The 121,130-nt window shown below is 39.8% G+C and overlaps 6 protein-coding genes across 9 annotated transcripts; 5 read left to right on the top strand and 1 right to left on the bottom strand.

Annotated features, from left to right (window-relative positions):
* The first annotated feature begins 3,866 nt into the window (after positions 1-3,866).
* On the top strand, positions 3,867-12,135 carry trim105 (tripartite motif containing 105). The gene is made up of 7 exons (XM_063875824.1): positions 3,867-3,973; positions 5,411-5,746; positions 8,567-8,662; positions 9,909-10,142; positions 10,287-10,300; positions 10,395-10,510; positions 10,718-12,135. Exons 2-7 carry the CDS (start codon positions 5,468-5,470, stop codon positions 11,275-11,277), a joined length of 1,299 nt encoding a protein of 432 aa, XP_063731894.1. The 5' UTR covers positions 3,867-3,973; positions 5,411-5,467; the 3' UTR covers positions 11,278-12,135.
* Positions 12,136-12,281: 146 nt separating this feature from the next.
* Positions 12,282-51,867, top strand: flt4 (fms related receptor tyrosine kinase 4). Of its 3 annotated transcripts, none has more exons than XM_063875823.1 (30): positions 12,282-12,493; positions 30,240-30,336; positions 31,154-31,428; positions 33,278-33,417; positions 33,508-33,673; positions 34,675-34,814; positions 34,890-35,061; positions 35,964-36,081; positions 36,229-36,413; positions 36,952-37,117; positions 39,248-39,383; positions 39,902-40,010; positions 40,643-41,002; positions 41,496-41,642; positions 42,327-42,458; positions 42,955-43,061; positions 44,751-44,886; positions 45,375-45,476; positions 45,683-45,796; positions 46,591-46,679; positions 46,844-47,003; positions 47,118-47,212; positions 48,442-48,564; positions 48,745-48,856; positions 49,098-49,197; positions 49,392-49,497; positions 49,589-49,713; positions 50,369-50,492; positions 50,656-50,741; positions 51,280-51,867. In XM_063875823.1, the coding sequence occupies exons 2-30, from the start codon at positions 30,260-30,262 to the stop codon at positions 51,497-51,499; spliced, it is 4,122 nt and encodes a 1,373-aa protein (XP_063731893.1). In that variant the 5' UTR covers positions 12,282-12,493; positions 30,240-30,259; the 3' UTR covers positions 51,500-51,867. The 3 variants fall into 3 exon arrangements, with proteins under 3 accessions (XP_063731893.1, XP_063731892.1, XP_063731891.1); XM_063875822.1 differs by lacking the exon at positions 12,282-12,493 and adding an exon at positions 16,762-17,040 and having other exon boundaries at positions 50,372-50,492; XM_063875821.1 differs by lacking the exon at positions 12,282-12,493 and adding an exon at positions 16,762-17,040.
* Positions 51,868-52,881: 1,014 nt separating this feature from the next.
* ergic1 (endoplasmic reticulum-golgi intermediate compartment 1) lies at positions 52,882-69,811 on the bottom strand. Its single transcript, XM_063875825.1, has 10 exons — positions 69,657-69,811; positions 63,515-63,576; positions 60,383-60,455; positions 59,822-59,916; positions 57,202-57,326; positions 56,530-56,634; positions 56,369-56,429; positions 56,050-56,150; positions 54,964-55,086; positions 52,882-54,167 (listed from the first exon to the last, which is right to left on the bottom strand). The coding sequence occupies exons 1-10, from the start codon at positions 69,674-69,676 to the stop codon at positions 54,060-54,062; spliced, it is 873 nt and encodes a 290-aa protein (XP_063731895.1). The 5' UTR covers positions 69,677-69,811; the 3' UTR covers positions 52,882-54,059.
* A 3,961-nt stretch (positions 69,812-73,772) lies between these two features.
* dusp1 (dual specificity phosphatase 1) lies at positions 73,773-77,057 on the top strand. Its single transcript, XM_063876239.1, has 4 exons — positions 73,773-74,423; positions 74,658-74,803; positions 74,921-75,140; positions 75,841-77,057. Exons 1-4 carry the CDS (start codon positions 74,015-74,017, stop codon positions 76,194-76,196), a joined length of 1,131 nt encoding a protein of 376 aa, XP_063732309.1. The 5' UTR covers positions 73,773-74,014; the 3' UTR covers positions 76,197-77,057.
* Positions 77,058-86,072: 9,015 nt separating this feature from the next.
* neurl1b (neuralized E3 ubiquitin protein ligase 1B) lies at positions 86,073-109,287 on the top strand. Of its 2 annotated transcripts, none has more exons than XM_063876988.1 (6): positions 86,073-86,258; positions 103,684-103,928; positions 104,011-104,344; positions 106,055-106,795; positions 107,610-107,735; positions 108,353-109,287. In XM_063876988.1, exons 1-6 carry the CDS (start codon positions 86,150-86,152, stop codon positions 108,598-108,600), a joined length of 1,803 nt encoding a protein of 600 aa, XP_063733058.1. In that variant the 5' UTR covers positions 86,073-86,149; the 3' UTR covers positions 108,601-109,287. The 2 variants fall into 2 exon arrangements, with proteins under 2 accessions (XP_063733058.1, XP_063733059.1); XM_063876989.1 differs by lacking the exon at positions 86,073-86,258 and adding an exon at positions 99,060-99,389.
* A 2,710-nt stretch (positions 109,288-111,997) lies between these two features.
* mtnr1c (melatonin receptor 1C) lies at positions 111,998-120,583 on the top strand. Its single transcript, XM_063876990.1, has 2 exons — positions 111,998-112,527; positions 119,115-120,583. The coding sequence occupies exons 1-2, from the start codon at positions 112,332-112,334 to the stop codon at positions 119,978-119,980; spliced, it is 1,062 nt and encodes a 353-aa protein (XP_063733060.1). The 5' UTR covers positions 111,998-112,331; the 3' UTR covers positions 119,981-120,583.
* Positions 120,584-121,130: the final 547 nt, after the last annotated feature.

Below are 121,130 nucleotides of genomic sequence, written 5' to 3'. Positions count from 1 at the left end.
TTTGGAACAATTCACGATTGTAAAGCAAATCCTCATATATTGTTTTATTTGGCATCATGGTCACAACTGATGTCATTTCAGCAATAACATGAGCAGATAACTGAGGTGTTGTGTTGTTGTGCAACAAGCCCTACTTGCATGATTGAGTTGATTCCCTGGAAAAAGCACATATCTCAAAAGCTCATTTCTGTGTGCTCCCTTTATGTTGAGGGATTATTAAATTGAAGTACATTTGAATAGGGTTTGGTTGGGAATTGTATTCAATATTTAGTATTCTGGGTGTCATTCACCTGAATTATCTCATTTCCTCTGGGGTTTGAATGGATCAGGTTACATTGTGTGTCTGGAGCCATTTCCCCTCATATAATATAACAAATATTGGCGAGGATTGTGTAAAGTCAGGACATGTCTCAAGGCTGATTGATATTGTGCACAGTGCAGGACATTTCCAAGGAAGTCATACAATTCTGTACTAAGCAGTTACCTTGAAACATAATTCAGAGTCTTGAAAAAATAACTTACAAAACATTTACATGTGATTTCAGCTCCCATCAATCTGTTTGAAATGAATTCACCTCATCAGACCTGTAGACTGCTAGCAGATAGATGTAACAGGAACGTTGCCTGATAATAAAGGACTTGAAACATGCAGTCACTTTAAATTAGACATTAACATAGGAGCTTTAGCCATGTAGAAAACCTATTGTTGGCCACTTAAAAAACGTTTTGATTTTAAGTTGTCCCCCTCGAGCCTTGTCTCTGAAATATCCTCGAGCTTTAGAGTCATCATTCACCATAACAGCTGAGAACTATAGTAAATGGAGCAACATGATATGGGATCCTTGGATTGTTGTGGTGGGATTGTATTAAATGGTGCAATAATTGCCTCACTCATTTACCTCAGAGATTTTCCTTATTGATTGTGGCGGGCGGCCCCTCCACCTCAATTTATCCTTTCAATAATAAGAGTCGTCCCCAAGCCTGCATGTGCACTGGGTCACTCGCAGTGAAGCCTGACAGCTCCTTCAGCCTGACTTGTATTCGTTACGGATAAAGGATTTCTGTCCTTGCCTCAAAACTTACTTATCTCTAAGGGCTTCTGAAAAGTGGTGAGGAGGTTTTACAGTGGTAGAAACATTATTGCGTCAGTATAACTCAACCCATACTTTAGGTCTTTACAGCTTTCTTTGTGTGCTCATATACATCTACATGTACCCAATTAATGTGCAGGACTTCTTTTCATATGGCCGGGCCAGGATTCTGTATTAATGTGCCACTGCTCTTCATCTGATCGCTGAGTCTGTTCAGCTCCTCTAAGAACACTGGTGCCACTGATCTGGTGACATGATCACAGACTGCGGCGTCTTCACGTCGCAAAGCAACAACAATCACAGCGCACTAGGGATGTTCTTACTGTCACTCTCTGTCTGTCTGCTATTCTATGTGTAGGCTTTGTGAATTATAAATTGAGTAGAGGATGACAGACAAACTGAGAAATCCAATCTGAGCCTCCTCCTTTTTTGGTTTTTCTGTCTCCAATATAGGTTAAACTTGACAGGTGGACAATGTAACCTAATGCAGATAACAGCCTTAAGTGTTCAGTGATTCAAAATATTGATTTTAAAGGGCGGACTTACAGTGTCAGTCAAATTGGATTCCTTGGGTAAAAATTGTGTGGGATGCTGTAGTCATATCTTTTATTCTAAGGCATGGCCAATGTTTCTAGGAAAGCAAAAATCATATGGATATCTATCTCCATGCCCATATTGTCTAAAGCATGACTCTGATGACAATTAAATTAGGAGTCTATTTAAACCTACCATTAGGCCATATCCCCGGAAATGTTTCCGGCAGTATGGAGGCTTTAACAATGGGAGAGGGAGTTTTGCATTTCACATTTAGTTTTTACACTAATTATAGAGGATGGACAGCAGTCAAAAGTTATTTAATTCTGGTTGTATCTAACTGATTTTATTCCTGGTGTGTTATTTAGCATTCTGTTCTTGTATATATATCCTATTCTATTCCTATCCTATTTCCTACATGTATATAGATTCCTGCATTTGCTTGCTCACTTAACAAAATTTTCAGAATTATTTAGCTTATTATATTTATCTATTTACCTGACATGTAGTTTACTTCATCTGCATTACTTGCACATTGGTCTTGCAACAGAATATTTCCTATTGTATTCTAATCTCTTCTACTCTGTTTGTTATTTGTATTTATTTTTTAAATTTGTTTTATTGTTTTATGTCTTTTAACTATGTTGCAATGTTGGAGGAGCTCGGGACTCAAGATTGCCATTTCTACACTGTAGCTGCTGCGCATATGAAAATAAAGCCTTTGAATCTTGAATCTTAGCCTGTGAAATAGAACAGTTGGAAAATGTCTTCCTCTGCCCTGGGGGGACATTTCTAAAGTCTGAAAAACGTACCCTATTGATGTCAGATGATCCAGTTCTTGAAACTTAAAAGTCCACATATCTCAGTGTCTCCTGCTTGGATACTGTCCCCTCTTTTAAAAAACGGTCTCTTGTTACTGTGCCAACTTTATGGAAGTGCAAATCTAAAACCCTTGTTAAGCACTACAGGCACCACAAGCTGAGTGCAATCAAGTTCCGTTATTTTAAGGGGTCAAATCAAATCAAATAAAAGTGTATTTATATAGCCCAATTTCACAAAAGAACGTTTGCATCAGTGGACTTTACAGAATAATAAACACATTTGATAGTATAAAATAAAGTTCAAATTACAACAACATTATAAAAAAACATGATAGAATGTGAAATACAAATAAAATAGATAAAATACAACAAAAAGACATTAAAAACAACTAAATAAAATACCATAAAATGTTGGACTCAGGAGGACAAATCTAATAACATCACAAAGGAAAGTCTTCGACAAACCCTTGAAATGTTGGACACTGTCTGCCTCCCTAACAAAATGGTGTAATGTAACAAAGTATACATTTATTCCAGTACTGTACTTAAGTATGATTTTTTGGGGTATTTGTACTTTACTTAAGTATTTCTTTTGTATGCTACTCCACTCCCTGAAATGGGATACTACCCAGAAAGTGAACTTTTACATTTGGTACTTAAAGTATGATTTGATGCCAATACTTGTGTTCTCCTTCTTAATATTTTGTATGCAGGAATTTTACTTGTAGCAACACATTTTTACACTGGACTGGTAGCTGGAGAGGTGCCAGTTCACCTCCCGGGCCCTTCTGAGGTGCCCTTGAGCAAGGCACTGAACCCCTAACTGCTCCCTGGCACCGGCGAGACTGGCAGCCTCTTAGATCTGGCCCTCTCCAGATGCATGTCCATGTGTATTCTACCTATATTCTGTATAGTGTGTATACGTTTATGTGTATTACAATGCATGTGGATATTATGTGCACCTTCCTGTATATAGTGTGTGTAATTGTGTGTGTGTGTATTAAAAAATATATGTAGATAAGCCAGAGTGAAAACTGAATTCTTCTTCTTCTTCTTCTTCTTCTTCTTCTTCTTCTTCTTCTTCTTCTTCTTCTTCTTCTTCTTCTTCTTCTTCTTCTTCTTCTTCTTCTTCTTCTTCTTATTATTATTATTATTATTATTATTATTATTATTATTATTATTATTATTATTATTATTATGTTTTTCCTTCTACTTTTGCTTCAGTAAAACATCTGAGAACTTCTTCCAGCTCGGATTATTTGTGTACAGTTATGAAAAGTGCCATAGAAACGTAAGGAGTGGAGGAGGGGACATTAATAACTGACTGACTACATTCCATTGACTGTATTCTGTCCTGCTGTTTGCTGTGACACCAGAGCACCAATCAAAGGTGGGCGTGTATCTCGCACATGCGCAGTCGGCTTGTACGTCTTGTTCCGAAACAGCAGCCAAACCGTGGGATCTGAGCAGATTGAGTGGGGCTTTGAGCTATACCTGGCTACAACAAATCTCCAAACAACAGACAACGTAAGTTCACGAGAGTGTTAACTAAAGTTTAGAAAGTCACCATTTCAAAGCATTACATTTGTATTCCTTTAGTGTAGCTTAAAAAGTACTTTTGCTTTCTGCTATACGTAGCTAAACACTAGCAGGCTTCAAACCGTGTAAAACGAAACAATACAAATCACAAGCTAGCTTTAAGAGACCCGTGATATATCACACCATTTCTACTCCTGATCACCCTGAATTGAACGGCCTGTCGTTTAAACTTGAAGTAGGTACATAGCTTAATCTGAGGAACAAGTGGAGAGTTATTTGCATCGATGTGTTATCAGTGACGGACTTTAGAGGGAAGGTGCACACCCAACACAGTTTGATCCAAGTTTAGAGAATGATCCTAATAAACACCATGTTATGCTGCTTTCCATCCACACAGCAATCCATGTTCATCTTTTTATTGTATTTCTTAACATTGACATTATTTTATGTTATTTGTCTCATGCAGTGGTGAAAAGTAACCAGAGGTCGGAAGTAACTAAGTAGATTTACTCAAGTACTTTACTTAATACCATTTTGAAGTACTTGTACTTTAATTGAGTATTCCCATGTTGTGCTACTTTGTAATTCTACTCCATGTGAATCATAATCAACACTTAAATCAGACTTTAGTCCTGGAGTAAATTCACAAGCTACCCTGCAGTATACAACTAGCTGCACCTTTACCAGCTTTGATAACATTTTAATGCATCAATATTTATAATCACAACATATATATATATATTATTCTGAAATGGACCAATCTGCATAATGAGTACTTTTACTTTTGGTACTCTAGGTATATTTTCATGTTTATACTTTTGTACTTTTACTTGAGTAACATTTTGAATGCAGGACTTTGACTTGTAACTGAGTATTCCTACACTGTGGTACTTTACTTTTACTCAAGTACAAGATCTGAGTACTTCTCCCACCTCTGAATGTAACATTTACTCAAGTAATATACTTAAATACACTTGAGTATTTCCATTTTCTGCTAATGCACTGCGTTTATCTGATACTTGTAGAAACTTTTACTTACTACTTATTTACTCAGTGCTTACCAAAATGTGCGTTACAACTGCAACGTTAAAACACTTTTATATGGATTTTCTAGTGATGAATACAGAATAGTATAATATTCTGTAATAATACAACACATTTATAAGTGGCATTCTGCACAATAAGTACTTTTAATTTTGATAAATGAGTACATTTAGCTGATAATACTTCTGTACTTTATTTCAGTAACATTTTCAACTCGGGACTTTTACTTGTAATGGAGTATATTTAGACTGTGGTATTAGTACTTTTACTTTTTGTACACTTTATACCTTTTCTTTTTTAGGTTACTCTTGGAAGAGTGTTCTTTTTAGGGAACAAACTAATGTGTCACCCTGTTATCTGTACTTTTATCTCTTCCTCTAGATTTTTGCTTTCTCTTTCCATCTGTGAACTGACACACAAAACAGAGCACCCTATGCCATGGCTGCTGCGGCCCCGTCCACTAAAGGCAGCCTGAGAGAGGACCTGACATGTGCCATATGCTGCGACCTGTTCCGGGATCCTGTCATGTTGACCTGTATGCACCACTTCTGCAAACCCTGCATCTCCAGGTACTGGAGAGGAACTCAGGGGCCTGTAACCTGCCCACAGTGCCGCAAGGAGTTCAGCTCCAAGCAATTTCAAACTAACTACCTTGTGGCGGCTATGGTAGAGAAGGTCCGGGTCACCACCTCGGACACTTACATCAAAAACCTAGAGGTGAGTTCAGACCTCTGCGGCCCGTATCTCTGTTGTCCTGCGGGTTGCCTTCCATGCCTCTGCTTCTATTCGTCTTTGTTACTAAGTATTTGGCTATCTTATACAAATTACCTTATGCTCTATAGTAAACCAGTTGATAAAAAAAGGAGTTTTTCTCTAACCTTTGAATACAAATGTTTCCTCTCTCAGTCTACATCCGTGTTTATTTCCGTGTAGTTCCACCCTGAAAACATCTCGCATGAGTAGCTCAGGGCAAACTTTACTCCACTCCCTTTTATATTAGGTTGTGTATTACAGGATATACGACTTGACCACAGCAGGGGAAACAACATTCTCTGCCAGAATAATAAAAAACACCTGTAAAAAATTGCTATAATAAATCATACCTTTGTCACTCCTTTTTTTAAATGTAATTGTTTTTCATATTGTGCCGGAATGTTCAACTTTATGGTTGTTTCAAAATAAATACTTCAAGGTTTTGAAAGAAAAGAAGACCAATATAACTTAAGTTTATAGAAATCCAGCTGCTTGTTAGCCTAACGTAGCATTACGATTGAAAACATTGTCAAACAGCTAGCCGGGCTCTGTGTAACACCTAACAACACTTTAATAAAGCTCACTAAGTAACACGTTATATCTTGTTTGTTAAATCCATACCAAAACAACACATGGCAAGTTTGAAAGCCCTTTGTGTCAGACTATTTCTTGGCTGTCTAGAGTCTTTACTGTCATCTCTGCAGGATGTCTGTCGAAATGTTTTCTTATCAAGGCTTTAGTCTGGGCTGTGGTTCCAGTAGACCGCATTAAATTAAAATGTTTTTTTTGCTCATCCATATACAGCTGCGGAACGTTTTTCTTAAAAAATCTTTATCTCTACATGTATGGCAGCCATCCCAGTGTCTATTGAATTCTAACACAGATAAAAATTGTCAGTAATTTATAGAATACAATACAAAAAAATAATAATAATTTAACTCAAAGACATACCTATAAATAATAAAACAAGAGAAGAGGATAATGCTGAAGTGGTCTCTTATTTTTTTCCACGGCCTTATGTAAATGAGTTGGGAAAAATACTAGTCCTACATCTTTAAAAAAGTGCAACAACAACCCAAAGTACATTCTGTGTTGTACAGTGGGGCAAAAAAGTATTTAGTCAGCCACCAATTGTGCAAGTTCTCCCATTTAAAAAGATGAGAGAGGCCTGTAATTTTTATCATAGGTATACCTCAACTATGAGAGACAAAATGAGAAAAAGAAATCCAGGAAATCACATTGTCTGATTTTTAATGAATGAATTGGTAAATTCCTCGGTAAAATAAGTATTTGGTCACTAACAAACAAGCAAGATTTCTGGCTCTCACAGACCTGTAACTTCTTCTTTAAGAGGCTCCCCTGTCCTCCACTCGTTACCTGTATTAATGGCACCTTTTTGAACTCGTTATCAGTATAAAAGACACCTGTCCACAACCTCAAACAGTCATACTCCAAACTCCACTATGGCCAAGACCAAAGAGCTGTCAAAGGAGACCAGAGACAAAATTGTAGACCTGCACCAGGCTGGGAAAACTGAATCTGCAATAGGTAAGCAGCTTGGTGTGAATAAATCAACTGTGGGAGCAATTATTAGAAAATGGAAGACATACAAGACCACTGCTAATCTCCCTCCATCTGGGGCTCCACGCAAGATCTCACCCCGTGGGGTCAAAATGATCACAAGAACGGTGAAAATCCCAGAACCACACGGGGGGACCTAGTGAATGACCTGCAGAGAGCTGGGACCAAAGTAACAGAGGCTACCATCAGTAACACACTACGCCGCCAGGGACTTAAATCCTGCAGTTCCAGACGTGTCCCCCTGCTTAAGCCAGTACATGTCCATGCCCGTCTGAAGTTTGCTAGAGGGCATTTGGATGATCCAGAAGAGGATTGGGAGAATGTCATATGGTCAGATGAAACCAAAATAGAACTTTTTGGTAAAAACTCAACTCGTCGTGTTTGGAGGAGAAAGAATGCAGAGTTGCATCCAAAGAACACCATACCTACTGTGAAGCATGGGGGTGGAAACATCATGCTTTGAGGCTGTTTTTCTGCAAAGGGACCAGGACGACTGATCCGTGTAAAGGAAAGAATGAATGGGGCCATGTATCGTGAGGTTTTGAGTGAAAACCTCCTTCCATCAGCAAGGGCACTGAAGATGAAGCGTGGCTGGGTCTTTCAGCATGACAATGATCCCAAACACACCGCCAGGGCAACAAAGGAGTGGCTCCGTAAGAAGCATTTCAAGGTCCTGGAGTGGCCTAGCTAGTCTCCAGATCTCAACCCCATAGAAAATCTTTGGAGGGAGTTGAAAGTCCGTGTTGCCCAGCGACAGCCCCAAAACATCACTGCTTTAGAGGAGATCTGCATGGAGGAATGAGCCAAAATACCAGCAACAATGTGTGAAAACCTTGTGAAGACTTACAGAAAACGTTTGACCTCTGTCATTGCCAACAAAGGGTATATAACAAAGTATTGAGATGAACTTTTGTTATTGACCAAATACTTATTTTCCACAATAATTTGAAATAAATTCATTAAAAATCCTACAATGTGATTTCCTGGATTGTTTCCCCCATTCTGTCTCTCATAGTTGAGGTATACCTATGATGAAAATTACAGGCCTCTCTCATCTTTTTAAATGGGAGAACTTGCACAATTGGTGGCTGACTAAATACTTTTTTGCCCCACTGTATATGAGTTCCTTAATGCTTTGTTCAGTCTCTTTATGTGCTTTTGTCTCTGTCTCCATACTGACTTCATTTGCATATTGCTGTACAGAAACAAGTGAAAGAGATGTTGGAGAGCCAGCGCCTGAGGATGGAAGACTGCATCAACAGTATTCGCAGAAACAAAGACAAAATGGACACCATAAAGGTACACTCCTCTGCTCAACTCGAGTGGTGGCAGCACTTAGCAGATAAGAATGCACATGAAACTCTCTAATGGCTGTTTGCAATGTGCCGCTGTGCATATTTAGTGGTGTTTGCAGATGGTGGTAAGTGACAACTTGTGCTTTGATTTGTAAAAAACATAATGGGGCTTGCGCTTGGGTGGATAAATGTCTCTCTAACCTCTGACTTCATTGTGTGTGGACTTTGTTAAAGAAATATTTGCTGTGCAGTTTTAATCTCACATGGTAATTATTTGCTTCAGCAGAGAGACCCAGTGCATCATAACAAGACCTTCTTATTTAGCTTTAAGATGATTAAACCTCAGAAAAGACTGAGGATGTCACGGCCAATGAATTTAAGTTGACAGTTAATGTCATACAAATGAATCCGATTAACGATTTAATTGTGTTTTTCTGTTGCTGTGGTCATTGACTTTTTGCGACTACACCTGAATCCATGTTGTGATTCCCAATTACTGCTCTTTAAAATGGTGCGATCACTGGAAAAAGCGCCAATTAATATTAAAATAGCTTATTAAATTAATGTTTAATTTGTCACTTTGCTACACATATTTAAATAGTTGTTGTTAAACAGTTTTATAGGCTGACATTTTGGATAAAAATACATGGTTTAAGACATTCATTTAATATGGCTGCAGCATTAATTGGAGACCTCAGCTACACTGTATATTTACTGTCAACTTTACTGCTTATTTCTCTGTCGACCTCCTCCTTCTCTCCTCTGTATTCACTCTTCTTAAATCCATACATGAATTATCAATACATCTTAGTTATCATCTTGTTATGTAAGAACACATATGGTCTCAATGAGCCGTAACGGATGAACAGCTCTTTGTTTCCATGTTTTTTTAAGACCTAGACAAATCTTCATTACACCATGTGACAAACGGTGCACAGGCAACAGAAACTTAAACACATCTAATGTGTGTGAGACGGATAGAAAATAAGAGCTTGCATTTAGACGGCCTGCTGTGGTGAGATGATGAACAGGAAATCCTTCCATGCAGTCTTCATTTGTTTGACACATAGCTTTTTGATGCAAGTGTTGCTTCATTACCCCTTGTTTGTCTCTCTCTAGAGATGTGTACTTTTGCGGAAGCAATTTAGAGGTTTAATGGAACAAACCACTCGGCAACAAAATAGCTGTGGTAGTGCAAAGAAAGATGTGACATTATGTCCTCTTCCTCACTAATTTTGTCCCTGTTGTAGAGGGTGGGAGCAGATATGCAGGCTCGTGTCAAAGGGGAGTTCACAGCTTTCCATCAGATCCTTCACGATGAGGAGATCTGCATGCTGGAGCAGCTAAGGAGAGAGCAGGAGGAGGAGGTGGAGAAAGTCCACCGCCACAGTGAGGCCATGGAGCTGGCAGTAAGAGAGCTGGAGGAGAATATGAGATTGCTGCAGCAGGCGAGCGCTGACACTGAGAACATCGTCCTGACTCAGGTAAGCTCTCGACTAGGACAAAGAGTGAAAAGAGAATCCAAGTTTGAAGTACATTTATTGATGCCTCTTAATAGCCTTTAAACTGTGTATTTGTCACATCTGCACTTTTAATAATATTAATTATAATATTTTCCTTTTTTCTAGCTGCCACAGATAAAGTAAGTGTCCATTTCAGTTTGTGTTATTTTTGCACTTGTCATATGTTTCTATTTGTGCTCAGAATAAATTACCCTTATTTGCTTTTTCCTACAGGCCATGTGTGCAGGTAAATATTGCCCCAGAGTTTGACATAAACGCTTTCAGCAACAAATACATGGCCCCATTACAGTACATCACATGGAGGAAGATGTTCAAGTCTTTGAAGCCAGGTAATTTCCTCTCTGATGTGCTTCATTAGACACAAAAACTTGGTTCTGCCTCAACAGTGGGAGTTATTACGGAACGATTACTGAAATTATATAGAGTCACAGACACAGTAATAACACCATTGTTCCACTAATGATAGTTGATAAAAATAAATAAATGTGAAGAACGCACTGATAAAGCTACGGTTTATTCATTGTTTCACCCCACAGGTCCATCCCCATTAACGTTTGATGTCGACACAGCGCACCCGAGCATTCAGGTCTCAAGGGACAAAACGGCGGCTGTTGAATGTGACGTCATGATCCCGCACAATGACCACAACAAACGTTTCCTGCAGTGCGTCAACATCCTGGCTGCACAGGGCTTCCAGTCAGGCCGACACTACTGGGAGGTAGAAGTGGGCTCCAAGCCCAAGTGGGACCTGGGCGTGGCCTCAGAGGCTGTTGACAGGCACACTCGCATCAAGCTGAGCCCCGAAAGCGGCTACTGGACGCTACGACTGCGTAACGGGAGCGAGTACTCGGCTGGCACTCAGCCCTGGACGAGGCTGCAGCTCGTCACAGCCCCTCAGAGGCTCGGGGTTTACTTAGACTGCGAGGAAAGGAGGGTGTCCTTCTACAACGCTGATGATATGAGTCTGCTGTACTCGTTCACCAACGGGCCGAGGGGCAAGGCGTTCCCCTTCTTCAGCCCATGCATCAGTGACGGTCGACAGAAACCTCCGCCTATCAAACTCCTCCACTACCCTCCTCTTGCTCTGTCTGGCTAGCGTGGGTGGAATCGATAAAAAGCTTTTCAGTATGTAAAGCTTTCTAATCATCTCTTGACCAATAACTGTTAGCACTCGGCTTATAAAAGACAGAAGTGCCTTTTTAGCATTATGGGTCTCTATCAGCGATTTTAGATTGCTCTCCATGCTGCTGATCAGATATAGCCAGATGAATCTACTTTCTACCTGCAATAAGCCTTAAACGCCTTGATTGAAAGCCTTGTAATTGTTATGAAGAGGCTATTTCTATTTGCTGTAGCAATCAACAGAAACATTTAACAGTTTAGGGTTGAATATAGTGAAGCTTAGATGCATGCGGACATACTGGTTCTTCACTGCTCAACCAAATCAAAATCAAAAGATGAAGACAGTTGACCTTTGAATGATACTCTTAATATTTATTTTTCATCAAGTCAGGGTGTCCTCAGTCGCTTGTAAAAGGTTATTGTTTTAATCACCATTTTAGATTTGTGCACTTCATTGTGAGATTTTACATCTGATTAAACGGTTCATGTTTCGACTTTAGTCTGAAATGAGAAACAGATGTTCTTTCTGATGAAGTTTAACATCCAAATGTTATTTCACAGGGCTTATGGGTTCTTAATATGACTTCTAGCAGCTGTTGATTTGTCATTATCTATACAACCATTTATATACATTACACGTGCCTAAATTTAAGTATGGTATAATATACTATTCATTTTTTTATAGCAAGAGGAGATGACTCAAATGTAGTTCTTTTCAGGATTCAGTGTATGCAGTATTTTTACATTGTTGCCATTGCATGACAGTTGCATAAGACCCAAACGATCACTGTAAAACCTGCCGATTCAAACAATAAATCACTTTTTACTTTGATTCTCTTCTGCAGCTGTGAACCTGCACTCTTACACGACCTCACTTGAAATAATCAAGGATGTTATTAAGCATCATCAAAGAAGAAAGCTTGATACACAAGTCATCCCTGACACTTATGGAGCAAAAAAGGGCGGGCTCTTGGTTATCTTCACAAACACACAAAAGCACCGATGTCCTGTTTCCTCCCGCCAGGTGAAAGGTCACAAAAACAGAGTGACAGTGGGGATGCCTCTGGGCTGCTCAACGGGCCTCAGGGGACCCGCTGAAGCAGGATGCTGCTGCCTCCTCTGCAAATTGGAAATGAACTGCACCTGAGGGGAACCATGCTCTTCCTGCACAGCACCGCTCCGTGGAGTGGGTGCATATACAACACACTTACAATGCACCGGTCAGCCACTCTGTAACATATAACTGCAGAGAGTTTACTCATTTCCTTAATAATAAAGAGCAATTACTTTATTATTAAATCTGAAGCGAGTATGAGTGGTTCTGTGGCTCTTTTTGGACCACATGTCCTCTCTGGAAAGCTAATGGTTCCTCTCATAAACAAGTTTTAAAAAGTGACTGCATTAAATGTATCATAATGTGTTTTGAATTATGTAGCTTCATTAGAGGCATAAACATATAAAACTGTAATCTCCATTAGTTTCCTATAAACAGTGGGAAAACGGCAAATTTGAAAGTGGTCACAAAGATTAGCATCGCCCAACTTGTTAGCTCCCCTTAAGCCTTTAGCTTGTTGTTTTGCCTTTCTGTTCAGAAACTTTAATGCATTGTTTCTTATTTCAAAAAATTTTTTCATCACAGCGAGCAGTTGCTTTTAGTCTGAAAAATAATCAAACCCACTGTCCACCTTATTCATCCAGCCCGAATCAACAAAGTCAGCATCTTAACTGTTGATTATCGTGTAGCATTTAGCAACTAAATGGCTAGATCATGTTGGGTTATTTTGCTGCCCTCAAGCTGCAAGAAAACTACCACAGTTTTTCAAAAATAAATGTAGGGTTGTGACAATTTCCCGTTAAACGAAACAAGCAACCATCCTGCTATGGGATGACAGAACACTATTTGCGACATCAGACCATCAAATGGCCTTTTCCTCTTTTCCTAGCGCCCTACATCTTGCCCCTTTGCTCGGACCACACCCATCTGCGGACTTGGCCGTCACTTTGATCTCAAGTTAAAAACAAATTGTTACTGCACCTTGCATGGTTGTTACAAAATCTGTGCCAAGAGACATTGATACATGGCAAAATACTCAAAACTGCTTCTGTGGTAGTTCTTGCTAATATACAGCTCCGGAAAAAATTAAGAGACCACTGCAGCGTTATCAGTTTCTCTGGTTTGACTATTTAATGGTGTGTATTTTGAGTTAAATTATTGTTATTTTTTATTGTATCCTATAAACTACTGACAAATTTTCTCGGTGTTGGAAGTCAACAGACACTGGAATGGCTGCCATACATGTATGAGAAAAGATATAAGAAAAATTTGGAGTGGTCTCTTAATTTTTTCCCAGAGCGGTAGTTGTACCGTTGGCCAAATTGGGCCATGAAGCCACAAAAACAAACCAGATGAAAACATCAACAACGCCAGCGGCCCAGTCAAGGTGGGTAATTGTAATCAGGCACACATCAGGTACTATTTGCTTGGACCTCCAGGAGTTCAGCATCATAGAAGAATTTATGTCAACAGGCTGCTTTTTCCTCATTGCTTAACTTAATGGATAAATAGTTTACATGCAAGCACTGCTACTTCTTTAAGTCAGACACCCTTAACCACTGTTCTGATCTCTCAATCGTAACAAAAAGAAAACAAAAACCCTCTCTATCAGTGACAGCCAATTCAAAACAGCTTGGCAGGGTGCAGTGCCATGCACCAGCCCATGGGCATGGACTTCAGTGAGAGAGCGAGCGGTTGAATGCGCACTCCACTTCCTTCCTATAATAGTAACTTGTGGATCTGTAATGTGTTTCCTGACCTGAGGATGGGCCGGATGGAGTGCTGGCACATCAAGGACAGGTCCTTGGGTCCAAGTTGTCTCTCAGGAGCCAGCAGCATTATAAATTTAAACTTTTTTTGCACACAGCAGGGGCAATCATGCAAAACTGGCCTTTTGTTTGTTATTACTTGTCTGAATGGTTTGCCTGAATGCTTATGTGTGCAGTTTATTGTTACATTGGCCACTCAAGTGTTTTCATGGGTTTCTGACATTATCTGTTTTATATTCATAGTGAGATTTGGTAACTCCCTGGACATAGCTTTGTTAGGCTATCAACACGATTTAGCGTGTTTATGTTCTTCTGAAACCGAGGGCGCTGCGGGGCTGAAACCAGGAGAACATTTTAATTACAACCATTCAATCACAACATTGTGTTTTAAGGTCAGAGAGGTGGATGGCCGTAAGGGATCTGGGGGGAAACTGATGCCCACAATAACACCCAATGATTCCTTGACTCCCTGTTATTCCACACAATCCTGATCTCCGGGTCTCTGTGGCTTGGAAATTATTAAGAATAACAACATAATCATATTGAGAAAGAAATGTTTATTCTTATCGACAGCTGCTGTTTGACTGATGGACTGGTGTTTAACAGTTCTTAAGATACAGTTAGGAATAGGTCTCGAGTCAGCTAGCGTTATTATCGTTGTAATGGATTTCCAAGAGGAGATAACAGCATACTATTGATTTTACAGCACATGTTGTTGGAAAGCAGGGCTGATTAATTACATTGGCTTGAATGTGCATGCTGGTTCTTCTGTGGGTCCACAAGAGGTTTGATTTGACCTTGAAACCGATGCTGCTTCTGACAAGTTATGAATTAATCACACAGCTTCAAGTTCACTCCTCTTGTATCGCCTTGATTTTTTATTTCCAAGTGTATTTGGTACATGAGTTTCCAATTTTCAAATACCCTCTTTGTAAAGTAAAACAGGGCTAAAAGCAGCTCAATTTGGCCATGCTTTGCTCATCATGCTCTTCATTTATGCTCCAAGGACTGCTCGGGAGAATTGATGAGTGGGTGTGTGGGTTAACAGGACTAGGACATGGCCTGAAGAACTCTGCGCAGTTTAGTTTCATTGGAGTCATCATTAAATCCGACCCTTTAGAAGAATAATTACATACTCTTGGTAGTGCGGTGCTCCAAAGGCACCTCTGCTCAGCTGTGGTTCACTAAGGTCTGAAAGAAAACTTTTTCTATATCAAATTAACGACAGACATTTGACCCCAACAAATACAATTGCATTGACATTATGGGGTCAGAAGCATTAAGAGACTAGACGTATTATCTTGTGGATTAAAGACCGGCAACCAAAGGAGAAAAAATCCTGACAGAGTCTTTAATATTCCTGCAGAGGCTGGTGTTTTGTTAACTTCCTCGGTGACACGGCTGTACTCCTGTGGTGGTTTTATAGGAATTTCTGATGGTATTAGGATTATCTGCTGAGCTTTTGAATGACTGTCAGGAGGTATTAAAGTGGTTTGAAAGGTCCATGAAATGAAAATGAATGTTTTGCACATAAGCAATACATTACAGCTCCTGTACAGCATCGTGCATTCTGTCATATTGGAAGTTAGTGATTATATGCATCCTGTAATGACCTATACACTGTTAAGTATTCAGATACGTCACTTGAGTGAATACTAGACATTACAAGTAAAAGCCCTGCATCTTAAACCTTCTCTAGGTAAAGGTTTTATCTGCCTGTATCAAAAGTAAAATATGTAATATGCAGAAAATTCTCCCTTTCAGTTATGTCATAATGATGTCTTGAATGATGAATTGATATTACTGCTGAATTGATGTTTTACACTGTAGTTGTTTAGGTTGTGCTTATCTAAACTCTTTTACATAATGTTGGGAAGTTTAATACACAGCAACGCATCATATTCTATCTTATCATATGTTTGCAGTGCCACCATCCTGTTAAAACCAAGCATCTCAGAAAAGTAAACTTTTCTTATGCTCAGGAAAAAAAGAACAGCCATGTTTACAGCTTTCTGACGATGCATTTTCAAGCTAATCCAAGGGGGCTTGAAAATGTTTGGGTTTTTTTTACTTAAGGAGATTTATCTCAAAAAGCAACACTTCATCCTTCCTGTCAAGAAAGCTTCGAAAATGTGAAGATCTCTGGTTGTAACTGGACCGGGAGGGGACGCAAACATTTAATCTATGTCATGTAATGGATTGAAAAGTACATATTTAAATTTTTGGTGTAGTTCAGTACAATGTTGCCCATAAAGTTGGAATAATTTGCTTTTCAGACACATTCCTATTTAATTGTCCCTGTGATGTGTGATGAGAATATATACACTTTATTTATCAAGAATAAATCACAGTCACAATAAATTATTTGATCCCAACTTTTTGGGCAACAGTGTATAAAGTTGCATTAAATGGAAGTTCCACATTCCACCACTGCCCAAAGGTCTTTAACAGTGGATGAAATGAATGGGATCTTGCTGGAAGGGAAATTTGTCATGGATGTAAGGGACCCCCCCGCCCAAGTCACCAACCCCCCCCCCCCCCCCTCCCCCCGCCCCCCGACACACACTCCAGTCACGAGCAAGGGAAAGGGAAATTGTTGTAAATCCCATTCAGTGCCTTGTGCATCCTTCTGACAAAACGGAGTGAGAATAGTTTGTTCCTTTTCCTCAGCATTTGGGCTTTACTCTCTGTGTGCACAGTACAGGCAGGCATCGATTGGCCGAGGTTCACCTGAGTTTTCCCTCCATCCACGGACATTCATTCAAACCCTCTCCACTGTGTCCACCAGCAGTCAAACTAACGACTTTTTAAGAAACACCGCGCAAGCTTCTGCGCTCCTGGACCGGAGATCTGGAGATGAAGACAGATTTTACACTTTTCTGTCGGACTTTGATTGGAATAGCATATGCTTCAGGTGAGGAAACTTTTACCTTATAAGTTTTGAACGCATAACTTTTATGAGCGAGGTGACTGTTGACACTGACTTTCGATCAATCTTTTTTTTGTAAAGCTTGATTTCAGTTTTATTTCTAGCCGAAGCGTTTCATTCAAGTTAAGCTGCGGTGTCAGTCTGAGGCAGGTAGATCCTGAACTTACGCGTTTCTGTTTACCTTCTCTTTTAGACATTTAAAACGAGGTGGGACATTTCAACATGTTATATTCAATCAGAAACATGGAATGCTTTCGCGTTTTTCATCTCCCAGTGCACACATATTGCGTTCATAATCAATTATCACTCCTACGTGATTGAAAGTTTTCCTCTTAATATGGGACTGAATTAATAAGGAACCCAGCGGCAGTCTCAAAGTCTACATTCAGATAGGCACTAGAGGGAGGCATGCTGTTGTTGTGTTGGATAAAGATGCAGCTGTTAATTGTTGATGCTAAATTCACAATGAGAAACAAATATTAGATAATATCTGTTATGATGACTTTGAATGACTTTACTTATGATGATGGGCTTATTTGTACAGTAAGTAAGAGGCAGAGTGGGAGGAGAGCTGACATGTGGAGGAAGGGCAGGTCCCTTAAAATCTCCGAGAGTGGTGTCTTTATGTAGTCTTATTTTTGTTAAGCCAGTAGGCCTATTATGTGAGAGAAAGTCACTTGTGTCCAGTACAAACCAACTTGTTTTAAAAAATCTGGAGTTATTCTCAAAGTGATCTGCCTCCACGTGTGCTTTATAGTCACAACTGAGACTTAAGCACATCATTTTTATTGTAATATTTCATAGTTAAAATAGGGCCCTCTGATAAACTGTGATATCTGGTAGTATGGTTGGAACCCAGTTTTGTGTTTTTTTGCTCAGTGACTGAATGTGTATGTTTGAGTTGTTCATCACTGATTGCTGGAGAACAGCTGTTCATAAAGATCAGGGAATATTTTCATGAGCTGCAGTCGCCATATGGTCAATTTTGACTCCGGGGTGGAGGGATGTTCTCTTTCTCCTTCATAAAATTCATGAGTTAGGTGGATCACGTATATTTGAAGGAACGGATAAACAGTCACTCTATGAATGAGAAATAATCACTGCCCTCTGTCAAAAGTGATGTTATATTTTATAATGAGCACCAAATATATTCCGAAGTTTCTCATCTTTTAGCCGTATCTAAACTTTTGCATTATTCAACAGCAAGTCAAAACTCATTAAACATTCACATAATCATTTCTAATTAATCCACAATGTGTATCTTGGAATAGTAACACTGTCTGAAATGTCTGTTGTCATACAAACCTGATGCGCCTATTAGCGATTGTGCAGTGTTATCTGTTGAAAGACTTATTGGCAGCTCTGGTAACTCAACCATGAAGGGCCCCAATCGTTCTCAGTCAATGGTGAACACACTTAGGAGAAGCACAATATCCCAGAAGTATCCTGGAGACAGAAACAACCTCCAGCTTCATAACAGAGAGGCACATAATTTAATTACAATCTTGCAGTATGTACCTGTGAGATTGCGTTCCCAATTAAGACGGAGATATGAGAGAAGAGACCATTACTGGTGCAAGATTGCAGCATTTTGCCCACCACCACTTTAGAGCACAGCCTTGTTTGAGGGTTGAATGTCGTTTGAAGTAATGGCTCTGTATAATTAATTTAAAATGTTTCAGTCATTTTTACTCTAGTTATTGCAGAGAATGACCTAACTACCAGATACACAAGATGGACCTTGAATGCAGCAATTGACCATGTGTCTCTTCTACCTTTTAGAATCTCTCTCTCCTTACAATCTCTTGAAATCTTGTTTCAAAAGGATTGATTATCCTCATAAAAAAAGATCTCCTATGGAATTCAAATTACATGTGTCTTTAGTCTGAAACATTTTCTTAACCCTCTTATCCCCCAAATATCGTTCTACAAAATACAAAATTGTGACATTAAAATGAGGATCTGAAGCAAGCATCATTATGATGATTCTGATGAGTGGGAGATTGAGGGAGAGTGGATTGCAAACCTGAACTCAGAAGTTATTGTCATTTTAGGTGTGTGTGTGTGTGTGTGTGTGTGTGTGTGTGTGTGTGTGTGTGTGTGTGTGTGTGTGTGTGTGTGTGTGTGTGTGTGTGTGTGTGTGTGTGTGTGTGTGTGTGTGTGTGTGTGTGTGTCTGTGTGTCTGTGTGTGTCTGTGTGTCTGTGTGTCTGTGGGGTTTGGGAGGTATAATTTACGCAGCAGCTGCATTTATGAAGCTTGAAGATTTCACCCGGAGCAATTTGCTACCATCTTCCTGTCACGCTGTCTCTGGTTTGAATTACGGTGGTTCCAAAACATTTATTACACAGCCACAGAAATTCTGTCTCATATAAGAAAGACATCCTGGTGCAGCTCAGCTAGTACAGGATACTTTTGAAATGAATTGTTAATCGCTGATTGATTCATCTCCTCTTTAATTTCCTTGTTTTTGTTGCAGTATAATTGGCTATTGAAAATCTTCCCAGTCACATATGAAAGCAGTGAATCATATCATTTTTTCTAAAGCTGAGCTCTAGAGCTTGATGATCTTTGGCTTTGTCTGTGTCTTGGGTGCATAGTGCTGATATTGCTTTTAGCACAGTGTTTTCTGTACGCATACCTCTTCTTGATCAGATCATCCCCGAAATCTGAGTCTCAACTATGGGTATTATTCTAGTCGTCCACTTATAGAGGTTGAGTTATTATAGCCAACAATATCCCCCTATCCTCAGTGCTGATCTCAGGATTCAACCTCAGGACTCCGAGGAGCAGAACACCAGTTCGTGTTCCTGCATATCTGGTTCTATCAGCAAGATATCAGCTCGGATGAGAGGAATGCTGCTGCTGCTCCGTGTGGGAAGCTCTCTGCAGTAAAATCCAAATAAATAAGGAGTCCGGTGCCTCACTCATCACTGCCATGAAGTAGTGAGGCCCCTTGGGCATTTGGATGCCTAGTCACTCACTTTCTCCTCATGCAAAGAACCCAAACCCTAAACTTAACTAGAGCTGAGAGATAAGCTCTTTCAACACCAGGAATCTGCAGTAACAGCCAAATATGTGTCAGTTGGTGTTAGATAATTGATTCAAACCATCTGTGGTATTTTTGTTTTCATATTTTTGTCCCCTGCATGTTTTCTGTGCCCAGTTTTTAGCCATGCTACGATAGCTGCCTGCTAGCTGCATGGCTCTATAGGTGTGGCAAAGTGTGTCTTTTTGTCGCTTCTCTTTGGTCTACTATTGTGTGGATTGCTGTGAAATGTTTTACGTACCAGCATGTTTTTACAGGGGTTGAGTCTACTACTTTTGTTGATCCCTTTCTCTTGTGCCTCTCCATCGTGCCCAGAGGATGTATCGCATGGACCTTGATGATTCCCTAACTTTTCATCTAGAGCCACCCATGAGATTGACATTTGTTTAAATGACATACCAATTATTGGATAGCTGCTATAGAATTTGCACAGACATTCCTGTTCCTCTTGGGATGAATTATGAATTGATTCCCTAACGGGTAATATATCAGGTCAAAATGTGTCCTTTTGGTTTGTGAATGAAAATGGTTAATGACATTCCTAACAGCCTCTAGCTGTATGTTATGTTTACTGGCAACAAGCAAATGAAACCATGCTTAAACACAAAATGTAAGTTATTGTTCACATCATCCCTGCAAAACACCAGCATGGTAGCATTGGCATTGTGAGCATCCTAGCATGCTAATGTAGCTTTAACTACTGCTGTGCCAAAGTACAGTTTGCAAAGTTTAGGGCTGAGTTATGCTAGGGAAAGAAATGATGTGTTTGGCATAGCTGGCCACACTCAAAGGCGAGCTGGAAAGTTGGCCATCATTGAGAGGGGGAGACATGATATAATTTAAATATGAGATAAAGTCGTACTTTATCGGACACCAGCTGCCGCTCTGCTCCAACAAAGTACTAGTTTATTAGCATTCTTACAACACTCTCCCACACTTGGAATAATTACCATGCAGAGGAGGTGTAACCTATTGATTTTCTGTCTCTCTGTCAGTTCTATCATTTTCACACAGGCCTGAGTTTCATACTGCAGCTTGTAGAGCACAAAGACATTCAGAAATCAATTCAGAAATCAAGGTATAACTGAGCAATTCAGCTATACCTTAGTGAGTGAATGATCACATCCGTGTTTTGGTGAGAGTGTGCACAAAGATGAAATCATTTATATGTCAGTGCTGCTGTTAGTTACACAAAATGATCACAAGGACTGCTGCACATTTACCTATTCCTTTTAAATTAAGTACTAGTTGGATTTCATTAGAAAGTGAGGTGTGTTAATCTACAAATTAGGCTGTCCAAAATAACTAGGAGTAGCTTCACATTCTTTGGTGTTTTAAAAAGTTTTCTTGACATGCTATTGAAAGGCCAGTTATGTGGAAATCAGAACCTGTAGTGAAAACATATTTATTGAAAGTAGCTTTGAGAGACTCTAGAGATAATTTGTGTTGTGGAATCTCTTGAATGATCACTCTAAACACTCTGAAGGTAGGAACTAGATCTTGTTACACTGATATTACAACACTCTAAAGTGCTTGCGTTGCTTAGAAACAAGCATCATTTAGAGCTCTTATTAGTTTAACGAGAGCCACAGCAATTACGTTCAAATTGCCACCCGGCCTCAGGCAGATGTGCGTCTATAGGGTTGTGACATAGAAGTCTCTGTAGCATTTCAGTGGTCACTTATGCCTCTTAGCTTGTTATTTAAGGTCGGTTGAGGTTCATGGGAAAGAGTCCTTTGGCAAAGCCTGAGGAAATTGCCAGCTTCCCTCCCTTTAGGCATTCAGCACCATGAGTGTTGACCCGGCACTCCTTACTTTGCCCTTGTTTTCTGCAACTTAAGAGGCCGCTGTGATTTAGCTCACTGGGACATCTGACGCGGCAGCGGAGACTTGTTTATGGCCTGAATCTCCAGGAATTAGGTAACAAGCACAGTTATGGGGCTCCTCAAAGTTTGACCTCTGGCAGCAGGAATTTTAGGAGCGTGCAAACCATCACAGCAGGCGTGCACTGTGCTAATCTTTGGCATTTGCTTGTAAAAAAAGAGACGTAATAGATGTGTCACAACAAACTTTTCATTGTTAAAAGCCAAGGCAAACCATTTACCACATTGCTAAAGTTTGCTTGGTTCATGTTACAGCAGGGGAAACAATTTCTCAAAGATAAAAATGATGACATGCAAAAAATTGGGTTGCCACAGAGGAAGAATTTTATTTGTCCGGTGTGCCTGTGAGGCAGGTACAGGAAGATTTTGTCAGGGACAGAGGTTTCAAACATAGGAAACTGGACCAGATGGCTTGTCGCCGCATCCTTAATTTGGCAACCCCCCTCTTGCAGGATGTTGGAAAGGCTTAACTCCCCTTATAGTGTAGAGGACAGGGACGTAGTGGATGTCACCCTACTCCGAAGTAACAATGAAATCAAAGCCGTGCTGCCAGTCAGTCTGTCGCCTGGCTATGGCCTGGCCTTGTGTCCAGATGACAGAGGAAGTGGACTTTATTTCTTTCGGGGAGCAAGAAAGAGGGAGTGTGTTGTAGCCTGAGGCCGGCTGACTCCACATCCAGAGTGCAGGTCTGCTCCATGGCCTGCATGGCCTCTCGTCCTTCACCGGACATACAGGGCTATTTCAGAATTCCCCAGCCTTGGCCCCTTGCCAGATACTGTGTCACAGAAATGACTAGAGCTAACAGTCCCCTACATATTTATCTTCAAATAAAAGTGCAATTCAGTTCTACTTTATATGTTTGCTGCATATTGAAGTTGGGCTAACCCTGAGGGAAGGGAAGTCAAAGCTGTATACATGGAAACATTTCAACATCTATACACAGCAAAAGTACCTTAGAATTCCTACTTCTGTGAAAGCCTAGATTTGTATTTTTTTAAAACCTACCGGGTCGCATGCTTTCCGCCAAAATGAGACTGAGAGAAACGTTATTTGTTTATGCAAGGTTCCTCTTTCCTGTTCCTGTCACGTGACTGATCAGAGACAAAACTACAGTGGAGGAAACACTAACGGCAACATCTCGTCCACCGTCCATGAAAATAGGAAGTGGGAGCAGCGTGAACATGATAAAGAAAACAGGAAATTTGATCCCAATGAAAAACGTTGCGCTGCTTTTTCACACAGAGCTTTAATGTGTCTTGTGTGCCGTACCCGCGGAGAAAAGAAGCATTCGTCTTCATTTGTACCTTTCGTGCTCTCGACTCCTGCCTGCGTCGTATCTGTTTGCTTTCAGAGGTGCTGTACATTTTAAATGGCTTAAAGTGCCTGGTGACAGCTTGGTCTCTTCATTGGTGTGTTTGTTGTGTGTGTGTGTGTGTGTGTGTGTGTGTGTGTGTGTGTGTGTGTGTGTGTGTGTGTGTGTGTGTGTGTTGTGAGATTTATCTTTAGTCAGCAGGTGGCCTCCATAGGCAGATTCACCACTTCCCAACAGTATGAGCCATGAACAGAGGTCAGCAAAGGATAAGATGAGTGCACATACATAGATAAAACCGTACTTCCCTTTACTCTTTGGAATAAGAAAGTTAATTGTACCCCAACTTCTTACAAAACAACCATATAGTACATTCATGAAAACTATATTATTGCTTCTGTAAATGCAGAGGATTTGATGTGTTAACTAATACTAATAATAAACTAATACACTGTCTGACACTCGTCTAGACATCACGAAGCAATGGCAACATTGCTAGATTTTTTGTGATTATACTGCATTTTAGAGGCATAGGCTGCCGTAGTTTACGGTTGTTGACACGGTGACCAATCTCATGTCTGTAGAGTAAACATGGACCTAGAACCAGTAGGACATTAGCTTAGCTTAGCATAAAGACAAGAATCAAGGAGAAATGGCTAGCCGGGTTCAGTCCGATTGCAACATCTGCCTGATGGCTCTGGTTGCATATTATTTTTAAAGCTGCAGATTTTAATACATCAACTCTAAAATAATTACAATCTATTTTGATGTATGAGTCATCGTGAAAAAATGAATCGTTAACTAAAATAATTATTAGTTTCAGCTCTGCTATTCAGACATTAGAGTTGTATACATATTCATATATTGTATAACTTCCAGTAACAAGTAAGTACATTTTTTAAATCACAAGATGTCATATTAAAGTTTAATTTAGGGGCTGAGTCATTTCGCAGTTTAAATGCTAAATGTAAGCATGAAAATGTCAGGTTTGTTGTGCATCGCTACATATTTTGCAGGAGGTTACAATTATCCGAGAAATTATTTGGGTTAACCTTTTTTCTTTTTGGCCTTTCTCTTAAACCTTTGCCATGTTTTACAGCAATGAATTGTTGTAGTAGTTGTCTGTACTTCTCTGTATTCTGAACTTTCAAACCAATAAATATATAAAGAGCTACTTCTGATGTTGCTCTGGCATGCTGTTTGAACACTTCAATTGACAAGTAGCCAGTTACCCCTCCTTTCTGCCTGTCAACCAGGCGTGTGAAGCAGACACATCAAAGTGCAGTGTGATGCACATGCAGAGTGGACTGACACAAGGAACAAAACTTCTGGCACTTATGTCACGTATACATCTGGTACTTCCATCATGGCAAAGGCATGCAACAGCGAACATGTCTTAAAGACATCTGTGTGAACCCATGTGTCCAATGTAGCCATCTCTTTATCATCGCTGTCACATGGTTTACATGGTTGAACTCTCTTGACTCCTTCATCCTTATATGAACTAGATTTTACCTACCAAAGCAAACAACCACATGTATTTATTGCTTTAATGAACAAAGATCAGTGTGAAAAAAAATGTATGCCCCTCAAACCTTCATCTTTGCCTGGCTGGAGCCAGTGCAGGGTACACACACATTACTCCCTTTTCACATCGACGAAAGAAGTTGCTATTAGCAATGTCAAGTTTTTACAAGGACAGGATGATTTTGGGGGGAAATAACCTTGTCAAACGAATGCCAATGAAAACATTCATTTAAAATATAAATATCTTTATAGTTATTGAATTATCTTTTACAATCAGTGGCCTTGTGAGCCATTGCGATTACAACAAAATCTTAAGGTTTATAGGGATTGCATAATAGTCATTTCGAGATCTTTAAACACACTTCGCTACAAGAGAGCCATTAATGCAGAGTGTATTAGTGTGAAGGATTTTAAACATCTGTAAGTGCTTGTTTATGCCCAGAGTGAGAGAGTTAACTTTGGAAATATTGAGTTTTATCTTAGTAGGTTCAAATGTGATGTTGCTTTTTGTTGGATGGAGCTAATCACCCAAAGCTGCCGCTTATCTCTGCACCACCAGCTGGAATGCATGGGAAAAGAGGGGAACCAAGCTCAAATATTTTTTTGGCTCTCTGCCCCCTGTTCACATTAGTGAGGGTGTTGCCAACAAGCCAATTGTCCAGTTTTTCAAGCCAAGCAATCATTTCAAATAGATGAATGTTGATCCGTCAGATGTTGTTTGCTTCAGAAAAAGAATTTGAATGCTTGTCATTTTGCATGTTTTATTTAACTTTCAACAAATACACAAAATACCAATTTGCATAACATGCATCTGTTGTTCTGACCATTTATCCATTGCAGTCTGTTATTTAAACAACAACCATCAGAGTTTTTAAACCTGCCTGTAATACGTAATATGTTATACTAAAATAAACCCTGACTCTACATTTATTTTAGTCAAAGCTACACATTCATTATGAGATATTGCAGTGCACACGTTTCCCATCAATCTTAATTTTGCAGGGATAACAAAACACTGACAAAAATAATGCAGGCAATATTTTCACTGTTATGTATTACATAACTCAAGCAGGACTCAAGATTCAGAAGGTTTTCGTTATTCTGCTGACAGACAAAAATGATCATGATATAAGCTGAAAACATAACCCATACCTAAGCGAAAGAAAATCAGTTCAGTTTAAACACAACAATGAACCGTAACATTTTGTCTGCCGTGTACTGACTTTATTTTTAACGCTGCAGGTTTGTGTTGCTGCTTACTCACTCTCCACCTCCACATTTGGTTTGTGCTCAAAGTCCTCCAGCTAAAAAAGCTTGCACCATTCATGGAGCCATTTTTTCAGAGTGATAACAGTCTTAACCATCTCTCAAGAAACGCATCATGAAAGGTCATAGCAGGAAAATGTGTTTATTATCATGACAAGATATGCTATCAGCCATGAACTTGCAAGAATTGATTTGTTTGGTTTTCCTTGGCATTCTCTCTCATAGCTGTACATCGGTGCAACGTGTGCTTTTAATTATATTTGACAGAGTGCAAACGATTGCTAATGGGATTATATATTTTCTTAAACCCTAAATTCAGCTGACAGGGCGACATGCCTTCATATCTGGTGTCTCACAGTTTGAAAACTTGGTGTAAACATTATACAGCATATGGAAGATTCGGACATCTGGTATGAAAGCTTTTCATCATTGTGAAACATGCAGGATGGAGCTAGCAGCTCCTGGAGCATCATTGGTGAGAGTCACCTACATTAGGGTTCAGAAAAGCCCCCGCCTTATACCTCTCATCAATCTGAAGTGTCCAAACAGCAGAGAGGTTTTGGCCAGCAGCCAAATGCAACCCAGCGCGCATATTAACTTATGACTTTGCGGCAACTCCTTCGGCAGTTCTGAGAGTCACTCAGAATCACAAGCGATATATATACATAGGAGCTCTAAAGTCCTGATAAGTAATGTGGCCCACATTACCCTCAAACCCAGAGGACATTTGTCATGCATTGCATCAGTTTGAATGATCTGTGACTACAAAGACGTTTTAGCTAGACTCCATGTGTGTGTAATGTCCTTCTTCTGCCGTTTGTGTGAGACACTTTTCCTGTGCTGTGATAGATCAATCTTGCTAAGCATTTAAAATAACAGAAGCTCAAATCTTCCCGTTATAAAAATGACATCTTTTTCAGTTTCCCCCCCCAACACACACCTCCAGCATCGTGATGTGTTGTCACCCAGGGTATGCCAGTCAGTCATGGCATTTAAAAATCATTTACAATTTGCATCCTGTCTGTCAGTGTGCGATCTCTGCACTGATTGTGAGGGCAGCATCCATCATTGAGACTGTAGATTTTATGTAAATGTGTAGTGCCTTGCCTGGGACATTTGTCCTTAGATTATACCAAATCACAATTTTATCTTTCAAAATGTTCTGATGGCATTCCGTCTTTTCATGTAGAAATAAGTAGAAGGTTAACTGGGATGGTGGCAGCGTGTATAGTCTGATTCAATGTTTTTTAGTAATAATCACCGGGGGAGTCATGGTTGGACTGTCTCAATTCTACACAGAATGGCCTAGCAATATTTCTTTTTGCCAACCTCCGTCATATGATGATTTTCGACACAGACTTTAAAAAAATGGCAGCATGCAAAAAAAACTGCATCATACAAAGCATTTTGTAAATTGTACGAACAAGCGTAGTGTACGCCGTAGTTCAAGGCATCGCTATGGCTGTCATTTGAATGCTTTACAGATATAAAAAAGCTCCCAGGCTTTGGCATAATACTATCACTCTTTACCCTGAGGGAAACATAAGGGTCTTCAGTCAATAGAGGACACAGCAGGAGAACTGTATAGAAGTTGTGGGGTTCCAGTGCTTGTCTGTATGCTCCCTCTCGTTCTCCTCCTTAAGTGTGTGAAGCAAATTTGCTGTTCCTATAATAGTGAAGATGTAAGCTATTCTGAGAGGAATTTCCTTTTACACTTTCACCTTGTCCGTAGCTCTTGGAAGCCTCTGTGTTGACCTCTGTGTGTGTTTCTGTAACACAGCATAGTGCAGCTTCACTGTGTTTCAGGTGTGAGGAAGAGAGGACAAGCTGTGTTGTGGGGATGGGACTGAAGTTGCTGGCGGGTTCACATCTGAGTTGAGACAATATGTTGGGAAGACTTCGCTTCTCCTCTCAGGCAGAGTTAAAGATCTCTGTGAGGGCAAGGAAGGAATACCCTGCTGGGAGCCAAGCTAGGAATGATTCATGGACTGACCAAAGCTTCACACTTTGCGTTGTTTTCTGTCAGCATGACGATACCAGCTGTCCTGGTTCACATTCATTCACGTGGTATTTGGTGGTTTTACATTAGCATGAGCACTTTTACTATCCAAGTGCAGACAGAAACACATGATGCTACCTGGTTTCCCCAGCTGAGATCAAAAAATATATTTGCAATGTGAATGCAAGAAAGGCGTTCAAAACGTGTGACAATAAAGCCCTATGGTTCAATAACAGACACAGATGAGATGATAAAAGCCAATAATAATTATAAGAAATTCCCAAGGTTGATGCAGCATAGCATTTTGTATGACTTATGTGACAAACATGTCTCCTGTATTTCCCACAAAAAAAGATAAACAACTTAAAATCATTACAACATCACCAGGCAAATGTGGCTGACATGAGCACTGAACCTCATTAATGCATAAGGAACAAAAAGGGTCTAAAATTGGGAACTAATTCATTGCACGGATCATATCTGTGGACATTTGCAATCTTTAACTTAATTGGCAAACCAAATCTAATAAATTATCCAAATCTATCCAAACATTCTTGCTAATGAGAGGAACAAAATTACGCCTGAAGCAAAGATGAGAGTGTTTAATTATTTTTATCAGACTCTGCGCAGCAACCACTAGAGACTCAAAAGGATTTATAAAACTTTTTTCACATCTGAAGTAGTTCTCCCTAACAACTAGAAACAGACTTTGATGTGTAAAATCTGTGGATTTAACTAACAGCACCCCTAAAGCTCACTAATTAACACGTTGTTTATCTCGTTTGTCTAATCCCAACAAAAAAAAACTGAATCCCTAGTTTTTCAACACGGTGATGTTGCCAGGCAATCGGACAGCACATGACATGTACATTCGTCTGCATTAAACAGATTAAACGTTTACATATATAGCTACTGTACATATTGTATACATATAAATCAAATAGGAGTACAAGCATTCAAAAGAGGGGTATTGATCTTCTCATAGCAACAGGAAATCTATATTTCCATGAATAAAATTATACAATATTGATATAAACTTTATCAACAAAAGTCACCAACGTCTACAATTTTGCTCATTATATTGCATTTTTAAAAATATATTTGAATACAGTTTCTTCATTTAATTTCCTGGTTCAGGGAAGAAAATCCTTTCAGCAGAATGCAGTGTAGCAGAAATGTGGCCTTGGTTATTGTCATGCAACTAATTTTCAATAAAAGCATTGTCTTCAAGTCATTCTAGGGAACATACACAAAATGGGTCATAGGAAGGTGGAATCAAATATTTGTTTCCGTTGTTTAAAAGTTTCTTATTATTGTCAATACTTTATTTTTACCGTATTCAAGACAGACCGCTATCTTGGAGTTTCTGTGTGTGCATATAGGAAGGTAGCCGAGGCTGATGAGACTCCTTCCATTGGGATCAGCCTTTTAATGTAAACAGGATTAACAAAATATTTACATGAGAACAACCTTGCTCTATTGTGCTCCCAGGGCAGCCGGATATGTTGGAGGAATGAGGCTTGTTTACAACAATCGCAGCTGTCCGGTGCTCCAGGTTTTGATTGGCAGCCGGTCACGACTGACTGTGAAGTAATTCTCGCTGCTCCTCGGTTGCCAGTTTTAAAGTTTGTCATTTAGCCTGTTGTCTGTATTCAATATTCTTAAATAAAGATAACACAAGATTACGTTGTATTTATTTGGACTTGAATTATTTGCATTGCTTTGTTTCCTCTGGTAGCTGTAGAATATGCCCATAAATGTCTCCTCCTTCACACACCCTCTCAGATATTGCACTGTGTGCCTTTTCACCTCTAATGAGATCCAAGTGGGACATAAGTCATATTGACACTTTTTATATGATAAACTGTAGGTTTGGAGTCTGACTTAGCCCTTAGCACCCTGAGGGAAATCTGGGACAGTAATGACATTCTGAGCCGGTCATATTAACCAAGCTTGAGTAGGTGAGGTGAATGGCAATGAATGAAGCCTGTATTTGCCTTACAGCTTGTAAATGCTGCTGTCATGTCATATTTCAGGTTACTGATGAGTTTGGGAGATGTGACAGCCTACCGGCAGCTCTGACATGGCCCATAGGTAAAGGTCCTAGCGGTAATCTGCGTAACATGACTCTAATGCTTTGTTTGCTCCCTCAGGTCTGGTGATTGGCTTTTCTATGACTCCACCCATCCTTGACAGCTCCAAAGAAGACCTAGTGATTCCTGTCAACAATACACTCACCATTACATGCAGGTATGTGTGTGTCCATGCTGCTCTAATTTGTGGTTTGTATGAGAAATCCATTGGATGTTTAATGTTTGAATATAAAAGAACAAAACTCAGAACAAAATGTGATACCTCGAATATATTTAGCTAGAAAACTGTTTACTTTAAAAAACTCTTTCAGTGCAGGGCTTTTACTTGATTATATTACAGTGCGCTGTTGCTAAACACTAAATAGTTCCTCCAACACTGATAAATGTTTATCACAACATGTCCATATATAAAAAGGATGTGTCCTATTGGAAACAGTCGTTTTTGAGAGCATAGCTATCAGTTTTCAGATAGCCATTATGAGTCTTCTCAATCTCACTCATAAAGCCTCTGGGTTAACACATCCAACCATAACTGAATTAATGTGACAAAGCACAAAGCAAACAGGGAGTTCACACCCACACAATCACACATTCACACGTTTTCTGGTCACATACACACACACACACACACACAAACACTTTTACAGTGTTGAAAATGTTACTTTAACTTTTTTTGTTTATGTACATATTTTTATAAATTACCTTTTTATTTTTCAATTCTAATATTGAGCGACTGTTACATAACCCAATGATCCTGATGCCATATGTGTTAGAATGTGATTAATACAGATACCAATATACTTGGAATATACTCATAACTTTTCAAGTCTGCTTTAAACAGATATCAGGCACCTATAATAATGCGGTATTTCAGTGTTTTTTTACCCTATCCTTTTATTTGAAATTGGATGATTGGATTGTGATTTATCAGCCTGAACCTAATTTAACATCAAATCTGTCCCATGGGCTGTCAGGGGGCAGCACACTCTGGCCTGGGCCTGGCCTGATCAGACTCTGGTGGACCAGGTACTAACAGACCGTCAGGCACAGCTACCGACCACCAGGGCCCCCGGGCCGAGGGTGGTCCTGGTCAGCGAGTGCCTGGGGCAGCCTGGCAGGCCGTACTGCAAGAGACTGATCCTGAACGGGGCGCAGGCCAAAGACACGGGCTACTATCGCTGCTATTACAAGGATGTCAAGGCCATTATTGTCGGCACCACTGCCGTCAGCGTTTATGTGTTCGTCAGGGGTGAGTCACACTGCCAAAAACGCACACATACTGTATGCTGAAGCAAGAAAAACAAAATGGAAAATCCTTGTCAGTCAACTTGGTATTCTCTGACCATACGTTTTCTTTTCTTTTTAGAAATCGATTTTAGATAGAAGTGAGTATGCAGTGTGGATATTTTACTGCCTGAACTTTTTCTGTGGTTAAAGAGAAACCATTTCATCTCTTGCCTCTGCAGCTCTTTGTCTACAGTTTCAACCCCAGAGATCCATAGGTGTTCTACTGAAACAGATCTCTTGTGGTTTTATTGCAGAAGCATTCCCTGCGTTATGAGAGCTGGAAATGGTTGACTTTGCCTCAGCAACAACCTGGAAGCTGGCAGGATTAGTCTATCGGAAATTAGAGACGCAAAATGTTTGATAGCGGTAAAAATTAGCAGTTAAATTCTTTTTCTAATTAGAGAAAAGATAAGCTGGCCATTAATTAATATTGAAATATAGCAGCAGTTTATTGTGGATTTATCTTTGCATGAGACTTTTCATGTGTCAAGTCTGATAAGACCTGCACAATAAAACTGACTGCTGGTGTTTTCTCTCCTGGTTTCACAGTGTCTCATATGTTATTATCATTCAAAGCATCACTCCTACCTTCGTTCTTTTAGACCAATTTAAGGTCTCTTCCCTTTTCTTACCCTCGCTCCATGTGCTGTGGGAGAAACGCAGATAGAGGAGGGGATAGGGAGATTTGCAGAGAGACAGATGATTGTCATGTAAGGGAATCCTGCTGACCAGTCCACTCAAGTGAAACGCCTGTTTATCTCTTCTGACAAGGTGCCAAAACCGTTTCTACAGATCTAACCAGGGGGCTGATCAGAAGCAGATGAAATCACAGCCATAAATTAGACCCAGCGTGTGGCAGGAGGAGAAGAGACGCATGTGGATTGAGTTAGACAGGCAGACGTCGCCCCTTCACCCGTTCTCTGCTGCACACTATCGTATAAACACACATGACCATACAGTATGACCCGAATGCATGAATGCACTGTATCTGTTTCACACATGCTCATTTAAAACCAACAAACACTTCGTCTGACACACAGTTTTTCTACAATCATACCCCAAGCTCATATCCCTCTTCTTGCCCCGGGTGCGACATCTCCTCTTACAAAACCGATTGCACTCTAATACCTGCAGTGATTTATTGTGAGGAACTTAAACTGCAAGGAATTGTGTATTGTTTCTGTTACCTGTGTGTATTCAGGACGCTGCAGGGCAGTAATATAAGCTTTTCGATCGGACCCATTGTTTGGCCTTGCAACTGATTGAAGTTATAGCTTTGAGTGCTGCAGAAAAAAATGAATATAATAAGAAGGCTTTTCGTGAGAAGAAAATAAATAAGAGAAGAACCGAGCAGGTAGTCCCACAACATATTTGGCTCCCGTACAAAAGTATTGACATGAAAGTCTAAGAGATAAGCATTTTCCACTCCTGCTGTGGGACTAAGGTTTTGTAGTGATAATAACCATAATGAAAATTGGTATCACACTGTCTTTTATGTCTCCCACAGCACTCTTGCAACTGCAGCTTTGATTCACAGACAAATAGAGACATCGAGGTGTTAAGGAAGAAAAACAAGAGAGATATTTCTCCACTAAGACACAGCTTAAGGGATATAGAAGCACTGTTTAGGGGAGGAAAAAACCTCTCGGCTGCCTCTCACATATGGCGCATTTTCTATATGGGGTTCATTATCACGCTGTGAGATATATTGCTGTCTGCTCATGAAGTCATCTCAGTAATAGCTGCCATTATCCCGGCTGGCATCAGAGTTACCCTTAAACAGCTCCCTCCCTGTTTCTATCTGCACCCAGACCCCGAGCAGCCCTTCCTCCGTAGAGGCATCCAAAGAGAGGAAAATGACCTGGAGACCATTTTAATCAACGACTTCTCCAGCCACGTCATAGTGCCATGCCTGGTCACGGTGCCCGATCTGAACGTCACTCTCTATGCGGTTTGTACTCACCACAGATTTCTTACATTCTGTTCCTCTAATTGAAGCTGTCAAAGATTTAATTATGAACTTTAATGTTTGTCATATCAGTTTCTCACGCCTCTGGAGACAAGCGAGTTGACATGGGACAACAAGCGAGGTTGGTCCATTCCCAGACACATTATGGAGAGATTTCAAACGATCATCGCAGTTCAGTGTGTGGCCACACTGGGAGGCAAAGTCTATCAATCTCCTAACTACATTTTCCACGCAGCAGGTAAAAAAAAACATGTCTCCAAAGTTTTAAAATGTTCCATCTCCTCTTGTGTTGCAGCAAAAACATTAACACCCACAAAAACCTTAACTTAGGCTGCTACAAAAGCAAAACTGATCCAGTACAAATATTTAAATGAGATTTGAAGCTGTATTTTTGTTGAAAGAGAAATTAGAAAGGAAATCAAAGAAGGTGCCAGGCTGACTGCACTGTCACCATTTTCTACATGGCAGCCAATGATGCCATAATGCTGACAATTCGATCGATTTAATCACATTATATAATTTCCTTAAATAATAATACAAATCCCTTTTAAAACAAGGACGTGTGCCATTATGTCAGCAGAATTAAAAGAAATGAAGAGGAAGAGAATGGGAGGCATAATTAAATTACATGGAACTAAGATGAAGAGATTTCATGACGAGGATCCCTCTCATTGCGAGTGAACTCTGATGGACCCAGAGGCTCTTTTTTATGTTGTGTGAGATCATTCACCTCTCGCTACAGAGGGCGAAAGGAAACTCATACCCACTGCTGCTGGGCCAAAAGTAACATCAGCATCAGTCAGAGGAGAAACTGAGAACGAGCCTTCGCTTCGAACGCTAATGGAGCGTTTAAACAATCAGGCAATCACAGTCTGCTGCAGAAACATCACCAGCATACTTGTTTTTTTACACCCCATGTGATTTCCAGAGACTGCAGAGAGAGGTGGCTTGAATATCAGAGACACTGGCCAGTGTCCAAAGCTTTTTTGCTTTTTCTGTATTATCTTGAATTAAAGCTTCTCTGTATTAATTTTCTTCACCGATAAATAGCTTGTAAGATGAGTGGAAATAATGTGAACTTGTGAGACCCATATTCTTTGTAGTGTGATGGCCTCGCCATTTCCTCTGGACCTGTGAGGAAGGAAAAACTGCTGACGATGTCACCGTGACCTCTATCACTGTCTCCCCTCCCTCTGTCCCTCTGTTTCTACCTCCCCCCTTTTTCTCTTTCCCGAACAGGAAGTGAGGTTTACGATGTCAAGCTGTTTCCTGAGGACCCAGTGGAGCTGATAGTCGGGGAGTCCCTGGCCCTCAACTGCACAGCGTTGGTGGAGTTCAATACTGGAGTGGACATTAAGTGGTCTTACCCTCGCAAACAGGTATGAGGCAGCAAAAGTTGATCATGATGAACGGCATCAGTAAATAAAAACCTAAATTGAATTTCCTCTCACCAGCCGAACAGTAGGGAAGACACTAAGCCCCATCGTGAAGCTCTGTCTCACGTCACAGAGGCTGTTAGCTTCCTGACCATCCACAGCGTCAACGTTAGAGACACTGGCCCATACATCTGCAATGTCACCAGCGTGAAAACAACAATAACCAGGCGAACTCAGGTCATAGTTTATGGTAAGCACCTGCTCAGAAAGTTGAAGTTCACTATTTAGCCTTTTTCTTGTTTGTAAAATCAGTTTTTTACCCTAAATATCACATTTATGGTAAGTATCTGTACATTAAGACAAGACCTATTCTGTGGAATAGAGATGCAGCTCATGTCAGGGGGAAAATTCATTCGCTAAGGACCTTTAATGTCTGTAATAAATTCTTGGCAGTCTATCCAATAGTTAATGAGATATTTAAGGCTATACCAGAGTGAAGGGCCGACCAACGGACCAGGCAGAGAGAGTCGTGCTTCTGGCATGGAAAAAAACACAACATGTCTATGTAACTTGAAATGATTGTGATATTGGTAAATGATCAAATGCAGTGTAACAATACTACAGTGTTACAGTAAGCAGGAGACAGTAATGTCCACTACAGAGCAATGTTAAAGTATATTCTCACTTTGCTAGCTTACCTTGAACATCATACTGGCCATATCATTCCAAGAAAGTCTCTAATGAAAAAAGCAAACCCTGAGGGTGTTAAACCGAGCAGGGGTGTTTTATTGCTTATAAATCTAATTTCAGAAGAACAAATCAAATCCATCCTGAAAAATGATATAGTCTTGCTTTCAGGAATCCTGCACCATATACAAATATTTAGAAATGTAGGCATGAAGGGTGGCTCTAATATAAATGAGGTCACATAAACAAAACACATTTTGTCAAAATTCTCAAACCTTTACTTCTGTTTTTAACAATGAATTGGTAGAGCAATAAAGGGAAAATGATGAATGTTTAAACAGCAGTGGAGCGATTTGAAATATTTTCTATGGACATTTCTAAACTAAAGCTTGAGAAATATCATTGGTTTGGAACTCTTTGTGCTTTAGACACAGATGGTAAATGAGTGAATGTCTCATCTTTCAGAAAAGCCATTCATCAGCGTCAATTACAGAAATGGACCAGTGGTGGAGGTTACAGCTCTCCAGAAGTTGTTTAAACTACAAGTAAATGTGTCTGCCTTCCCCACACCTGAAACGCAATGGTATGACGACACTGGTGTATTCATTGAATGTAATAGGCTTTTTACAAAATGAGGCTTCATGCTGCTTAGGTTTACAGCTGTATTTAAAGGCAGAGCACCTCTGCTCTGAGTTTATCCGGCAGTGTAGCAGCTGTGCCTTGTGTCCAGGTATAAAGATGGAAAGCCGATAAACCAACGCTCAGAGTTCAAAATGAAAAGGATGAGAATACACCCTAACCATGCTCTGGAGATTAAGGATGTCTGTCAGGACGATTCTGGGCTCTTCACGGTGGTGCTGAGAAACAGTGCTGCTGCGCTGGAGAGGAGGCTCAACATCACGCTTGTCGTCAACGGTAACTATTCGGTTGGAGATCACTCCAGATGCTTCGTACAAAACAGTGGATGTGCAACAGTTAACATTTATGCTACAAAACTCAAGAGGTTTACAAGTTTACCAAGCATGGATCATGGTATTTATAAACAATCGCAATAGGAATCAAGGCCTCATCCAGCATCACTCTTATTCTCTTAAATGTATTTTATTTTTCTGTTAAGAGAAATTTGTTAGTATATTTGTATTAATATAGCTCCATTCATGAGGCCTAATGTGTGGTTTGGTTTTTGGGGAATAAAGGACAACACTTTTCAAAATAAACGCTAAGATGCAGCATTTATAAAAAACAGATGCACATAGAAAGAAAACAGATTGTATAGCTTTAAGCTGGTTACTTTAAGTACACTTTAAGCTGGTTACTTCAGGACAAGTTCAGGACATGGGTTCAACAGTCCAGTCTTAAATAAATGGAGCGCTGCTGTCTCTCATCCAGGTCTGTCACACTAAATATTATGTGTTGCTGGATGGATGGTTTGATTTGCTCTCCTCTTCCCCAGTTCCCCCACAAATCCATGAGAAGGAAGTAGCAGATCCATCCAGTCCTTACCCCAGTGGTAGCAGCCAGACTCTAACGTGCACCGCCTACGGTCTCCCTGCTCCCACCTTCAGCTGGCAGTGGAGAGCCTGGGGCCCGTGTGTCCTCAACAGCAACCAGAGCAGAGTGTAAGTCAAACAACACACAGGACTGACATTTTTGCAACGTGTGTAACCAGTGTGGGAGCAGATAAGGTTCAACAAAGAAAGAAAGAGAAGAGAGGAACAGTATTGCAGTGCATGAAGCGTTATGTGAAGACCAAATAAGAGGAAGAGGTCAGTGTGAAATTGTCCACTGGCTCCAAGTAAAGAAGAGAGGGAGGAAATGATAAAGGAAAGGTTGTGAAGAAAGAATTGTGGAGGTGGATGAAAAGAGCAGAGATGAATAGGAAGGCAGTGGAGAAGTGAAAAGGCGATAGAGAGGACGAAAGGCAAGTGTGTCTGTTCAATGTCCAACCTGTTTCATCCTCTTCGCAGTCATGATGTGCAAGTTACTCTGCGGATCATCCTCCATGCTCCTGCTCTCACACAGCAGTGACTACATATATAGGCACACACACACACACACACACACACACACACACACACACACACACACACACACACACACACACACACACACACACACACACACACACACAGATTTTAAGGCTCAGCTTTTTCTTCCCTTCTCTATACGTGCTCAGTCCCCCAATGCGATGTAATGGATTCTCTGGGCAGCCCTATACAGTATATTTCAGTTATTTCCAACCCGGAGAGGCGACCGCTTCTGCTTAATATCCCTCTAATGTTCTCCTGCCTCCATCTTCCCCCAAGCCTTAACTTATGAAGTTATTACTGTTCTCTTGACCTTTCGATTATGGTATTTAACCTGAGTGCAGAAATGAGGAGCTCGGATTGTACATTCAGGATAACACAAAAGTGGCAGCTTAGGCTTAACGTAAGCTCAAAAAGACCAGTTTATGTTATGTCTCCTGTACACTTTATGTGACATTTCATGGGCGCCGACCCTTTCTGGAGTGTACAGTAGGAATGAATTTCCTTTATTTATTTATTTTTTAACGTTAAACATTTTGAGCGCAACACTGAATTTACTTTAGTTGTTTCGAGCAACATTCAAAGCCTAAGAGGGGATAGTCTCTACATGATCAAATGAAATACAATATTTTTATACAGATTTTTATGCTGACTTGTCCCAAGTGGCAAATCATGTTTCTGCTAAAAATAATACTCTCACATTTCGTTAAATACTCTTATGCACTTTCTTGAGGAAGGATGAGTAGATCATTATCACTTCCATATCTTTACACTTAATATAAGGATACTGCCGAGCAAGGTTAACTAAGATGACCATGAAGACTGGAACTATCGGAAACCTGTAGCCTCGCCTTGCAGCACCTCTAAAGATCACTAATGAGCTCATCATTCCTTGATAGTTTAATCAATCTAAAAATCCATGTATGAATAACACACTGTTCTGTGCTGGACTATTTCTTTGCCGAGGGGGTCTGTATCTTCTGACCATCATTGACATTCCTTTAGCAACGCCGAAGTCAGTGAAAAAAAAACAATGTCTGCATTTAACAAACCTACATGTGTAATTTGGCTTCAATGGAAGATTTGTTTTCCTAAAACCACCAGAATTCCGCAATTGTATTTTAGGTTAGGAAAAGTCTCAGGAAATGAGTGATAGTCAATGTGATTTTCTACCTAGTGACAAAAACAAACATGGTGTATGTTTTTGCATATTCCAATATTGGCAATAACATCATTTACTGATTGTAATGACCAGCTATTTGTTGATCATCAGTTTATTTCACAAATAATTGGCTTGTGATCATTCAAAAAAATATACATAATTTATTAATGAAATTTATATACTGCTTTTGCGATATGAAGAGTGTAATAAGAAACTATTCCTGATTGTCTTTTGCTTATAGTTGACTGATGTCTTTTGGACAATATGCAAAACAAAAGTCCATTTCATGTTTCATTAGTTTTGCTATGATGTTCACTGTCACACCATAGTTCTTCATAATGGAAACAGATACCATACTTTTACCATTAGTTGCCAGGACACTTATAATGGCCTTGAGCTTATGTTCGGATCTGCAATGCAACCCAGTACATAAAAAAAACCTCCAAAAAAACCATAGGATGTCTGGTTTGATTTGCTTCTGAATTCTTCCCCACTGCCAACTCTGTGCTGTGCATCTAAATAAAGCGAGGTGTCATGAATGTGTGTGTGTTTCTCTCCAGGGTCCGGCGAGACAGGAAAGGCCGGAGTGACAGGATCGCAGACTGTCAGAATTGGCAGGACATTAACTGGGAGAACGGCATGAATGAAATCGAGGCGATTGAAACTGCAATTGAGGTGGTGGACGGCCGACAAAAGGTGCATCACAGCTGTTTGATTGTGTTTGCCGTTTTATGTAAAAGCCAACCTTTTTAGGAATTCTCCGTAAAAGAATGACATTATCATCAGGTCATAGCAGAGTAAACACCACATTAATATAGAGTGGCTTTATCTGTGCACTGTGATGCTTTTATGTAAATGTCCCAAATTCTAAAATCCATAACAACATTTGGCAATCATGGACCATTTCCACGTTAAACATATTTAGAACAGTCTTCCTCTGCTGACTTCTTGTAAGGACTGCTTACAGGGGCCGTGTGTGCACATCCACAATGATAAGAGGGAAGTTTCTTTATGAGCACACAAACACACAGGCAACTATTGTAGAATTCTGATATCTTTCAGGCACACCTAATTAAGGAGGCTTCATGCTGGCCTTTCCAGCTCAAATTCAGATTTATGTCAGCGAAAAACATGATGGCAGACTGCACTTCCTTCTACAACATGTGTGTTTCCTCTGATAAATTCAAGTCTCATCACCTTTTCTCGCCTCACAGACAGTGAGCAGGCTTCAGATTGGCAATGCCAGTGTTTCCGTCATGTACAAGTGCTCTGCTGAAAACAAAGTTGGCAAAGATGAACGGCTGATCTACTTCTATGTGACCAGTAAGTATGTTGGGTTGGATTTTACCCTAAATTTGACAAATAAGAGCACAAAATATTGATATACCGTTTGACTCACTGTTACCTTGAATTCTTGAAGAAAACTTCAAATAATAATCATGAAAGAAATTGGAAAGTCAACATGTAAATAGTTGTTTGTTACACAAAGGCAAAACTATATCAAAATATGAGTTTTAAACCCATGTGAAGTATAATGCACATTTATTTGTCCATTTGTATGCTCACTAGTTCCCAAACACATGCATTTTGCCTGAAAACTCATTTTTGTTTAATTTGGACTAACATAGACTAGCAGCCTGCCTGCACAAGCTTGAGACCATTTTTCTGGGAGTGTGTTAAATTGCTAAGTTTTTAATGAATATATGTGTCTGGAAAGTAGGAATCATACGAAATATAAATGAGAAGTTGGACAGTAAATACAGATTTTCTTTTTGTATTTCTTTTGGTAAACTTGGCCACAACTTACTTCAATGCATCAAGATTTTCTAAATGTGTCTATTGTTCTTTCACCGTGGAGCCATGTCAAAACAACATTTTGTCCAAGGCTTCAGTTTTCGGCTTTGTGTTGTAAGGGTCTTTAACAGCCCCACCTGCCCTTCCCTGTTTCTTCAAAGCCATCCCTGAGGGGTTCAGTGTGGACGTTCACCCTTCAGAGAATCTCCTGGAGCAGGAGAGAGTGTCCCTGTGCTGCAGCGCTGACAACTACACCTACGAGCAGCTGCAGTGGTACCGCCTCGACCCCCAGGCCCTGCAGGACGAGCAGGGCAAGCCCCGGGAGCTGGACTGCAGAAGCGTCCACCTTTACGCGTACACCCTTGATGGCCATCTCTCTTTCCAGGAGCCCTCCAACAGCTGGGTCCTGGACTTCACTATCCCCTCCATACAGATGCAGGATGAGGGTCATTATGTGTGTGAAGCTCAGAGCAGGCGCAGCGGGGAGAAACAATGCCTGTTCAGATACATTTCCGTAAAAGGTGAGAGATGAATGAGAAGAAAGCTCCATACACAGATGCACACACATTGCCCGGCGCACAGAGTAGTCACTCTCAACACAGAGAAAAAATTCAGCCCTTGGCAGGCGAAACACACACAGGTCGCAGTGGAGCTGATGCTGAGATGCTGGAGGCTTAAAAATACACACACTCCCTCTAAGCCCACGCAGCCCAATACCCTCATCCACACGTAGTGGAAAGATTACCTGGTGTTTGCACAATTCACACATAGCGGCAGAGAACAAAGCTGAGGGGCTGTAATGCACAAACAAATGCCTGCTTCACTCATTTTGTGTGCTGCAACCTTTCATTACACCCTGTGGGGTAGATGTACATTTTAATGGGGTTTGTTGACTTTTGACCTTAGTTCAAAACCATGAAACATGTTCATTTCAGACAGATCATAGTGTTGATTTCCCCTCTCTCTCTCTGCTCCTGCTATCTTCTGTCTTTTGGCCTCTCTTTGTCCCCGTAGCCCCGGAGGCGCCACGATACAAGCTCAGCCTCACCAACCAGACAGTGAACGTGACGGAGTCTCTGCGGATGGAGTGCGACGTGGAGGGCAGACCTCTGCCCCTGCTCTCCTGGTTTAAAGACAACCAGCCTCTCCACCAAATGTCAGGTGTGTGAATCCACCCACACAGGTGATACACACATTTACACAACAGTGCTGCCGCCCACCCTCCAACCCACACGTACTGTACAGACACACAGTCTAACACACCAAATTGGATCTTGATTTAGAAGGATTCGTAGCTCAAGAGATAATATCTGCTTTTCTGACTTTAGATAAAAGATCAAAAATAACATGCTTTGTTAATATTTATTCACACACTGTTTTTTGTTGTTGTTTGACTTCCTGTCGTTATAAATCCTGATCCTGATTAAAAGTCAACACAGAGATGCACAACCACCCACCAACCCACCCACACACTCATACTGTTTAGTAAATGTATGAAAAAGAACCAGCGACAAAAAGTTGAGTTTGCTGCACATATGCACACCCACGCATAAAACCCTGCAGGCAGATATACATGGCTCATTAGCTTTCCCAGCATGCAACTCCTCCTTACATCTGAAGGATAATAGGAGGTAGTATGGAGGGTCAACACGAGTGAAAGCTGATGCTCTGGGTTCTCTTAGAGAGGCTGCTGGGGCATGTGTCTCGCCTCACAGGGCCGAGAATTATAAATGAACTTTACAGATTGAAGTCCAGAGGTAAGTATTCAGGGAATGTTGTTGAAAAAACTTGCTGGATTTATGATGTGGAGTATTGAGTTGCTGCGCTGTGTGTATCTCTCTTCAGGGATCCAGCTGCAGGACTCAAACCGCACACTGAGTATCCAGCGGGTTACAGAGGAGGACGCAGGCCTTTACACCTGCACCGCCTGCAACCAGCGGGGCTGCGTCCACTCCTCAGCTGACGTCCAGGTCATCGGTGAGACAGCCACACACACTCACTCACACAGTTGCGCAACACACCTGAATCCACTCACAAACGCTCGCCGCTGACATGCTTGTTTGAGTGCACTCAGGCCTGAAATCACCAATGGCCTCGAGCTCACCTTTTCACACACAAAATGTACCCGACAGGATTTTAGGTCTTTCACCTCTCACACTTTTCACTGCAGCTGTGGTTTTTGTGCTTTTAGTTGTGTGTACAGCTCTCCGCAATGCAAGTCATTGACTGCTGGGACATTTCGTGCTCAGAATGAATAATTTAAAATGTTTGCTGGAAGTGGTCTCATGATGAATGGCTGAATTGATTAAAAGACTGTTTAGCACCACCTGAAGAGTTCAATGCAGCTTTCAATGAGGATCAATTGTTTGTAATATAGCACCCCCTACAGCGGGGAGAGAGAAATGTCCGATAAAGTTGTTCCAGATATAACCTTTGCATCCAAAAGTGACTATATGTCTTTCTTTCTATCAAGGGTCAAACGACAAGGCCAATGTGGAGATTGTAATCCTCATCGGGACCGGAGTCATCGCCATCTTCTTCTGGACTCTGCTCATCCTTATCTTCTGCAATGTGAAGCGGGTCAGAGAGGGTGCCAATTTCCCCCGCATGTCTGTTTGTGTCCGTGGGTTTGTGAGAGAAACTGACAAGCTGTGACGGAGACTCTTTAACCTTTGACTCACGCCATGTCCGTCGGCGTTAGAGCACAATCTGTTTGATCTTTGAGACAGTCCTTGGTCTGGAGAGTTACAGATAGCTGCTAGGAATGAGCTAAATACTGTAAGTCCTTTCTCCTCGTTGTCTATAATGAGGCCAAATTGCTTTTTATTTTTCCTCTCTTGGTCACTTATAAGACCGTCGCGCACTGCTTCTCTGCAGCAGATTCACAGTGTGGTGCTGTCATTAACAAATTAATCAGGAGATGGATTGTTATGCACAGATGGCTTTTTTCTCTCCTCTCTCTTACATTAACTCTATCTGTTCGTCTCTTGACCCCTTGTTCACTTGTGCTTTGGGGAAGTCTTAAAATGTAAGTAATAGAATTTAAAACCGCATCATTAATTTAAGAATGATAAGAAAATGGAGACGTGGGGAGACTTTCAATATTAGTCTACTGGCCAATCACAGCAGCTCCTGTCATCAGCAGACAGTTTAATTGCCTGATGAATATTAGCAGTATGTCACAGCATCCCGAGTATGCTTTTAAATGCACATGGTGTCGAATTTACATTGTAGGAGAGACTGAAGCTGAATTCAAAACGGTAAATAAGACATATTCGACTACTGTGAATAATATAAGAAAAGCACCACTTGACAAATATCAAACCCTTCTGGTAATCCTCCTGAAATGAAAGATTTTGATTAATCAAATATGGCAAGGCATATTTATTGATATGGCCAATTTCAGCAACAAGGCGAATTAAAGGACTTTACACAAAACATTAAAAGCTTTGAGACAAAGTGCAAAGGAAACGCACACAAAAAAAGAGACTCTAGTCATTAAAGAGAATAGAAAACAACATGCTAAATTAGGATAAGGCAGATATAAAGACAAGGAATAAAAGTTACAGAACGGTGAACAAAAACTATAACTATTGTTTTTGTTAAAAAGACAGGCAAACACAAAAGGTCTTGATTTACAATAATTAATACTTATAAATAGATGTAGTCGCTAGAGAAGAGGGACAAAGAGTCAGTTACCATGAGATCCAGTTGAAATTGGACATTGAAACTGTAGACAGCAGATGTAATGCCCACATTCCTGCTGCTGATGGCCACAGGTGTTCAAGCACTCTGTTATCAGTCTTTCAGCAGCTGGCAAAATAGGTACTGTTGCTGTAATATGCTTTGAAATTGTCACTGGAAGTCTACTAGTCAGGATGTTTAGCTCATCTAATGTGTAATGTGTCTAATCTGTTTTTTTTATCCTCATAAACATGACCTTACATCCCTGAAGTTTATAGATAGAAAGATAGATAGAAAGATAGATAGATAGATAGATAGATAGATAGATAGATAGATAGATAGATAGATAGATAGATAGATAGATAGATAGATAGATAGATAGATAGATAGATAGATAGATAGATAGATAGATAGATAGATAGCTGATAGTACTTTATTGATCCCAAGTTGGGAAATTTTTGCGTTGCAGCAAACAAGGCGTCTCTTTAACCGGAGAGATAACATCCCAGCTGGCAGAAAGTCAATACATGTTGAAAAATATATATTGTGGTTGACATTAGCTCTCTCTTTCTCTCTGAATTTCAGGTTAATCCGGCAGACATAAAAATGGGCTATCTGTCAATCATCATGGACCCGGGGGAGGTGCCTCTGGATGAGCAGTGTGAATACCTGCCCTACGACTCCTCACAGTGGGAGATCTCCAGAGACAGACTGCAACTTGGTGAGGAGTCGGGAAAGGCTGGGAGAGAAGGACGAATGGATGCTGGGATTCATAAGCGAAAATGGGAGCAATGGAGTTTGTGGGGAAATATGCAGGGGAGGATGAGAGCGGATAGATGGATGAAACTGAATTAGTTCTCCATTTCCAGAACCTTAATGGCATGAGTTGGAATGCAGCCAGCAGGGCAAAGTGCTGCCAAGTAAAGTGCTAATGTTAAATATGTGCTCATTCCATGTACGGCTTTTTAAAAAACGCTCTGAGAAAAAGCATCTGTTCCACAACAGTTTTCTTCTCATGGGAACATGTTGTTTTCAAATGCTGCAATCGAGATTGTAATTCCTTCCCCCTTGTCTATATGGAAGACAGATGCATTTACATCATGCAACCCCTCCCGAGTCTAAGACTGTTTGTGTATTACTATAAACAGACCTACATTGATCAATGAACATGAATATTCTGTGGTTGTTCTGTTCTTTCTCCTGACACAGGCAAAGTTTTAGGCCACGGCGCCTTTGGAAAAGTAATTGAGGCATCAATCGGCGTCAGCAAGAGCAAAAGTTTGGACACGGTGGCTGTCAAGATGCTAAAGGGTGAGATTTGTTTTTGTGTATGCGACAGGAGGTTTTTCTGGGAACCCACTGATGCACAAACATTACACCCTGTCAGATAAACAATACAGATATAAACAATAAGATTTATTTCCTACCTAATATTCCTGTGTGTGTGTGTGTGTGTGTGTGTGTGTGTGCACGGGCGTGTGCGTGTGTGTGTGTGCGCGCGTGTGTGTGTGTTTTAGATGGAGCCACAGCCAGCGAGCACAAGGCCTTGATGTCAGAGTTAAAGATACTGATTCACATTGGAAACCATCTGAATGTTGTGAACCTGTTGGGAGCCTGCACCAAACCAAATGGTGAGATTTACATGTATTACATTTTCTCTGTGTGTTTAAGAACGCTATATGGTCATATCATGATTATTGTTGGTATAGGTTGAATGCACAAAGAGCACGATTTCCTTATAAAGCAGAACAACATGATTTTTATGAGAATTAAATTAAATTGAAATAGAATATTACTGTTTTTTTCACATAAACATGCAGTTTGGATACATATAAACAACAATAATACTAATTGTAATAATATTCATAAATAATAAACTGAAAACATATTGAGAAATATATGCCAATATAAAAGTATTTTACCCCCCAGTGTAGTAATAATTATCCGTCCCAAAAATCCAATATAGTTCAAGGCCTAGATATAGTTTATCTGTTTTCAGCTTTGTTGAAATCCCTTCTCTATTATTTTGTCCACCCCCTGCAGCTTCCGCACAACATTTTCATGGGAGAAAAACAAAGTGAGAAAGTCAAACATCTGCCTCTCTTTTCTTTCGACACCCTACTTTTCTGTCCATACATCAATTTGATATTTAGAGCACATTTTTGAGGATTCACATCTGGCAATGTTTAACCCTGTTTACCCTAAAACAAAAGCAGTAAGTTAGCCTTGCAGCTTATCCCCAGCAGGAAGTGCTTACAGAAGGCCAAGCGTCACTATTTTAAATATGGTGTGACAAAAATAGCTTTTTAACGAGAAACAGATATTATTTTGCAAGCAGGAAAACAATGTGTGTTGAAATAATCACGGAATTTTCATAAAGCACTGGCATGATAAAAGCTTACAATTAAAGTGTGTGTATCCCCAGGTCCTCTGATGGTGATAGTGGAATACTGCAAGTATGGAAATCTGTCCAACTTCCTACGAGCCAAGAGAGAGTTCTTCCTCCCATACCGGGTATATAACACAACAGTGATTTTTATATTTGTTTGTTCTGCTTCGATAATGTAACTGCAGCGAGAATTACGTTACTATAGTAGAGCTGTCATTTCTATAGTTTTTTCCTTTATTGAACAGCATTTTCTAAAAACTAAACACATTAAATGGTTTTCCGCACTCAGGATCGCTCTCCTAAAACTCAGAGTCAGGTGAGACGGATGATTGAGGCGGGTCAAATAGACCAGAGAGCTTGCCACCCACCTTCTCCACGCTCCTCACCACTCAACAGTCCTCAGACTCCATTAACCATCCTGCCCAATGAGGGTCCTGCTGTGGAGAAAAGTAAGTCTGCTCAATTCCCAAGATTCAACAATTTAACTCATTGTCTTGTTACCATTGTCGTTCAATTGTACCTTGTCTGCTTTCTTTAACCTTTCCCTCCTGCTCTCTCTCTAGTGGACGACTTGTGGAAAACCCCTCTGACGATAGAGGATCTAATTTGCTACAGTTTCCAGGTGGCTCGTGGGATGGAGTTCCTGGCCTCCAGAAAGGTTAGTTGTCAGCATTACAGAGACATTTAGTCAAAAAGCTGTGGTGAAATGTCACCAGAGGGGTGTCACAGAGGCAGTAAGTTTTTGCTTGGATCATTCAGCTTCTCAGTCCTTGGTACTTGTTCAAAGTCACCATAAACTACAGCTGTATTGTTGTCCCACAGGATAGTCAAATAATACCAATATAATGAAATATATTCCATACTAAATCCAGTTGAAAAATGTTCGATGTCATTTTATGGATGTTTGGATTTGTTGATGGCTGACAGTATTGTCTCGAGGACATTGAGAAGCTACTCACAGCTGCTAAGCATTAAAAAATAAATGTGGCATTTAATTAAATGATAAATTGAAGTTTGTTTAATTAATTCAGACTAAATAATAATAAATGTGTTTAAAATCTTAATGTATTTAAAAGAAAAGTAAAATTGCAAAAAATCCAATTAAAAATAGGATAACTTAAAGTAACAATAATTAAAAAGTAAACCTTTTTTTATTATTTGATTACATTGAACACATTCGCATATACTCTATGAGTATCCTGTTAATGGCAATGCAATCTGTGTTACTTATCAGTAATCACCAAATGTTATTTAATTTAATTTAATGAACTGTATAACAAATGTGGATCTCATGAGCGTCTCTTGGTTTGATTCAGCCGGGAGTTCATTAGGCCAATCTGTTGTTGTTGTATTGTGGGTAAACACATTTGATTCTTATTAACAGCCACAGCCTTACATGTGAATCCAAGTGTAATCAGGTGAATAATGGAAATAAAATGGTGTCTACCAAAGCGGCTTTTGTTTGTAATAAATATCAACAATCTGAGCGGACTCTAAGCAGACTGTCTGTGTTTGAATGACTCACAGTGGAGATCCTCTCCTGCAGCAATGACACAGCGCTCCAGACATAGTCCAGTCCTAGTTACCCACCCACACACACACACACACACACACACACACACACACACACACACACACACACACACACACACACACACACACACACACACACACACACACACACACACACACACACACACACACACACACACACACACACACACAGATTTTAAGGCAGCGGATAAGTAAAAAAAGACCAACTGCTATTTACTTCCTCCACATCATACGGAAAAACATGGTGGAATCAGAAGCATGCAAGCATACACGGACACACACATGTAGATACACACCTATTGGCAGGGTTTTGATGTATGCTTTTATCCACAGTGTATCCACAGAGACCTGGCAGCCCGGAACATTCTCCTGTCTGAGAACAACATTGTGAAGATCTGTGACTTCGGCCTGGCTAGAGACATATACAAAGACCCTGACTACGTCAGGAAGGGCAATGTAAGGAATCTCCCTCTCACTACGCTAATTATCCATCTCCATTTACTGTCTGGAAACATTAAACACTAACTTCTAGTTAGTTTTTTAACCACTCACACAGTGGTTACATTTAAGGTGATTTCTAATTGTGTAAACGTGTCTGTCTTATAATATTTCTCCGGTGTTTTAATGATACCTCAGGCTCGTCTACCTTTAAAGTGGATGGCTCCCGAGAGCATCTTTGACAAATTGTACACCAGCCAGAGTGACGTGTGGTCTTTTGGAGTTCTCCTCTGGGAAATCTTCTCCCTGGGTAAAGAAATACGTTTCATTATTTGTATAAAAATCAATGGGATGCAATAAAATCTTCTCTAGAAGTTTTATACTTTCTAAAAGTGCCAATCGATCTCAGTTCCTTCCAAAAATAATGAGGAAATGATTGTTGGTTAACTTTTAGATAAATCTTTATCACTGTAATCCAATCACAAAATCCCTTGTTTTTCATATCTCTGACATGTTTATTGGTGTTTCATCCTCCTGTTGTCTGCTTTCAGGTGCATCTCCGTACCCAGGAGTACAGATTGATGAAGACTTTTGCAGAAGATTGAAAGACGGTGTGAGGATGAGGTCACCTGAGACTGCCTCCCCCGAAATGTAAGCGTAGACTTTGATTTAATCTCGCCTCTTTTGCAGTCAATCCCGTAGGCAAACCAGGACATTTGGAAGAGGATAACAGATCAAATGTGCAGTTGTTCAATTAAGTCAGGGGAGACCTCAGTGTTGTGTTGTTGTGTTATTGTGTTGTTGGGTTGTTGGGTTGTTGTGACGGTGCTGCTCTCTGCTGGTAGATATGGCATCATGTTGGCCTGCTGGCAGGGTGAACCCAAAGAAAGACCCCCCTTCCCCGCCCTGGTACAGATCCTGGGAGACCTGCTGCAGGACAACAGCCTACCTGTAAGTTTGCTGCTGGAGAATCCTTAATTATAAGTGTTGGTGAGTTTTTTTGAAAAGCTTTTCAAATACATTTTCTCTGTTTACCCTTCAGGATGGGAAGGACTACATCCCTCTGAACCACTCACAGAGCTCAGAGGATGATGGTTTCTCGCAGGCCTCGTCACGCCCTCCATCCGAGGAGGAACTGAGAATGCCCTGCAACACTCTGCCCACCAGGTATATCTACATCCTTTATTCCCTGAAAATCTATTTAGGTATAAGTAAAGATTCTTTCTACGCATGCTCGAATGTGCTTCTGCCTCATCAAACTAATTCATGTTATAGATTTTGGGTTTTGTCTGAGCTCATCTGGTTGGGTAATGATGATGATGTCATGCACCAATCAGGGTTTGCAACTTTGAACCAATGTAAATGTGTTAAGAGCTGTGTGGTTGTTTGCTACTGTTGCCAAGGCTACTGTCAATCAAATCAGATCAAACGCAACCCATCATTGAAATACCTTCGAGACAGCCGACAGAAATGAGACAGGAATTGAAACTGAAATCAAGCGACTGTTCCGATTAAAGCAGTTGTCAAAAAGAGAACTTACAGTTTTTTATGGGATGAGAAAAACGTTTTTTATTACCCATGTGTAATGTCATATTACCGGTTTAGTTAGTATTTACTTTAGTATTGAATTTTTTTGTCATATGGACACTCACTGATATTTAATCAGATCAGACCTCTGATGGAGAAAATCAAAGAGCTGACAACCTATTCATAACAAAATAATATATCGCTCTCTTTTACCATTTCTTATCTGTCTCGTGGCATTTGTCTGTCAGCAGGAGGCTCCATCATGTATTGATCTGATAATTCTTTCCTTTTTCAGCAGATATTATAACTGTGTGCCCTTTGCCGGCTGTGTGTTTGTTGGACCCTCTAAAGCATGCCAGCCCAGAGTCAGGACATTTGAAGAGTTGCCCCTGGAGATGCATCGACAGAAAGCTCCTCAAGTAAGCCCTTGATCTTTTATCAGCTGTTAGGGAAATGTGACATTTGGTCAATGGCATTTGGGAATGGTCTCCTTGGGTAATTACCAAAAATAGTTGCAGAGATACCAGCTGGGTCAACGAAAGGCATTTAATTCACATGATGTCAAACTGTGTCTTTTCCCAGGATAACCAGACGGACAGCGGAATGGTTCTGGCCTCGGAAGAATTTGAGAGAATTGAACACAAGCACAGGGGCGCCATGTCTAAAAGGTTAATCAAACAAGAGCTTTGATTCATATTTTTGTCTGAAGCCAAAAGTGACGCAAAAGAGACACGCAGCAAAGGATTTAGTTACAGTGCAGATAAAATATGAGAAAACAGTAATTCTCTCTAGGTTAGAAACATGACGTAAGTAGCCCCTAATAGCTTTATAAGTGGTGAGATATGCAAAGGATGGGAGCATAAGCAGGGGGGAATCATGGAGTGAGTAGCAGTCTGAGTCATTTGAACCCAGGCCGCATATTCATCAAAAGTTTTGAAATCTTGGCTCAACAATGCTTGAAAGAGCAGTAAAAGAAAGAAAAAATATATTTAACAGGATTTAGTAGTGTACTTATTTGGGAATACTTTTAGTGTAAGGGTCTATCACTTTCACACGAGAGCATGTGAGTTATTAAAACAAAATGTTGGTTTGTTCATTATAACAAGCTCTTTTGGTTATTGAGTATAAAAGTTGGATTTGTGATTATTTTGCATATGTTTTGCTAAACCTTTGCACAGTAGATAATGTATTTTATTCTATCACCAGCCGTATGGACAGCAGCAGCAGCACAGAGCCTCTCACAGGCTCCCATGGTTCCCTGGGGCGCAGCAGTGATGCTGGCTGCTCCAGACACCGTCCCACCTTCTTCAGCCAGCTCTCAGGACAGACCTTCTACAACAACGAGTACGGTCACCTGTCTGAGGAGGGCTTCTGTGACTTCTTCTCTACACCGGACACCCACTGCCTGGCCTCCTCTAATGTGTAACTTTACCAAAGAGGCAGCCCAAGAGAATGGAGTTAAAAAAAAAAAAGTAGGGAAGCTCAGGGTAAGGGAGGCTTTAGTAAAATACCAGTTATGACATGTAATAAATCATTTATTAATGATAGATATGTGTGACTAGAGCTAACCTCTGATCATCCCTTCCTCTCGGGCTGCTGCCTCAACCACAGACTGAGCTCTATGTGCCTGAAGTTCTTCCAACCAGCCACTGGGTGGCAGCATTATGACAAAAACAAACCCTAAGTATTTTTCTATTTACACATTTATATTTGTACCTTTTTATATACAGAATTGTCTTCCTTCATTTGTACAAACTATGAATCATATGGGAAGAAATAAAGGAAATTATCGTCTTCTCACTCTCTTCTCTTGATTGTTAGGTTGTCATTACTCCAGTGAAATACATATTTTAAGTGCTAATTTAAAATCGTCACGCTGTGATGAATTACAGGTCAACAAATGATGACCCACATGGTGGAAAATCAAAGAAAATAGCAAGATATTTAAGGATCTGTGTCATTCTCTGTAGGTGGAGACACATGGTTATGTGACACTGTACAAGGGATAAGTGACGGAGGTAAACAAGAGAGATGTAGGGTGAATAAAAAGGAGTGAGTCACACTAAGCACCTATTATCAGAGCTAGACGTAAGCATGATGACAGCGGTGACAGCCTCACACTCTCTTACAGGCCCACATCACAAACGACAACCTGCAGCGTTTTGACATTGGAGGGAAATGAGCTGCAGCATTTGGGTGCAAAGTCCACTTCAGACACAAGTACAGCCACTAGACTAGCATCCAGTTAAAAAATGCGGTGCAAAGGCTCCATTTTCAGATTTTATAAATAATATTGTTGTTAAGGGTACCTGGGTAGATTCAGCTAAACTGTGACAGGTTTAAATAGATCTAGCAGACACCTTTGAAGTGAAACTTGTATTTTAAAGCCTGCAGCTCGCTTTTTAAATGGTCCTACATTATATATCCTGGACACCACGGCTTGACTACTTTAGTTTTATTATAAAATAGTCTTGTACTTTTTCAGAACAGAAAAAAAAAAACTCTTCCTGGTTGACAAAAATGTAAAAGGTGAACATTTCCTTTTGAGTTTTACAATCCAAACCCAAAAACAGATTGGAACAATGTATCAAAAATTAGGAAAAAGTTGTTTGTGGCTCTTTGAGCCTTTTTGTCATTGTTTGTATGACACACCACCACAAAGTAACTTTTCATATTAAACTTTTAAGCAGCTTGAATGACCTTGATTTTGTGATATGATTTGGATAACGTAAATGTTACACTGAAAATGAACATGTTCAGTGAATGTCAAAAGCTTATAGAAAGATGAACAAATAATGCTTACACCAGTGGTTTCTGTGGTACCTTTACTTGAGGTACACATAGCATTACAGAGTAATTTGAGAGGGAACAGGAAGTGGATGACCTCAACAGCAGAAAGACCAGTTTCTGAGGGAGTGTGATTATCACCACCGTTGATCAGAGGTCTTTATACAACCAAATAAAGGGAAAAAAACCCATTCTTCTTTACAACCTCATCAATATGTAAACAAATTCCTGTACCATGTCAAAATAGACCAATTCATCTCTTTAAAAAAACAGACATTCTCTAGATTTTCTGAGATAATTGATAAGGAATGAAAAAAGTAAAAGCAAGGACGGTTAACAGCATTGATGAATTATTTGGTATGAATTGACTGAAAGGTAAACAATGATCATTGGTTTGAAAATAAACTCTAGAAAGTGAATCTACATAGAAAGTTGTAACATGCAATATACTGGTTTAAGTGGCAGCCACTGCAAACAGACAGACTAACACATGAGAGCTGATGGTAATCATGTGAGAGGTAACCTAAAGGCACATGGTTTGAAACTGGCCATAAAAGTGAGATCAGCTGGAAAAAGACATCAGATGATGCAAAATGTTGTTATGGAAAGTGTGAATTATGGAAACACTTTAAAGTTTAGCCTATTCACATACCGGCTTAATGTACCCAAACACTTCCCTAAAAGTATTGTTCCCTTTTAGCGTGATTGGGAAAACTAGACTGACATGTTGAAATGATCCTCTAATAAAACATTTAGGTGTGTTTTGTTTGTACATTCTACAGCCATAACCTGAAAACTTCCTTACGATTGAATATATTTAGAGATTTGTGTCACACACACACGTAAAAAAAGAAGATTGAATATCAGTACAAATATCAGCCTTTTTGTTTTGTTTGACTTCATTTTAAGTGCAGCATTCAAATGCCCAGAATGGTTGAACTTTGACACACAGTATTTCATATTAGTAGTTACAAAAGAGCTTCCCTCTCCTCTCTTTACAGTAAAGATGGAGAAAGCAGTCATGTGATAGTCAGCATCCTCACCAGATGGAGTCTGAGATAATCTTCAGTAAGGAGACAGAGTCATTGGTTGTGATGATACAATCTTCAAAAGGAAGTGGGGGTTCGAGCAGCTTGGATTTAGCTAACAGGCTAACTTTGCACTTTATTTATGTTGAAGGGAGGAGTGGGGAGCGGTCCTCATGACATTTTCCCAATCTGGATCTTCTTCCAGGCCTCTGAAGCGGTGAATATACAGGAGTCGATGATTCCTGCCACTGTGAACGTCCCGCCGACAATGGCACAGATCTACAGAAAACAAGTCTGTCAGTCAAGCTGTTTAAAATCTTTGAGGTTTTCTTTCTTTTTATAAATATGTCATCCACATCTGTTTCTCATTTAATTTTAATTATATGACACTGTCATTTCAATATTTGCTGGAATCCAGCAAAGAGTCCTGCCGCAGCTTGACTCACAATCCTTAACCATGACTCATAATCACACTATGAGCACCGTCATGTCCTAACTCATGCCTTAAGTCATGATAAACCTAAAAAACTGAAAAGACAAATAACGGTTTAGCTCATCAGCCAGGCAGCCAATTTAATCCTGACTCAGTATCAGTGAGCAGGAAACCTTCCCGATGAGGTGGTTGGTTACAGGCTCAGCCAAAATTCCTCAACTGACGAGGTCAGGTATGGAGGGGGGGGCAGAGAAAGGAATTTAGGACGTAATAGAAAAGAGTTTTTGACAAAACATAATCACTGAAATGGTTTTCCAGTTTTTTATCTTTTGTAAAGATGTTGAAAAATCCAAGGTTGGAGTTTTCCCTGTTTCCAGTCTCTGTGCTAAGCTAAGATGGGATAGCTGTAGCTTGATAAATACATATATAAATCATTCATTTGAAATGTGAGAAACTAGTAGTCCAAACATAGTTGTGTGAGGCAGATGAAAAAAAACCTAATAGCAGCTTTAAAAATATGTTTCAAGCCTAAAATCACAGTTTCACTCTGTTTAAGAGCTTTCAAAGACCTTGGATTAAACTATATTGAGTTTATTTTAACTCTTTTTATTCTGGAAAAAGCTCTGAGAAGACTTCACTGACTGTTGTGACGAAACGGTAGAAGGGCTGTCTCCTCTCTGTGTACTTCACTGTGATCGGACTGAGGTCGTATCGGAACCAGATGGCCGGGATGATCCTGCCCGTGTGGCTGTACGCAACGTATTCCTGGACGGGATGAGAAAAAGAAAAGTGTTACAAAATATTTAATGAGTCTTTAAAATCGATTTATATAAAACTGAGACAGTTAAATCCCATTATATTTAGAAATCCATTTAGAGCAATCTTTTATTTAATTCTTATCTCCAGTGGTGGCGGGTTTATGAGTCGTTACAGAATTGGTTTCAGATAAAGTCATAAACGACTCCTTGTAGATTAGTATTGGATGAATTAAAGTAATGAAGTAAGCAAGAGGGGGAGATACAGTCAATTGATGTTGAACACATTGCGGAAAAAACACATCCAAATTCAGCAGAAAAAATAAAATGTGTTGAATTGTCCTTCAGCTGAACCTGATTCAGGAATATTCTGCTCACACCCTCATCTTCATCAATTCACTGCTGACGTGCACTGTTATTACTCCAAACCAAGCTGTCCATCAACACAGTTCTAGGAATTGTGTTTATGGTTTGTTGACATCTGGGGAGCGTTTCCAGTCACTAGGGGCGCGCTTTCACTTTGGGGTGAGTGCACAAGTTAACACAACGATATATGCTATATCCAGCAGTGGCTCAGTCAGTAGGGGCTTGGACTGGGAATCGTAGGGTCGCCGGTTCAAGTCCCCGAACAGACTTGGAAAGTGGACTGCTACTTGGAGAGGTCCCAGTTCACCTCCTAGGCCCTGCTGTGGTGCCCTTGAGCAAGGCACCGGACACCTCCAATCCCCCCTCCCCATTGCTCCCCGGGCGCTGCACAATAGCTGCCCACTGCTCCTAGTACTAGGATGGGTTAAATGCAGAGGACTAATTTCACTGTGTGTGCTCTGCTGTGTGCATGTATGTGACTAATAAAGAGGGTTTCATCCTCCGATTCTATAGGCCATATGCTGGGATGGTCAAGCTGCTGCCTCAAATCGAGGAACTCACAGGTGACAGGGAAAGGAAAAGATGGATAATAGGAGGGAGACGGCACCTTGTTGGCTACTGTGTACTGGTAGGAGAACCTCTGTTTGCCTGATAGGTCTTCATACACTGTTGGAACGATCTTCAGTATGTAGTCGTGTGACGCCAGAGCTGCAGGAGAGAAAAAAAGTCATTTCAGCAAAAAGTTTCCAAAAATAGATGTAATGTTGATCCTGACGCAACCAGCTGGAGCTTTTTTTATATGAGATGGAGTGTCAGCTGTGGTTCCACTTTTAGGATTTGATACACGTCCAGTAGGTGTCTCATTTCATTGCATCACACTTGCATAAAAGTCAAACTGGATAAGATGACTACATGCGGATACGTACGATTAGATGACAGCCTGTTCGCCCCTCCCAATGCATTAAAGGCTCCTTGGACGTTTTGTACCTGTGTGACAAAAGAAACCTGTGTTTAGCCTTGGTACAGTAGATTTGTATTTGTTTCTGTTTTCTTTTTCCTGGGGTGTGTTTTTGGTGCGTGTCCTGACCTGAAGCTTTTCTCCAAAGGCCAGCTTGTGGATGTTGTGGGTCATGTCTGGGCTCTGGGGCTGGGCTGTAGCGCTGTGCGTCGACACATGGAAGTTCCCTGGTACCTGCAGACACACATGTACACACAGAGGCAGCTTGGTTTAGCTTAATGTGAGCACCTGCAACACATTTGGTTAACTAATGACCAAGTCTGAACACACACTGTTGGTTGGAAATTAAATGGCTCTTACCTAGAGGAAGGAAAAGGCCACTTTAACACGTATTTCCATATGTTTCAAGAGCAGGAGTGTTCAATGTACAACTGCAGGGTTAATCATCTTAAATGGCCTGGAAAGAGTGACGCACAAAGATGGCGGTGGGGCAAACAGGGCTTCACAGGGCCCAGACTGCAGACGTAACTGAGGCTGATCTTAGGGCTGTTCCATTTAACATAATTCAATTTAGACAGGAGAAGGAAGATGTAATGCTCTCAGACGGGGTACTCTATGTTTAACTCAAGTACAACACAAATAAACAACCAGATACTTCAAGAGCCACCAAAATACTAGGGCTTTTATCCAATCCCTCAAAATGTAATAACTAGGCGCAGAAAAAGTTGAGTCTTGATTTTCTGTTATATCTGAGTGTGTAATTCTTCCTTTTCACTTCACTATGTGATTAGGAGGTCTTACTTTGTTGATGGTGAACTCTCCTTCAAAGCGACAACCGTCCCCCTGGTTGAGAGGAATCTTCATGGAGTTGTCTATGTGACCGACCTCATGGCGGCCCATCTCATCCTGGATGTCCAAACCCACCACTGAAGGAGTGCAAACACATGGGAGATAATTAAAATAAATAACTGAAAATTAAATAGAAAATAATATACTATGGTTTCCTCTGCTCATTGAAAAAACAAGTCCAAAATTAGTAGAATAATTATTCATTACATAAAATGACTTAGTTTTACTCATTGTACATTTAATATGTCATTAGTGCTTACTAAATGTAAATGATATCCCACTTTTATATCGTGTTAGCTGTAATTTAGCGCTTCAAAAGTGTTGAATTTGTAGGATAGTTTACTTTTTTTTTTCTTCATGGTCAACTTGTAGTTCTGTTATATCTGACATTTTGAGACGTTTGTATTGTAGGATTATTTATAATCGACTGTTTTTTATTTCTTATTATGTGCAATACTTGTTTTACATGCTCCTGCAATGAAAAATGTCTCAATTTGAGATTAATAAAGTGTATCTTATCTTATTATCTTATTCATTAAGCATAAACCAGGGTTAAAACTTACACTTATTCAGCACCTATACATTTTTTTATTTAACTTTGACTCGACAACCTTTTACTTGTATACCAAACATTTGCAGCTTTTTTTCTGTGTTATATGTTAACCCTGATCTTTATATTTTTCTTATAAACTGAAATCATGAGCTTACACCAAGTCTTACACACACAGAATCAAATATAAGAAATGTGCTTTTCTAGAAGTTAATGAGATCAAAGAAGTAACTACACTGAAAAAACTGAAACGTTGACTTTAATTTAATGTAATATGTCCACAGAAGTGACATAACTGTATTAGGTTAGTTGAAAGCACTGATGTTAAGCTTAAATAAAAAAACATTTGGTTTAACTTATTATTATTGCTTTTAACTAACCTAATACAGCTATGGAACATTTGTTGGCATAGTAAATTTAAGTCAACGTTTCAGTTTTGTACAGCTTCACAGGTATAAAATGGACTAAATGATGAATAGGTAAATCTAAATAATTATTGACAATGAGAATTATCAGTAGTGTTTTTTTATACAGCATCACAGCCAAACTAACACTGTTTTTATTTGCCAGAGGAAGAGCGGAATAATGAGAGAAATTCTGCAGAGGGTGACCCACAGAGTAAACACACCACCTCCAAATAGACCACCTATCCTGCTTGTCTGTGTTTTTCCATCCAGGCCCCCCCCACTCCCCTCCATGCAGGCGGCTGTGTGTTGGCACACTGGCAGTGGCCTATTTTCAGATCCGGCCTGCGCTGTGCGTTGGCAAGCAGTGCAGAGCGCGACGTGTGCTGGACCTGTGCTAAAAGCTCCACATGCCGCCTGTCTGACCTTTGACATTCAAGACAAGTTCGCCCCCCCCACTCCCTCTATCTCAAAATACAACGCCTGCTACTGCCCCTGTGAGTGCAGCTGAGCTAGTTATTTCTCCTTTTTAAGACATTTAGAACTGGAAGTGTGTTCATGTAAAGTGGATCGGGGGTGGTGGGGGGAATTATTATAAGGTTATTACACCTTGTTTTGCTTTTCCATGAGGTCACAAATCTAGACCTGGCAACCCGTAAAGGTCAGTGGAGGGAGGTTTTTAAATGTTAAAACCAGGAAAAGCAGAGTTGATCAATAGCAAAAAGAGATGGGAATGCCAGCTTTTCCATGATGAAAAGATTTCTCACGCCAGGGAAATTTGTAATGGATGACGACCTGATGTACAATATTAACCCACAGGCTGAGTAACATTTCTACTCATAACATGCAGCTGCAGTGTGGTTAGACCAACATGTTAAAGCTGTGATTTAAGAGGGCCCCACATTTCTGCAACAACAAAAAAAAGTTTAAATTGTGCAAATAAACAAAACCACCATACATACATGCACAGGGAGTTTCAATTGGACACGGCATGAGACAGCCTTTGTTTAGGCATGCCATGAGTGAGACTGTCTAAACACATGGCCAACAGCTGTGTGTCAGCATGCCAAAACCTCTATCACAGAAATCTGGACTTCATTTTTTACACAAGCATTTATTAGCTTTGCCATTTTTGGATATCACTTGAATCGAACAAATGTGTGGTCTCTGTGTGTCATTGAGCATAGTTTCTGACGGGAGTCATGAGTAGCAAATAACCAGTGACTGCTCTCCATCCTGCCCACTTCTCAGACATCCAATGCAGCAGAGAAGCCAATAGAGGCAACTCAGATTACGACTGAGTGGCAAAACCAGATCAAACAGAGGGGCGACGCCGGCCGGAGGCAGGCCTTAAATCTGCTGTTATCTAACACACACAGCCGGTAAAACAAACCATTATGAGTGTACATCTTTTTCAAGGGCATCACTTATCTTTGGCCAATACGCCATGTAAAACGATTGGGCATGGTGAGTGTGATATGGTCTGATAAATGGGAAAAACAGAACTGTAAAAAGGAACCCATAAACAATGTGAAAAGAAAAACACACAAACAGCAAGTGTGATGCAAAGAAGATGTGTGTAAAGTAGTGTATATGTATATATTACGTAAATACTCACAATCACAGTGTAAGTTTGGCAAACTGATGTTTAAACTCACTTCTATCTTCCCACCACTGTCTTTATCGGGATCATCCACATACAGTTCGTTTACACTGTAATGCACAGAACAGAGAAAAATGGTTAGATGAGGTCAAACCGAACATTTAATGAGCGAAGTGAAAATAATTTGAGTAAAATACACTTCTTCCTCCTCATACATGAAACACTGCTTTAACAGTGGAGGATACATCTTCTGCCAAATTTGTGTCATTTCCTCCTTTCTACACCCACTTACCCAAGTCAACCCTTATTACATTTCTAAGAGGCTGACGCACACATAAAGCCAATTTCCTGTGAGAGAATACAACTGACTCTGTTCATTGGTTACAACACATGTGGAGCTAAAAACATCATAATGAGGGCATTGACATTCATGATTAAATCCCTGTCTTGTATGTTTCAGACAGCAGGTTCTGTGCCTGTGCGGCAACAAAGGAGCTGTATTTTCAATCTGTGTGTGTCAGCCACAGGATATTACAGGTACACCCTTATTCTAAGACCTGATGATGCTATACCTACATTTCTGTGGCTATGAATCCCGTAAGCTCAGACAGGAACAGGAAGAGTATGAAGAAACAGCAGAGGATGGAAACTGTGGGCAGAGAGGAAGAAAAGTTAGAATGAATATTAAACTTAAGTCCCTGATGATCTTCTGGCAGCATTTATTTCCCATTAATCCTAAAATCACACTGGCGCTTCAAAGGAGGATGCGAAACAAATGAGCCGGGCTGTTCCCGCCTTTAGGGTTGGTTGACTTAAGTTATTGAAATTAATGGAATCACAGCGGCCATAAAATTCCCTAAATAGCCGTTACACTGACGGTGTTAATCCTACCATTACGCAGGTTTTTAAAAACCCTACTTCAGTCATTACACATTGAATATAAGCTAAACAGGCAGACATTGCAGCATATCTGATTTAAAGGGGTGAGCTAATGCTAGTCCGACAAACAGCTCCTTTTCCTTAGACGAACTTACACACTGACAGTCACTCATACCAAACAACTCCTACCATAAGTTTTAAGGACTTGAAGCTAGACAGAAACCAAACCAGGACGATTAACCTTTACTAATATGTATTTTAGTTCAGTCTGAGCCTAAATAAAGCCTGAAGCCTAAAAACAGAGAAGCGACAAGGCTGTCAAACTTATCAGCCAAAGGGGTCATGCAAAATGTCGTCATGTGTTTAGTAAGATAAATATGCAAGGAACTGATCTCTGTCTGCGCAACAGTGGTCTATCCGGTGTGGCGAGAGCCTCTGTCAGAAAACTCTCACTCAGCAGGTGTAGCGTGTTTACTTGGCAACTGTCTCCTAGGATCTCACTGTCACATGACATTGTGGTAGGCAAGCCATGACGGCCAAACCTTCGGCCTGTGAAGGCTTTACATAAGGTAATGTTTCATCAACAAACAAAAGGGAGTGTCGCTATGACACATAGGTCACCAATTCAGGTTGATAAAAAGACTTGTACAGTAATTCTTCCTGGGCTTCAAAGGACGCAACACTGGCACAGGATCACTTAAGATCAGCGTAATAATGGTTTGAATTTTCAAAGCTCGCAATGGAAATACTGACAAAGAATATTGGGTTGTTTTAATTTAAATTTGAGCTCATCCTTCCGATTGCTCACACATGAGATAAAAGGGGATTAAAAAGTAGCTTACTTTTATGTTTAGAGCTGTGACAAAAAGAAACAGATCGCTAACACCAAGATTCGGTCTGGCACATATGAAACCAGCATCTCTGTTATCAGATGTGACATATTTTCAAACTCCCCAAGGCTTATCTTCCAGCACACAGCACACATAGGTGCAAATGTTTTATCAACACAGGCAACACAAACCAATATTATGACAGCAAATCATCAAGCAACAGACTGATATATTATGTTCAAAGCTACAACAGCTCCAGAAACCACTGTGGTCAAATAAGAGTTATTGTTCACAGTAAATAATGTAGTAATTGAGCTCAAAGGAATGTGGCCCTAGCAGAAAATAACAAAAGCAGACAGGGTCAAATATTTGGCCTTTAGCGAAGAGGGGGAGACTGTTTGTGGTTGCCTCTGAACTCCACGAGCCGAAAATGTGAGTGCTGTGGGTTAAGTAAAACCAGTCGTCTAAAATCCAAATCAACCCAATGCCCTCATTTCCAGACAGTGGATGGAGACAGGAAGGGTGTTGATTGTGGACAGGAAGAACTTCCATCCACGTTCTCATTGTTCAAAACTCTGCGGATGTCGATGGCAAATCCATTCTCTTCCATGTCATCCAGGAAAGTGTTTATAATGTGTAAAAAACTCTTCATATCTTTCAAGATTATGAAGCGTTTAAAAGCTTCAAACATTATATTTACAACATTGCAATCAGTTCACTTTTTTGAATAATAGATCAAATATTTCCCAAAAACTCTATAATCTTATTAACTTTGCTTTTATGCCATACTTCTGATTTGGACTTGATCCCAAAATGATCACTCCTATATACAGAATAAAAAATGGCTGTTGAAATCAAACAAAACTGAAAGATTGCCACCTATGCTGCTGACTCAACCTGACATCAGTTTGAATTGATGTTGACACTACCTTGTCATTGGCTTATAAATAGGTAACCAATACTAGTTGGAATGACCAGTTGGAGCCTAAAATGTGTCATCAGGAGTTCTGTCTTCCCTCAAGAAGTGAATAATCAATACAACTCCCTGATTACACAATGACTTATGGATGACGAGTAAACACAACACATGACTTGACAGGAAAAGCATTTAGATTTCCACTGATGACTTCTAGGGTGCCTGAGGTGATGGCTGAGCATGATCATTAACATTCTTACCATACTAGTTTGTGCTAAAGCAGGTACTTCCCTGTGCTGAATGACTCCGGCAGGACGTACCTCCGTGCTGGGACAGGCAGGCGCTTGAACTACAGCTCCGCCCTGGCCTCAACTATTCCTCAATACATCCACCTCTCAAAGCAGTGCATGATTCCTCTTTCTATTTAACTTTCAATGTGAAAAGTGTGCATATAATATATTGCAGGTAAGAAAATAGCATGTCTTCAGTCCAGAGAAAAGTTATTAGTAGTTGTGATTTAGGAATTATTGAATGAATTATTAAGAAATAAGAAAACCTTTTGGGTACACTTTAATTTCAGGGTAAGAAATTGATACCCCAATCATGTCTGTAGACGAAATGCAAAGCTATAGCTAGCCTAGCATAAAGAAACAGCAGGCCTAGCTCTGTCTAAAGGTTAAAAAATCTGCTTATTAACACCTCTTAAGCCCAATAATAAACAGGAGTTTAAAGAATTAAAAAGGTGTAGACATGACGGTGGCAAAAAACTTGTTTCTATGAGGCTAAAGCCAATAGCACATCTAATCCTCACAAATGAACTCATCACATATAGTTTGTTTAATATGCACATAAACCCAAGTGTTAAAACAACAATAAAAGACCAACTTGTTTTTTGGTGTGGTGTTCATTAGTTATAAGCGGCTGAGACATGGTGTGTTGTATCAATATCTTCAATTAGGGTATTTTAAGTTTGTGATTGAAGAGATCTTTTTAGTAGCAAATCTAATCATATGTATGTGGACAAATGGACATCTTAATTAAGTAGAAGCTCAACATTGTGGCCTGTTGTGAAGGACTACTTACTGAAAGCTCCTGTGTATGTGGGCTGGGTGAGATCTTTTGGCACTTTCCTGTAGATATCGAATCTGAGAAGAGAAAGGAAGAAGAAAAAGGGAGTGAGAAAAAATAAAGGAGAATGTAAACACTACGTGCTGAGAAAAAGGCACATGCCGTACCCATAAGGCAGTGCGATATTACAGAAGAGTGAAAGAATGTTAGCTCTGGACCAGCGCCATCACACACAGGTCCAGACAACCAGCCGCAAAACACACACACACACACACACACACACACACACACACACACACACACACACACACACACACACACACACACACACACACACACACACACACACACACACACACACACACACACACACACACACACACACACACACACACACACACACACACACACACACACACACACACACACACACACCTCTTCCTTTGAATGTGTGCTCTGTAATTCTGACCCCCAATAAAAGTCTCTGATGCAAAGCCAACCCACCATTGAAAAGACACACACAAATCATAAACACGGCTTCAAATATATATGGTTTGATCTTCTTGTTACCGTACAGTTATTAACAGTAACACCAGCAGTGAATGTGGATGCTGAAGGAGTAAAACTGCAGGTTTTCTCTTATCATCTAAAGCTTTAACTTCTTGTTTTTTGTGGACTTTTAGACTGTGCGTAGATCAGTGAATCAGAAGTGGAGGAGGATCATTGCAACCTGCGCCAATCAACTCTCTTATGACATACTGTTGTTGCCTATTTGGGGGAGCTGAGAAGGTGGGAAAAAAGCTGCGACTCAACACCAAAACTATTTCAGTTCATGAGATCTTGCACATGTCCTTTTTGGGGCAGTGAAACATTTTAAACCCCAGCGCTCACAAACCCCACCCACCCACTCTTCCATCCCCATCTCCTTCCAGAACTCACATCTGCTCACATTTCTCCCACTGAGAGCTTGCCGTGAAATAACCACAGCTGATGCGGTGCGGGGCGGGGGAGGAAGTAGGGGGAGGTCTTCCTGTACAGCCCTGACCCCGCTGCTTCTAGTGTTTTGCCTCAGCTTTCACTCCTTTGTTTTCATCTACTTCTAAACAACCCCTGGATCCTAAACACCTCTGACTCTTTCTCTCTCTCTCTGATCCATATCCATCTATGACTTTCTGGGCCCCTGTCACATTGGTGTTAGGTCACTGTGTGCTAATAGCTAGCAGGATGCATAGAGCAGACAGTTTTAGAGATGGGCTGGGTGGGAGGAGGCTCAGGGAGGGGGCGCTCTGTATCAGGATCAGAAACACTTCTAAAATGACATACTTCCTGAATATCAGGCTTGAAGGGAGGGTCTCTTTCCTCTTTACATTTCCTCCACCCAGCCTCAGGACTGACCTCCTGAGAAACCACAGGTGGAGCATCGCGATACACACAACTGTCGTGTGAAAACCCTGAAAGTTTTGTTGATTTTCATCTTTCTGACTTCAGTTCAAGGATTTTTCACTACATATGTTAAGGCCTATTGCATCTCAGAGAGAGAACCTTGAGCCTGTTTAAAAACATATATACTTTATACACAACATGTTAATATAATGTATCAAGCAAGTACAGTTTTGTTTGTCAATTATATCAATTAGTATTAAGTTACTCAGATATTTTAATTAATTGTAATCTAAAAATACATAAATCATATTGAGATCATTCAGATTTCTGTGATGTGCGAATATACTTTGACAGAACTTTCAATGCATTTAAGATACTTTCAGATAGACATGAATGTGTTGAAGATTTCAATTTAAATAAATATCTGTTAAATCACTATCGATGGCCAAAAAAATAAACAAATATCTGTGATCTGTCCTTAAGCGCACTGATGAAAGCCCTTTGTTTGCAGTATTACAGATTATGTGTCTGTGGAGACATACCCATAAAGCGGGAGCGCGTAGCCTTGAAATTAAGATTTGAAAACACACTTGCAATTACGGCTTATAGCCTTAGACATGCCACATAGAACAGCATTAGAGATTGTAACTTTAAATGGATTTTATGTGTATAGCTTTCATAGCAAATTAATAAATCTTGGAAGAATCAATCAACATAAGCCATAAAGATATTTAATTGTATGTTTTAATCATATGTTTTGCACACAGCACACACAGCTGGTTTGCCTTTTGCAGTCCATCTCCGATACTAGATTATTAATAGTTCTAGAGACCCTGGCATCTTGCTGTAGGATCACAAACCCCTATTTTTAGAAGACACAGTTTCCCTCTGCTAATGGCGAATGTGAGCAAGGAAACAAAATCTATCTCGTCTGGTCAATCGAGACCTGAGACAGAAACTGATACAACATGGGAACTCTAAATAGTCTCAAATGCACATTACTGTATCTGTCCACCGACAGTCTGGATAAATCTGGACACAAGGTCTGAATTACACTTTAAGTTATGGGTTGGAAATAAGGACAAAAATAACAAAATGGCACCACAGAACTATATTTGTATTGATCTTAAGAGTAAGTAAATAACATTTAAACTCGAGGACAGGGGTGTCCAAATTTTTTTCACTGAGTGCCACATACAGGAAAACATGAGAAGGGCTGGGCCACTCACTGGAAGTCATGTATATAATTGAATACGCTTTAAGAAAACAAACAACCTTCATCACAGCTCTCCATAGGGTTTCATTTATTTTCTTACAAAAATTGTTAGCAGCTCATCCCTTAAAACAGAAGTGTCAGATTGCTTATAATAAGGGGAAATATAAGGGGACATTTCTAGCTTGTTAAGTAAATAAGTTATAGGGTTTCTTTTTTTTGGACACACCTGCTTTAGAATATATGGAATACTTTAAATATTTGATTTACATTTAGACTTTTATCTAGATTTAACACATTGCACTTCAGTGACATTAAATGTAATGACATGATTTATTTCTTTTATTTACAGTGAATCATAATTTATATTATTGCAGTAAAACATAGATGTTCATTTATGACATCAATATCATTTAGCTTACATAAACATGGGAAGGGAGGCCTACTTTCTGTATAAGCTATGATTTCAGCACTCCCGCTTCTACTGATTTTGTTTGTTGGATACATAAATTGTCTGTATTAATATTGTAATAGAAAGATAAATAAAAGAATATTTAAAATAATAATAAATATATATGGCATTTAAAATATATAAATAAGTATGACTGAAACTGAATAACTTGAAATATAGAAACAATGCGATAAGGTAACACGAACACAAAAATAATGCTTTTTTAACGATAATCATTCAGTAAGGTATATTTTTTGATACATCATTTAAATGTGCATATTCAGGCTGAATTAGAACTCAGTTTTAATTAATTTCCTCTGCTAAGAACACATTGTTTTCATTAATACTAATTGTGACTCCTGAGAGTTCACCTATCGACCCCTCGTTGATGTTTTTAATCTCCTGAATTACAGTCTACACACCTCCCTCCGTCACTTCCCACTGCTCAGTTTTCTGCAAGAAGGGCCCAGAATGATGTTTTGTTTTTAGTAAGAACATGTTGTACCAGCATCTTTCTGTTGACATCACAAGCCGCAATTCAAGGAAGGGCCCTTGCTAAATAAACCATATTTCACAAATGAGTCATAGCGAGTCAACGGTTCAGCCTTTTTTAAGTTTCGCTGAGTAAACCCACATAACGGATGTTTATGAATAATGTTCGCTTTCTCACATATCCTTACCTCACATCACAAGCTAAACAACACATGTACCTCTGACTTTATTTACGTAGGTTCTATTCATTTATCTGACCAAAGTGTACGTCATGTATCAAACAGTCACCCAAGATTAAATGATATGACATGTATTTACATTGAGCATCCTCACTGAAGCTCTGAAGTTTGCATGATCTAATTATCCCCAAAACAAACATACTAAATGATCAGCCCAAAACACAAACGTGTGTCAGTAAATTATATAATCTGATACCATTCCTTTAATTATTCACTTATTGGTTCAGCAAAGCTGATGTTCAGTCTTTCTGAGAGAAGTTCCCATATAAGAAGCTGATTTTGAATTGCCATTTTAGATAATCTATCAAGGAAATTACATTTCCAATACATGATCCACGGTAATGTATGTTGCTAAACAGTTGACTAACCCTGCAGTATTTCTGAGGGGGCGAAACCTTGAAACAACTCGTTTTTGGTCAATCAAACCATTTCCATTGTTGCATTGCAGGTTAAGAACGTTCAGGGACTCCAGTCACAGGCATGCGAATGGGATATGACCAGTTGATAACCCCATGACACACTTGCTTTCACAACACAAACACACAGAATCGCTCTACTGTAGCTATTGCAAACGAGAGTTACGACACAGCCTGTATGTTGGTAAATTCATTTCGTTATCAGAACACAGCTGTGGTCAGTGGGAAAGATATGATGACTTTGACAGTCAGCTCATGCGTGTTATGAAAATGATCTTCCTTTTCATCAGCAGTTACCAAGGTGACGTGTTCAGACAGCTTGTTTTACAGTGTAACATTTACAGGTAAATAAAACTGAGGAAATCCTCACACTGGAGAAGCTACTATAAGGGAATATTTGGAATCTGTTGCTTTATAAATGACTCAAATTATATTTATATTGCATCAAAAATCAATCAAATGTATGTCAATTATGCTTGATAACTGAATAAGCTTAAAGAATAAAACCTGCATTCATTACAGCTCTCCATGGGGTTTCATTTATATTGTTATACAAAGAGTTGGCAGTTCATCCCTTAAAACAGAAGCCTCAGAGTGCTTATAATACGAGAAATATCAGGGGTACGTATATTTCAATCTTGTTATGTAAACAAGTTATTTGGCTTTTTTTATCAACTAAGATTTGTTAGAAAGAGTTTAATTGACTGAATCTATTTGTCTTATTATAAATATGTCTTAATTAACACATGAATACCGTGTAATATATGTTTACATACATATTTAAGAAGTACAATCTAAGACACAACTTTCAATTATACTTTTAGAATTTGTTGCAGCCAATTAAATATGGACAACCGGCCACAGTTGGACAACCCTGTTCTAATCCTGTACCGTTTCTTGATTTTAGTTTTATATAGTGGTGAAACTCATAGTCAATTAATTGATTAAAATAAAATAAAAACAATATTGGTAATGATTAATTGTTTTTACTGGTTTTTTAAGCAAACATTGTAAACAAACACCACACACTCTCTTGTTCAAGCTTCTCAAATTTGAAGCTTTGCTGCTTTACTGTCACATAATTGTGAACGGAATATCTTTGGCTCTAAGTCAGAAAAAACAAGACTGTTGTGAAGGGCAGTGTTTCACTACTTTTTGACATTTGATGTAAAACATTTAATCTGACTTAATTTATTGATCATGAAAATAAGTATTGATTGCAGCCCTAATACTTTAAGTTACGCTCCAATTTAAGAATGAGTATGTGATTGCAAAAATGTGAGTTTGACAGAACAGCAGTCAGTATCTGTGACAGCCCTGATTATGAACAGACCAGTGGGTGCATACATCCTGTTCTTCATTTTAATTAGGGTGCACTTTATTGACAGTTTCAACAGCCCCATAGGTGAGAGTATTAGCTCTGTGCGTTGCCTTGCCCTAGTATCTATAGGTTAATGGTCCTGTCAGTCAGGTGTATTTCTGACTGTTCATTGTCTGTTTTAAATGTGTATTGGTGGTTAATGATTCTTAATGCTTTGACACGTTTTGTGTATTGTGAGCATTGTCAAGGTTTGATTTGTGAATAACACTGAACCAGACCATCACTGTTTGCTTATTACAACATGCAGCTATGACAAAACTGTAGTGGACTGTTCCTATAGGCACTACCGTTACCAGTTTCAAGACTTGCAAGTGTTAGGATGGAGGAGGAAATCTGCACATGCGCAGGCATAAACCTACACAAAAACTGTGAACCAAATCTGAGCATCAGTCCACAAACTATACCCGCCCCCGCAACAATGTAGCCCATTCATGCCAAATGTGAATCAACACTGTTGAAACTTCGCTGATTAGTAGGCAATGCTTTGCCAACCATTAATACATACAGAGCTCACAGACTGTAAAAAAAAAAACCAACGCCTCTCAACACCTCTCACAAAACAACCGGAAGCTCCGTACTCACCTCCTAACATCGAAAGGCATGATGTTTGCACGTTTGACAGGGGGATTAGCGGACAAAGATACAAACAACAGGCTAACAGAGCTCTCTTCTACCGGTGGTTCATCAGTACCGGGCTGACGTCAGCTTAGGACGCTTTGCAAAATCTGATTGGCTGCGAGCTACTTCCTGTTTGAACTGATTCTTTTTCCTGTGAGAGCGGAGAATCGTTTTATGGCTTTACGTGCGTTTAAAAATGTCTGTTTGTGTAAATAATTATGGAAGTAACAGGTGATATCAAAATTTAAGGACTTTACATATTTAAAAAATAAAAAAAACACTTATACTTGATACAAAAAAAGTGACTCAAATATTTTGTGACATCGTGAGCAATAGTGTTTTCCCCATCAGTTTTATTGATTATTTTCTTCATGTAATCTGTGCAAACAACAACAATGTTACACAGAGAGGGATATGAGGGATAAGAATCTGGTTAATTTCTATCTTTAGTGCCTGAACTATTTAATTACACTAAGGTACATATTGGGTACTTGTATAAGTGTTCATTAATGTATTTGTTACTGTTACTCTTCCGGTGAAACATTTGGTTCAATAACATAGTATTTATTTAACTCCGTACATGATTAAATACACATAGGGCAGTTTACACATATAGACAGAGGAACAGATAATTCATGGACATACATTATATTCATTACATTAAGCAAATAATATGTAGTTCAATTACGTACAATATTATTAACTTAGTATGAAGTAAAGAGTTTAACTAAATTGTTGTTTACATTTTCATTTTTTAAATTTTTTAGTGGGCTTGATGGAACAGATCAAATTACATTACAAGAACAATATAAAATAAATGATATATAATTGATCTTTCCTCATGACTTTTTGGTTGATCTGTTTACATAACATACACTTGATGATGTCAGCTAACATTTCAATCTTCGCTCACTGATTCAATGTTTATGTGGCCTCAAACAGCAGGCCATAAACCATATACTTTTTGAGACAATCTTTGTTTACATTCCTTTGTTGATATAATGCCCCTATTCGCCCGAAACACATCCATTACAATATTTGGCAGACCTACAAAAGGTCTAAGAATGTCAGAAAAAGCCTGTCAATAATCCATCAACAAGCATAACTTGTATACCAGTCAAAAACTTGTAGTGCTTGTAAAATTCGCTAAGATCAGAATGGTTGATTGACAGGCAGATTCTTTATCTGCATAGAACAATTTCAACAATATTAAACGTTTCACATTACGGGTTACAATTTTGATCACGTGTATTAGATATTGGACTGTGTTACTGTCATAACCCAGACACTTGGAGTTGTACGTCATGTTTAGATGTGGTGAAACACAAATTATTTGTATTACAAAATTCAAATACTCTGCTAGTTACATTTTTCCCATGTTTTCTTTTTATTTGTCTCCCCACACTCATGTATAAATGAAACAAAAAGTTTTTTGGCTCACATAACGTGTCTGTTGTTGAGACAGACACAGGGTAGGCCCTGTGTTTTCCCAGTGATGTCTCAGTTGTTGCCCCTAGTGACAATGACAGTAAACAGGCAGGGATGACAGCAAGTGACAGCAAAGTTGGATCACAGGAAATGCCTCTCTGTCGTCCTCTGTTTCACTTCCCTTTCTGAATGAGAACTACAGTTGGTTACAGGCTATAATTATGGGAATTCAAAACAGAGCAACAACTAAGGCTTTATTTTCAGACCTGTATTCCAATATTCTGTCCCATACAGTATTGCCAAAGACATACAGGTTTTGATTCTCACTCGCAGAGAACATTTGGACAGATACATGTTGTCACGAAGAGAACAAGACTTTTTCATGTTTTGGTTTCATTCTTGATCTTTTTGATGATTATTAAGATCAACCAGCTAAAATATATCCATGTTTCCTTAATGAGCCGTTATATTTATATTATACTGTTTCACGTGCAGATTCAAGCCTAATTTTACTTTCATGTGTACCGTTGGAGTCAGAAGGATATTATATAAAGTCGAAGGCCTAAATAGAAGTGATACCTAAATAGAATGATAAACAGGCAGAATACGAAATATAGAAAATACAAAAATATGTAATAATAGTAAAAATAATAACAATAGGGGAAATGTGTATATATTCCTATATATTATTACATAAGATACATGGGCTCAGCCATTTGAACTTTTGTAATATGTTTGTTGTTTGTGTAATATTTTGGAAAGCCTCTACATATAATGTACATCACATTTATGCGCACAATGTAAACAATATCTTGTTTATACCTATATTTCAAACATATTCTATGTAAATATTGCTTTTTTTTTAAGGTCATGATTAGTTGACATAGTTTTCTTAAAACATTTTCATTTAACTTTAGTAACTATACAAGATAAGATAAGATGTACCTTTGTTAATCCCTGTGAGGTAATTCAAGCGTTTATGCAGAAGGAAAAACAATACAGATTCACACAAATTTAAATTAAAAATTGAAAATTCTAAATGTATGGATGTAGGTTTATGTTTGCATCAAAAACACCATGACAAATTCCTAGTGCTGTGTATAAATTAATGCAGTGAATATATGCTGGAGTTGCTCCTCCCTTCATCAGGTGTCTGATTTATTTTCTAAACTTCAGTGAGTAAATCCATCACTTCATGACTGGAGTAAAGACGCATTTGAGTACAAAGTGTTTAGGAACAGATTGCTTTCAGAGCCTTGTTCGACCTTCCTCCCCCGAATAGTGTGCAAAATTCCTGCTTTGTGGCATGTGCCTTAGAGGAGTTGATTCATCTCACAGGAGTGTGAAGTTAAACCTGCTAGAGAGTTTTTGCACTTTGTTGTGATTGGTTAAGTTTCTGTCCTTAGAACTTCCCCACCCTTCCCCCTCTTCCTTTCTCACATAACACATCTATTTCCCTATGCCTGAGAGTCAAAACAGCATGAATGTGGATTCACTGGGCTGAAGTCCTCAATTGTTCAGCTTACAGTAAAGTGAAAATGATGTCATGACCTATATAGTAAGTCAGCCTGAGCTTTTGAAGGAATAAAACCTAAAGCATCTTTTGCCACAAACAGCATGATATGTTAGATTCTAAAGACTTAATTACCATTAATCCAATGTTAAGACAATAACATTGTCAGAGACACAGTTGAGCAGAAATTCACTGTGATTTAAGATGGTGCATTGAGTACTACCTGTTTTAAGTCTGCTTTGCATACATGTCTTTCCCAACAAAACAACCTCAGCTTTCCGGTGCGCAGTTTCAACACACCCTCTTGTCAGTGGTGCCTGTTGTCTGTCAATAATGATCATCCTGCTCCCTATTATGATACAGCATGTTGCACACTCTGAGTCAGCAAACCACAAAGACAAATGAAAAGGAGATCCCAGAGTGACAGTAACTGTTTGCTTTTTAAAGTATTCTCAGAAGTTTTGGGGGGAAAGAAAAAACGTGTTATTCATCTGCTTTAATTAGGTCACAAATGAAACAAAGTCTGAGAAGCCAAGAGATATCCATCTGCTGTTTTCGTCCTGGTAGACCAGTGTTTTGTTTCTCAGCATGTGGAAATTTACTGGACGTCAGATTTCTATACAGTGATTAACTTTTATGGTTGGCCTTTGCTCTCGGGGCATTGCACACTATGTACCTCTGACTAATAAAAACAAAGAATAAACTTTTATGGCCCCCATGGCAGATATTTACTTATTATCTTGTTATTTGTCAACTCTCAGTCAAGGCAAAATAGAATTCTAATTAAACACTCACATCATGGAAAATTTGGCAAATTCCTTATTTGCTGACATATTATGCAAACAGTTATAATTTGGAAACATGATATATAATTATACTAGTATTGTAAAAGACACAATAAACTCAAGAAGTACAACTAAGTCTACTCGTGAAAACTTTCCTGACACCCCGCGTGCCCGGGTACGTGCTGTACGCATGTACAGAAATGTCCCGCATGTGCGCGAGCTTTCTGCCCTGCTGCACTCACAGGGGAGGGGGGGGGGGGTGATGACGTCCGCGAGGCTGGCAGGAAGCCAAAGGGGGCGGGATCCTGACATTAGTGCCTCTCATTCACAAGCACAAGGGGTATTTAAAGGATCATCGAAGAGCTCAAAGACAGAAGCAACTCACTGATAAAGTTGAATACATTCAACTTTATCAAAATATAAACAACCACCGGATACACTTAAAAAGAGAAAAGAACCAGCTCTGGTAGTTGTACAACTTTTTCTTCATTTTCTTTAAAAAAACAAACCGGAACAAAGGACTCGGCACTTCAATTACTACTTTAAGGGGAACAGCGTTCTTCACAACAACCTACACTTCCTGCCGAGCGAGCTTTATGTATTTGGATTTAACGTTTCTTTCCCGCCGCCCTACTATGGTCATTATGGAGGTCCCCACCATCGACTGTGCGTCCCTGCGTGGTTTGTTGGAGGGCGACGGCCCGGGCTGCCTGGTGCTGGACTGCCGGTCCTTCCTGTCCTTCAACTCGTCCCACATATCGGGCTCCACCAACGTGCGCTTTAGCACCATAGTCCGCAGGAGAGCCAGGGGGGGTCTGGGACTTGAGCACATTGTCCCAAATGAGGACACCAGGAACCGGCTCCTGTGCGGGGAGTACCAGTCTGTCGTTCTGCTAGACGATCGCAGTTCGGACTTAAGCCAGGCGAAGAAAGACGGAACATTGATGCTGGCTGTCACGGCCCTACGCCGCGACCCCTGTGGAGCCAGGGTTTTAATTCTCAAAGGTAAGAATAGTCTATATTACTGTTTAGATTAGCTTCACAATAGTTTCGCTATATCCTAACAACGGGACAACAAATGCGGATTACAGCTGTCACCATACCAGCTGGTGCTGGAGTAAACACCGTTCAAAAATAGCCCCATGAGCAGTTGTCACCTTTTTGGATACCCATATTTAAACCTGAATATGTGTCTTTGCTGTTCTGTAATCTAACCTACATGTGTTTTCTGTTTCCCAGGCGGTTTTGAGAACTTTTCTACAAAGTATCCAGAGACATGCACCAAACCCTCCCCTCCACAAGGACTCAATTTGCCCCTGACCTCCAGCCATCCCGGCAGTGCAGACCCCAACTGTAGTCCATGCAATACTCCTCTATATGACCAGGTTAGTGTCTTTTCTATGCAACCAGATTGAGTTCACACTATATTCTGTTGGTTTTCTTCTCCCTGTTGTATTGCTTTGGAGATGACTGAATGGTTTTGTTTATTGTTTTTTGTTTAGGGGGGTCCTGTGGAGATCTTGCCTTTCCTGTACCTTGGCAGTGCTTACCATGCTTCAAGAAAAGACATGCTGGACGTGCTGGGGATCACCGCTCTGATCAATGTCTCTGCTAACTGTCCCAATCACTTTGTGGACTCCTTCCTCTACAAGAGCATCCCAGTTGAGGACAACCACAAAGCCGATATCAGCTCATGGTTCAACGAGGCTATCGAGTTTATTGGTGAGTACATCCACCATTTTTTTTGTACCCCCTTCACACCCCCTTAACTGCCAAATGTGAGGGCCTATCACAGCTGTCACCTCCTGAGCCCGTTGATGGCAGGAAACACAAACACCCAACCCCCCTCTCCCTTCACAACACTCCTGGATTTAAATTTTTAAAAGTTCCCTCCAAAATCCGACCAGCTGGCTCGGCACAGGCTGTTTGCTCCTTCACAATGGTGGTTACATCATCACAACCTCCCAGGCGTAGAGAAAGGGATGCCCCCTCTTATTCAATTGCGAGGCAGCGGCCCCAAACTAGTTTTGTAGTGGGGATGCTGGCTGGGCTTGAATGGCTCCCTCCACGCCGCTCTTTGTTCCGGCCAAACAAAAGGCATTTTCCCCTCACTCACTGTCGGCCTTCCTCCCAGATCAATACCCCCAGCAGGGGTCTGTTCCCCTCTTTTGTCCATTCAGACTGCCTCCTTAGGGAATAAACCCCCACAGGCTCACACTCTACACCCCTACTAACTGTGTTCCTGTGTCTTAATGAGCACTGTTGAATTTAAATGGCAACTGAAAGTGTTGCTAAAACTTTTGTGTTTTTGCCTTCCTGTGACAGCCAGAGTTTTACCCCCATCCTTTGCAAATGAATGTCATCACCTGGTGGATGTTTACAGTGAACTAATGTTGCTTTCTCTTCTCTCTCTCCCCTTCAGACTCAGTAAGGAATAAAGGAGGATGTGTGTTTGTGCACTGTCAAGCCGGCATCTCCCGCTCTGCCACCATTTGCCTTGCGTATCTCATGCGGACCAACCGTGTGAAGCTCGATGAGGCCTTTGAGTTTGTCAAGCAGCGCCGCAGCATCATCTCCCCGAACTTTAGCTTCATGGGTCAGCTCCTCCAGTTTGAGTCCCAGGTCCTGGCATCGTCTACCTGCTCCTCAGAGGCGGCCAGTCCAGCCATCGGCAACAGCAGCACAGTTTTCAATTTCCCAGTCTCCATCCCTGTACACTCGTCAGCCGGTCAGCTCTCCTTCCTCCACAGTCCCATCACCACCTCTCCCAGCTGCTGAGGAAGCACAGGCTTGGACTTGAACTGCAACACGCTATTGACTTTTCAAACACACAAACAATCATGATTATTATCCATTTCATGGTGGTACTGGTATCACTGAACAGAATGGCAAACTAGTATTTGGGGTCAGTTCATCCAACTATGATGCCCTCATCATTTCAAAGGAAGATACAACTACCATCAGGCAGTATTCATGTTGTACCTCCTAAGTGTGAAAGACAGCCACAGTTTAATCCTAGATGACTTTGGAAAAGGCTGAAATGGTGGTGGAGATAATTCCTGTAGAGGAAGTTAGAAGTATCAGAATATTCTTTATTCAAAAGACTGATTTTATTTTTATTTTTCGTGAAGGCAACTGCTTTTGATAATCAAAATGAAAGCAAAACAAAATGGAGAGGGCTAAAATTTGTCTCAGGAAAATCTCTCAAATGTCCATTATACTTTCTGTACTGCTTAAAGAAAGTAATGTGACCCAAAGCCCAACATGGCAATGGAAGTTACTCCTTCATTTGACGAACAATGAATGTACCCCCCCCCCCTGCCCCCCCATGAATCTTCATGCTCAGTTTGAGGAATGGTTGCCAATCCAAATGCAAATACCTGCCTTTCAAGACTTTGACGATCCTGACGCATAAGGGGAAATGGACAATTAAATACCTCATGTTCCTGTACTGTGTACTGCAGCGCTGAGACGGACAGAACCTAAAGCTACTAAGATGGGGACGCGTAGTCCTCAAAGGCTGCATTCTGACATATTTATTGAACTAAAGTAATATATTTCTTTATCATATCTATTTTTGCATCTGTTTGTTTAAATGTTGTTTTTATACTGTTTAATAAATCTCACGTCACTTTTTTACACAGTGGAAGATCTTCTCTTTTTTTAATATCTCATGTTTGAAAGAAGACACAGTTTTTCATGAGCAGGAAATAATCTACAATGAAATGCAAATCATCTGGGACACACATTCAGTTTGTTATGATGTAATGCACATCTGGTTGTCTTGCAATACACCAATAGTTGGGTTAATGGTTGCCAAGTAAACTGAGATAGCTAGTGCACATAACGTATTATCTAAGTGGCATGTCCAAGTTATAAACACTTTTGCAATTTAGTTGAAAATACAAAAGCAATTTCATAAGATCATTGTCCCCCAACACATATTTAAATTATATCCTTAAATTTGAAATCTGTGTAAATGTGTAAGGTCAAAAATATAAATAGGTCAGAGCAACTACTCAACAACCAAGATGTCAGAAATGATTTACAAAAAATATTAAAGACCATCAACATTTCTCAAAGTTAAATTTGACATTCGAATTGCTTGTTTTTTAGGTCCAAAACCTTTCCTTTTAATTTCTAATATTATGCAATACTAACAAAACTAAAACACATTGTCATCGAAAGTGTGTTTAAGAAGACATTTAATTTATCATGAAAAATGTTCTGATCGACTTATGATTTCTAATATATATTATAGTAAACCATATTTATGTGTTAAAAAATGTCAACACTCAAAAGAGCCAAACGAGGAACATCATTGCAAAAAATGCATCTAACGGCATGTGATATCTTTGTGCACATCCTTCCATGCTTTGTTGCATGCAATGGAATCCAATCATATATTTGTATAATTATTTGGCCCCCATAAGAAGCATGATGTCATGGTGTTGGCCATTGTTTGGGCCACACTCCCTCTCTATGAACCCATCTGAGAGCAGGGCAGCAGCAGGAGGCCTAAAGAATGAGCTAAGGAGCCCTCCCTCTGCGGGCACAATAGGAGCAGCTGCAAGGCGTTTGGGAAAAGTGTGACAACTAAAGAGCATTCAGGGCTTATTCAAGTACCGGCCTGGTGTCCCCTGCCTCCCACACCGATAGAGGGGGAGACAGAGTTGGCAGTGAAAGGGATAGGAATATGTTTGGGTTGCAAATTAGCCAAAACATTGGCTTTGACCCTTGGTGGGGTGTGAGAAAATGTAGAAGAACTGTCCTCCAGCGGTGAGGATGAAGATACCCACAAGACATTCACTGCCAGACATGAATATAAGATTTAGAAGAAGAAGAACACTTTAATATCACTTTTGCTTTAAATACACAGGTTCTGAAAAATGACTAAATGTATTGTTTAAACGTTTCACTTCTTATCTCACACTGCTGTAAATGTTTGTTTTGAGCAGGGTAACATTACCAGTGACTCTGTGATGAAAGGCTCATTCATGATCTCACCAGCCCCCTCAGACAAGCTGTGGTTTTGGTGACATATGTGCGACAGCCCCAGTTACCAGCCCACCCCCACTTCCCCGCCTTTGTGTCTTTAGACTTCCTGTTGTCAGGAGGGAGGTTGGCAGCAGTGTGTGTGTTTGTGTCTGTGTGAGTGTGAAAGTCGTTAGGTATCTTTTATGATACGATGAGGGAGCTTTGGAGGAAGAAGGCCCTCAGTTAGTTGTCAGGTCAGGGGCATTAAAGCATTGTGAGTGTGAGAGATAATCTGAATGTGGTGTGAGACAATGTCAAGGTGTTTCAAAATTAGGCTGGATCTTGAAAAATACACTGTTTATTTTGATTAATTTATATAAACATGAAAGTACCAACTTCATAAAGTTTGCTTCTGATATAATGAATATAATTTAGTTATTATATGCTCACAAACAGTCGATAACAGTCAGACAGAATTTACCATAATGTCCATGACACAATGAAACATGACCTCACCCTTCCCTTTTTGCATTACCCAGTTTGGATCAAATATGTGGAAGTTGATGTAAGTTTCACAACTTTGGAACATCAAATTTGTGACTCATACCTTCTTCTTCATCGAATAACAATGACATTAGCATTGATTTGGTAAATGGTGTTATTTTTTACAACTCAGATCCCATTGTCTTGACAGTAAGGAACTATAAAATGCATATGCAGTTTTGAGAAAGAGTTGGCAACCATGGTGGGACACCATCAAGTAGTAAATAAGAACAAGATCTCTGAGGAGCTTAAGCATACAAGATTAATTGTTACATTACACTGACCAATCACAAGCAGGACCAATCTATTGGGACTCCTGTGTTGTTCTGTCTTTACTGAATGTGTAAGTAGCAGTAGTAAAGACTTTGCTAATCTGATCAATCGAAACAGTACATCAAGACTAATTGCAGTGAGTTTTTATGGAGTCTAACTCCTAATAGCTTCTGCGTTGCAATAAAAAATGTATCAAATAACTTTGTCATTTTCGTTACCTTCACTGAAAGACGCACACAGGAACATGACACAGACAAGACCAAGCAACAAAGACCAGAACCTTTCCCAGCAAATATAAATCGACTTCTTGTGTGAGAAGGGCTTAAATGTTAACATGATTGCCACTCTGGAACCCAAGGATGCTGGGTAATTACACCTCTCACACTTCATCGTACCTTGAAACTGGATTAAGTCTCACACACTCACACTTCCATTCTCACAAACACACACAATATCCTGAGTGAGAAGATTAAGTCCACACATTGATGTCATGGCAGAATACTTACCTGCATTAAATCTGTAAAAGGATTATGATTGGCCTCTATTTTAACATTGTGTGACATGAGCATTTACACTATCTTGTTCTAGCTTTTACCAAGGTGTACATTGATGTTTCCCACCAAAACATGCTTTAAAAACGTTTAAAGGCTACATTAACCATCCTTGTTGCAGGTACCATGTTTAAATGGTAACTTTAAGATAACTTAAAATGATAGAGAATGTAAGCTGCTACATTTTCTCCAACTTTTCTGGGACTGCGAAACCCTCACCTCTACCACACTTTTGTATTCATAAGACAGAAAGCCTGCAAAGGAAGCCAGACACGCTAGTGAGCGTGACAGGAGCCCAGATAAGGCCAGATCTGAGGCATGATAACTAAAGACTGGTCTAGTTTAAGGAATGTCAGGACTCAGGATATTACGTATGGCCACAGTGAAGTGGCTGTTCCTTGCGAGCAGGTCTCCCCTTCCTTTAACAACCCTATCTGGAATGTCAGACGACCGTGAAAGAGAAACCATCAGCTCTTAAGGAGTGCACTGGTTTATCTTTTAGGGTATCTCTACACAAGTTGCATGATATTAATCTCCCATTGTGTTTGTGGTTGTTCCACATGTCCGGAGCAGACAGTCCTTCTACACCTACCTACAAGAGTATAAAAGAACAACATTCATTCTAAAACAAAATTTAGTGAAGTAAAAAAAAGTGCAGAAAGTAACTTTTAGTTGCTCCTAATCATAAAAAATAATCATATGTTTGATTGAAAGCCAGAAGCAAGACTTCCATCAATCCCTTCAGAGCCAAAGTCACCATGCTGTGTCTGAATAGAGCCGGTAGTTTTCCACTCACTGGAGGTGCAGGGTTGTGTTCACAAGCAGCAGTGAGATCCTGTGTGCAGTATTCGAGGAATGTCTGGCATCCTATCTTCTACACTGACTGCACTCTGGGTGGATGATGTCACACCCAAAGAACATACACATGAGCAGACATAAATCACATGTGCTCGACAGCTAGAACCAAAAACATTTGTAGTAACGTTTTGGCAATCTTAAGAAAAAGGGTTTAAAAAGTCTCACTGTCACTAATGACATATTTGATGACTAGCGAGACATGTTTGTCTGGCTTTTAACAGAGAAATGAAAGCATCATTACGTGTTTTCATACTTCAGAATTTCTTAAACAACATTAATAACATGGCTCAAAACAAACCATATCATGTGATGACTGACATAAAACGTTGTATGGAACTAACGGTTATCCAGCAGCGACTATGAAATGTATATTTTGTATGAAAATGTGTTACATGCGTGATTCTCTGTTTGTTATTTTTTCAAAATATCCTGCTTTTATTTATTTGACTTGTATTGTTTGTTTTGTATTCCATATTGTATTAACTTCCTGTCCATGGAGTACAGATGCAAATGAGGTATGTAGCTTAATCCGGCTCAATGGTTGTGTTGTGCTTATGCCCTGTTAAATAAACTATTAAACTATCCCAAAATTAAAATACCACTTGGTTCTGTTCAAACCCAATATGGAAACAAGTAGAGAAAATGATCAGTAATCCACTCCCGATTTCAGTGCTTAAGTAAGGCAGTAGAAATCTTGCTTCAGCGACTTGAAGGCCATGGGCAAAAGCTTGCATGGGACATCCCACATGACTGAGAAATGATCACCACACAGCTGGTCTTACTGGTGGTTTATGCAAAATTTCTGAGGTAATCTTCTTCTTCATCAACAGAAGAAAAACAGCTAAGCTTTTATACATCACATTTATTTAATTTCTGATATGGGTTTCTGAATGGTGTCATCATAACGTTTCTATCTTTGCTCTTGAAAGATATTATTTGGAAGGGGGTCTTCCTGTATTAGCGATGATCGAGGTACAGGTTGGGTTTATCATTTACATATACAGTGGAGGAAGTATTTGATCCCCTGCCAATTTAGTTAGTTTACCCACTTACAAAGAAACGAACAGTCTGTAATTGTTATGGTAGGTTTATTTATTCACAGTGATAGAAATGTAGATTTAAAAAAAAGACATAAATGAATTTGCATTTAATTGGGGGAAATACGTTTTTGATCCCCTTGCAAAACATGACTTAGTTCTTGGTGGAGAAAGCCTTGTTGGACAGCACAGAGGTCAGATGCTTCTTGTAGTTGGTCACCAGGTTTGCTCACATCTCAGGAGGGATTTTGATCCACTCCTCTCTGCAGATCTCGCCAAATCCTTAAGGTTTGGAGGCTGATGCTTGGCAACTGGAAGCTTCAGCTCCCTCCAAACATTTTTGATGGGATGAAGGTCCGGAGACTGGCTAGGCCCCTCCATCACCTTAATGGGCTTCTTCTTTAGCCACTCCTTAGTTGCCTTGGCCTTATGTTTTGGGTCATTGTCGTGCTGGAAGACCTATCCATGTCCCATTTTCAGTGTCCTGGCTAAGGGAAGGAGGTTTTCAGCAAATATTTTAGGATACATGGCCTCCATCATCCCCTCGATCCGGTGAATCGCCCTGTCCCCTTAGCAGAGAAACATCCCCAAAGCATAATGTTTCCACCTGCATGCTTGACGCTGGGGATGGTGTTCTTCAGGTAATAGTCAGCATTTCTCTTCCTCCAAACATGACATGTCAAATTGATGCCAAAGATCTTGATTTTGGTCTCATCTGACCACATGACCTTCTCATAAGCCTTCTCTGAATCCGTCAGAGGTTCATTGGCAGACTTCAGACGGCCTGTACATGTGCCTTCTTGAGTAAAGGGACCTTGCGGGCGCATCAGGATTTTAATCCATTACAGCGCAGTATGTTACCAATAGTTTTCTTTGTGACTGTGTTCCCAGCTGCCTTCAGATCATTCCCAAGTCCCTCCTGTGTAGTTCTTGGATGACCCCACACCTTTTTCATGATCATTGATGCCCCAAGAGGCGAGATCCTTGATCGTGGTAATTTTTTTGCTTTTTCCATTTTCTAATAATCAAACCAGTTGTCTCTTTCTCACCAAGCTGCTTGCTGGTATTCTTGTAGCCTATTCCAGCCTTGTGCTGGTCTACAATCTTGTCCATGATGTCCTTGGACATTAGTTCCACCATGATCACAAGACCTGTCTATGGTCTGGCCCTCTGGGAGAGGTTGTAATCTGATTTATTGACTGTGGACAAGTGTCTTTTATCCAGTTAACGAGTTGACATCAGGAGTACTTTCTTAAAGCGAGAGGACTTATTTAACCAGTCCGTGGGAGCCAGAATTCTTGTTGGTTGCAAGGGGATCAAATACCTATTTCCTCCAATTAAATGTAAATCAATGCATATCTTTTTCTTAATGTACATTTCTGGATTTTTTAAAAAATATTCTGTCTCTCACTGTTAAAATAAACCTACCATAAAAATGACAGACTGTTCATTTCTTTGTAAGTGGGTAAACTAACTAAATTGGCAGGGGATCAAATACTTATTTCCTCGACTGTAAACCTTTTATATATTTCAAGTTTTAAATCATACTTGTAAGACTTGTGCTTTGAAATCAGATTTGTATTTCAATCATATGACATAGGTTCTTGTGTTAAAATATAGATCATTATCATTTGATAATATTATGTGAGTGTTTTACTTTTGAAATTCGTAATTCAAAAATGTTTTCAGAAGAATGAAAGTTTTGACTGATTTAATTAGCCAGAATATACATGGACCTGATTTAGTCCCTTTTGTGAACTGTTTAAGCTGTGTTGGAGTGACCTTTACAAAATACAGAAAAGAAAACAGATCTTCAAAATCTCTACGATTAACAAAATGTAATTATTATGTTTCTGCATTAAGCAGACCAGATATGTCCAGATAACAGAGTTGTCAAAACAGTCTCAGTGTTAAACATCCTTTCGGTAGACCATCACACACACACAGAAAAGAAGTGTTGTGAGCGCCATCCTATGGAGCATATTGGTGTTACAAAAAAGAAAAAAAAGCTTTAATGGGAGCAAATAGACTTACTGTCAGCAAAATGTCTGTCTTTAGCATGCAGAAACATTAAGGGTGATTCAAAAGCAGGGTTGTTTCATTACTCAACCAATGTATCATATTAATTCAATCAATGGATGTGATCAGGGAGCTGAGGTGACCCGGCTATCAAAGTCTCTGTTGACAGTAAAGAGGTTATGAAACGATCAGTGTGGGTGTAGAAAAATCAACATCCCACAGGCAAACACAGACGATGAGTTTTCAAGAGAGGATGTTAGATTAACCTGACCTTACGCTCCCTCTGCTAATAGTGTGTTTTATATCAGCTATTCCAATTTAAAGTAAAGTCCAACAAATACCCTCGGTTCAATAGATCAAAACGGCTGAGCATCAATAGAGAGACAGGCTGGACTGCTATTGGTTAACTCAAGGCAGTGGTGTAAAGTAACTAAGCAGATCTACTCAAGTACTGTACGTAATTACAACTTGTACTTTAGTTGAGTATTTCAATTTGTTGATACTTTGTACTTCTACTCCACTACAATTCAGAGGTAAATCGTGTACTTTTACTCCACAATAATTTAATACCTTTAGTTACTTTTCAGATTTGGATGAATGATACAGTATACAACTAGCTGCACCTTTACCAGCTTTGATGACGCTTTAATGGATCAATATTATAATTAAAACACAATGTATATATTATTCTGAAAGGGACCAATCTGCATAGTGAGTACTTTTAGTTTTTGTACTTTAAGTATATGTTTATGCCAATACTTTTCTACTTTTACTTAATTCACATTTAAATTGCAGGACTTTTAGTTGTAATTGAGTATTCCTACACTCTTGTACTTCTACTTTTACTGAAGTACAAGACCTGAGTACTATTCCCACCTCTGACTCAAGGGACTCTAATCCATACTGTTGACTTTTGACCAGTATTTTTTAATCAGTAACACTAGGAGCCATTCTGTGACCACATAAGTAATCTATATTAACTGATCATTAACTAACTGCAACATTGATATGTTAAGTTCAAGATAAGAGTTAAGTAAATACAAATTCAGCTTTGAAGGCTGATAAAAATAGAACTCCAGTTTTTATTGACAACTTTATCAATTTACAGTGTAATGAACAATAGACAATTTTCACTGAGGACTGATGAATTTTCCTAGCAACATTCATGTAAAATAGAAAAAGCAGTAACGCTTTTTAAAAAAGTGGTGTGTCCCTACTTTTCCAGTCTAGGTTTACATTTGCACATTGATTTGGAATCAGAAAGTCACGTGACACGGAAGATATTGAAGGACAACTGCTGAATTGTCATACAAACATTCATATAAAATATAATAAAAAAGAGGTGTTTCCTACTTTTCCAGTGTAGGACTACAAGCTGCATTTCTTTGGAGTCACTGGGAAACTATGTGACTCCCAGTCACGTGTCTTTTTCGTGACGTCACGTAAATCAGTGTCAGTGTACCTTTGTCAAATTTGTTTTGCTTTCTTAAACCAGTGAAGAGAAATGCGATGCAATGCTTTTTGCTTTATACCTGAAGAAATGACCAAAATATGTTTGAGCGAGGGGAGGGGTCGAAGTCCCGGAAGTAACCAATAATAATACACCAGTAATTTCAAAACAAAAGTCGATTGCTTGGTAAAAGACACATGATGACCGATAGAAGTTTAGAGATATCGTTGCAGAGAGAGGCCATACGCCCGTTGTGTTTCCAGAACGTTTTGAGTTATTGATCTGTCTACATCGAATCCATCAATACATCTTTAGAACTTTGAAGGTCTACAGCCTATCCTCGATAACGCTACTCTTGTCGAGAATTGCTCTGAGAATTGAAGCCTGTCTCTACGGCCTGAGAAGACTTAAGTGAATTTTCTCTAACGTCCAACTTAACTTTATCAGGGTGAATAGGCAACGAGCAACTAAAAGCAAGATGCACCTGACCTACCACAGAAAACGTCCTTGTTCAGCTCGCTCACCTCTCGAGGACAGCAATATTTGGCTACCATGAAAGCCCACTTCACTTGCTTTAGATCTACGGTGTGGGCTGAAACAAAAGACTCCGGTATACTTTCTTAATTTCATGTGTACATTTAACTGTTCGTGGATAGACGCACAGACAGACAGACAGACAGACAGACAGACAGACAGACAGACAGACAGACAGACAGACACACACACACACACACACACACACACACACACACACACACACACACACACACACACACACACACACACACACACACACACACACACACACACACTTTAGGTTGGACTGGATTGGACAGAATAAGTGATAGCAACAACCACGTGTTTATGTTTACAAATCTGAATTTTTTTAGGCGGGATTATGTCTTGTTATTATAACGCAGTTTCCTGACTCTCAAAAGACCACCTGCTAGAACAGACCACACAGCAAATGTCTTATTTTAGCAAACGTCATTTTAATTTACTCTTACATTCAAAACGATTTGTATGAAAAACGAGATGGGGAATAACCAGTCGTCAAACATCTGCTTTTCCTTTGGTTTGTGTGATTTATCTTTTCCCCGTAAAGAAAGGACACTTAACGGCAGCACAGAGGGTAAGCCAGACTTACATATTGCAAACCTTTTGTTTTCTTTGTGACTTCATTGTCTTATGTTTAACTTCAGTCTGGTACATTTTTTTGAAATAATAGAGAAGACGTTTGGAATGCAATATATAATAAATAACATTATACTTTTCAAGCTCACTTTAGCCTGTATTTTAATACTTTTGTTTGCCTTAAAGCAAGACAATGATTTGTTTTAATTTTAGTGTTATTGTTATACCACTACTACTACTACTACTACTACTACTACTACTACTACTGCTACAGACAGTAGAGTAGAGAAGGGAGGATCAGTAAACAACATAATGAGATTAAAACAATACAATTAAGTGAATTGGTTTTCAACTGTTCTTGAAAACATATTCATGTAATGTTCACAGAGTTTATATACTGAATATATAAAGGGTACAGTTGTTGGTTACCAACTTAGCTCAAATATCGAATCCTAGACCAATACCATAGCATCTCACCACATCCCAAATTGTTTTATGCCGAAAGGAAATGCCTGTCACTCATTTGTTGCTGTATTGAGCCCTGTGTGGCTGAGAAAGGTTTACAGAGGCCTCTGATGATGTCATAGCTTTCCCAGACCCCTACTGGGTGATGGGAAAAAAGGCAAAAATGATGTGAAAATAGAAAGGGAAGTCACCTCTGGAAAAGAACCAACATGATTCAGAAGTAAAGAAAACAAACTCTTTCAGTGTGTTTTCAAACCTTTGGTTGGCCCCTTACTATCTGTTTCCTCCCTTTTGCTCCATGTATCTGTTCAACCACATTGTTGTCCTTCAGGAATACATTGTGCTATTATTTTTTCCTGTAATAGACCTCCAATTTAGAGGTCAAAACAAAAAGTGGTACAGTGTCCTCCGAAAAACAACCTTTTTCTAGTGTTCAAATCTGTATGAATGATGGCATGTTTTGAATGTAAGCGACTTCTGATAACATTATTACTATGTTCCACATAACAGAAAATGAATGATACATTAACGCTTCTAGGGGAAACATCTCTTTGGATTTGATAAGAAATTGGTTCCTGGCTCTGTAGGGCACTTCAGAAACAGCTATTTAACGTTTTTGTAAAATTATTTCAAGAAAACTTGATTGCTTTATTGAAAATATTTTCCCCTCTGAATGTTTTAAATGACATGTTGGAAGTAATCCCTTTCGTTCATACCCATTAAATCACTAGGTGGCGCCACTCTCTTGATTTGACAACACAAAGTGGGGGGAGGGCCATTACAGAGCTCAGCACTTCATGATCTGACTTTGGCAAGTAAAGGGATGAGTTCATTGGATTAATGTATCCAAGCTAAGCTACACATCTCACCGTTCTTTTCCACTGTATTAGATCACTAAATAACACAGTAAACATGTTTCTATTTAAAAATCCATGTCCAAATTTAAACTCACAGTGTTATAAGACATGATTACGCTGTGGTTCAGTGGAAGTTGTTGCTTGTGTCGTGTAGCCTTGAGCAACAGGTGTGGTTGTGTAATGTCCGCTTAGATCTGTTGTTATATTTGAAGCTTAAGCAGGGCCTTTCTTTGAAGAGTACTCATGCTTATGTAAACTTTAGAGCTCTCATCCCTTCAGCCATGATGTGAGCAGAAGACATGATACCATCAGACAGAGTGAGTGTCTGGAAGGATGATGAGAGTGGAGAAAATAAGTAGTCATAGAGAAAGCACAGTATAGAGTTTCAGGTCAGACTTTATCTCTCACAAGGATCTGTCTTCATGAACACTCAATCCGTTCTTTCCAGATAACATCTATGATTAGTTTCTCAAGTTTCATATGTGCAAAGTATCTTTAATGCACATCTGTGTGTCTGCAGATAAAAACAAAGATACCTCTTGTGAGAGCAAGTACGACCATGGCCATTTCTCTCACATGTAATAGAGCTCTTGGGTGACAGTTAAACATTCAGCACCATCTTAATTATTCAAGATGGCTTGGCTATGTTTGTGTGTGAAGTGTGTGTGTGTGTGTGTGTGTGTGTGTGTGTGTGTGTGTGTGTGTGTGTGTGTGTGTGTGTGTGTGTGTGTGTGTGTGTGTGATAGAGAAAGAGCTAAAACAGAAAGAAAATGAAACACATCATCATTAAATTAGTAACATTCATAGGAAAAATATCACCTATTAATGGGGAGTCTGTCTGGAAGCATCAGAGCAGTTGCCATACATTATTAATGTTGATTTAAATTTCATGAACAGGTCATGGTGGTCGTTTAGCTGAGGATATTTCTGAATATAGGGCAAATTCATCCATTGTGATCTCGATCATATTTCATAGGTTAAGTTTACAGCTAAGTTTGGCTGTTTCTCCGGCAGTCTGTCAGCAGGATTACAGCAAAACAAAAAACTTGTTACATTTTTCGGCTGATCCTAAACACAGAGCTGATACACAAATGACTTTCGCTTTGGATAACATTGCAAAATAGGGCACCTGTGCTACACATCTGGTGTCAGTAATTGGAAAATGATTTACCCAATGGGAAAATAACATAAACGCTTGAGTGCAGTTGGACATTTTAGGAAACATTTTAAAGTTTGGCCTGATGTTTCCTTTGTGCTTCGTCATGCAAATACTGGAAACTTCTTTAAATAATATGGGCCTACAGCCTCATTTATTTTCATTGTGTCAACAGACTTCAGGCTCATGAACACACAGAAATCAGAAGAAAGACTTCCCAATACAGGCATAGGGAACCTCCGAGGAGTCTTTAATGCACTGTTGTCCTTGGCAGAGGACCATTCCGTTTCATAATGACGGTGACACCTTCGGACGTCCAACTTCTCATTTTTGAGGAGCTCGAATTTTAGCCTGATGAATGACAGATTAACTGTTTATCAAAAACAGTCGACAATTAATTGTCTGACAAACGGTTTTAGCCCTTATTGTTATTAGTCTCAGTTTAGTTTACATAAATCAAGCCGTATACAGTATTTCCTTTAATGCAGAAATAGTAAGTCACTCTACTACATCAAACCTGATCTGTTTGCAGCTTAAAGGCTGCAGCAGAGCCCAGATCTTTCTTATCGCAATCTCAGCCTCCTCCCCTGAAGTTCCAGTTCAATAATGTTTTCTCCCTGTTTTGCTCCCTGTCTTGTCTCTCTACTTCCAAGTAAGGGAGAGTGTTTTGCATCCCTAGAATTTTGATCAGGATGCTCCCTTTAAAACTTGGCCTAATTTCTGGAAGCACCTGAAAATGCTATTATCAAGACAAAAGAACAACTCTTGGCAAAGGAAGCTTGTAAATGAGAAAGTTGTCTCTTTAACCTGTAAATGTGTTTCTGGAAGTTCTAGTCGTAAAAAACAAGGTTGTGGTCACCGGTTTTAGTGATTCAAACTAAGCCCCAAAACAAAGCAAAGCTGTAATAGAAGTGATATTTGACACGCTGCATTTTTGCCTCTGTATTGCTTCTGGTTGTTAACAATCCTCTGGGATATTAAATACACTTTAGGAAAGGAAGTTCTCATATTTACAAGTTCCAAAAATAGCGCCGTCACCCAGCACTCTCAGTATATCAGTGTCCTACCCGGAGTGGGGGCCCCGCAGAAGTTTCCCACACGTGTCACAGGCCAATATCACGACAAGGGGGCGAGGGAGAGAGGAAGAGGGCCAGGGAATGGGAAGAGGCAAGATTAGCTTTAAGGAGTGGCAAAGCAAATAATGAGTAAGATAAATAAAAGCTCATGTTAGGAGGGGACGGGGGTTAAGACAAAGGGCGTGGATGGTGGTCGACCTCATGGAAGTGGAGGGACGTGGACTGCAGGAAAAGGGGCACAGATGGGCGGAAGCACTCAGCAGTGTAAAAGTGCTAAAGGTGAACCGACTGTCTGTGAAATTGACCCCAAGGTTTCCCCCACTTTTAAATCAAACGCTATGGGTTATGTAATGGGGTGTTAACGGCCCTCGCAGCTTTGTATTTCATCTCACTGATGATGGATTTCAGAGTGGTAATACCTACCAGTAGCATGTCCCGTCTGATTTACCTGAACAACATATTTGCTTCATACTGTACATTGTGACATCTAAAGTGTTCAACGAGATCAACTTACAAAGTTCCCTTTGGCTCATGCTCGTTCATGGCAGTTGCCTTTGATGTCTGGTTTGCATTCCCTCGAAGGACTGAGCCACCAGATAGTGAATAGTGTACAATCCAACACATTGCTATATTCTGGCAGCAGGGGAATTATCAGTTACATTTGATGTCACTGACTGGCAAACCCCACTTTTCCAAGGCATTTCATTAAATTATAAAATGTATTTTGGTGATTATTAACTTACTAAGATGTTTGACCTTTAGATAAGTAGAAGACATCTTGTTCCTGTGTATTTCAACCGAAATTAAAAAATAGTTAGAGAGTGGATTAAGAGGGAGAAGATCTAATTTAAAGATTTTTTTTAACAAAGTACCACATCAGACAGATCCATATCACATCAAGGTTGATTATTCTAATGTCTTCAAAATGTCTCTAAAATCATTAGGCCATTGCATTCATATTAGAAGAAAAACAAAATGTACTCACTCTTTTTGTCCCTTTACTTTTCATAATATATACAATATTGTTTATTTTGGAGTTGGACTCCAACTGAACTGGGTCAGCCAAGACAAGCTGATCTGAATCAGAGCAAAACAGAGGGAGCCTGGTTCTCTGAAGCTGATCTATCTCTGCTTCCTGCTGTATCTGTAGCTGTGGGGCTGCAAGTCTGTCATAAAAAAGAGCAGCCCTTTCTGTACTCCTGTAATTGTTCTTATTCATAGTCTGGACATGTAATGAAAAGTCAAGAGCATCACTCATTAAGCCCTTTGTCTCGTCAGCCTCTTAGAAATGTCCTTTATTTGTACATCATCTTTAGATCAAAGGCAATAATAAAAAACATCAGGATGTAAAGTAGAGATTTTTATTTGACCTGATCCTTGAGATAGAGAGAAAGAAATGTGATTGACTCATACAGATCGGTACATCTCACTCTCATATTGTCAGAATGTGTTATCCTGAAGTGATACCTTGGGTATAGCAGAGAATTTAGGAAGGCTTCATGTACTCAGTGAAGGGGATCCATCCAGAACAGAGTTGTTCTCCATGGGAACTGGCGGATGGCAGCTGTTTCCCTGGAGACCTGAGTCTAACAGGACCCGCTCTCTAATTACCTACGCCCACCCGAGTTGGCAGCGAAGCAGGGAGCTTGCCTCTATTTAAGACCTTTAGCAAAGAAATGATCTATATGTTTTTAACTCCTTTGTTGTTTAATAGTTATGGAAGAAAGATGCGTAGATGCAAAAGGACAGGCAGGCAAGGATGTGAAGGCTGGCAGGGAAACAACGCAGGCACTTTTGAGATAATGCTGGCATGACTGTAAAACTATGCTGACGGGTACATTTTGAAAACTTGTTCTAAAACAAGTGCTGAAATTGCTCTTTTGCTGTGGTAGAAGGACTGTGTCGTATTTCCTGTTAGCATCACAAACTTGCAAGCAGTGGATATGTGATGGACATTCTGTCAGCTAATCAAACCTTACCTTACGTTAAATCCAGAAGTGCTGATATGCCGCTTATAGTGGATTGAATGTTTTATGACAGTTGACGTGACTCATGCACCCAGAGCTCTGGAGGGAGAGGCTCTAGCCTGGGTCACCCAGACTGTCAATTATATTTCCTTCATAGCAGTGCTCTGTCCAGTGGAGAACAAAACGTGCTTTGTGTTACAGTCTCTATTTTAGTTTGCGCATAAGTTCATTTGTTTTTGATTTGGGGATCTGTTTTTGGAGGCCAGCCATGGTTGGAGTGCAGAGACTGTGATGTTATCGTGGAAATAATTATCATCTATCATCAGCCATATGGTGAAACCAAAGGGAGATACATTATTTTGATAACACTGAAGACAGGCTCCAATAAATTCAGTTTTGAGAGGACAAACAAAGTAACTTCCATGACCTTTGACATGTGAAGACCAGCAATGCATGTCCAGTCTAATCCTTCTGCCTTAAATGGGAATTTTGTAGTTTGACAGCCTCATAATCTCTAGAGAGGGGCAGAAAAGGGGCAACTTTTAGAAAAACATTCAGCAGGAAAGCTAGAGCAGCAGATTGTTACCCCTACATACTGTACAGCACAGGTCTGTCTCCCTGTGTTAGGCTACTAGCTGCAATCCAATGGAAAGTGGTTTGGAAGGAAAAATGCTATTATGTAATGTAGTACCTGGAGCACTCTGTTATCCCTATATGCCCTTTCCTTTGGGACTGTGAGACAAAACGGGCACATGCTAATGGTCAGTATTTAATATGACAGCTGCTCAGTTCTTTCATTTCATGGAAACATTGAAATCTTTGCTCTCGAACAGAGACTTCGTCCAAGCTTGTTGTTGAAAGTGGGCTTGGATGTCTTTTTTAGAGTACTGAGTGACTCCACGGGGTAATAATAGCAAAAGTATTTTGTGTCACAACCCCAGGGCCTCCATTGAGTCACTGAGCCCTATGTGGTCAAGGTCTTCAACCACAGGGCTGTGTATAAATATTTTGCTACCACTAGCAGCATGAAGGAAATACTTAAATCTGTTAATATTTCATCTTTGGAACAGTGTCAAATTAGGCTTTGTTCAACATTTTTTGTTTGTGATAGTTTTTCAATGATGTAAATTGAGGTTAACGGAGGAAATACTTAACAAAAATGATTGTGTAGGCTGGTTGAGTGTTTACTGCTTCTTAATTGCTTCTGTGTGTCTCGTGGTGTGGGTATGTTTAAAAAAGACTTTTCAGCCTCACACTATAATACAGTTCACAATAGAGCAAGGACTGAAACGTTCTACTATTTTCAGTATTATTATCTTTAATAAAGTGCTGCCGTAGCTCCAGTGAGAAATAACAGAACACCAACACATGAAAAGAAACTGATTAAAACGTTAAAATGATTGGAGCTCAAAAGAGCCAAACTGGGCGGCTCAGCAGTTCCTCAAAACCACTCCCGGGTTGCTAATGAGATTTTGGATTCCTTTCTTCCGAATATTTGAGAGTGAAGCAATTTAGAGGTTAGAAATTGGAACCCTGAAGGCAAATTCTGACAAGACTTAAATTGCCTGGGAAGCAATTTTCTTTTGAACTGTGTCATAAATTCTAATGATGTTAACAGGTTTAATTTGGATATACTTAACTATAGGTTGTTGTTTAATATACACCACAAGAATTCACTGCTTTCCTCCCAAACGCCTGACAGAATTAATGTAAATATGGCACTAGACTGTTTTTTTACAACTGCGGTGCAGCAGTGAAATGCTTTGGGTCAACAACATCAATCCCTTTCTAAAATATTATCCCACAAAAACACACTTTTATATAGGTATGCACACACTCACATTAAACTCATTCTAAACTTACACAGACCTCTCTCTATTTAGAATGATATACCTCTCCTCTTTACAAGACTCACTTTTATCCGTTTTGAAGAGGGATTTAAAAATAAACACACCAGGATAATTTTAATGCTCGACCATAACGTCTATATGTGGAGTGTGTCTGACAGGCCGTCCTGAGCAGGGCTGCTGCTGTTTTGTGAAGTTGTGTTAAAAAATGACAAAGAACTTGACCTAGACACCAGTAAGACCTTTCTCTTCCTCTTTTGGCTGGAGACTGGACACCATTCAGAGCTGAGTTTAACCCTCTGACAACTGTAAAAATCTATGAATATTCCACTGCATCAAGCATGCTACTGTCTAGTCACTGCCTACAAAGATGAAAGAAAAAGAAACAAGGAGGAATTCTTATGTGCCACATGTTTTTCCTTTTCGATCATAATTTTAAAGATTGGATGCTTTATTTAAAAAACATTTTTAAATATACGTTTTTGGACTGTGTTTAAGAAATAGTGAATATCTCATTTTATCTTAGGCTTCGCTTGTTTCAGAAGGCACCATGTAAAAGACCTGAAGAAGTTGGCTGTGTTGTTTTGGGCCAAGAGCATTTCCTGCATCTCCTTCGGTGGTGCATCCGCTCTTCATCCCAGAGAACACTGAGACAATAGAACAGATGGAGGAAGAGCACCGTCTGTGCATCTGGTTAAATGCATTGAAAGGCCATTTTTAGCATGTCTCCCACTGACAGAGAGGCCTATAACAACACTTTAGTGGAGCCGTGCCACTATTTCATCTTCCAATAGCGCAAACCACAAATTATTTTCTTTATAGAAAAGTTCAACATTAATTTACTGACATTTTATCATCCCTTAGAAGTCTAGTAATAGCTAAAAGGCATTCAGATAAAAAAATAATAATGAAATGCCGCCCCCTGACTGTTTCCATTGTGTTAGCGTAGCAGGGGTCATTTAATGTCAGGAGCGGACGTGTTACGTAATGTCATGATTTAGACTCCTTTAATGGAAAATGACTCAGGAAATTCCACATATCACAGGCAAAATCCTGTCCATTATCATTTACTATGATTAAAAACCTGCCTACCAACAGGAAGAGGTGAATCAGTATCACTGAGGAGTAGTGATAACTCGTAAAACCAGAAATTTATGAGGAAAACTAATCTTTGCTGGGTGATCAGACAGAGAAATAATATCTTTGTTCATAACTTGTGCTTTTTAATATTTTTAAAATTAATTTTCCACTTTAGATCTACTATTTCTCCATGTCACTTGGAAAAAATCCATAAACCATGGAAGAACATGATCTGCAGTTTAAGAGTCAAATATTAAATATTCACTCTGAAAATCATAAGGTTGTTTCTTTATCAGTTGCGTAGTATTGCATAATGATTTGGGCAATGTTCTGTTTGCTTTTCCTAATCTGTAATATTTTTTTGTATTTTTGTTTTCTCTTCACTTCAACACATCTTTAAATAAACATGAGTACACAGATTGTCAATGTGTTGCATTAATGTGCAGCGCTCATACCAGCGGCAGTGTGTTGTTTTCCCACTTGTCGGTGGTTAACTTCATGGTGGTGTTTTTAACTTAGTAAAATCTGAAATTGCAGAAGTGAAAGCAAGCATGCATGCATTTTGTCAGCTCAAGCTTGCCACAGCCCTCAGTCTCATGATCTGAGGATTTTGGAAATTAGAACAATCTGTGAGGCACAGAACACATGGCAAGAGCTCCCCCTAAAATGGCTCCAATTAAAGGCCAATGCTGCGCTGTTGCTTTCATAAAAAACCTTTTTCAAATCAGTAGGCCATGTTTCATCATCTACATGAGGGACTTTTTACTGATACAATGGCTCTGGCAATATATTTGAACTCTTACTGTGTTTTTGAAAAGCAGGTGCTTGACTCTGATGGCCTGCTAAGAGTCGGCCTAATGAAAAGGCAGAGGCGCATATCCAAAACAGATGTGAGCGCGCACTGTAGTAGAAAACAGAGCTGGAACAAAGAGGTGACCAAAAAAAGTGTGTTGTATGAATGTGGCTCATTGTGCTGGTCCACGTGTGTGAGATGGAGACGGTTGTGTTCACATTGAAGGTGGGTATGACTCACATCATCCATTGGATCAGTGGCTGGGGTTTGGACAGCAGCCCTTCCTTGATACTGAGACCACCGCACTCAAACCCTCCCAAACAGCCATCTGCTTAGGATTTCTACACTGTGTAAATCTTTAAAGAGAATTAAAATTCTGCAAATGTAACACTTTACTGTCCAAGGACCAGTCACTGCGCCTCTCTGCATGGCAGCAGTCACTCTGTTGTGGGCCAGGTTTCCTCGAGCAAACGAGGCATGTCTGCCCTCCTTCTGTGGAAATAACTTTTCTTGCTGTAGGAGCCCTTGTGAGATCGCTGCATCACAGTTGCTTCATACACCCTAAGGGGGACAGTATGCATTATGGTTCATTTTAGAGCAACTCACCCCCTTGCATCGAGTCAAATAAAAATAGAAGTAGCTTTCTGACAGTTTGTCGTACTGGATGTTCTGCGCCTTATTTGCTGGTGTACATCACAACCAGTCCTTTTCAGGCTAACTGATCACACACACGCTTGCCAGAATGTAAGGCTCATACTGCAGTGAGACGTTGTCCTAATATTTTTTTGGTACATGGGTCGTTAAGCCAGCAATGTGGGGTCTTTCTCTGTTGATCTTTATACCAACTTCCAGAGGCGTCTTTGGTCATGTCATGCTGTCAGAGCAATCAGTCTGACATATCTGTGTTAACAGCGTCCCGGGGTCAGGGCTAAGGGGGATGCCGGGTTGTAATTTAAACTTTGGCTGAGGATGAAGCAGACCACCGACACGCTAACTAAAGTCATTTGTTTTATTCAGCACTACACACTATTTTAATGTATTGAGTAAATTCTGACTGCTTTTATCAGAATGATATGCATTGAATTATGTATAATATTTAGAATGTCTTTTACATTTGTGGATAATCAACTGAAACCAATGATTGTTGTGTTTTTGTTTGCTTTATAAACTATAAACACTACACTATACAGTATGTAGATATCAAGGGCTCATTGTATTGTAACTAAAACACCAAGATTCTCAGTTTTCTGTGAATATTTTGTGCTATTTAATCCTGCTAAATCCAACACGTTGGACAACTAAATGCAAAAACAAATGTCATGTCATGTAATTGTAAAGGTATGTGCCAGTTAGCTTAGCCTAGCACAATGACTGGAAACATGACTGGTTAGCCTGTTTCTGTCCAAAGATGACAAAAAAAACCATGGTCTGTTAGGGTTGTCCAATCAGAGTGAAATTTATGTTCTTTGTTCATTTTAATTTTTAGTGGGGTTCAGTTTCACAGTGCACTAATTAAAGCAAACCAAATTTAAAAAAAATATTTGCTAAAGGGCATCTCTGAGGGAGCAGGGCCAGAAATATACTCCCTGAAGTCATTCCTATTGTGGACAGATTTGGTGTTGGAAAAAGTAAACATACAAAATACTAACTGAGCGTCATGGCGGAAAACGCTGTGCCCTTCTCCTGCAGTTAGTCTCTATTGACTTCAAGATCACTCTTTTTTGTGGATTTTATGCAACATATTCTTTATGTTCTCTTCGACTTAGTGTCAAACAAATATAAAACTTGTAAAGATCTCCATCCTTTCACTCTTTTGTTAACCTTTGTCTATCTTAACAAATGCCTGTGAAGGTATCACCCTGTGTTTATATTGTGCTATGCAGTTGGGTTGGATAATGTGTTCACTGCAATCAACCTGACTTAGGGTTTTCTTGAATCCTCCTGGAACATGTCTTGTCTCTCTGCCTGTTTTTCAGTGCTTTATAATTATTGCGTTCAGTAGTTATCAAACAAACTGCACCAGGGGTTAAAGTGCACCAGAGTTTGGTTGATTTGTTAGTTAATGTTGGCTTGTAAAAGTAATTTAGCAATGAATATGTTACATTTCAAATGTGTTGAAGTCATCAGGAAATTATCTGTTGTCCATTTACTAACTGTTAATGTATCTGTAATGATTTTCCCTATATTCCCTGAGCTATTGAATATTTCTGCAGACAATCAGCAATGTCTTGCATGATTGTGCTAAACATTAACCTGAAAGCACCTTTCCTTTTAAATATATTCAGTCCAGCAATCATTGTGCATTCATTAACACCTCGTAGTCTGCACTCGGGCAGTTAAGCGAGCATTAGGGAAAGCAGCACTTGTTACTGCAGCTCTGCTGTGTTTACAGGGGAAGCTTGATTGCAGACTCCATTGCAGCCTCATATTCACTTCCTGTGTTGATCCCCTTTGACATAGCAGATCTTTTTCTCCGAGGCAGCAGCCAGGGCGTGAGGGGAATTTTACTTCTGCTTTGCTTCACCCCAAACACCATTCACCAAAGGCACTTATAGAGAGCCCCCATATCCTGCTTAAACAAACAGCATTGAGGAGGTAGAAACAAATGCTTTTGTGTTTGAGTTATATTTAGTTCCTGCCTGCCTTCACCCAAACGCCATCTCTCACGAGACTTGTTTGCCCTCAAACTGAATTAGATCATATTTGACCATGTTGGCAGCTGCGGAAGCACTTTTTCTCTCTATGTGAAATGGCTCATGTCTATATCATCAACCTGCATACATGAAGCAGAAGGTAAATCCCTACTGCTGTTTTCTAATTAGTCATGATTTGAGTATATATTGGCATTAAGGAATACTAACTTGCATATATCTACATTTTCACACATTGTTATTTCTCAACCAGCAGGCTATGTTCAGGATATTTGACACACAGCTGCAGTAGCGCCCCCGGGCTCTCTAATTGTCCACCACGGTTAGATACGCTGTCCCGGCACTCCCTCCACTCCCCTCACTGATGGTCTCAGTCCTATAAACCCTGCAGACCATGGCTCCTCAGAGAGTGGCGTGGTCCAGAAGACAGGAAACAGCTTGAGAGAAGCCCAGCAGTCAAGGCTGTGGGAGGGCAGAGGATAGGGTGGGAAAAGAGGGGGATTTCCTCATGTGGTGCTTGGACTTTTATTAAAAGTATGCTTATCTGTGTTTCCAACATATTAATAGTTGAATAACTCATGTTTAATGTCTCTGGGATCAGTGAGCGAATCCTTTAATCTTGTAAATCTCTTTACTCTGTATTAGTGTAACCGCTTCAGGAACTCAAAAGATTTCTGGAACATACATGATCAATGATCTTGTTATCATTTTTTATTGTTATCAACATTTGCACCATGCTGTCTGCATGCCCCTCTGTATGCAAATGTCTTGACAAAGCACACTTCCTTAAGATTACCATCCCTAACAAGCAGGATATTTATCCTATAGACAACAGTACACTCATTAGTCTTCATCAGAGCCTTTGAGTGAATAATCAAATGCATTATTCAGAGTCTCTGTGATGCTCTTGAGGGGGGATCTCTGCTTACTGTGTCTTTAAAGTCGTGCAGAGGGGAGCCTACTACAGAAAGGAGGGGGCTGCTCTGAGCCAGTTGGAGGTGTCCGCCTGTCGCTGCGGCTCGGGGTTGACATTAAGAAGAGCGCGTCCATGCTTCAGCGCGGAGATACGGCGGGATTTGAATGCACTGATACTCAGATTGAACTGGTTCCAGGCAGATATTCATCAGACCGAGGATACATGGATGGACAGAGAAGTAGTGCAATCGGAATTAACTTGTCAGCCAGTGCGAGGAATTTCTGGATATAATGGGGAATACGACACCCAAGCCTTTAATAGGTGAGACTTGTCAATATGAATGTGTCATTCACGAAGCTTGCGATGCACTTACCCGAAGCTGTCTGTGTGTTAGAGGTTGATATGTAGAGATACACATGGTTAGTCCTGATTCCTCTACTTGTGCTCGCTCTGCGTGGAGACGCGCTTCCCATCACGGGGGAGCTGAGCGTGATTCCCAGGGAGCGACAACAACAAGCGCTCACAAAATGCACTTTTTACTCATCACTTTGGCAATAATAAACAGTGATGTGGTCTTAAATTAATTAATGCTGATGTTCAAGCAGGATTATCATCAACACATTTTCAAGAAAGCTTCATTGAAACTATCCTATCGCACATATTATTGTGCCTTTTAGAATGTATATTGACTCTTTCCGTAGCAATTAAAGAATGCCCCTAAAAGCATCCCTGATTCCAACAGAAAAAATATTTAGAAAAACCAGCCCGTGCATTAAATAGCACTTGTGGTTCATGATTTGTGTACATTCCAATTGTTTATTCTTGTCTTCTGTTATCTGGTTTTAATCTCGGTCAGGATTTTCCCCTTTTTTTGCCATACAACGTTCTTTCATAGACGGATAAATAAACTTCATAATAAATCCCAATGGGAAATTCAAGCACTGTGACTAAGTCACATAGGATTCACATAACAAAACAATACAAGGACACACAGAATCCAATAATAACAAAACATAAATATCTATAATCCTAACTAGAAACTGAACAAACTATTCATAATAGGACCATTGTCTACACACACTATATTGGTAATACTCTGCTCTTATCTTAACTATTTAAGCTGTTTTATATAAAGCAAAACCGCAAATGAATTATTCCAGATTGCTCCAGTTTTTGTCAAAAAGCTGTCATTATTAGCTCTCAGTAAATCACGTTGACAGGACACCTACAGCACACTTGATAATCTGTTATCCATATCATTTTGATTTAATGTCCGTCACACTTCCACACCCCCATGCACTCTGTGGCTAAATGATGTGGTTACTGCCACCAGAGCCAGCTGACGTGGGGTTTAGACTGAACAGTTGTTCACAGAGAAGCAGCAGCAGCAGCAGCAGCAGCAGCAGCAGCAGCATGGATCCTTGCTTGCACTTTGTGGTTTACATTAACATTGTATTCAAAGAATATCTGTGTTGACTGAGTATTAGATATGTGCAATACATTTTTTAAAGTCGATTTTAAAAAAAAAACTCAGTATAAAATCATTTTGTAGGCCTACAAAAAAACTGAAACGTTGACTTTAATTAAATGTCAACAAATGTCACTTAGCTGTATTAGGTTAGTTGAAAGCAAAAATATTAAGTTTACATGACAGACTATTAGGTTCAACTTAATAGTATTGCTTTCAACTAACCTAATACAGTTACTTGACATAATACATTTAATTAAAGTCAATGTTTCATTTTTTTCTGTGTATGTGTGATGAATAAGTCCTAGGGCCAGCTTTGAAACACAATCAATTGATACCATTGAGGTGTTTTCACTAAGAAATTCATTTGCACCACTTGTTGTGGCAAAAATCTGACAAAATAGCCCCTCAAATCCACAGAGGCTCATGCCCTGCTCGCAGTGAATGACTTAGAGTATGATGAACACATGCAGCCTAGAGATATGAGGGAATAAAGAGCCTGATCATCTTGTGGCTGAACATAACTCTGACGAATGCACATAATCAGTTTTACATATAAAAAAAATCCTGCCCAGGCACAGCAGTGTGTGTCTTGTGCAGTCTTATGATTGCATTTATTTGTGATTTTATTTCATCAGGAGAAAGACGCCAATCTCGGTGATCACATTTCCAATATCGAAGACATCTCTGTCACTGAGATTTCAGTGTGTCTTACCACTTTACAGTTCTAAATTCAAAGATACATTTCTATCTCTCTCGTATCATTTGTTGTTATCGTGATTTTGATGGTCCCTCATGCAAATATCACGTATTACTGTTACGAAATCCAACTAAAAGAACTTAGTAGTTATACAACGTTGTCATTGACCCGGCCCCAGCTCACCATTACCATTAAACTTAAGTCATGGAGCAAAGGGTTTTCGGAAAATAATCATTAAGTGGTTTTTAAGCTTGTGCTACATTTACAATCGGTTTTATTCAGGCAAACGTTTTGGGTGCATAGCTGAAGTCTTATAAAAGTGTTAAATGCATTTTTATCCTCATGAAACATTTGCTTAGCCAAATTTGGTAGCTAATTATTTGGGTTTACTTGCCAGCTGTTTTCCTCTTCCCAGTCTTTTTTGGCACATAGCTGAATTTCCTAATGCATTACCACCATTATGGTGTGAAACCATTGGCTGAGCTGTGTATTGCATCACATGTGTGCTCTTTTACATGGCCAACAAATAATACATAAAATAATGCTCTTAAGTGCTCCTAGGGGTCATAAACTCTGCAAAGGGTCTTTAAGTTTGTCTCACATTGTACTAATCAGCAAAGGCAACATTTTTTTTCATACGTATTCTACTCAAGGTTTTTTTTTAATTGCCTTTAGGATTGAACATTTAAAGTTTCCTTGCTGCAGTTTAATCCGAAATGAATGGCAATGACTCTATGAAATGATTTAAAGCTTCTCCCGAGTCCACAAAAGTACGCCACACATTTTCATCTGATCCACAAAGTCTAAACCTGACTTTCTTTAGTTAAAGTGCTATAAAGATATGTGTCTTAACCATAAAGTGTAACAGTATTTTGTGGGTTGTTTCAATTTACGAGAAAAAGCCTGCTAATAGCATTACAAAGGCAGGGCTCTTGACTTTTTCTCACTGGGACGTTGAATATACCAAACAAGTCATCGGATTTTACAGATTTCCAGTATAAAAGCTTTTAACGGGTCTTTAATTAACATTAGAACATTGATAAGTCTCAAAAAATAACCTGCTTTTCAAAGATCGCCTATGACTTGAATATAATGTTCATAAACGACGAGAGGCAAAGACTCAGGCCTCACTGGATGACCTGATGGGCCATGCCTTTCATCGAGTAATGTCAAGGAGCATCTGTCTTCACTGTTGGTCCTTTAACTGCAGAATCCCAGGGCGTCCCTCTGCTAGCGAGGCAGTTGAGCTTATAAAGCCAATCCTAAACATGTTTTTCTCCATACTCTTTATCCAAAGTATATTTTAATTCTTCAAAAGCCAAATTCCTCGGAGTTAAAAAGGAATGGGCACCCGCACATCATTTGAGATGTTACAGATGTTCTTCCTGCTGCTTCATAGTTTAGAATATAATCAGTGATAATGTCTAATTTAGGAAATGTACTGTGGAACATTTCACTGAGTTATTGTCTTTGCACCAGATCACAGTGAATTTTAAACAGAAATGTAATCACTCTGTGGCGCTGCAGGCGAATACTAACGCAGCCTTCCTTTAAATATTGGATTTCAGCCAGTTTTACCATAAACACACATCTACAGCTTAAAGTCTCTCTTAAGCCAATGTCTTGTTTTCTTGTTTGATTTCTGATCCTTGTTAATTTATTTTGTGACGCTCGTGAAAAAAATCTCCTCACAAATAGGACACTGACTCCTGTGAAGATGAGATCGAAGATTGAGCCTTTCATTTTGGTATTTCTTCACAGACTCTGCACTGTGTGAATCATTCCACTTCTGAAGATAACTGTGGAGGAATGAAAGGGGCTATATAGGGTTTGTTTATGCTGTAGGCCAAGGGTGTGTGTAGCCCATAAATAAGAGGAAAGTCTATCAAGTCTCTTTGTCGATTTTTTTCGTTATATTTTCTCTACTGTGATGCTATTAATATTTACACTGCTCTAAAATATGTTGATTTTACATAAACCAAATGTCCCAGGGATATTTGCATATGGACCTTGTCTATATTTACCCTGTTTCATTTCTGCAATATACATTTCCTGTACGGATGTGGTAAGAAGATGGATTTGGGACAGCTCTTTTATGTCCTGTCAATGTGGATTATATGCTAAAAGAGACGGTTTCATGTACTTGTTGAGAAAAGCACAGAGGTTTTATGGTGTCAGTGTGGGAAAGGAAGTGTATGAGACTCTGGGCTCCTTTACATAACTGGCCTCTGCCCTCTAAACTGACTGCTATGGACCACTTGCAAGCAAGTTATTATGTGCTGATATGTTTGCCTCTTTTTCCAACAGCTGGTGTCTCTGACATTCCTGCTTTGACCTTGTGTGAGTCACACAAAGGCAGACCTTCATCACGTTGCTCTCTAACTTGGGTGATCAGGTGCAATCATTATCTTTTCTCACTGTACCCCTGACTATTTTGCTACCCACAGATGCGACTCTGCAACCCCGCCCGGTGGCCAACAGGCAGTATTACACTTTGCCTAACAATAGGGCAGGTGTTGAGAGGAGAACGTCAGCTGCTCCGGTCAGCATCAGCGTGGACTCACCCCGCTTTCACCCCCACGCCAAAGGCAAGAACATCAGGCTGGATGGGCAGCTTCGCCGTGCCACACGCAAGAACAGCTTCTGTAATGGCATCACTTTCATCCACAGGCCGGTCCACCTCTATGAGAAGGTTTGTTTTCAGCTCAATCCTTGTACTTTTAAAAGATACAAATTTAAAGAAAGTTGAATCCTAATTGATGCTCTGTATTCAGGTGCGTCTTCGCCTGAGTGGCGTGCACACTGGCTGGAGTGGGGCTTTACGCTTTGGTTTCACCAGTTTGGACCCTAGTGAATTGGTCACTACAGACATCCCCAAGTACGCTTGCCCAGATCTGGTGACAAGGCCCGGATACTGGGCCAAAGCTCTGCCTGAAAGGCTGGCCTTGAAGGACAATGTGTTGTCATTCTGGGCCGATCGCCACGGAAGAGTTTTCTACAGCATCAACGACGGAGAGCCCATCCTCTTCCACTGTGGGCTCAGCATCGGCTGTCCCCTCTGGGCCATCATAGATATCTATGGCATCACCCAGGAGGTCACACTGCTTGGTAAGCACTTCATTATGTTATTTAAGAAATCGCTCCTGTAAAATACATTTTGCAGCCAAGTGTAAGTCAGAGTAAGCTAGACATATTTTTTGACCATGGCTTTGACAACCACGAAACCTCATGAACTTATTTATATAGTGTCAACACATTCACAGCTAATTTAAGCAGCTTCCCCGGAGTTCAGAAAGCAGCTGTGCCAAGAAATTCTGCAGCAGTGGAGGCCAACATAGTAGCTAAGTGGCTGAATGATCCACTATCTGTGTGGTATCACACATTTGTGTAGAAAACCAAAACCATATCTCTCTGAGATAAACAGGATGTGGACCAACCTAATCCACTCTGAACTTCCCACTCTTGCTCTCTACTCTCTTACTATCGGTTTCCTTCGCATTGTCATTTTCTCTCTCTTCCTTCATTTCCATCACCCTCTCCCCTGTGGTTCCCTCTCGTACTCACTGGGTCTGTTTATCTTCAGTCTGACAAGAGCTATGGCCATGTTTGGTCAAGGCGGCAGATCCCAGGAGCTTTGGAGGGGCCAGTGCTCTCAACTGCTCCAGCATCACTAGAAATAGTAATAGAGGAATGTATCATAAGTCAAAGGGGGACAACTTCTTTATGTCAGCCCCTTGTGCATAGAGAAAGTCAGCTATGAACTCTTTGCAGTTGAGAGAGTTCTCGTTTGAGGAACCTGCTCATTTTCAGGTTTATACTTGTATATTTGGGTTACTACTAGAACATCTTTACATACTTTAATGTTAGAATAAACACACCTGCGTACTCGCATTCAACCAGCTGTTGATGTAGACACTCAGATGGGGTGTTGTAAATTCATATGAGCCTGCATGAGACCTACAGGAAGGGAAGGCAAGTCTGAAAGGCGGTTTGCATGCCATGTTTTCTGACTCAGAAGTTCACAGAAAACTGACCTGCTTGTCTTATTTGACAGTTTGTGGGTTGGTTGGCCCTCCAGATACCCAAAAGTATTTACTTGCACAAGCAGTAAACAAAGTCATTTATTCACAGTTTGTCCCTTTTAAGATAGAAAAGGGAATGAACACAAGAGGTAAATACATTTTTACTGGTGGCCATCAACATGCATTATATAATAACTTGGATTACTGTCTAAAAGACATGTTTAATATTGCATTTCTCATGCATAAATCATTGCCATCTGTCAGTCGCAGTGGAAAACAAGATTAAAGAGCACACAAGTATTAGAAATACAATATATGTGTTAATAATAAATGTTTTGAAAACATCCTGTTTCAAATTTCTGTACCATCCCAGCGATTAGTCATTAAGTCATGAGACAGAAATTGAATTGGCAACTTCTATGTCAACCTTTACGTGAATATGTTCTGCTTTTCTTTTTGCGCAGTTGTCCTCAGTTGTCAGATGTGTTATAGTCATACTTTATAGAGAATTAATACATTGAGAAAACATTCAGCAGATTAATCTGTAAAATCAGTAAAATGTGCAGCCCTTTAATCTGGCCTATATAAACAAGAGTGCTCATAGATCAAAAACCAACATCAAGGAGGCTGCAGTAACTCATGCAGATTTTATCTTAGCAACAAGCTTTTCCTCAGGCACCATAAAAGAAGAAAGTACTCCAGAAAAAGGAGAAAATGTGCAAAAGAAAAGGGAAGTGACCTGTGATCGTATCATACATCAGTCATGAAACTTGTTTGTTGATATTCTCCATCACAGAAAGCGCGTTTGCTGAGAGTGTGGCGTCCAGCTGCCTGAGTGCAGCCCGTCTGAGTGCCTATCTGCCCCAGAGTAGCCACGACTCTGCAAATTACAGCAACAACCAACTGGAGAACAACCAGGCTGCTGCTGCCAAGATGGCCAACCTCCAGCTCAATAACTACAACCAGCTCATCCCCTGCTGCTCCTCCACCATTTCCTCCTCCACACCATCTTCATCTGCCTCCACTGGATTCAGCACCCCGAGGTTGGTCCGAGGCCTTCCTTCCCCGCTGGACAATGACTTGCACTTTCACCCAGTCCGTGGCCCCGATGTAATACTCTCTGCAGACCGCTCGGCAGCCTGCATCCACTTTCTGGACAGCAGTCGGACTCTGGTGTTCAGTGACCGGCCGCTGCATGTCGGTGAGACTTTGTATGTGGAAGTCGGCCACCTCGGCCTGCCCTACTTTGGGGCACTGTTGTTTGGCGTAACATCTTGTGACCCAGCGAGTCTGCACGCCGGGGACCTACCGGCAGACCCTGAGGTTCTCCTGGACCGTAAAGAGTATTGGGTGGTGCACCGGGGCTTCCCCATGCCTTGCTCTGGAGACGTGCTCAGCTTCAGTCTGCTGCCCAGTGGAGAGGTGCATCATGGGGTGAACGGAGTGGCACGTGGCAGGCTGCTCTGTGTGGACTCCTCTCAGATCTTGTGGGCCTTTTTCACCCTGCATGGGGCGGTCAACAGACTCAGGATACTAGGTAAAATGAGCAACACAGAGATGTGAACCAAAAACCCAAACATTCCTGATGGTTTACATTATTTGTGTCGAGATGCCATCTTTTAAAGCATACACTACCAAATGTAGTACTTGAAAAGAAGTTTGACATTTCGCACCAGTCTTCTGTTCTGTAATGTGTTTTCCAGTAAGCTATAGATGTTTCTAGGCAGGTTTTCCCTATGGACTGAGCCAGCCTAGTTGTTTCACCCTGTTTCCTGTCTTTGTGCTAAACTAAGCTTTAAACTCCTGTTTGTAGCTTCACATTTAATATACAGACATTACAGCGGTCACACACTCGGAATTCAACTCTGCAAGAAAGCATGTGAACAAATTTCAAAATATGTCTTAATTTGATACTAAAGTTATAAATCCCTGAAAAGGACATGCTCTTCAATAATCATCAGTCTATTTGTGAGACTAGGCAGCCACTGCAATGTATTTTTCCCAGAAAGGAATGCAGTAGAGCAGTTTATGTCTGCATGTGTCTATTCAGTTTTAGAGCGATGACCTATCTGTTCTAGTCCCACTACTCCCACATAAACTCCCATCGGCACAGACCCAACATTATTATCAACAAATAGACAGCAAAGGAAAATCTCTCTTTGAGACTTCAAGTAATACAAATATGCATATTTAATATGGCTGGTTAAAAAGTCTTCACATTCAAACAGTTCAAGGTCACTGTATTGTAATGCCATCCACTGTTTGAATTACTTCTTTGTCTGGATGGCACCTTTAAAGGTCTTACATGAGTCTAATTATCTGGGTCATGTGAATTTATCTTTGTGGCACAGGAACTCTGCAGTCCAGTCCTCCCTCCACATCCACCAGTAGTTCTCAGAGCAGCAGTCCAGAAGACAGTGACTCAGACCTGGCGTTCAGCGTCAACAGATCCTCCTCCGCCTCTGAATCCTCTCTGGGTAGGTTACTACATGTTGACAGCTTAACAGATGCCACAATGTCACAGCATGAAGGCTCTTACTCATCACGAGTTGTGGGAAATACGTTTTATTTAATTTTATGTAACATTTTCACATTATGACAGATAGACCTCAAACCTATTGATTAGTTAGTTAACATAAGAGGCTGATTCATTCATGTAGGCAAGAATTCCAGTGAAAATAAATCCCACTTATTCAATCAGTATTCATAAGTTTATACAGAAAATCATTTAAAAAAATGGTATTCTTGTGGCTTTGTTTTGAGTTCAACAATTTCATGGTGTCACCATTGGTTCTAGGAAATGAGAGCATTTTTATTATTCCTTGATGATACATTGATTTCCTTGGAAAATAGATAACAGATAAATCAATTGCGCAAATATCTCTTAGTTGCAACCCTAATACATACTTGTTTTTATGTGTTAATAATTTAGCAAGGATTAGATGGTAACATTTGTGTTTGTCATGGGTTGTAAAAAAGAACTTATAAACAACAATATAAAGGATCAGAATCTGGCATACTCCACCTAATGTGTACATGCATCCTTGTCTGCTCCATCTCCGGTCACACACATGTTTTCTTTCTTCTTATCTAGTGACTGCTCCCAGCTCCCCTCTCAGCCCTCCAGTCTCTCCAACTTTCAGCGCCTTAGAACTGCCCCCTGCTGGGAAAAACGGAGAGTGCACCGTTTGCTTCGACCAGGACGTGGACACAGTCATCTACACCTGCGGACACATGTGTCTGTGCAACGACTGTGGGCTGAAACTGAAGAGACAGATCAATGCGTGCTGTCCGATATGCAGGAGGCCCATCAAAGACGTAATCAAAACATATCGGCCATGATGATATGTAAACAGGTTCTGTGACTCCCGCTGATGGATGCCACATGCGTCTCTTTCTCAGGCTTTGTTTGACATGAATCCTGACAGCAATTGGAGAAAAGCCACACCAGGACATAATCGTGCCTATATTTGCGTTTCATATGGGTGAATCGTTTTTGGAGATGGACTTTAATCTTCATACGCAAAACTGTGATGGAGCTCATCTTAATACAAAGACTGCTTCATGAGCTCCTATGCTTTGACTAAGAAACAAGAGATGAACCATGTGCTTTTGTTTTGTATTTTCAATGTGATGTCTCTTGTGTTATTTGCTGAGCAGTGAATATTTTGTCCTAACCCTTGTCATACTATCAGAGTAGCGTGCTTCAGCAGAATACTGTATGTGGACCGTAGTCTATGACTTCTAGTGCCTTAGATTTTTGTCAAATTTTGTGTCCGAGTATTTACGCTAACAATCGTAGCCATAGTTTTAATGTTCAAAGATGAAAGTGTGTGGTAAAAGAAGGCACACACATACAGGATTTATGCAATAAGCAGTGTAATAGTAAGTGGAAAGATGTAACCAGATGGTAAGTGTGTTCAGTGGAGTGCTTTCAGAAAGGTATGTTTGGGTAGAAGTAGAAAATGTAGAAATGAAGAATCTGGTTTTGCACTTTGAGAGTAAATAAAGTGGACTAAGTGTGATTAATATCGTATAGTGTCAATGATAACACTTTTGTTTTGTTTAAAAGCATTCACTTTTATGTGGTTCTTAGATAGGGACACACTGCTGATCAAACAGGTCATCAGTGAGTGGATTGAAGGGTGTTACATTCATAAGAAAATTCATTCCACTTTTTAACGGGATCTTTATAGTTCTAGGTATAGGGGCACTTTTGAGTGCCATGACATTTTTGGTAAAAGAAAGCATGAATGATTTTACTTTAGGGTTTTTTACAGACATTTTTAATAAGATATTTATCTGAATTACAGCCTGATAGGATATCTGAAGCATTAATCTGTTCTAAAACAAGTCTGACAAAGACAAACACTGCTTGAGTGACCTTTACTGACCTTGGGTGTTTCCAAGGTCAAGATAAAAGAGTTGTGGAAGTCATGGCATAATTCCATATTAGATTTGTTATTGTTATTATTGTTGTTGTTGTTGTTATTATTATTGTTATTATTATCATTATAAGATAAAACAACTTTAGAACAGATACTAAATTGACCTTGAGGTGAGCGTTTTAAATAGATATTTTCCATCTAATTTATATTTTTCAACAGTTATAGTATTTTCTTATTAGCATAATCAGTATATGCACTGCATATATTGATTAAATTAGGCTCTAAACACTTTTTTCACAGCAATCATTTTGACTTTCACTGCAGGAAATGCACTGGCAAACCATTTAGGAAGTGAAAAGGTAAGTACATATTGAACTTAACATTTATCAGATGACTAGATGGGGTGCTAATGTTTAGTGGCTTTCTTGGCTTTGTAAGTAGCCTTTCTTTATAACCTGTTTGCCATAAGCTATCCACATCAGGGTTTTATTTTTGTGCTAAAATGTTATAATTAACAGTTGATTTACAGAACAAAACACTGATCCACATGGGTTTGCTGTTGTGTTAACTGTTAAGGGCACTAAGGTCAACTGTAGGTTAGATTACCGCTAGTTCTTCTAACATAAATAGTAATAATAAAGAAGGGTATATTTTGAAAGACAGCCAACACTATTTCTGAGGTGTTGTAACACGATGCTGAAGTGCTGGGAGGTTTAAATGTTTGCGGCTAACCAGTACTGTCTGAGTCAGTAACTCTGAACCTCAGAAGTTTTGCTGTGTCTCTCAAAAGCCGGGGTGGACCATTTTGACCTATTAACACTATTGTGTTGGTAGTGAAGCTCACTACCAAGTTTATTGGCAATTTTTTATTTTTATTTCCTGCATTACACCCAGGTGCGTACAGAATAGGCAGGAAAAATGATTATTGGGTGTTTCATTTCATACAGTCAAGTCAGATGGAGGTAAGGCAATTTGCCCTTTTATCCACTCATAATATTTAACTGTCATCCATAAACTTACAAAGAATTTGAGAATGCCAAGTGCAATAAAGTTATATTTGTTATTAATATCGATTTAGGTTGATAAATGTGACCTTGACACTTTTTACACCTAATGACTGAGTTGCACAGGCTTCTCAATGCAAACCTTATTGGGGAAATGGGAAATACAAATGTAATCCATCAGAACTTCGCATTGGCCGAGGATTTTTTTCATGATTGCACATTGTGTTCACTGACACTATGAGATGAGAACATGTTAGCCTGGGTTAAAACCAACATTAAAATCCACTGAGTGTGACCATATTTTTCAAGAACAGCACTACCAACATGGCCCTACTGTTTTAACAGTTTAGGGACCTTGTTGTAATCATGAGCGTGTTTACAGTATTTCTACGTTTCCCAAAGACCTGTCCCTTTCTGTAAAGCAAAAACCTATCCCCAGGGCTCTAAAGTTTTTACACAAATTGAGTTCATTAACTATTTACCTTATCACACAGTAGCAGTGCTTGTGTGAACTGAAAAACTCCACAGTTAATTTAAGATTCATTCCCACTGACTGACAGGTTTGCATATTTTCATTATGCTCAAGTAATTAGACAGTGTGTTGTGTCAGGAGCGTATTTGAATTTCATAACGTGGGGAAGTGACTGCATTATCATTCCGTTTAGGTAGCTGGGTATATTTAATGAGAAGCCAAACTGAACATTTTTAAGGACTTTAGTTAATGGAAATGGCACAGCATCTTTCCCAGGGGTTCATGAACATGATCCCTATTTCTAGTTATCAAAGGTCATAAATAGAGTAAAGTTTAAAAAATATCCTCCAATCCTGTGATGACTCAACCATTGATTTTGTTCGAAACTATCCATATTTTAACAGAATAGTAACATAACAGCAGTGATACAGAATATATAGTAAAATAATATAAATTATAAAAAACAACCATTTATTTTTGTGTTTGCAAGGATCTCCATTGGAAGGCGCCATTTCCATGCACATGGATAAAGAGGCTCTGTTTGAATGAAGGTCAGTATGAAACCAGATAAGTTGTTAATGGCTTTTGATATAATTACTGCATTTAAAATAAGCTTCAGTATCCGTTGCACGACACTTCCTAACACCACATTCAGTTATTTAATGAGACAAGCTGGCTCCAAGAGGTCTTCGATATAAAGATTGCTTACCATTTTTAGTTTGGAAAAAGCTCTCAATCTTATAAGCGCTTCAAGCCTGCCCTTCAGACAGGATGGAACACAGATATAATCTTTATGAATGGCCAGCCAACTTAAGACCATCCGTTCCTCTGTATGAGTCTCGCATCCGGAGCATTTCATTACGCACAAGAGAGCGCTCTCCTGCCTGCTGGACTAGCCTCCTGTCAGAATGGAGCTGCGCGCAGAAAGGACCACACTGAGGACATCAGTGAAACACGAGCTCAAGGCAACTTTATCACCTTTCAGATTAACTGTTTAGATGTCCAAGCGTGGCCAAAGTCTATTTATATTCTCATTATCATGTCACGGTTCCTGATTTTCCTGCCACCACTCCACAGGCGGTGCAGGAGTATCAAAAAGTTCAAGACTTCTTCCAGTAAAGTCGTTTTTAATTTTTGGTCTATAGATATTATGGGGTTCCAGCTAAGCATTGGAGCATTCCCACCTTGACCGATGTGTCCTGAGGGGACATGGATTTAGAGGTGATGGACAACAATGGATCTATATGTTTGTCCCGGAATGAGAGCGACCGCGGAACGAGCGCTTCCTCCGCCGGAAGGTCCACTGCGCTGGCCAGCGTGCTGATTTTCACCATCGCGGTGGACATACTGGGCAATGTCCTCGTCATTCTGTCCGTATACAGGAACAAAAAGCTCAGGAATGCAGGTGAGAGAAAAATAAACAAATAACGCATTGATTTGGGAGTAGACCAAGAGATTTAAGCTGATGGAAGATATGCAAAATATGTCTAAGTTAGGGACAATCAGCGAGACATTTGAACAAAAAAAGAAAAAGAAAAGGGTGTGAAAGAATCCGAGAAATCTGTTTAACCCATACTCTTTAAGCATTTACATCTGAAGCCAAAAGGGGAAAACTACCCTTGTCAATGATAGTATGTGGCATGCCTTGTTTCCTCTCAAGTCATATCTGTAATTATGTAATATAACCTACAGTGAATGACCTCAGTGCCTCATAAGGCTTCTATTTAAAGTAAGTGTCCAGCGTCAGTGTGCTGTATTTTTCCACAACATTGCCTGTCTGACTTCATGTTTCTTTAGAAATAATAATATCATCTTCCCCTTATCTGGCTTTATCCATGATTCGCTATCACAGATCAATCACATCATGCATCCTTATATCACAAACTTTAGTGGCCCATGGGAAGACAAGGTGAGAGACGCTGGCTTCAAAACCTGTATCTGTAATGTTTAAAGCACTATTTTGTTACATTTTAATTAGTGTGAGGGTGAAGAAGATATTTATAATAATCAGTTGATTGTCAAAATGGAAAATGTTATTCAATATCCTGCTAGTAAGTAGTCTGTTGACTCTATGAACTGCATGGACTACGGGACTCCATTGAAATTATTGAGAGTATAGATAAGTTGGAAGTTTTTTTAAAAATTATATTTTGGCTAAGGCTAGGAGAAGAAAGTTTTTCTTTATTCCCACTCTAGATGCATATTTAATTCCAGCCTTCCCTTGCAATGTAAGGCTGTATAGAAAAATATTCCATTGATTAAGTATAACAAATACATCGAACAAATAATACTTTCACAAAAGAAAAAGCCTAATTCACAAGCAGTGAAATGTTCCCTTGCTCAATTCAGTGAATTCAGTTCAATGTCTTTATCAAAAGTAAAACAACATAAAACACACAGCAATTCAAAGTTCAATAGTTTGAATTTGTTTTTATTGTTTTAGAGAAATGTGGGCGGAGCGTAACTTCTGTCCAATTCCTATGCAAATGTAATCACAAGCAAAATCTTGGGTTGCAACTTGTGTGCTCCTTTTGAAAATAATATTATCTTAATACTCAGAAGAAAGTGAAAAAGAAAATGGTCAAAGACAGCATTCACAGGGCAGTCTCCCCAAAAAACATTTATTGATGGCCTGCAGGGTACAGGGCAGTCATAAAACCCATGATGAATATAATATTCTGCAGGTCACAAGAACTGTGAAGAACATATCTTAATTAAATAATGAAACCTCATGATTTAGCTTTTCAATTATAAATGGGATAAATCAATGTTTGGAAAACCAAGCAAAGAGATCAAAATATATGTATGATATTTAAACCATCAACCGGTGTTTAGAATAATGAGCTTTCAATTACAATTTCAGATAAATTACATAACACATTCAATGAACTCCTGTGCATACCAGCCAGAAGCAGTTTGGCAAGTAGTTATGGAGCCTGATGAATAATTTGATTATCTGGTTTGCAAAAATGCCACAGTCGACCGGTCTCAAACAAGAGTGAAGGAGTAAATGGCTCGTTCAAAAGTCTTCATCATGCTGCTGGATTATGCACACTGTGGTGATTACTGACCTCATGTCAGCATTCCCCAAACTCTAATTGGACTGACATACAGGTCCAGTTGCACGAGAGACCTCGCCAGTGTCATGGTGGACTTTTGATCTGCATTGCGTAAGCAGAAAAACCTAAAGCAGCGAATTTATTTTTCTCTCCCATGTGTGTCCTTAAGAGACTGAAGCAGTTACCGCTGTTCATCAATTTCCGCTCTGTTCTTAACATGCTATTTATAGGTGTGGTTCACTTTGTATGAATGTTTAATTATCCACAGAGTTTCCGAAAGGAAAGCATGCTGCAGAACAGCCAAGACCTTTCAGCCATAAAAATCCTACCTTGGGGCCCCACAAACTTAACCATGAGTGATATACAGAGATATACTGTATGATTTGCAGTAGGTAAAGAAATATTTATTTCTGAAATTGGTGTCAGGCAGATTTCTTAAAAACTCCCACCTCCTCTCTCCATAGCACATTGTTCAGACAGCTGGTTGTCACACTCACACACTGCAGCAGGACCTTTTTCGCTCTTTTCACTTCAATACACTCGCATTGCCTCTATATATCCCTCCACTTTCCACCACTCAACCCCCCAATGAACATGCATGCGTGCTCATTTGGTAGACATCGTTACATCTCCTGTAACTTTCCTGTTATATTTGTTTTGTGTAAAGACGAAAATATTCCAGGGTCAATGTGACCAAGTGCATGTTTTTATGCGAAGATTTTCAGAAACCCCCAAATCCTGATATTTCTTGGTTTGTACATTGTTTTTACCGGTTAAATATATCAATTCAATCAACATTTAGTGCAATTGTTTAATTCACCTCTCACAGTCATGGCTTAATTAGGATATTTCACTTCTTTTTCACAAAAAATACACATTCAACCACAAACTCTGTTCAGTGGAAAAACCTATATATAATTTACATTAGTTTAGCATTACATAACATTTTTTAAATATTGTTTTCCATCAGGTGATGTTGATAAAGAAAGATGAGACACCTCTTCTGTTCAGGATCAAATTGACTCATCGACTCAAATTGTATATATTTCATCCCCAATATCTTGACGTTTTGGGGGAGAATTGGTACCATATGTTTGATACTCAACGTTTGCAGGTTCTCTGTGCACATGTCATTAGGTCTATCCAGTGAATCTCAAAGGGAAAGGAATGACTCTATAGGGCTGCCAATGTAGTGTTCAATCTGGAGTTTCCACTGGGGTTACCATCCTAAAAATATACTCTGGATATGCACTCACGAGAGAGGGAGGCAGGTGGACAGAGGAATAAAACAGTGATGGGGAGCAGATGGCTAGAAATGGTGAAATAATTAGCATGACCGTGTGTGTGTTTGTATGTCAGTAACTGTGTGTTACGTGTAAGGATTGGAAAATCAATTCTGTCAAACCATGTGCTGCATCCCTTCAGTCTCTCGATAAAACCTAAAAACAGATCGTCCAGAGGCAGGATGATTGAGTCAGTTGACTTATTACTTCAAACCAGAGGCCAATATAAATTGAAACCACATATTCATGGGGAATATCATTTAGCACGCTACATTAAACATGTTTTATTACAAAATAGCAGATGAGACTTAGCTTTCTGTACGGTTAGCGAGGAGGTGGGATATTATATTTGGATTATTTGACTAAAGCACACTTACAGTAGATAAATAAAATGCTTTAAACTGTCAAAGGCCGCTTAAGTGTCCTGCTGGTCTGATTTCTCTCAGGGCCAGTAAGACTTATTTTCTCAGGCTTCAAATATCTGGTTGGTTGATAGCTTTTTCATAATGATGATGATGGTTTTAGCCAGGCTCATAGCAGGCTTTATCACCAAAAGGCAGCTTGTGTCACTTTAATGTTCAACTCCTCCAAAAAATGCTCTGGCCCCTTGAACACGAGTACCGAAGTAGTCACTATTAGTTCTTCAGTCTTGAGAATGCCCTTGCAGAGAAGTTATTTTTGCTTGTTTTTGATAACATGACCAATTTAGTTGAATGTAATCTAATACTGGATGGGCACTTTTAACAGGTTCAGCCGGATCCAGAAGATTTCAAGCCTCCTACACATTTTAAAGATTTATAGTTGTATATACAGTACGAAGCCAGGTGCTTGTACAGTACAAGCTGTGAAAGTGATGTAATGCTGGGTTTGAAGAAACATTTTCAGATCCACAGCAATAGAATTCATCAAGTGGTGTTTTGGTTTGTTTAGTTTTGCCCTTACAACTTTATTATGCATTTATTCTTGATCTAGCATAAGTAAAATGTTCGTTTGGTTATTCAGATATATTAAGCTGCAATGCAGCACTGTGCCATAAATATGTTATATTGCCAAGTCTATTTTGATATGTATACCGATTTATATGCTGGGTGGGAGGCAGTTTCTATCTGATATGTTTTTGAATGTGCTGCAGCGTCGTGTGCACTGGATGATTCTGGCAACAAATATCTTATTCGACTCACGCAGAGCTGAATATCTACCTGCTGCATGGATTTGATTTATGTTTCATTGGCCTCAAAGAGTCGTATGTGACAAAAAGAGGGAGGCACTGGGGGAATTCATCGGGTGGTTGCTTCACTCTCGGGAGGAATGTACTCTAAAGAATCAGTTGATTTGAGGCCACATTATACTAGGATGACAGTTTTGTGAGAGTGCACCGTAAGATCAGATAATCAAAGGTCAAATGGTGTCACAGAAGTTAAGGCCAGCTGTCCGCGACGGCCTGTAACCAATCAGCATGCATGTTATGCTCTATTCAACTCACACTCAATATTAATAATAGCTCCTAAAGATGTTGACGGGCACGACTCTATTCTGGTATCCAGGCGTGAAACCCTCTCTGTTTGTCCGCTGTTTTACACTTAAACAATAATTTGATTGCTATGAGTTTGGGTGTGATGATTGTCAAGCCAGCCAATTTGGTTAATTAAACAGCGAGAGGTACTGCTTCGTCCAATGTTTTAATAATGGATGCCAACAAAACAAAGACAGTCATCTGGCCGCTTCACAGCAATCCTCTCAGTGGTGTTTTAGCACTTACCTCATCCTCTTGACGATAAGGGGGAGAGAGGGTTCAGCCAGAAAGGGCTATAATGCTGCAGCATGCCCTGTCCAGCCATATGATAACACTGAGTCGCATGATGCCAGCGAGGAATCAAACCACTGCACAATGACAAATGCACACAGCTAGCTCTGTGAGCATCACAAATACAATCTGACAGATTTGCCCATTTGGATTTGGAGCTGACTCCAGGATGAAGAACAAATGCTCATATTTTTATCTCAGTAGGCCTGAGAGATGGCTCACTGTGCTTTTTTTTTAGCAACTTATGTTATACCTGTGCCAGGTCTGTGACTGACATTTGTTTTTTCTTATGCAAACTAAACAAATAAAAAAAATCCCTTTAGTTAGGTAGGAATAAAATGATGATGATAATAATGCCTTTCCTTCTCATTACTCTCTTTTTAGATTGATCAAGTTCAAGCAATGGTATTAAAGTTAGACATGCTGTAGCTGTGTTATCCCTAAAGTGCAGGGACTGTACAGGCTTTGGGTGTGATTGATAGCCGACATATGTTTTAAATCCACTCCCATCATATCTGCCAATCAATGCTGTTGTTTCAGCTGCTTGGTAAAGAGTGATGGCTTTCAGCCCTGACTTTTCAACTTCAGAAGGAAGTCTATGTTGTATCAACCCTGGAATTACCCCAACATCTGACACAAAGCGAGGCACATTATGTATAATCCTTTACAGATTATTTACATAAAGCATAAATGTTTATATTCTGACCAGTGATGTAATGGTTTATGAGAAACTTGGTAAAACTTGGTGATGACAAGCAGTATGTAATCATGTTTTTGGACTGGTTTATCCAACAGCTTTATTCTACTCGCTGCATTGAAGTATGATGAAGCGTTTTCAATCTAACAAGCTGGTTGAACTGTATTTAATGGAGGGAAATGACGAGTTTATTTGGGCCCTGTCCTCACTTCATTACACATTTTGACTACAAAATGTGCAGCTGTCACACAAAAGACCCTTTATTGCACAACGTGTACTTAAAACTCATGGGAATCTAATGCTTCTTCTATGAAACAGCAATTCAATTGTATTGTGGCTCCACTAAACTGATTTTTGTTATCAATCGTCTTATCTGACACAACAATACAATTTGATTTATTATTTTATTCTCCCCCACCCATAACAGCTGCACTGTTATCAATATCAGACGTCATATTCTATGATTCATGTGTTTTGAGGAGATCCAGTGTCGCACTACCATCAGTTCAGACCTCATGAGGACAGGAACTTGTTTGGATGTAATTGGAAGCTCAAACCTCCAGTGTCCTGTTTTTTTTCTGCGCTTAAACTCAGTGTTTAAATGTCCCTGGGGCAAAAAAGCACAGCCACATTTGAACATTTTATTGGTATAGATCTGCCACATAAAACACTGTCAATACAACCAGTCTGTTGTTCCTGTGACTAACTGTATTAGTGGGTCGTGTTTGGGAAACACATTTTTATAAACAAAAAGTCTACAGAGTCTACAGAGTCTCTGGCTTCCTCACAATGAAAATTCTAACACTTGAAATGCTGATGAAAATGTGAGGATGAATAATGGTTTTGTGTTAATGTAGGAGCCATCAAATTAGCCTGGGAACACAAGGAAATGAACCTGACAGGATGTTTGGAAACAGCTACTGTTACAGAAAATAGCGTCTGCGGCACTAAAATAAAGCCACAGGATCCAGAGAGGGCACAATAAAACTGCTCTTTTACGATTTTGATGGTGAAGATAAATTGCAAGTGTACTTTTATTGACCCAGATGATTTTCCTCTGGAGCATGGAGTGAAAAGATTGTGCTGTAAGTTTAATCATACATAAGTTTGGGTCCTGTATTCCTCCTAAAACCGCTTCTGTTTCATCAGGTAACATCTTCGTTGTGAGTTTGTCCGTGGCAGACCTGGTGGTGGCGTTATACCCCTACCCTCTGGTCCTGACAGCCATCTTTCACGATGAATGGACCATGGGCGACCTGCACTGCCAGGCCAGCGGCTTCATCATGGGCTTAAGCGTCATCGGCTCCATCTTCAACATCACGGCCATCGCTATCAACCGGTACTGCTACATCTGCCACAGCCTACACTACGACCGCCTGTACAGCCTGAGGAACACCTGCTGCTACCTGGGCCTCACTTGGCTGCTCACCGCACTCGCCACTGTGCCAAACTTCTTTGTTGGCTCGCTGCAGTACGACCCTCGTATCTACTCCTGCACCTTCGCCCAGACAGTTAGCTCATACTACACCATCTCAGTGGTCGTTATTCACTTTCTGATCCCACTGCTGGTTGTGTCCTACTGCTACATGAGGATATGGGTGCTTGTAATTCAAGTGAAACATCGAGTTAAACCGGAGCAAAGGGCCAAACTGCAGCCTAGTGATGTGAGGAACTTCCTGACTATGTTTATGGTGTTTGTGTTGTTTGCAGTCTGCTGGGCTCCACTGAACCTCATAGGCCTGGCTGTAGCTATAAATCCTGTGAAAGTTGCACCCAACATACCCGAGTGGCTCTTTGTCACAAGTTACTTTATGGCATACTTCAATAGCTGCCTCAACGCGGTCATATATGGACTTCTAAACCAGAACTTCCGTAAAGAATACAAGACGATCCTTCTTGCTATTTGCATTCCACGTTTACTCCTCATGGAGTCGTCCAGAGGTGTCACTGAGGGAATGAAGAGTAAGCCTTCGCCAGCTGTAACAAACAACAATGTGGCAGAATTAAATGTATAAACTCAATGTTTTCCCGGGAAACTTTGTTGAAGCTTCTGTGGAGCCTCATTGTGGATGTGTGACATCACCCAGTGCCTACTCACAAGATTTGTTTAATTTTGGAGAGAACACTACTGCCATCGTATTCCTTTCAGCCAGAAAAAAAAAACACTGTTCCCTCCTGTTGAGAAAAAAATAAATAATTGTATCACTGGTACAATGCATTCCTTTGGGACCCTCTACTACTTTTTTATTTAAAGACCAACTGGTAAACAAACACCAAAAAAACAGGAAGCTAGTCTGTATTCACCTAAAACATTTGGAACATAGAGGGTAATCTTTTATTCAGTGAGTTATAGGATGCTGAGACTGTATATGTTTTGGATGGGAGCTTTCACTTTCCACTGTGTCTGCACATTTTAAAGTTGATTTTTTAAATGAAATCCTTCAGGCCTTTACACACCTGTGCAATTAATTCACATAAGAATATATTCATAAGAACTGTGTTATGACCTAAATACTTCCATGCAGAATGTAGTATTCTGCAGCAAAACAGTCACCTATTTTTTTTTCCAGAACAGATGGATTTTTCCAAGTTTTTACACAGCTGGAAAAAGCATCATCCAGTCATGATATAGATGAGGATTATTACAACTTGTCATATACTTGTCCTGCCACCAGTGTGTAAACGCCTTTGATATACTTATAAGACTTCAGCCTTTTTATTAAAAGCTAGGCTCAATTATAAAGGATTCTACGCTGTCATTTATGAGCATTTTAATGGCTAAAAATATTAAAGCAAAAACATATTTTAGCTTGGGAAGGAGTTATAGTGAACTGTGCATTACTTATCTCTTCTAGGTGCATATGAATACTTAAGCTCGTTTTGTCTAGGAATGTAGCCTGTATTAGTTCACCATGATGATGATCCACCTTCAGGTTTGTCTTCTGAGCAACGATGTCCTCGGAAAACATATTGGAAAGATTGTGGAAGATTTCGCTCCGGTTTTTAAAAGAAAAATGTAAAAATATGTCACTAGGCTATGTGTGTTAATAGATAAAGATGAAATAATTTTTCAGGTAAACATTACAGTCTTTTAACATCTAAACGAACGCATGGATCAATTTATCAAGAAAAAACACCCCCGTATGATGTAGGAATCACATACAT

Source organism: Eleginops maclovinus, chromosome 23 (assembly GCF_036324505.1).
Source record: "Eleginops maclovinus isolate JMC-PN-2008 ecotype Puerto Natales chromosome 23, JC_Emac_rtc_rv5, whole genome shotgun sequence".
NCBI lineage: Eukaryota > Metazoa > Chordata > Actinopteri > Perciformes > Eleginopidae > Eleginops > Eleginops maclovinus.
Note: the sequence above shows the minus strand (reverse complement) of the source record. Positions and strands in the feature narration are given on the sequence as shown.

Bases quoted from the DNA above. Each gene is read 5' to 3' on its own strand.
- flt4 (XM_063875821.1), top strand. From the start codon at position 16,983: ATGAAGACAGATTTTACACTTTTCTGTCGGACTTTGATTGGAATAGCA. The intron at 30,337-31,153 runs GTATGTGTGTGT...ATGGGCTGTCAG, and splicing joins ACACTCACCATTACATGCAG to GGGGCAGCACACTCTGGCCT. The intron at 50,742-51,279 runs GTTAATCAAACA...TTCTATCACCAG, and splicing joins AGGGGCGCCATGTCTAAAAG to CCGTATGGACAGCAGCAGCA.
- mtnr1c (XM_063876990.1), top strand. From the start codon at position 112,332: ATGGATTTAGAGGTGATGGACAACAATGGATCTATATGTTTGTCCCGG. The intron at 112,528-119,114 runs GTGAGAGAAAAA...CTGTTTCATCAG, and splicing joins CAAAAAGCTCAGGAATGCAG to GTAACATCTTCGTTGTGAGT.
- trim105 (XM_063875824.1), top strand. From the start codon at position 5,468: ATGGCTGCTGCGGCCCCGTCCACTAAAGGCAGCCTGAGAGAGGACCTG. The intron at 8,663-9,908 runs GTACACTCCTCT...TCCCTGTTGTAG, and splicing joins ACAAAATGGACACCATAAAG to AGGGTGGGAGCAGATATGCA. The intron at 10,511-10,717 runs GTAATTTCCTCT...TTCACCCCACAG, and splicing joins GTTCAAGTCTTTGAAGCCAG to GTCCATCCCCATTAACGTTT.
- neurl1b (XM_063876988.1), top strand. From the start codon at position 86,150: ATGAAAAACGAGATGGGGAATAACCAGTCGTCAAACATCTGCTTTTCC. The intron at 103,929-104,010 runs GTTTGTTTTCAG...CTCTGTATTCAG, and splicing joins CGGTCCACCTCTATGAGAAG to GTGCGTCTTCGCCTGAGTGG. The intron at 106,796-107,609 runs GTAAAATGAGCA...TTTGTGGCACAG, and splicing joins CAACAGACTCAGGATACTAG to GAACTCTGCAGTCCAGTCCT.
- ergic1 (XM_063875825.1), bottom strand. From the start codon at position 69,676: ATGCCTTTCGATGTTAGGAG. The intron at 57,327-59,821 runs GTGAGTATTTAC...GCACTCCTTCAG, and splicing joins GCCAAACTTACACTGTGATT to TGGTGGGTTTGGACATCCAG. The intron at 56,430-56,529 runs GTCAGGACACGC...TTTGTCACACAG, and splicing joins CCTTTGGAGAAAAGCTTCAG to GTACAAAACGTCCAAGGAGC.
- dusp1 (XM_063876239.1), top strand. From the start codon at position 74,015: ATGTATTTGGATTTAACGTTTCTTTCCCGCCGCCCTACTATGGTCATT. The intron at 74,804-74,920 runs GTTAGTGTCTTT...TTTTTTGTTTAG, and splicing joins ATACTCCTCTATATGACCAG to GGGGGTCCTGTGGAGATCTT. The intron at 75,141-75,840 runs GTGAGTACATCC...TCTCCCCTTCAG, and splicing joins CGAGGCTATCGAGTTTATTG to ACTCAGTAAGGAATAAAGGA.